Genomic DNA, 144,179 nt, shown 5'->3' on the forward strand with positions numbered 1-144,179 from the left:
GTTAAGGCTATCCCTTCTTTCTTTTTGGCATGATTCAAATAATACAAATGAAACGAGCAAAATACGTAACTTTCATAAATGACTCTATTCATAGAAATACTAGGGGTGTCTATATTTTTGATTCCCCATGAATTATTATTATATCTTCTGTTCATGGGTCTCAGAAAAATACGTATTTGATGAAGTTTAGCCGAAAGGTATATTGATTTTTATGGCATTCCGAGAAAATCTTATTAACATATTTCTTATGCATTTCATGCATTTATACATGTACATTGACCCCTGACTAGATAGCATTATATACGCGTATATATGTATATTATATGTATAGGGGATATGGGAAAAGGTTATGGCGTTATATACGTACCACCACCTAATCAGCTGGTATACGTTGATGATTTTGCCCACAGTGGCCGATATGATATGATGCGATGCCCTCAGAGCCTGATGATGTTATGTACACCTATACCTATGCATGACACGACATTCATACGCACATGCATGATATTACAAATGTTTCAGGATTTGCAAAGTTATTTGGATTTACATGCGGAATTGGTTATTCCATGTTTGATATATGTATTTTATGTACTGATTTTCATGCCTTACATACTCAGTACATTATTCGTACCGACACCCTATTTCCCGGGGCCTGTGTTTCATGCCCGCAGGTGTAGATAGGCAAGCTGACGGTTCCCATTTTTAGGATCCTTGATCAGCGAGAGTTGGCGTGCTCCACTTGATCCGGAGCTGCTTTTGATTTTGGTACGATATGCTTGTATATGTATGTATATATATATATATATATATATGGGTATGACATGGCTCAGTCCTGTCTTTGTACAGTTGTATTTCTATTAGAGGTTTGTAGACAATTATGTATAGTTGGATAATATGTGGCCTTGTCGGCTTTTAGTTTTGGGTATTTAGTTGTTTATAGCAGCCTTGCCGACTCGCCCACTATATTCTGCATGTATATGTACATATGTCTTTTGAATAGATTTCTCTCAAGTATGTTATTCACGTCTATAACTTAAACGCATGCTTAAGGATGTTCGACACGTAGGATTCGGGCACCCGTCGCGGCCCATTGGTTTGGGTCGTGACAATATAACCCTCGATCCTATTGGAACTTTCTCGAGAGTCACCCACTTTATTCAAATCCAAATTGCACCGCCCAAATAGGTCAAAATACACATGCCCCATTAGCACAACAATACTCCAAAAAGGTAATTTTACTTTAATACCACCGATTAAATTCATACTCCGTGCGCCACCATTCTCAAATAACGACTCCCTCATCCCACGATTCAGAATATTTTTTATACTCATAAAGCGCAATATAACCCGTATTCTGAAATTTCCTTACTCGAGTCATCCTCGATCTCAACTTCTGCAAGTCATAACTATCCCACTAGTATACCTCAGCCCAAAACTAAAATTTAACATATAACCATGAAATCAAATTGTCAATAGCAGGCTCCCCCACTTGGCTTAAAGCCATAGATTAAAATACTCCATAATTTACAATACCCACACCCTATTACTATCATAATACTGTAGTCAGTGCCACAAAAATTCTTCTCAAGCTCATACAACATCAACCATAGAAAACAAATACCCCAAATTATCCGTTAAGCTCGCAATCATTCTCTTGACACTCAAGTCGACTTTCTCAACCATATTCAAATTCAAATCTCCACACATACGCCATGCTGGAGGAAAAGAAACTCTCCACTCATATATAAGGAACACACCTATGTAGATTACTTTTTAGGAGATAACCCACCTCCCTAGCCTCAAATTGGCATCTTGTTATATCTTTTCGCAGTCACAATTACTACGCAAACACTTAATCGTTCCAAGTTCAAACTTATTAACAAGACATGATAATTTAGTTTTACCCCAAAATTTAACAATGTGAAAGATCCTTCAAAACATTTATACTAGAGACTGTACGCCACATCAATTCGAAAATCAAGCACCCAATGGCCTTTCCTTTACATTCCAAGGTAACACTTCTCGTCATATTCAAATTGTCTTTACACATCCCATATTTATATCATACTCATCACAACGCCATTCCACCGCTCATCGAGCCACAACTTCCACTCGTAGGGATATTACCGGACATATGGGTCCAAATGTACAGGTTATAACTGAAGCTACCGAGCCTAAGCTGCGGTCCAAACCTGGCCTCAAGTCCTCCAGATTGGCCCATCACCAAAACACACAATACACATCTTGAACCTCGTTCATAAAATCATAAGCCGGCGATGCACAACTGATACCGAGCGCTCATGTGCGCATATGAATACATGGAAGGAATTCAAAGAGTTATGTCCCACGATGAATCAATCTCGCATGATAAGGATAGGAAGATGGGAAGTATATATCCTAAATGGCCTGTAGCCTCTCAAAGATAAGTATGGACGTCATCATACCGATCCGCAAGACTCTACTAGACACTTGCTCATGACTTGTAGAACCTATGAAACTACAGCTCTGATACCAATCTGTCACGACCCAAAATCAAACTAGTCGTGATGGCACCTAACCCAACCCACTAGGTAAGCCAACTTTCAATTATCCAATTCCAATAATAATTATTAAAGTAATTTAAGTGAATAAAAATCTTAATCTTATACATCCCCCAAGAACTAGTAGTACAAATCATGAGCTTCTAAGAATAGAGTATACAAAGCGAAAATGAAATAAATACATAGTCTGTTTGAATAATACATAAATAGAGCTTTTATAAATCTAAGGCAACCCTGAACAAGAGGCAGCTACAACATGAACGCAGGTACATCTTCAAATCCCGCAACTATCGAGCACAGCCTTAGGTTGAAACAAACCTAAGTAGTGACGAGCTTTAGGTTGAAAGTAGTGACGAGCTTCTACCAAGGTCAGTTCCAAATCCACTAGTCCACAACAGTCCATAACAACATAAACCAAATAATACCATAAGTAACTCAGAGATAAAATGCTCACCCAAATCGTGATTTCAAAAATAATAGTTCTTCCTTTCAAATACATCAGTGAAAACCCAAATCGTTTGCCGAAGTTGTCAAAATATGAATAAGTTTGAAAACAATAATTTCTCCCAAAAATCTTTTCAATAATAAATGAGATGTTTCATTTTCTTTTCAGATAACCCGTGTAAAACAAATGCATCACTATGCCCATCTGTCAAAATATGTGAGAAATCATGAATGATGTGACGTTGTACAGCATGAGAAAAATACATCTTTATGCATGTATTTCATATGTGCATGCCAATGCGATGCAACTCAGTGATAAAATCATAAACAACCTCTCGGGCATACCTCACAATCACTCGTAAACCCCTCGGGCATACCTCACAATCACCCATGCCTCCCAGTCACTCATCACTCGGCACTCGGCGCTCAGCACTCGGCACTCGCACTCAGTAGGTACCTGCGCTCATTGGGGTATGTACAGACTTCGGAAGGGCTCCTACAGCCCAAGCGTTATAATCTGCACAGACAACTCACGTGATGCACAGACAACTCATGTGCTATAATATCATATCATAATCTGCGCGGACAACTCACCTGCCATAATAAGCCAATAAGGTATGTTGCAGGCGGGGCAGCCCCGATCCATATAATAGTAATAATATATATAAAGCCAGTATGGCATGCTGTGGCGTACAGCCCGATCCCAAATTTATCCTCACAATCAGGCCTTCGGCCTCCCTCAGTCATCAATCTCTCCAGTCTCTCTCTCTCATGGGCTCACAATGTCATGAGAATAGCCAAAAAATGATGATATGATGTATCAATAAATAACAACAGAGACTAAGATATGATATGCAATGAAATGAATATGACTGAGTATGAATTTTTAATTTAAATAAATAATTCACAACAATATGACCTTTGTGGGTCCCAATAATACTGGCACATAACCTCAACATGATTTTTAATATGCTTTTCAGCTCAATTTCTTTAACTCATAAAATTTCACAGAAACAATTATGTCACAATTTTTATAGTGCACACCCACACGCCTGTCTCCTAGCATGTGTGTTACCTCCCAACAATTCACGAAATACATATATTCAGGGTTCATACCCTCAGCTCCAAGATTAGAAGAGTTACTTACCTCGAACAAGCTGAATCCAATGTCGAACAAGCTAAACAATGCTCCAGAAATCCCATTATGCGCGTATCAACTCCCGAACGGCTAGAATCTACCACAATTAATTTGATTCAGTTCACACAATTTATAGGAATTAATTCCATATCAAAATACTAATATTTTCCACAAAAATCCAAAATTATTCCCCAAAAATTATCAGTGGGGCCCACATCTCGAAATCCGACAAAACTCATAAAATACGACAATCAATCCAATTATAAGTTCAACCATACTACTTTCACTCAATTCCGACTCTGAATCGGTATTGAAACTCGAAAAATTCGTTTTGTGACATTATAAAATTTTTTTCTATTTCTCTTGAAGATTCGATAATATTACACCAAAAATGAATATTAATTCATGGAATATAATCACAAGGGAATTAAGAAAACTTAACCCAAGTTGTGTGAAAAAGTTCCTCTCCAAAATCGCCCAAACCGAGCTCCGAAATCCGAAAATGGGTGAAAAATATTGAACCCTCGAATTTGGAGAGGACTTGGCTCTATGTTATGGCAAAACTTATTAGAGTGGTATTAGTATCTTCGATACTCATTCCATATAGGTGCAACCATTACATAGGTCAGCCTAAATATACACTCAACAAAGGAAAGAGAAGGCTGCACATAAGCCTAAAATATTGGATCCACATATATGTCCAGTATGGAGGAAACGAGGAGTATTACACTATGAAATACATATACCTTTGCATCTACTACTTCCTGAGGATCACAAAAGGTAATACTAACAGAGCCCATGAAGCCACAATGGCCAGTGACACGTGCAAGAATACTCTATTTCCCAGACTAGGTATGATTGCCTATGGGATTTCACATCTTTGTGCGGCTCATTTTAGCAATTTTTAGAGGAACTTCCAGGTTCATTATGCATCTATCACACATGAGGAAGCTAGCTATAACAGATTTCCTTCCAGATTGATCAGGTATGAATACGTAATAAGGAGGCAAAGTCGCAACAACACCTATATTGCCTTGACCTGGACTTGCATCCTGGAATGCATTGCGTGCAATTTGCTTAAAAGGAAGTCCTTGTCAAGCTTAAATTTCAGTTGTAGATATCAAAGTGAGTTGCCTTATGCTCAAGATACCAAGTGCAACTACCCAGAATCAAATGTAAAGGTTTTGCAAGACGTGTTCAAATAGGCTGTCTCAAGGATTATAGTTCTTACTTCTTTTTGTACTATCAAAGGAGTGTTTTACAAAAAACTTTGATAATAGGTTCCATGTACTTTCATTTTTTACGCACTTACATTTTGTTAATCCTCCAGACATATTTTGTTTTATTATGATTGTTATTAATAAAAAACACCACTAGGCAACCAGCCTAGTGGTATATTTGCTTTAAAAAATCAAAAAATAATTAAAAATAAATAAAAAGTCAACCCAAAAGGTCAACCCCAGGCTTGCACCCCAGAACCCGATAAAATTTATAAAATCCGAACACCCATTTCGATACTAGTCTAAACATACTAAAATTATCCAATTCCGGCATCAAATCAGCATTCAAATACTCATTTTATATTTTTGAAAGTTTTCACAAAAAATCCTGTTTTCTCTCATTCAATTCACTAATCTAATGATAAAAAATAATTATGGAATCCTGAAATATAATCAATTCCGGGTGAGGAACACTTACCCCAATCCAACACGTGAAGAACCCCTCAAACATCACTCAAATCCGAGGTCTACTACTCAAAATATGATAAAAATGGCCAAACTCTCGACTTATAACCTTTCTGTCCGTCATTTTCGCTTTTGCGGACTCACAGTCGCATATGCGAAGCCGCATCTGCGGAATATTCATCGCAGATGCGCAAACAACAAAAATCACAACTGACCGCATCTGCATCCAAGACACCGCATCTGCGGTGTCGCTTCTGCAAATCATGATGCGCATCTGTGCAGTCACTTTTGCGATAAAAACTCCGCTTCTACGGAACCTTCCAATCCAGCTCAAAATCGCACCTGCGCATAGACACTCGCATCTGCGGAGCCACATTTGTGGGAGTACCATCGAAGATGCAAAAAACCTCAACTACCCTCTAGCGTGTTTTTGCGCTTTCAGGTCCTCACCTGCGACCATCACACCTACGCCCAGTGGTCCGCAGGTGCGACCACACCAGATCCTGCCCACAACAGCTTCACCTAACATGATCCAAATGATCTGAAACTCGTTCGAAAATCACCCGGGTCCCCAGGACCACGTTCGAACATACCAACAAGTTTCATAACATAACGCGGACCTACTCGAGGCCTCAAATAACATCAAAATTATGAATCGCACCTCAAATTGAACTTCATGAACTTGTGAACTTTCAACTTCTACAACTCACGTCGAATCATATCAAATCAACCCGGAATAACCTAACATTTAACATGTAAGTCCAAAATGACATAACAGAGCTATTCCAATTCCCGAAATAGAAATCTGAACCCGATATCAACAAGGTCAACGCCCGGTCAAACCTCTCAACCTTCCAAACCTTCAACTTTTTAATTTTTGCCAAATTGCATCAACTTAACCTATGGACCTCCAAGTTCAAATCCAGATACACGTCGAAGTCCAAAATCACCATATAAAGCTATTGAAATCATCAAAATACTATTCTGGAGTCGTCTATATAAAAGTCAAACTTCGGTCAACTCTTTTCACTTAAGCTTCTACTATATGGATTATTCTTCCGAATCAATCCCAAATCATCTGAAAACCGACCCCGGTCACACACGCAAGTCATAATACATATTACGAATCTTCTCAACACCTTAAGCCACCGAATGGGACACTAATTCGCACAACAACTGGTCGGGTCGTTACATCCTCCCTCTCTTAAGCAAACGTTCGTCCTCGAACATTCCAAAAACCGTTTCGAAGTCATCAAATCCCTGAATTAAACTACCATACATATACACGTGGGTGATCCCACGTCACCCCAATCCACATAGGCCCGACAACACCATCTCACCTTATAATTTCTCCTCTAACCCACACCAATAAACCTTAGAACCAAATTTTCACTATCCGATCATTTCCCAAAGATCTGATTCCCACATCAACACACGGTATCAGCCTCAATGGCTGCAACAACTCATGCCTCCACCCACAAGGTACAACCACACGACGTAACACATCCCAATATGCCCATGACAGCATCTCTGATAACCATAGCTGCCCATAATCAAATACAATACCGACAAATAAACTAATCTCAGCTAAAACCTCATCCCAAACCTTCACAACACTGACAACGATGCAAGAAACATGAGGATCTCATGACCTTTCACCCGAATCAACAAGTCACATCTAACACCACATGGGCACACACCTCGTAAACTAAAACTCAATAAGCACAACGCGAATATGTCTAAATATGCAAAGAGAAACACATGAGAAAATTATCAAAAAAGCCCGATAGGCACAACTCTCTGTCGGTACCATACTACGAATCAATTCCACAAGGGAGAATCAAAACATATGAACTAATCATAAGGATCTCATCCAAATATAACTCAGCTACGGCACGTAGCACGGTCCAAACATATCAAACCATATGAAAATGCGAGGATCCTATCTTCAGCTCTGAATCACAAGTAGAATTCACATCATGCCAACCGCAACCTTCCACTAATTCAATCCCGCGAAATAAAATCACAACACGTAACGAACTTCCTACACCGACAGAGCACCTAAATCACAAATTTTAACCAAACCATCCAAAAATTAAACCACAACCTACCGTAATGAGTAACATAAGGTCACTTCTAGTCTCATAGCACTCAATAGTGAATAAAACAAAACGATAGACACGGGCTACCACTATAAAATCTCCCAACAGGGGTAATCACAAAAACAGAGTAAAAAATCATGAAACTCACCCATATGTGAAGCAAGATAGGAGGACTCGCCCCGATAAGCAGATCCGAATCAAAATAAGAATGATGCTCCTCTATAACAAATCAAAATCATACCTGTAACGACACCATCTAGTGTAGTGGCCTCAGTCATACCATGGAAAGCATATCAACGAGCCAGGCCTCCCCTTCTAAGGCGCCCTCTACCTGCCTGTCCTCCACCCCTAACTGGTTGTACAGGTGGAGTAGCAACTGGAATGGAACCCGTAGCCTAAGTGCTCTGATGAAATCTGCCCCTCCCGAGTATGGGATAATCTCTCATGATGTGCCTAGTATCTACACACTCATAACAACCCCTCTACGGGTATGGCTACTCGTACTGCGTCTGTGCCGGATAACTAGAATAACCACTGTAGGAATCCCGTGCCGGTGGTGCACTAAAAGATGACTATCCTACATGAGTATCATGACTAACTGGAGCACCACGAGTAGTGTGAAATGCAGATTGGGCTGGTCGGCTTCCCGAGCCTCCGCCATGATAAGTCATAGCCAAAGAATCCACTAAACCCTCTAGAACCTCGAGACCTCTTGGTCTCATTAGCCTCCTCTCCTCACCCCGAATATGCTCTAACATCCTGGCAATCTCCACCACCTCCTGAAATGGAGTATCAATCTACACCTCCCGAACCATGCAAAATCTAAGATCATAATTATGCCCCACAATGAATCTGCGGAGTCGCTCTCTAATAGTAGGAACCAAAGTAGGTGCATGACGGGATAATTCACTGAACCTGGTGGCATACTATGACAATGTCATGGTGCCCTGACGCAGCTGCTCGAACTCTGTACACCACACATCTCGGAGGGTCTGGGGAACATACTCTCTCAAGAACATCTCTGAAAACTGAGCCCAAGTAGGTAGTGCTGCATCGGCTGGTCTACCCTCCTCATAAACCTGCCACCACTAATACGCTGCTCCCGACAACTGAAATGTAATAAAAGCAACTCCGCCCACCTCAACAATACCCATGGTACGGAGAATATGGTGATATTTCTCCAGAAATCCCTGTGCATCATCGGTAGTTGTCCCACTGAAAGTGGGTGGACTATACCTCTTGAACCTCTCAAGCCTCTTTTACTCCTCCTTTGATGTCCCTGGCCAGACCTCGGGCTGAATTAGAATAATAGGTCGTACCGGTACCACACTCAAAACCTGACCAATTTGAGCCCGCTACTTTGGTGTACGGGTAGTGGGAGTCTGAACTCCTCCCCAATCTGTGAAGTAGCTGGTATAACAAAGATCAATCCTGCCTTAGCCAATGTACCAAACATGTTTAGGACTTGCGCTAAAGTCTCCTGAAGTTTGGGGGTATCACCAGGTGCTACCGGTGCCTGTTCCCTAACCGGAGCTGCTGGCGGCTCCTCAATTGTTGCCTTGTCAGGTGCTCTAGCTACGGCGCGTGCCCTTCCTCGGCCCCGGCCTCTCATTGCTCTAGCAGGGGGCGCGAGTGTTTGCTCAGCTGATCTGGCAGCGCGTGATCTAACCATCTATGAGAGAATAAAGATACAAAGGCTCAAACTTCAAAATCAACAAATCTACATGACAGGAATGAAAGAAGAAGAGATTTTTCCTAATAGTTTTGTAGCCTCTTGAAGATAAGTACAGACGTCTCTGTACTAATCCGCAAAACTCTACTAAACTTGCTTATGACTCGTAGCACCTATGAACCTAGAGCTCTGATGCCAACTTGTCACGACCCCAATTTCCCTCCGTAGGATGTCGTGATAGCACCTAGTCTTTAAGACTAGGTAAGCCTAACACTTACTGAATTAATAGCAAAATTTAACCAATCACTATTAAATATGAAATAGAAATTTCTATACAAAATCAATAATTCCAAAACTCGCAGTACAAGTCATAAGCTCTACCTAGTTTGCGGACTCACAGTCGCATATGCGAAGCCGCGTCTGCGGAATATTCATCGCAGATGCGCAAACAACAAAAATCACAACTGACCGCACCTGCATCCAAGACACCGCATCTGCGGTGTCGCTTCTGCGAACCATGATGCGCATCTGTGCAGTCCCTTTTGCGACAAAAACTCCGCTTCTACGGAACCTTCCAATCCAGCTCAAAATCGCACCTACGCATAACACTCGTATGGGAGTACAATCGCATATGCAAAAAACCTCAACTCCCCTCTAGTTCGTTTCTGCGCTTTCACGTCTGCACCTGCGACCATCACGCCTACGCCCAGTTATTCGCAGGTGCGACCACACCAGATCCTGCCCACAACAGCTTCACCAAACATGATCCAAATGATCTGAAACTCGTCCGAAAATCACCTGGACCCCCGGTACCCCGTTCGAACATACTAACAAGTTCCATAACATAATGCGGACCCGCTCGAGGCCTCAAATAACATCAAAATTATGAATCGCACCTCAAGTCAAGCTTAATGAACTTGTGAACTTTCAACTTCTATAACTCACGCCGAATCATATCAAATCAACCCGGAATAACCTTAAATTTTACATGCAAGTCCAAAATGACATAACAGAGCTATTCCAATTCCCGAAATAGAAATCTGAACCCGATATCAACAAGGTCAATCCCCGGTCAAACCTCTCAACCTTCCAAACCTTCAACTTTCTAATTTTCGCCAAATTGCATCAACTTAACCTATGGACCTCCAAGTCCAAATCCAGATACACGTCGAAGTCCAAAATCACCATATGAAACTATTGGAATCGTCAAAACACCATTTCGGAGTCGTCTACATAAAAGTCAAACTTCGGTCAACTCTTTTCACTTAAGCTTGTACAATAAGGATTATTGTTCCGAATCAATCCCGAATCATCTGAAAACCGACCCCGGCCACACACGCAAGTCATAATACATATTACGAATCTTCTCAACACCTTAAGCCACCGAACGGGACACTAATTCTCATAACAACTGGTCGGGTCGTTACATCCTCCCTCTCTTAAGCAAACGTTCGTCCTCGAACATTCTAAGAACCGTTTCGAAGTCATCAAATCCCTGAATGAAACTACCATACATATACACGTGGGTGATCCCACGTCACCCCAATCCACATAGGCCTGACAACACCATCTCACCTTATAATTTCTCCTCTAACCCACACCAAAAAACCTTAGAACCAAATTTTCACTATCCGATCATTTCCCAAAGATCTGATTCCCACATCAACACACGCTATCAGCCTCAATGGCTGCAATAACTCATGCCTCCACCCACAAAGTACAACTACACGACGTAACACATCCCAATATGCCCATGACAGCATCTCTGACAACCATAGCTGCCCATAATCAAATACAACACCGACAAATAAACTAATCTCAGCTAAAACCTCATCCCAAACCTTTACAACACTGACAACTATGCAAGAAACATGAGGATCTCATGACCTTTCACCCGAATCAACAAGTCACATCTAACGCCACATGGGCACACACCTCGTAAGCTAAAACTCAATAAGCACAACACGAATATGTCTAAATATGCAAAGAGAAACACATGAGAGAATTATCAAACAAGCCCGACAGGCACAACTCTCTGTTAGTACCATACTACCAATCAATTGCACAGGGGAGAATCATAACATATGAACTAATCACAAGGATCTCATCCAAATATAACTCTGTCGCGGCATGTAGCCCGGTCCAAACATATCAAACCGCATGAAAATACGAGAATCCCATCCTCAGCTCTGAATCACAAGTAGAATACACATCATGCCAACCGCAACCTTCCACTAATTCAATCCCGCAAAATAAAATCACAACATGTAACAAAGTTCCTATACCGGCGGAGCACCTAAATCATAAATTATAACCAAACCATCCAAAAATCACACCACAACCTACCGTAATGAGTAACATAAGGTCACTTCTAGTCTCATAGCTCTCAATATTGAATAAAACAAAACGATAGACACGGGCTACCACCATAGAATCTCCCAACAGGGGTAAACACAAAAACAGAGTAAAAATCACGAAACTCACCCATATGTTAAGCAAGATAGGGGACTCACCCTGATAAGCAGATCCGAATAAAAATAAGAATGAAGCTCCTCTATAACAAATCGAAATCATACCTGTAACGACGCTATCTAGTGTAGTGGCCTCAGTCATACCACGAAAAGCATATCAACGAGCCATGCCTCCCCCTCTAAGGTGCCCTCTACCTGCCTGTCCTCCACCCCTAACTGGTTGTGCAGGTGAAGTAGCAACTAGAATTGAACCCGTAGCCTAAGTGCTTTGATGAAATCCGCCCCTCCCGAGTATGGGACAATCTCTCATGATGTGCCTAGTATCTCCACACTCATAACAACCCCTCTACGGGTATGGCTACTCGTACTGCGTCTGTGCCGGATAACTAGAATAACCACTGTAGGAACCCTGTGCCGGTGGTGCACTAAAAGATGACTATCCCATATGAGTACCCTGACTAACTGGAGCAGCACGAGTAGTGTGAAATGCCGACTAGGCTGGCTGTCTTCCCAAGCCTCCGCCATGATAAGTCATAGCCAAAGAGTATAATCCACTAAACCCTCTAGAACCTCGAGACCTCTTGGTCTCCTTAGCCTCCTCTCCTCACCCCGAATATGCTCTAACATCCTGGCAATCTCCACCACCTCCTGAAATGGAGTATCAATCTACAACTTCCGAGCCATACAGAATCTAAGATCATAATTGAGCACCATAATGAATCTGCGGACTCGCTCTCTAACAGTAGGAACCAAAGTAGGTACATGAAGGGATAATTCACCGAACCTCATGGCATACTCTGACAATGTCATGGTGCCCTGACGCAGCTGCTCGAACTCTGTACACCACGCATCTCGGAGGGTCTGGGGAACAAACTCTCTCAAGAACATCTCTGAATACTGAGCCCAAGTGGGTGGTGCTGCATCGGCTGGTCTACCCTCCTCATAAACCTGCCACCACTGATACGCTGCTCCCGACAACTGAAATGTAGTAAAAGCAACTTCGCCCACCTCAACAATACCCATGGTGTGGAGAATACGATAACACTTCTCCAAAAATCCCTGTGCATCATCGGTAGTTGTCCCACTGAAAGTGGGTGGACTATACCTCTTGAACCTCTCAAGCCTCTTCTACTCCTCCTTTGATGTCCCTGGCCAGACCTCGGGCTGAATTGGAATAATAGGTCGTACCGGTACCACACTCAAAACCTGACCAATATGACCCCGCTGCTCTGGTGTACGGGTAGTGGGAGTCTGAACTCCACCCCAATCTGCGAAGTAGCTGGTGTAACAGAGATCAATCCCGCCTTAGCCAATGTACCAAACATGTTCAGGACTTGCGCTAAAGTCTCCTGAAGTTTGGAGGTATCAACAGGTGCTACCGGTGCCTGTCCCCCCAACCGGAGCTGCTGGCGACTCCTCAATTGTTGCCTTGTTAGGTGCTCTAGCTGCGGCACGTGCCCTTCCTCGGCTCCGACCTCTCATGGCTCTAGCAGGGGGCGCGAGTGTCTGCTCAGCTGATCTGGCAACGCGTGTGCTAACCATCTATGAGAGAATAAAGATACAAAGGCTCAAACTTCAAAATCAACAAATCTGTATGACAGGAATGAAAGAAGAGGAGATTTTTCCTAATAGTTTTGTAGCCTCTTGAAGATATGTACAGACGTCTCCGTACCAATTCGCAAAACTCTACTAAACCTTCTTATGACTCGTAGCACCTATGAACCTAGAGCTCTGATGCCAACTTGTCACGACCCCAATTTCCCTCCATAGGATGTCGTGATAGCACCTAGTCTTTAAGACTAGGTAAGCCTAACACTTACTAAATTAATAGCAAAATTTAACCAATCACTATTAAATATGAAATAGAAATTTCTATACAAAATCAACAATTCCAAAACTCGCAGTGCAAGTCATAAGCTCTACTAAGTTCACTAGAAAGTCTCTAAGTACAATTATTCTGGTATAGAAATAAACTGTACAAAAATAACTTTGGAAGGTGACTCTGAGTACTGCGAACGCGACGGCAGGTATACCTTGAACTCTCCACAGTAATATCTGATCCGCTATCTAACAATCAACAGACTCTAAAGTACCTGGATCTGTACAAAAATATGCAGAAGTATAGTATGGGTACACCACGGTCGGTACCAAGTAAGTATCAAGACTAACCTCAATAAAGTAGTGACAAGGTACAAGTCAAGACACTCACTAGACAAAATAACTTGTGCAATATAGAAGTATAAAACGAATAACGAAAAGCGAAAATCAGTAAATGACAACAAGAACCAACAAGAACACCATGAAGTATCATTAAATCCAAATAAGAAATACAAAGGACAATCAATTAATCAAGCCGTTCTAACACAAGTTTCACAATGAAATCACTTTGTAGTACTTCATCTATGGTGAATGCTTGTGCGAGTGTAATACTGCAGCCCAAGTCAACAAGTAATATCAAAGACATCGAATAGCTCATCAAAACAACAAAGCAAGTCACGCAAGGTGCATGAAAAACACAAGGAAAAGCACACCATCACATGAAAATCACCAACACAATATCTCCAATCCATCACACATTAGCCCTGATATTGTCACCCTTATCTCTCCAATAGCCACCCGTATCACTATGCCCTGACATTATTATTAGGCACCTTTATCTCTCCTATAGCCACCCGTATCACTCCGCATAATAGCCACCCTTATCACTTCGCCCGGACAATAACACAATAGCCACCTGTATCACTCCGTATATCAACAACAGTGAGATGCCACCCTTATGCCTCACATAACAACCACAGTGAAATGCCACCCGGATGCCACCCTTATGCCCCACATAACAACCATGGTGAAATACCACCCTTATACTCCGCATAACAATAACGGTTAAATGCCACTATTATACTACGCATAACCACAATCAAACCACACAATGATTCACATATGCTATCATCACAACAACACAACATATCAACCTGTATCACAAGTGCGCGTAGGCCATAACCTTTCCAAAGATTCAACGATATTAATAATTTCATAACAAATAACTCACGGCTCAACACAACGTATATAGGATCTCAATAACAACAAAATGAACGAAAACATAACTCAACAAAGAACAACACCCCCTTTAAACATAACTTCAATTAGAATAGATTAATGACTCTCGATAACTTCAATTCCAATTAATTGTTTAAGGATAAATTCAACAGTGAAAGTATCTCCATCAAATAGCAAACTCTGGGGTCTAGTGTATGAATTAGGCTAACAAAGAAAGGGAGATGGCATGAACTAGTACTACGTCTAAATGCATGAGAATAACCCAGCTACAAAAATGGTATCATGTACAACAAATTCCAACTAAAAGTAACCCAACAATAAAAGAGATCACATAATGATAAAAGTAGTAAAAACTTCAAGTAAAGCATATAAGAGCTAACTCAATAAGTAGAGGATGTGACGTTTAACAACTTCAAATAAAGCATGTGATAGTAGACATGGCGATTTAAAAATATAACATGTGCCTACAATTTCGAATAAATACGTGAAAAGAAACCTAAGAGTCTAAACCGGTCAATTTTCACAAATAAGCCTGAGTACGTACTCGATGCCTCGCATACACGTCTTTCACATAATACAATTAATACAAACGACTCAAATCCCTAGGTATAGTTTCTCCCACACAAAGTTAGGCAAGATACTTACCTCGAAAAAGCTAGACTGATACTCTAAAATGACCTTCTCGATTGAAACAAATCTTCGGACGGTTCAAATCTAGCCAAAATAACTTAATAACATAAATAAAATCCATAGAAAACAATTCTAGAAAATAAAACTTTGATCTTTAACAAAAACAAAAAAAGCAACCCAAAAAGTCAACCCAAGCCCGCACCGAACCTAAAAGAAATTCATAAAATCCGAACACACATTCTTATACGAGTCTAACCATACCAAAATTATCCAATTCCGACATCAAATCGGCCTTCATATCCTCATAAAAATAATTATGGAATCATGAAATATAATCAATTCGGGGTGAGGAACACTTACCCAAATCCAACACGTGAAGAAACCCTCAAAAATCGCTCAAATCTAAGGTCTACAACTCAAGATATGATCAAAATGGCCAAACCCTCAACTTATAACCTTTCTGCCCAGCACTTTCGCTTTTGCGGACTCACAATCGCATATGTGAAGCTACATCTGCAGAATATTCATCGCAAATATGCAAACAACAAAAATCACAACTGACCGCACCTGCGTCCAAGACACCGCATCTGTGGTGTCTCTTCTATGAACCATGAAGCGCACTTGCGCAGTCACTTTTGCGACAAGAACTCTGATTTTGTGAAACCTTCCAATCCAACTCAAAATCACACCTGCGCATAAACACGCGCATGTAACACCCTGGCCGGTCGTTTTGAGAGTTGTAGCCCCGTTCTCTCATCCACTGCTCATTTTGTACTTTATAGCATTATGTGACTTGTCGGGGTAGTCGGTTCGGGTCCAGAGTGAATTCAGAATGAAATGAGATACTTAGTCTCAAGGTTGAAAGCTTAAGTTAAAATGATTGACCGGATATCGATATATGAGTAAACGACTTCGGAATGGAATTTTGATGGTTCTGTTAGCTCCATTAGGTGATTTTGGACTTAGGAGCGTGTTCGGATTGTGATTTGGAGATCCGTAGTGGAATTAGGCTTGAAATGACGAAAGTTGAATTTTTAGGAAGTTTGACCGGGAGTGAACTTTTTGGATATCGGGGTCGTATTTCGATTACGGAAGTTGGAGTAGGAACGTAATGTCGTTTGTGACTTGTGTGAAATATTTGGGTTCTATCAGACCTCTTTTGATAGTTTCGGCGTCGTTTGTAGAAGTTGAATTTCCTTAGTTTCAATAGGCTTAAATTGGGGTGCTATTCGTGTTTTTGAAGTTGTTTGATGTAGTTTGAGGGCTCGACTAAGTTCGTATAGGGTTTTAGGACTTGTTGGTATGTTTGGTTGAGGTCCTAGGGACTCAGGTTGATTCTGGATGGTTAACAGATCAAAAGTTAAAATTGAGTGATTGCTGAAGTTGGACCTATGCTGGTGTAAGCGCACCTGCGAAGGTTTGATCACAGGTGCGAGCCCGAAGGTGCGGCCTGACATGCGTGGGTGCAAGATTGGAAGGGAATGTACAGGTGGATGTAGATGTGAGGAGTTTTCCGCACTTGCATGGCCACAAGTGCGGTGAGAGGTGCAGAAGCGGATGGCGCGCAGGTGCGATGGGCAATTCCGCATCCGCGTGACAACAGATGCGGTAAGAGGATCGCTGAAGCGGAACTGGGCAGATGGGCTTGGTCCACAGAAGTGGCTTAGATGCTCGAAGAAGCGAGTCTGCAGAAGCGGAGTGAGGGACCGCAGGAGCGGAATGAGCCGCAGATGCGTGTGTGATGTCGCTTCTGCGACGCAGCAGAAGCGGTTAAGTGTCCCCATAAGCGGAAAGCCTGGGCAGATTATTAAAACCAAGGTTCACGATTTTGGCTTTATTTCAAACATTTCAAGCACGGTTTAGGAGATTATTTGAGAGTATTTTCGAGGGGTTTCTTGAGGTAAGTCCCCTGTGTTCATTTTTTATCAATAATCGTGCTTCTCCATTGATTTTCCCACCTAGTTGGTATGCATTTAAAGTGTAAATTAGGAGTTTGAGGGTAAGGATTCGGAGAGTTTGATTTGGGGATTTGAGTGACGATTTGGTGTCAGGTTTTGATAAAGTTGGTATGGTTGGACTCGTGGTTTTGTGGCTTTAATCGATTTTTGAGACGTGGGCCCAGGGGTCGGCTTTTGAGTCGATTTTTGATTTTTGATTAATAACTTAGTATTTTTCTTCTGTAATTGATTCCCTTAGCCCGTATTGATTATATCGAATTGTTTATAGCTAAATTTGAGGCATTCCGAGGCCGTTTCACGAGGCAAGGGTATATTGGAGTAGAGATTTTCTCGGATTGAGGTAAGTAACAGTTCTAAATTTAGTTCTAAGGGTACGAAACCCGTATTACGTGTCATGTATTTGGTTTTGAGGTGAAATATATGCTAGGTGACGGACGTGTGGGCGTGCACCGTAAGAATTGGGAAGGTCAAATTCTATGAAGCTGTGTAGTTGAATAATTTATTGTTATCTGAACATTCTCTTTGTATTAGAGAAATTGAACCACAAATTATGTTAGAAATCATGTTTCTACTATGTGTTGGCACTGTAGGGACCCACAGAGGTCGTGTATATGTTGAATTATCTGCTAAATTGTTGTTTTTTACTCATTCACAGTTTTACTTGTGTATTATATCTCACTGTCTATTGTTCCTTGTTGGTGCATTATATCATTTCTGTTGGGGATGATTTTCATGATTACTGAGAGCCCGAGAAACTGGAGAGATTGATGATTGAGTGAGGCCGATGGCCTGATTATAAGATATTGATACTACATCACATGAGTTATCTGTGCAACACGTGAGTTGTTCGTGCATCACGTGAGTTGTCCGTGTGGATTATAGCGCTTGGGCTGAAGGAGCCCCTTCGGAGTCTATACACACCCCCAGTGAGTGCATGTGCCTACCGAGTGACGAGTGCTGAGTGCTGAGTGAACGAGAGGGCTGAGTGAATGTGGCCCCGAGAGGATGTATTTAATTTCATTATTGTTGCACTTAGCTGCCATGTATCACTGTCTTGAAATTTCTGAAAGATATTACAATCTATTTCACTTAAACTTATTATGAAGTGATTGTTTGACCTAATTTATCGAACTTGAAAGCATGCCTACCTTTCTAAGTTGAAATCACTGTAATTGAACTATAACTGTGAAGCTCGTCACTATTTTCAGTTCTTTATTTAGTCTTGTCACTTACTAAGTTGATTGTACTCACGCTACACCCTGCACCTTGTGTGCAGATCCAGGTGCTTCCAGTCACGGCGTTTACTGAGTTGTGGAGTTCGGACTCTCGGAGACTATCGAAGTAACTGCTTGGCATTTCGCATACCTTGTTTCTCCTTCCATGTCTTTCCACTTATTGTATTTAGTTTCAGAATATCATAGACAGTATTTTCCAGACTGGTGATGTATGGATGCTCATGTACTATGTGACACCCCGGTGGTTGGGAACTTCCGCGTTGTATTTTGGGTTTCTATCCTGTTTATGAGAACTTTTATTGTTTAAACTGCTTTAATTCGTTTTTTTATTAAAAGTGTTGGAAATAGTTTTAAATATCGGCTTGCATAGTACCACGATAGGCGCCGTCACGACATGTTAGGATTTTGGGTCGTGACAAGTTGGTATCAGAGCCTAAGTTACATAGGTCTCACGAGTCATGAGCAGGTTTAGTAGTGTTTTGCGGATCAGTATAGAGACATATGTACTTATCTTCGAGAGGCTTCCAAACCCTTAGGAAAATTCGCATTCTTGTATTCTTGTTGTGCGGAATTGTTGATTCCGGACACTGAATTTCTGTTGTTCTATTCTCTCAAAGTTGGTGAGGACACGTGCTACCAGATAGAATGGACAGCCACCAATACCACCAGCTAGGGCCACGAGAGGCCGAGGTCGCGAGATGGGCTGCGGTAGGGGCAGAGGTGCAGCTCGTACAGCAGCAAGAGCAGCATCTGCAGATCCACCAGTTTCTCCAGCTCAGGAGAAGGTTCCAGTTGTGGTTGAGCTAGTGGGGCCAACTCAGGCACCAGTTGTGCCCATTGTGATTCTAGGTTTTCAGGAGGCGTTGGCCCTGATATTGACTTTTTGCACTGGCCTTGCACAGGTGGTTTCGGCTCAGGGCGCACCAGCCACTTCTCAGGCCGGGGGAGGTACTCATACCCCTGCTGCCCATACTTTAGAGCAGGTGATGCATGGACTGTAGATACCGGGAGTTTTACCAGCCCAGCCGGTTGCAGCTGCTCAGGTCCCGGTGGACCCCGTTATGGATAGTGATGAGCAGAGGAGACTTGAGAGATTTGGGAGGCTTCAGCCTCCATCATTTAGCGGTGCTGAGTCATAGGATGCTTAGGTTTTCTTGGATAAGTGCCAGCGGATTCTTTGCACGGCTGGTATTCTGGAGACCAGTGGGGTCTCGTTCACTACTTTTCAGTTTTCTGGGGCTGCCTTCAGATGGTGGGAGGCTTATGAGAGGCGCAGGTCGATCGGTGCAGCACCACTTACATGGCAGAAGTTCTCCGTTCTTTTCTTGGAGAAGTTCGTTCCGCAGTCTCGCAGGGAGGAGCTCCACAGATAATTTGAGCAGTTACGACATGAGGGCATGTCTGTGATGCAGTACGAGATGAGGTTTTCTAAGTTGACTCGTCACGCAGTTTGGTTGGTTCCCACTGATAGGGAGAGGATTATGAGGTTCATTGATGTCCTCACGTATCAGCTGCAGTTGCTTATGACTAGGGAGAGGGTTTCTGGTACTACTTTCGACGAGGTGGTTGACATTGCTCGGCAGATAGAGATGGTCCGCAGTCAGGAGCGTGGAGAGAGGGAGGCCAAGAGGCCTCTTACCTTGGGTGGTTTCAGCGGTGTCCCTTATGGGGTCAGTTCTACCATGGTCGGGGACGTCCTTATAGGCACACCAAGGCGGCTCGTCCGGTTCACCGTGGTGCATCATCCAGCCATGGTTCATATAGTGCTCACTCAGACCAATCTTCATTCAGTACACTACCAGCGCAGAGTTCTCTCCATGCCACGTCTGCTTAGGTTTATGTACGTAGTTCCTCGAGTTATCAGAAGCAACAGTTCCGTTAGATGGGGGTTGTTTCTAGTGCGGAGACTTTGGTCATATCAAGAGAGATTGCCTTAGGTTGTTGAGTTGGGCTCCACAAAAGTGTTCTCGGTCGATGGCACTAGCACCAGCAGTTGCACCACCCACTCAGCCACCTGGGGTGGGGCTCAGTCTGCTAGGGGTTGCCCTAGAGAGGGAGGCCGATCAGGCCCGATTCTATGTTATTCCTGCCAGACCAGATGTTGTTGCCTCCATTACAGTGATCACATGTATTGTCTCAGTATGCCACATGGATGCCTTTGTATTATTTGACCCTGATTCTACTTATTCGTATGTATCATCGTATTTTGCTCATTATCTGGATATGCCACATGAGTCCTTAGTTTCATTTATTCATGTATCTACGCCGGTGGGCGACACCATTGTAGTGGACCGAGTATATCGGTCGTGTGTAGTGACTAGTGGTGGATTGGAGACTAGAGTTGATCTCTTACTGCTTAGTATGGTTGATTTCGACGTGATCTTGGGTATGGATTGGTTGTCTCCATGTCATGTTGTTTTGTATTGTCACATTAAGACCGTGACGTTAGCGATGCCGGGGTTTCCAAGGATTGAGTGGAAAGGTTCTCTAGACTATGTTCCCAGCATAGTGATTTCATATTTGAAGGCCCAACAGATGGTTGGGAAGGGTTGTTTATCGTATTTGGCCTTTGTTAGGGATGTTAGTATTGATACTCCTTCTATTGATTCTGTTTCGGTGGTTCGAGACTTTCCAGATGTGTTTCATGCAGACCAGTCGGGCATGCCACCTGATAGGGATATTGACTTTAGTATTGACTTGGTGTCGGGCACTCAGCCCATTTTTATTCCTCTGTATCGTATGGCACCAGCTGAGTTGAAGGAATTGAAGGAGCAGCTTCAGGAACTTCTTGATAAGGGGTTCATTAGGCATAGTGTGTCGCCTTGGGGTGCACCGGTTATGTTTGTGAAGAAGAAGGATGGTACTATGCGGATATGCATTGATTACAGGCAGTTGAACAAAGTTACAATCAAGAACAAGTATCCTTTGTCGCGCATTGATGATCTATTTGACCAGATTCATGGAGCGTGGGTGTTCTCTAAGATTGACTTGAGGTTTGTGTATCACCAGTTGAAGATTCGGGACTCGGATATTCTAAAGACAGCATTCAGGACCCGTTTGGTCATTATGAGTTCCTCGTGATGTCCTTTAGGCTGACCAACACCCCGGCAACATTCATGCATCTGATGAATAGTATATTTCAGCCTTATGTCGACTCGTTTGTCATAGTGTTCATTGATGATATCCTGGTGTACTCTCGTAGCCAGGAGGAGCATGCCCAGCATTAGAGGATTGTGTTGCAGCGGTTGAGGGAAGAGAAGCTTTATGCTAAGTTTTCCAAATGTGAGTTTTGGCTTAGTTCAGTGGCATTCTTGGGGCACGTGGTTTCCAGTGAGGGGATTCAAGTGGATCCGAAGAAGATAGAGGCAGTTCAGAGTTGTCCCAGACCGTCCTCAGTTACGGAGATTCGGAGCTTTCTCGACTTGGCCGGTTACTATCGTCTCTTCGTGGAGGGTTTCTCGTCTATTGCATCGCCTTTGACCAAATTGACCCAGAAAGGTGTTATTTTCAGATGTTCGGATGAGTGTGAGGAGAGCTTTCATAAGCTCAAGACTCCCTTGACCACACCTCCAATTCTAGTTTTACCTTCAGTTTCAGGCTCTTATACAGTGTATAGTGATGCTTCTCGGATCAGTATTTGGAGTGTCATGATACAGGGAGGTAGAGTGATTGCTTATGCTTCGCATCAGTTGAAGCCTCATGAGAAGAACTACCTTGTCCATGATTTGGAGTTAGCTGCCATCATTCACGCATTGAAGATTTGGAGGCATTATCTCTATGGTATGTCTTGTGAGGTGTTTATAGATCATCGGAGTCTCCAGCATTTGTTCAAACAGAAGGATCTGAATTTGAGGCAGCGGAGATGATTGGAGCTGCTAAAGGACTATGATATCACTATTCTGTATTATCCCGGGAAGGCCGATGTGGTGGCCGATGCCTTGAGTAGAATGGCATTGAGTATGGGTAGCCTTGCATTCATTTATATTGGTGAGAAACTGCTTGCAGTTGATGTTCAGGCCTTGGCCAACCAGTTCGTAAGATTAGATGTTTCAAAGCCCAGCCAGGTTCTAGCTTGTGTGGTTTCTCTATCTTCCTTATATGATTGCATCAGAGAGCGCCAGTATGATGATCCCCATTTGCTTTTCCTTAAGGACACGATTCAGCACGGTGATTCCATAGATGTTACTATCGGGGATGATGGGGTATTGAGGATGCAGGGGCGGATTTGTGTGCCTAATATGGATGGGTTATGCGAGTTGATTCTTGAGGAGGCCCACAGTTCGCGGTATTCCATTCATCCAGGTACCGCGAAGATGTATCAGGACTTGAGGCAGCATTATTAGTGGAGGAGAATGAAGAAGGATATAGTAGGGTATGTAGCTCGGTGCTTTAACTGTCAGCAGGTGAAGTATGAGAATCAGAGATCAGGTGGATTGCTTCATAGTCTAGAGATTCCATAGTGGAAATGGGAGCGGATCACCATGGATTTTGTAGTTAGGCTCCCACAGACTTCGAGGAAGTTCGATGCTATTTGGGTGATTGTGGATCGGCTGACCAAGTTCGCGCACTTCATTCTAGTTAGGACTACTTATTATTCGGAGCGGTTGGCTGAGATTTACATCCGATAGATTGTTCGCCTTCACGGTGTACCAGTGTCCATCATTTCAGATCGGGGCACGCAGTTTATATCACAGTTTTGGAGAGTCATGCAGCGAGAGTTGGGTACCCAGGTGGAGCGAAGTACAACATTTCACCCTCAGATGGACGGACAGTCCGAGCGCACTGTTTAAATATTGGAGGACATGCTACGTACTTGCGTCATTGTTTTTGGGAGTTCATGGGATCAGTTTCTGCTACTCGCGGAGTTTTCCTACAATAACAGCTACAAGTCGAGCATTTAGCTTGCTCCATATGAGGCTTTGTATGGGAGATGGTGTAGATCTCTAGTGGGTTGGTTTGAGCCTAGTAAGGCAAGGCTATTGGGTACTGACTTGGTCCAGAATGCTTTGGACAAGGTTAAGATGATTCAGGAGCGGCTTCGCACGGCGCAGTCTAGACATAAGAGTTATGATGACAGGAAGGTCCGTGATGTTTCTTACATGGTTGGGGAGAAGTTATTGCTCAAGGTTTCACCCATGAAGGGTCTTATGAGGTTTAGGAAGAAGGGCAAGTTAAGCCCTCGGTATATTGGGTCGTTTGAGGTACTTTAGAGGATTGGGGAGGTGGCTTACAAGCTTGCCTTACCACTTAGTTTGTCGAGTATGCATCCAGTGTTTCATGTTTCTATACTCCGGAAGTATGTCGACGATCCGTCTAATGTTTTGGACTTTAGCACGGTTCAGTTGGATGGTGATTTGACCTATGATATGGAGCCGCTGGCCATTTTGGGTCGGCAAGTTCGAAGGTTGAGGTCAAAGGATATAGCTTCAGTGAAGGTGCAATGGAGAGGTCAGCCAATTGAGAAGGTTACTTGGGAGACCAAGTGGGAGATGCGAAGCAGATATCCACACCTATTTGAGACTCCAGGTATGTTTCTAGACCCGTTCGAGGATGAACGTTTATTTAAGAGAGGGACGATGTAACGACCCGGCCGGTCATTTTGAGAGTTGTAGCCCCGTTCCCCCATTCACTGCTCATTTTGTACTTTATAGCTGTTATGTGACTTGCCAGGGTAGTCGGTTCGGGTCCGGAGTGAATTCAGAATGAGATGAGATACTTAGTCTCAAGGTTGAAAGCTTAAGTTGAAATGATTGACCGGATGTCGATCTATGAGTAAACGACTTCGGAATGGAGTTTTGATGGTTACATTAGCTCCGTTGGGTGATTTTGGACTTAGGAGCATGTCCGAATTGTGATTTGGAGATCCGTAGTGGAATTAGGCTTGAAATAGCGAAAGTTGAATTTTTGGGAAGTTTGACCGGGAGTGGACTTTTTGGATATCGGGGTTGGATTCTGATTCCAGAAGTGGACTTTTTGGATATAATCCGGACCTACTCTAGTCCTCGGAACACATAAAATAACATCACAACTAAGAATCGCACCCAAAATCAAACTAATCAACTTCTAAACTTCAAACTTCTTCCAACTAACTCCGAACGCGAATGACACCAAATTTCACACAAGTCCAATATGACAATACGAACTTATCCCAAGGCTCGGAATACCAAACGGGATCCGATAACACCAAAGTCCATGCCAAGTCAAACTTCAAAAACTCTAAAATCTTCAAGATGTCAATTTCTAATAATAAGCACTAAAACACTCCCGGCCCATCCGAAACTTGATCCGAACATACAACCAAGTCTAAAATCATCATACAAACCTATTGGAACTTTCAAATCCTGATTCCAAGGTCTTTTACTAAAAGTGTTGACTCAAGTCAAACTTGGCCATCTTAGACCACTATTAGTTCCACTATTATGAAACTAAGTGCTCTAATAAATAAGGGAACGTGATTTTAGAAAGCAAAATGGTTGGTCGGGTTGTTACAAGGGGCTTCTGGTGCTTCTACTACAACACTACCACTCCCCTCTATATCTTCCTCCACAGGTTCTGCCATTTTTTCTTTAGTTTCCCTACTCACATCATCAATAGTATTTTCTTCATCTTTTTTCTTTCTATTGTTCATCAGCTATACCTACTTCCACTTGAGTTTCAACTTTTACTACCTCACTCATCTTTTCTCCTACAACATCTTCTATCACTTCCTTTTCCCTTTGAATCACTGATTCCGCACCAATATTTTATTTTATTTGTTCAGTGACAACCTCCTTCTCCTATTCAACATCTCCTTCCCCCTCAATTTGTGACTCCCTTACAGCTAGGTTTTCACCTTCAGAACCTTCACTTTCTTCTTCGTCGGGATAGTCAACCAATCTGGTGAAGACTTTTAGGCTTTTGGTGGAGAAGATTGTTCTTTGACAGACTCAGTTGGAGTGGGTATGGAGGAAGGTGTAGTAGGAGGTGTAAGGTTTGATTCAGTAAATTCAGAGGTGACTTGGCTTGGTGAGTTCGGCATTGCTGAGAATTCAAGTTTTTTGAAGGATTGAAAGAGTTAGGGTTTCAGTTCTTTCTTGAGTATTTCTTAAGCAATCTAATCGAATGAGAGGTAATAGGCAAAAGAGAGAGTTTTATAGATATTGATTTGATAGTTTTTCGGCTTTAATTTTTCTTCCTAATTGCTCTTAATCTGGTTCTAAGATGGAAAGAGGGTAACTGCCAGTTTTTTGAAATTTAAAAAGGAGGTTACGGACTTTAATTGGGCGGCAGAGACATGTTCAGGGGAGTTTAGGAAACTGGCCCTGATTTCACGTGAATTAGATCTAGTCATGATTTCCCTACGACTGACGATTTTTATTTTGAAACCTGATGCACTCTTTAATTTCATGAGTTAGAGGTAATGAGCCATATAATATAAACAAGGTGAGTGGGAACCTAGTTTTAGTGACGTGGAAGTTTAACAGTTAAGCACAACTATCAATTAGAAAGAGGTACATACCTGAGTGTCACACAACCAGGTTCGTTGACTAATTTCCTAAATCTTGGTTGTTAGAAACTTTTTCTAATCTAGGCTTTTGTCATTAGATTAAGAATACATGCCCCAGAATCAATACTATGTGTGCATACCTCTTACAATATAAGACTGAGTTAAACGTTATTCTTCACATTGACTCATCAGATAATTTATTAAGACATAGCCAATCATTGAGAGAAGTCAAGAATGTCCTAATCCATTTTAATCAAACCAAGCTCCACGAGGTTTCTTTCAAAATAATCTCTGCTCAAAGCTTTGGTGAATACATCTGCTATGTGCTCCTCTGTCTTGTAGAATTCCATAGAAATATAACCTTTCTCAACATTATCTCTTAGAAAGAGGTGCTTCACATCAATATATTTAGTTCTCTTATGGTTGACCAGGTTCTTTGCCATGTTCATAGAACTTGTGTTATCATAGAATGTGGGAACTCATTACTCCAAAGTCTTCCAGTTGTTTCTTAATCCATAATAGTTGAGCACAGCATGAGGCATCTTCTACATATTTATCTTCTGTAGTTGATAGAGCCACATAATTTTGTTTTTTTGATTCCATGAAATCAAACAGGACCCAAGGAAATGAGTCATCCCTGATGTTCTCTTCCTGATACTCAACATCTTCGTACCTAATCAAATCAAAGAAGTCTCTAGTTGGATACCAAAAAATCATGTCTTGAGTTCCCATAAGATACCTTAACATCCTTTTAACAACCCATACTATACACAATATCTGGCATACTTGCAGTTTAGTAAAGCAAAGACCCAATCTTACCTCTGTATTTCTTTTCATCAACGGGGGTACCAAGTTGATCCTTATCCAACCTAGAAGCTGTAGCATAGGAGTATCAATTGTCTTTGCATTTTCCATGTCAAATCTCATGAACATCTCTTTTATGTATTTCAGTTGGTGTATGTCCATTGGGAGTCTGCTTAACTTGAAGTTGAAGGAAGAAATTTAATTCTCCCACACTCATTTTGAATTTATTGCCCATTAGTTTGGCGATGCTTCGTTTGTAGTTTCAAAGATGATGCCATCCACATATATCTGAAAAATCAACAGGTTTTTTCCACTCCTCAATAGGAACAACGTATCGTCAATTGCTCCACTTGAGAACCCGTTCTCCAGGAGAAATTTTGACAACCTTTCATACCAGGCCCTTGGATCCTATTTTAAATCATACAGTGCCTTATCTAATTTGTACATATGATTTGATAATTCATGACTCTCAAATCCTGGGAGTTGTTACACAAACACTTCCTCTTTCAAATATCCATTTAGAAAATAACTTTTCACATCCATTTGATATAGTTTGAAACTCATGTAGGATGCAAAAGCAATACGTATTTGAATTGCCTCTATTCTTGCAACTGGGGCAAATGTCTCATCATAATCGATGTTTTCCTCTTGACGAGAGCCTTGCACATCCAATCTTGCATTGTTTCTTGTAATATTTCCTTGATCATCCAGGTTATTTCTAAGCACCCATCTGGTTTTAATGATTGTTCTGTCTTCTGTCTAGGAACCAGGTGCTAGACTTTATTTCCTTCAAACTAATTAAGTTCCTCCTGCATGGCCATTATCTGGTCTATATCTTCAAGTGCTTTTTTAATATTTTTAAGCTCAACCATAGATATACAGGTTGTGAACACAATCATGTTTCTCAACTTTGATGTAGTCACAATCCCAGGGTCAACTAGTGTTAGCACATTGGTGAGGGGATGAGAACTTTGATGCTTCCAGGCCCTTGCTTGAAAACTCTAACTTCCATTATTTCCTTCATGTTCAGCAGTAGAACCAGGTGCATTTGCTTTGGTGTCATATTCTTGTCATGTTCCCCCTATCTGTTGTAAATCTTGCTCGGGTTCTAGGGGACCTGGTTCTTACATCTACTCTACAACTGACTTGATATGTCTTCATTGTTCTCCTCGGGTCCAAATTCTCCTTCATCAGTAGATTGTAAACCTTTCTTAGCCACATGTTTAGAATCATTAAAAATTGCATGTATACTTTCTTCAACACACATAGTTCTTTTATTATATACCTTGTAGGCTTTACTATGTGGAGAGTAACCTAGAAAGATATTGTCATCACTTTTAACATCAAATTTTTCTAGAGGCTCTTTGCCACTATTATGCACAAAACACTTGCCGCCAAAGGCTTTTAGGTGAGTTATGTTGGATTTTATGCCTTTAAGTAATTCATAGGGAGTCTTATCCATTATTAGTTTGATCATGCATATATTGATAATGTAACAAGCAGTGTTCACTACTTCAGCCCAAAAGTTCTTAGAAAGTCCACTTGCAATTAACATGGTTCTTTCCATATCTTCTAGAGTCCTATTTTTTCTTTCCACAATACTATTCTGTTGTGGAGTCCTAGGAATAGAAAAGTTGTGATCTATACCATTACTTATACAGAACTCAAGAAAGTTAGCATTTTTGAAATTCAATACCATGGTCAGATTTAATGCTAGTAACTATATGACTATCCAATTTTCTTTATAATTTCTTCACAAAAGTCACAAATATATCATATGTTTCATCTTTAGTGGGCAGGAATAAGATCCAAGTAAATCTAGAGTAGTCATTAACAATTACAAATACATACCTCTTTCCTCCTCTACTTTGGACCCTCATAGGTCTACATAGATCCATGTGAAGCAGTTCAAGAGGTCGGGAGGTACTTACCACTTTCTTGGTTTGAAGGATGATCTGACCTACTTACCTTTAGCATAAGCATCACAAATTTTATCTTCCCTGAATTTTGACTTTGGCAAGCCAAGGACCATGTCCTTGAAAATTACTTTATCAACATAGAAAGGCTAACATGCCCTAGTCTGTTATGCTACAGAAAGGAGTCAGTATTAAGTGTACTAAGACATGAAAGTTTATTTTCAGATGAAGACATAATATCAGTTTTATAAATATTTTTGTGCCTTTTACTTTTGAAAACTAGGTTTCCTGAATTTTCATTTATGACCATACAATTTTTCGAAGTGAAAAGAACCTGGTTTCCTTTGTCACACATTTGGGATACGCTTAACGGGTTGTACTTCAACCCTATAACATAATATACGTTTTCAATAGCATGAGAGTGGGAATTACCAAACATACTTATACCAATTATGTTGCATTTCTTTCCATTTCCAAAGCCCATACTCCCTCCTTGGAAGGCTCTCAGTGAGAGAAAATTGTCTCTATTTCCAGTCATATGGCGAGAACAAGCACTATCTACATACCATCAGTTATTGATTCCTCTCACCTTGGCCTGCAAAAATATTCAAGTATTAGTTTTAGGAACCCAGACTAGCTTGGGTCCTTTTCTTTGAGAAAATGGATGAATCACATTCTTTTTAGTCCAACCTAGGAGTCTTGCACCTTTCAGTGAAGAACCAGGTTTATCATTCTTCCTTTTCTCCACACATGCAGAATTCTTTTAGCTTGAGTTAATTCTACCCATGTAGGTTTCTTTAAAGTGACCATTGTTATTACAGTATGTGCACAACCTATTGTCAGGAATGTCTACATACTTGCTATGTGGATTATTTAGTGTTTTAGCTTTATTATGCCCTAATAATATCTTGTTACTATTGTAGTTTTTATGCATCTTAGACATTATTTGTGAAGACCTGGTCCACTTGAGATTCCTCTCTAGTATATATTTAGCCTTATCCAGGTTCTCTTGAAGCAGCCTTTTCTATTTCAACTAAGATATTTGCATTAACCTTCTTTAAATCATTCTCTAGTTTCTCTTGGATTTATGTGGACAACTCCTTTCCTTTGACAGGAGCCTTACGAAGTTTCTTGTTTGCAAGTTCTAGAGCTGCCTTTTCATTTTTCAGTGCGAGAGCATGTTCCCTGAGATCAACAACAATAACTTCCAAATCCTCTCTACTTACTTCTAGGTCCTTATTCTCAAACCTAAGTGATGCATAATCATTCATTAATTGTTCCTTTTCTGTTGCAACCTTTTGGTATGCATCAATTAAGACATCAGACAAGGAGATTAATATCTTTTTAAAGTAAGTAAGAATTTTGTCCTTAATATCTTGGAAACTTACCTCAGGTTCTTCTTCCTCATCAGCATCAAAGTTTGAGTTTTCCATCATTGCCTGGAGAACCTTAGGTTCTGAGTCACTATCTTCCTTGGTCATAAGTTACTGATCATCTTCATCACTTTCTTCATCATGATCATACTCATCAGTTGAATATGATTGTATAGCCACCATAGTTTTTTTCATAATTTTGTCCATATCCTTATTTGTCATTCTGCGTCCAGGAACCTGGTCCGTTTTTTTGTTGTTTAGCATTACCAAGTTTGTTCTTCTTCCACTATGTTTCCCATAGTGGACATTCTTTGACGAAGTATTCCTTCTTTCCACACGTGTAACATCCATAGTGTTGTTTTTCTCTATGGCTTTGGTCTTGGATGAACTACCTTTTTTCTAAAATCTACCTTTCTTTATTGCCTGTTGGAAAAGTCTAGTGAGAAGTGCCATGTCATCTTCTTCAATGTCTTGCTTCTGAGTGGATTTGAGAATCAGATTACCAATAAAATCATCAAGAGCCATTGTATTAATAATTCTTGCTTGAGTGATTGCATTGACCTTACTATCCCATGACGAAGGCAGTATGCTCAGTATTTTTCTCATAATTTTGTTACGAGGGATAACTTCTGCAAGAGATATCAATTCATTGATAAAAGATGTAAGCCTTGTATGCATCTCCAGAATAGGTTTTCCCTCTTTCATCTTAAACAGTTCATATTGCCTAGTTAGCATGTCAATATTTGACTGTTTCACTTGAGATGTACCCTCATGAGCACACTGCAAGGCATCCCATATGGACTTTGCATCTCTGCATGCTAAAATCCTATTGTATGCATATGGACCAATACCACATATCAAAATCTTCTTGGCTTTAGTATTCTTCTGAACTCGCTTGATATCTTCTTCAGAATATTTATCTCTGGGCTTTGGTCCTATAATGACACCTTTGTCATCCACCATCAAGGGAATCTTTGGTCCCTTTTCAACTATGTCCCAAACCTCTAGGTCTTCTCCTTCCATGAAATCATGCATTCTCTCTTTCCACCAATCATAGTATTTTTCATTAAATAGTGGTGGTCTCACGGTTGATTGTCCTTCTTGAGCATCCGGTGGTGCAGCCATAGTAGATTCTTTCAAGGTGTTAGCCTCTTATGAAAGAACCTACTCTAATACTAATTTTTATTTTGGGATACACCTAGACACAAGAAGGTGAGTTGAATTGTATCTTACCCGATTTTCACAATTTCAAAGAACCTGGTTCTTTGAACTACACAGACAGACACAAACAAAAATAACTGCAGAAATTTAACCAACACGGAGATTTTTACATGGAAAGCCTCCTTATTCAAATGAGTAAAAAATCACGACCTACCCAGTAGGATTTTCATCAAAACTTCACCAAACTTCAAAGAGCAGTTTTTAGATTACAACTCTATAATCAAGGAGACTAACTCAAGTACCCTAAACCTTACAATCAACTCAATTGTAGCAACCGCCTCCCAAACTAAACTCTAGTCTAGGAAGCTTACAACAACCAAAGTTTCAACACTAACCTACTATCACACTTCTCAAAAAGCAAATAGGATACAGTTTAGAATATTTGACTCAACCTAATAACTAAAAAAAATTGAGCAGCTTCATCTTCAAGGACCGGTTCTTCAATCGATTAGCTCGAGTCTCCAGAGGTATCCTTTTTGTTGTGCTTGATATTGTCAAAAGTAACTTTGTGTGATATCTCTCAATAGCATTAGCCATGAATTACAGCAAAGAGTCTCCTTTTATAGTTGCAACATTGCCCGAAAATCTTCCTCAATTAATGCTCTAAAATGTAGAATATTTTGGTAAAGGAAAATATCTCTTATTTTGATTTGGTTTATTTATTTGTTTACAACTCTTCAACCTCCTCTTTTCATTTGTCTGCTACAAACCTGGTTCACTTGGCATTAGTATCTCTTATCTGCATACTAGTCTAGTAGCACATCAATCCAAAGCATGAAATATGATTCTCTGCTATGGTTTGTTAATTATCAAAACATAATTACATATTCAGCTCAACAGGTGTACTTCATCGAGACATTTTGGATTTAAATCTTCTAATTGGTGATAATAGTGTCCTAACTATTAGAGATTTTGGTCTGGCAATGTCTTTTCAGCTAGCCCAGCCAAAAGCAGTCATTAACATAATGTGTTGTAACTCTATGGTGTAAGGGTTCCTGAGCTTTTGTTTGGTGCAAAAGGATATGCAGTAGCAATTAATATATAAAGTGCTGGCCGCATTCTTGCTAAATTATCTGCTGGAAAGCCTATCACCCTTGGAAGAACAAACGTACTGCCCTAATCATTTGTCAATTGCAAATTGTGAAATTACTTGTTCATTTCATAACGAATTAGCACTTGTTTCGTCATGCATTTATAAACTAAGAGTTGAAACAAATGTTATGCGGAGCAAATGCATAAATTTTCAAGATTTGTGGTTCACATCTTGAGGAGTATTTGGAGGAAATCAAAGCTTCTGCATGCCACTTGAAAGCAAGCCGAAAAAGATGCAGCAACTGACACTCATGAATTTATTGTTGAAAGGGCATCATTCTTATGTCCTTTTATGCTCATGTTGTAAAAGACAAAAGCCATATTATAATTATGTTTTATAGAAAAACAAATCTCTCAATTATAGTTATCGATTTTGATTTCAATACAGGACAATTTGTTTACTATCACCACCGCAATTGAGGAAAACATTAAATACCTAATATGTTGGGCCCGTGCATCGCTCCTCTAGTATATAATTATGTGTATTGTAAATACTTTCATGCAGTTTCCTTTTAAATAATATGATTGTGTAGATATTATTTTATAATATTTTTAAAATACTTTATACATAGTCAATGGCAAAAAATTAAAATATTATGTTTTATTAGTGTATGAGTAGTAAATAGGTAGAGAGGGGAATTATGCATCAGATGTACATTCACAAGTATTCACAACAGAAAACAAAGGTAACAATGTCAATGTACTGATGCTTATCGGGCGGATATTGATGCTTAACGGTTCGGCTTATTGGTTATCGATTTTAAATATAGTAATCCGCTAGCCACCCAATAAGATATCGGACCGATTGATATCGGATTAGCGATTATCGGCGCGGTTTATCGGGTCAAATCAAATAGACAACAAAAAAAGTAGAGAACTAGAGATGAGGGAAATTTTAGGTCCAAATTTATTTATATAATATTTTCTAATCCATGTGACATGCAATATCCAGTACAATGGAGAGTAAATAAGTATGTGGTATGGATAAAAAAAAATGACAACTCATTTGAAAGAAAAAATATATTTTACGAGAAAAACAAATTAGTTAACTAATGTATAAACAAATCTCCTTCTCGTAGAAAAATTCATGTGACATGCAATCCATGTCTGACTAAATCCATGTTTGAACTTTGAAGAGCGGACTGTTGTGGGTGTTGAATTGACAAATTAGGGATTTCGGATTTCAAGTAGTACTTTATATACATAGGGGTAAAGGTGTAAAATAATAATTTTTAACGGGTTTATGGTTTATCCAATAAGAAAATTGAATAATCCAACCCTAGTTCGATTTTGAACAACCATACATTGCAGAATGAACACACTGTAGTTCCCGTAATTAGTAGGTACATGCTCCACACTATACATCTAGTTCATCAAAAGCAATCCTAATATATAGTACGGAAAAGGGTCAGAAATATCCCTCTACTATTGAATATTGTTTAAAACTACCCTCTGTCATACTAATCGAGCAAAAATATCACTCCCGTCTTACTATTGAACAAAAATATCCCCGTTTTAACGGAGCTGCCACGTAGCAGTAATCTGATACAATTAGTCCATCCAGGTTCTTTTGTAAACTTATTCAACCCAATACCGTCAAACCCACCTCAAAAAAGACTCATCTATCTTTTATGAATTCATTAGTCTCTAAGTATATAATTAGTACCATAAAAATAACACGTGGCTAAACAACACCAAAATCAAAAGATAAAAAATGGTGAACTTCACTTTTAATGTCAAAAATCACCGGCAACCAAAGCCATTATTCCGGCAGCAAACCCTTACAGACAACAAACACAACACATGTTAGTACTAGAATAGCAGCCGGCTACTAAACCCATTTACTCCTAACTCGAACATCCACCATTCTTCTAAATCGCCTCCGGCAACCAACGAATCGGGAGTAAAAAGTGCTCGAAATGAAGATGTGAACCGAGAGATCTCTTCCTCTTGCTTGGATATACTGACATCTCAGATTTCGGTTCGTTTCAACTTTGGAAAGTCCTTCAAAAATGCTCCGAACCTTGTTGGTGGTGAACAGGAACTCCGATCATTTTACTGTCCCAAGTTCCACGAATCTGAAAAAATAAATCCGGCAAGCTTGACATCGGCGGCCATAGAGGTTCCGCCCATTCTCGGCCAAATTTTGCCACTAAGTGAATCAATTAGTGATTTAATTTTGCTCAAAATTCTTTGTTAGGACATATGACTATGATGTCTGAGAACCTAAGTCAAACTATATTGGATAATGGAGAAAGTGGATCAGTACAGATTGGTGGTAGCCAAATAGATATGGATACCATTTAGATTTGAGAAGATGTTTCCTTTTTTATTTGATTTAGAAGAATTGAGTTTTGATTTTGTTAAACACATATGTGTAGAAAGTGTGCAATGGCAGTTATGACTTCATCGCTGGTGGTGCATAGGCGGAGGTGAATGGAAAAGAAAGATGAACAAAAGAGACAAAAGAAAAAGAAAAAAAAGTAGACTTATTTGCTGGACATGTATTAATCGGGTCATCTTTTTAGGTGGGTTTGAGGGTATTGGGTCGGGTAAGATTATAAAAGAACCCGGATAGACTAATTGTATGAGATTGCTGCCACGTGGCACTTCCGTTAAAATGGGGGTATTTTTGTTCAATAGTAAGACGGGAGGGGTATTTTTGCTCGATTAGTACGAGGGAGTGTAGTTTTAAACAATATTCAATAGTAAGGGATATTTCTGACCCTTTTTGCGTATATAGTAGGCCACTTGAAATATACTTCAAAAATTGTCTCTACCTTGTATTGTAAGCATAATATAGATTGCTTTAATCGCCATTGTAAGCAAATTCTTGGATAATAGTTAGAATATCTAATCAGTATTGTACGTTTTATAGATCCCCATGAGACAGTTGCTACCGAAAGAATGCAGCATTGAACTCTTCCTATACACCCTAGTAACATTAAATCCTTATTAGACATCCGCCGCACCCCACTAATTTTTCTTCACCTAATTAAAAGATGCTTTGCATTCTCTGTACGACTTAATTTCCAAATATCCTAGAAGTAGTCAATGTTAATGTATGAAGAATCAGTAGAACAACTCTTGTTTTTGTCATGACTAGCAATTTCAGCAGCAAACTTGTTGTCTGGATGAGCTGTTGCTTCTTTACTGGCATATTGGGAAAAGTCGACAGGCTCAGGTACATAAGGAGGAACAGCACTTCTCACCAAAGCCCAATTCACACCCTCGAAAAAGGGGTGCTGTTTTATCTCAGTGGCGCCCCTCTTATACGCGATTCTCTTGTGTGGCTCCTTGACGAGGAGCCCTCTTATAAGATCTTGAGCCATGGAACTCACTTGCGGAGCATCTGGAAATCTTAGTGGTTGGCCTACTACATTAAAAAGCGTGGCGCGATTTCCAGAACCTTTAAAAGGAGTTGTCCCATGCAAAAGTTCGTACAAGAATATACCAAAAGTCCACCAATCTACTGCACTACCATGACCCTCACCGCGGATTATTTCTGGGGCTAAGTATTCATGAGTGCCCACAAATGACATTGAGCGCACATTAGTTGGCTCTGCCATTAGTTCAGGGAGTGATCCTCCCACAAACAGCCCAAAATCTGATTTAGACTTGCGATTCTTCTTGTTAGGAAGAATGCGAGGGAGAAAATTTGATGGCTGCATACAACCCTGCACTGCATTCTCATCATCTAAGATGCCTCCTCCTCCGCCGCTTTTAGGATTTGTATTACTGCCATAATTCCCTCCTGCATATACAGATGACGACTTCACAAGAGTTGGATTGACGGAGCAACGGAGTGACAGGTCAAAATCAGACAGCATAATATGACCCTCAGCTCTCACTAGTACATTTTCTGGCTTTAGATCTCTGTATACAATTCCTAGCATATGCAGATATTCAAGTGCCAACAACACCTCTGATGCATAAAACCTGCAAAATTTAATTATTAATCTCAGTCAATTGGTTTTTCAGAAAGTGATTTTAACATATACCAACCCTAAATGCCACTTATAGGATACTTCAATCAAAAAATCATTAATGCCCTTAGATCAAGACATAAGAATGTTTGGATGTATTAATTCTAGACTATATTGAGTTAGTGAATTATGATATATTTCTTTACTGGTCTTTCAAGTACTGGAGAAGCTATCATTAGAATGTGAAAAACTGATAAGATAGATTGGGTATAATTTATCGCTTCAAGTTCATAATATTAATAGAATTTCATCAGTAACAAACTTAACTTCTTCACAAAGTAGCAAGTAGAACCATAAGTTTCACAATTGTTTTTCTCTCACGTAATGTTATTACTCGCATTTAATTGCTTGAACAGACTTTTTTGGGCAAAGATTATAACGATCAAAGACAAAGGTTCTCTTATCAAACTGATCATGTTGAGAACCAATTGAGTTTCCTCATTGGTTGGAAAGACTATTGGTAATAAGAATATAAGAGCAACGCACCTAATAGACTAGTCTTTCGGATTGGGCTGTCCTGATCAGTCTATAATAATTGATATGAGAGGATCATGTGACTCGGAATGGTGGCCTAGACCTGTGGGGGTGCAAGCCATTACCAACTGATTTGAGTGATACGACATAAGAACAGGCTTAAACTAAGATGCATTTGCAAAAAACAACCGTGGAGGGCGATGGTGCTAAAATATAGAGTAACATGACATGAGAACAGGCTAATTCATTTAACATGAGAATAGCATAACTAATCAACATACCTAGCAGCTTCCTCAGTAAAATGCTTATTGGGCTGCTTTTGGCGGAGGGAGTGAAGGTTACCACCACTGCAAAACTCCATGACTATGCAATAGAACTTGTCAGTATCAAAGTAGGAATACAAGGTGGGCAAGAATGGGTGATCAAGAAGACCAAGAATCTCCTTTTCTGTTTGAGCTCTAAGCAATTTATTTCTACTTGCTAGAGATCCTTTATCCATGACTTTCATGGCAAAGTAAGTGTTCGTTCCTAGGAGTTCCACAAGGTAAACACTTCCAATATCCCCATAGCCTAGGCGCTTCAACAATCGGAAATTGCTAAGGCCAAGGGGAGATGATCCTCTTGAAGAAACAGAGTTAATGGCATCCCATCGAACATCACCACCAGTGTGGGGCTTGAGAGGTGCACTACTGGAACTCTCTAAGCTATCGCTACGTGTACTTGTCTTCATGACTGTCTTTGGGCTAGGCAAGTGGTAGGGATTAGTTGTAAAAATATTATTAATAGCTTCAACATTTCTGGATTCACATGGCTGGACGTTATCGGTTAGACTAGCATTGTTTTTGGAACTCTGATCTGTACTAAAAAGCGGTTGATGCTGCAATTCAGGACCAGAGTTTGCACTATTTTTTAGCAATTTCTCTGATGTGTTATATGGAATGGTAGAAGTGGAAATGCAGGCATTGGCAGTTTCGTCACTCTTTCTGGACTGACTTGCAGCTTCTAATGTCATATTGTTCATCTGCACCAATTGAGGATATCCTTGAAACGTAAGTAGTGAACAAATAATTAATAACATGGTACAAGCAACAATTGGCAAGCAGGAGTAATGTAGTACCTACTTCATGATCATTATAGTATTCTGGCCGAAGTACTCGTGGAATTTAATACTATTACTATTACACAATGAGATTTTAGTAGCATGAAAGCTGCAGACAAACATTGAATCATGAAATTTCTGAAAATAAAATTTGAAAGTCTTGCGAATATTGATGTATTAGAGAAGTTGTAATAGATTTTCCTTTAATGTTCTTGTCAGATTCCTTGCCTAGTTTGTAGATAGAAATAGCCTGAGTATTTTCCCACTTCACCTATAATATTATCCGATATGGATGATACAAACAACTGAATCTCCTGGCTATGAAACAGAAAACTGATGAGACAAAATTAGAAAGAGAGAGTAGTTATTATCAAATATGATTAGATAGAAGCATTGTCCAACAGGATAAACTACAATTGTCAGATAAATTAAATAATTAGCACATAAAACTATTGACCTCTGATAGCTCTCCAGATTTGGGCTTTGATGACATTGGTAAGATTCAATTAAAGAAAGAACCTGCCATAGCAGAAATTAAGTAATCAAATTCATCAATGTTAGCGGTATATATGCAAATAGAACATGAAAAAGAGAATACAAGAAGGAAAGAAAGGAGGACAAACCGGATGATTGGAAGATAATAATATTGCCCCTCTACAAACATATGTACATTCATTTCATTTCTTCATTAATCCCAGCGGATCGCCAATAGGTTGATTATAGGATTTTAATCAATCAACAGGGAAAACTAATTCCAATCTGCAGACTAGTGCGCGCGTTCTCTGGTGAACATCTATTGATTGATTCAACGTAACTGCATGCACTAAGGGAATGTGTTTTTCTATCCTCGTCTTTAAGATAATTATCATTGCATCATAATCACCACATTATTATTGTTATTAGTTTTGAAGGCCATTTGGAGAGAAAATGGTGGGAATGAGGAGAGAGAAGAAAGTCAGAATCCATGTCTATTTATGTGATACTACAATATAATACAGAATAATAATATGACTAAGTTGACAAAGACGTGGTGAGAGGAATGAAAGATGAGGGGGGAAACGGTCAGCCCAGATTAGGAATCTTAACTATCGCCTTTAAAATCTCTAAGATTATTGGTCTGAATGCACATAACATATCTATATATCTCTCTCTCTATGCCACGTCTCTCTTTTTTATTTACGCAATTTTCTTTGGGACTTTTTTATGCAAGAACAACTACTACGTGCCTCTCATCATTTTTTTGTATACAAGACAAACTTCAAATTTGGCAGGAAGGTGCTGCCAACTAGTATGTGCCCAAAAAAGATGCTTCCAACTAGTACTTAGAGATTGTTTTTCAACATTTAACATTTAAAAATAGCACAAAATATTATTTTATTCACCTAGTATATATTGTTATTGTATATCACTTAATTAATTTTTACTCAATCAAACACATGACAATAATTCAGAAGTCAGAACATTATTCCCCACGGTAAACATTTTCTACGAATCATTTTAGATGGAAAACATTTTCTTCTACTGTTGTGAAACCACCCTCGCATGTGTCTGCGATCACCACTAGTTTTTCTGGTTATTATCAAGTAATGTTCTCTCTCACACACACATACTAAATAAGTGCTTGATACTGTATAGGGTAAAATTGGTTCATATTAAATGCGCGTATAATAGAGTGACACGTGGAACCAAAGACAGATGAAAAGCGAGACAGGTGAAAGTCAAAACCGGGGGCAGTAGTCTTGACTGGCACCGGGAAGTCCCCGAAGGGAATGTTGTTCATAAGACAGACGAATACCTGTCACCCGATAGCATTCAATGAAGAGTATTATGTAGTATTAAATACATAATCCGTTATAGAGATTATGGCATTCATAGCATGCCGTTACACATTCTTCAATAGCCTCCATAATTATCATTTAAGAGGGGGCTTGATCCTAGGACCTTGTTCCCTATGTGCCATTATAAATAAGGATTCCAACAACCATTGTAAGGGGACGGATTTTCTGACAAGCTTATGCTATATACTGTTCAAAGCTCAATAACATTTATTTCCTTGCTTCTTAATATCGTTATTGCTGCTTTCGGAAGCTTTGCTCCCGGAACCAAGCTCTCTACTATCGTATCTTGATTTTAATGCTAAGTCTTACATTCTTATTTAATTTATTTATCATTTTGGGATCAAATCGATTCGTTTGTCTATAAATCACGTATAAATTCAGTTGTACCGTTTTATGGGTAAACAAATAGTCCAAAAGATTCATTTAAGGTAAATAAGGTAATGCAAAACTAAGAAAGTAGTACGAGTGATATAACTTGGCAATTAAAAACTACGAAGAATTAATATATGGAAATTGGAAAAGCATGTTAATCATTATAAAAAGACGACTTCGCAATTTTTTGCCATTTTGATCATTTCCTACATTCTCGAGCAAGAGAGCGATTTCGGATCACAATCAGCTTCTTTCACTCACTAAGGTAAGCCATTTTGGCCGAAAACTATGTTTTTTCCAGTATTAATATCTACGTTGTTTTAACATCAATTTCTTTTTACTAGTTTTTTCATCTTTCCCAAATCTCATCCCAAAAGACAGGTTTTGATATTAGGGCTATCTTGAAGTAATCACTCTTACTATACTCATGGATATGATTTATATAGTTTATGGGTAGCCTAATAAAGTCGTTGTGCTGTTGTGGAAATCTCATGGGAATGCCAAAGACCCACTTATCCCTGAAACTAGTAACAATTGAATTTGTACGCGGTTTAAAGGATACGTGATTTAATTTAACACGAATGATCTAAGAACAACAAATAATTAAATTAAAGAAAAACAAGACGATCAAACCAAATATGATGGAACGATTAATCCTGGATTTAAGTTTGAATGCTGAAACTAGTTCCGAACGAGCCCTCGTGGGCTCGGTTGCAACTAAAGAAATGAACAGCTAAAGAACACTTTGAATAATAGCTAGAAGACAAAAATAAACTGTATTGCTTTGATATTTGTGCCAACAGTGGCTTTAAAATGAAAAGATTCTCTCATTTATATAGTAAGAGGGTTTTAATCCTAGTACAAGTCTAAATAAGGTAAAAATCCCTCTCTTCTACTAAAACATGATCCGCAGTTGATATCGGGCGAGATTCGCGCCGTAATATCCGGTTGATGGCAGATATTTCGGCCCCTCGTTCGTCATCTCTAACCGTCCTCCATTTAGCCTCGATTCATTGTTTTGCTTGAGATCGATTCTTCCTATGTTTGGCCATGTCCGATTTTTGGTGCGCCATTCGTCCCCACCGAGCTCTGATCTGTGGGAGCCCTCAGTTTTACCCGAGCCTACGCCGAACCATGTTGTCTCTCGTTTCTTCATCGAAAAATTGGGGGTAATATTATTCCCGATTTTACCCGTACACAGATAGTCCCCTCACTTCTCGGAGGGTAGATATATAGGAACGAGAAGTGACTAATTGATACCGGTTCCTTCCTTCGTATGCCATAAGAAAGTTGATGAGCTGGAACTTCTCATAAGTCACGTCTCTCTGACTTCGGACACATGTCAGCCGCCGGTTGATCATCCCCGGTAGTTATCGAATGCAAAACGTCATGCATTCATTATTTCTTTCCTATAAAAGATCCGACTTTCTTTTTTCACTTTTTTACTTTCCGATTTCGAATCTTCTTGAGTTGCCCTCGAATTTTCTATTTGTTCATCCATCTTTCAAATCTTCATAAATTGTTCTCCACATCTTTATATCTTCATCTCTTGTCTTCAAACCTTCATACTTTACCTTCAAATCTCCAGACCAGATTGTTGGCCCAAGTGAAGTTTTGTTTTGAAGATTGACAAAGGAAGCTCAACCATGAACCAGGTCATCCCCTGTGTATACAAACACGGGCCGATTCGAGCATGAGGAATGCAAGTGAAAGAAATAAGCTTAACTTGTTATATCAGATATTTCTTGATTGAAAAGGTTGCATCATTGATAAGGAGAAGGACTCCTTATTCAAAGAGAACACTATCCAAGATAAGGGAGGAGTTAGAAGTTGATATCAACTAGAACTCTTCCACCAAGGAAGAGTAGCATTAGAACTCTAGTTATTTCTTCATCTACTAACTCTATATATTGCAGGATGTTCTCATTTTACAGGGACGCACCAAAACAAAAGTTAAACGTGAGTTGAGAGCAAAATAGCAAGGCATTTTGCAAACAATTCTTATGTGATTCAAGTGTGCGAACCTGAAGCTACATGAACCAGATAGAAGAACCAGTTCCAAGTGCCTTTCTTTTATCCTAGTTCAATTGTAGTAGGTGGTTTTCAATTTGTACTTTTCAGCTTTATCTAGAGGAAATTGTAATTGGTACTCTGAGTATTCAAGTTAGAGTTAACTTGAAGTTGTCGCAACAGTTAGAGGATGGTTACCACAACGGGATTAGAATTAATCCTTAGGTTTGCAAAGAGTTTTGTAAATGCTGTTTTGGCTCATTGATTTAGTGAAGTGTTGGAAAAAATCCTACTGAGTAGTAGGTCGTGGTTTTTTCACCTTTTGAGCCAGGTGTTTTCCACGTAAAAATACTTATGTTCTTTACTTTCCGCATTTACTATTTCAGCAACAGTAGGTTAAGGAACACTTAGAAGAACCAGGTCCTTCAGTAGTCAGTACATGCAAAAATCAAACACCACACAAATCACACCACCCTCCCCCCCTCTTGTATGGCATTGATGTATAAAACTTCAATTGATATCAGAGCAGGTTATCCTTGAAGAGGCTAACACCTTAGGTTATGATCAAAATGAGTGCACCACCTGAAAACTGGGAAGGGCAATCCACTGCTAGGCCACCACTCTTCAACGGCCAGTATTACTTTTGGTGGAAAAACAGGATGAGAGATCACATCATAGGAGAAGACTATGAGCTATGGGACATTATCACAGATGGCCTCTATCATGAAGATAAATTTCGAAGGAGAAGAGGTGCCAAAGACAAGAGTTGACTGCACTACTGATGACTTGAGGAAATGGGAGAAGAATGCTAAAGCCAAGAAATGGCTTGTTTGTGGACTCGGTCCAGATGAGTACAGTAGAATCTAAAGCTGAACCACTGCTAAGAAAATCTGGGACAATTTACAAGTGGCCCATGAAGGAACACCTCAAGTGAAGAGGTCCAGAGAAACTCTACTGTATTCTCAATATGAGAACTTTACCATGAAAGAAGGAGAAACTATTCAAGAGATGTACACAAGGTTTATTACATTGACAAATGAACTAAAGTCTCTTGGAAAGAGTATTCCTGAAGAAGATAGAGTTGAGAAGATTTTGATAAGGGTTCTGGCTATTACTTGGGAGAGAAAAATCACTGCCATTCAGGAATCAAAGTACATAGACACTCTCCCATTGGATGAGTTAATTGAAAATCTCACTGCTTATGAACTTAGGAGACAAACCATGAAAATGGATGTACCTAAGAAGGAAAGGAGCCTGGCACTTAGAATCACTGAAGGTTCTGATCTAGAAGATGATAAAGTGGCTATGATCACCAAGGATTTCAAGAAGTACTTGAAGAGATAAAAGGGTCCTTCAAGAAGTGGAAGCTATAGTAAATCAAAAGTTCCTGAGAGGCAAACCAATGATGGATGTTACAAATATGGAAAGACTGATCACCACATCAAAAATTGTCCCCAATGGGAAATTGAGTGGAAGAAGGAAAGAGTTGAACGAAGGAACGGGAAGAAGGAATAGGTTCAACCCAAGAAAAGCAACAACAAAGGATCAACCAAGGCTATGGTCGCTGCTTGGGGAGAAAGCTCAGATGAAAGCGTAGATGACGATGATGGGGATAAACAAGCACTTATGGCCATTGGAGAATATGATGAAGAAACTGAGGTAAGTGTAATTCATCTCAAAGACAAAATTAAGTTATTGTCTAAAGAAAGGTTGTCTGAGTTACTTATAGAACTAATTGATGAATCTGAAGATGTAAACAATGAAAAGGAACAGATGTCTAAAGAATGTGTGATTTTGAAGGCTAAGTGCAAAAACTTAGAACTTAGGGTTAGTGAAACTGTAAGTAAAAACGCTGTGTTGAAGAACCAGGTTCATGCACTTGACTCAACTATCATAGAGCTTAGATCTGAAAATCTAAAACTGAAATTAGGAACAGGAAAAAGGATAGTTGATCACACACAACTCACTCTAGAAGAAAACGTAGGTAAAATGAAAGATGAGCTGTATAAAAGGGATGAGCAGGCACGAATTCTAAAGGAGGATTTAAGCAAGGTCAAGCATGAGCTAGACAGAACTTGTAAATGGAACAGGTCCTCTGATGCACTTTCATGGCTACAAGAATATCATAGTAGCAACAGAAGAGGACTTGGCTTTGGGAACCTGGCACCTAAATGGAATCCTTAAAGCAAGTACCTCACACTTCCTGAGAACAAGATTTGCACACACTGTGGTAAAACAGGTCACTATAAATGTGAATGCACTACAAAATAAAAGGCAAGCCAAAAGAACAAAGAATTTGTTCAAGGAAAAAATAGGCCACCAAGTTGGGCTAAAAAGAATTTAATTCATCCTTTTGCCAATAGAAAGGGACCCAAACTAGTTTGGGTTCCTAAGACTAATCCCTGATTTTCTTTTGCAGGTCCAAGTGAAGGGGAGCAGCCAAATATGGTACATGGATAGTGGCTGCTCAAATCATATGACAGGAAGCAAGAACCAGTTCCTTTCACTTGAGGACCTCAAAGGAGGAAATGTCTCCTTTGGAAATGGGAAGAAAGGTGAGATCATTAGGGTTGGAAAGGTAGGTAAGACTGATTCTCACTCTATTGAGAATGTCTACTTGATAGATGGACTAAAGTACAGTCTAATAAGTGTATCACAATTGTGTAATAGAGGTAACATGGTAGCATTCACCTCTACCAAATGCTTTGTGATTAATCTTACCACTGACAAGATTGTTTTGCAGGGAAAAAGAGTGAACAATATATATGTTGTAGATCTGTCCACACTTTCAGAAAATGAACTCACTTGCTTAAGTGTGTTGGATAATGATCCCCTCCTTTGGCACAAGAGATTTGGACATGCCAGTCTGAGTCAACTCAATAAATTAGTCTCTAAGGACCTGGTGATAGGGCTTCCTAACATCAAGTTCAAGGAAGATTAAGTTTGTGAGGCTTGTGTAAGGGGGAAGCAGGTAAGATCCTCTTTTAAATGCAAGAAAATGGTAAGCACCACCAGGGCGATGGAACTGATCCATATGGATCTTTGTGGTCCAATGAGAACATTAAGCAGAGGTGGTAAAAGATATGTGATGGTGCTTGTTGATTATTCTAGGTTTACTTGGACATTGTTTTTAACATCTAAAGATAAAGCATTTGACATGTTACCTCTTTTGTTAGAAAAACTTAGAAATAACTAGGTAATCAACTTGCATCAATCATGTCTGATCATGGCACTGAATTTGAAAATGCTAAATTTGCTGAATTTTGTGATGAGCATGGCATAGATCATAATTTCTCTGCTCCTAGGACTTCACAACAAAATGGAGTAGTTGAAAGAAAGAATAGGACACTTGAAGATATGGCTAGGACTATGCTTCTTTCTAGTAAACTGCCCCATAGCTTCTGGGCAGAAGCTGTAAACACTGCATGCTATATCATAAATAGGTGCATGACTAGATCTCTTGTAGATAAGACTCCCTATGAGTTACTTAAAGGGAGAAAACCAAACATATCCCATCTTACGGCATTTGGATGCAAGTGCTTTGTGCACAATAATGGTAAAGACTCCCTGGGTAAGTTTGATCCCATAAGTGATGAGGGAGTATTCTTGGGATATTCTTCACATAGTAAAGCTTATAAGGTATATAACAAAAGAACTATGTGTGTAGAAGAAGGTGTTCATGTGGTTTTTGATGAAACTAACATTCTTTCTAAGAGACAGGAACATGATGATGAAGCAATTGGGCTGGTAAGAAACTCAAATGAAACCATAGCCCAGACTGAAGCTGCACTAGAGGAAGGAACGGGAGATGGAACAGGTCCTTCCACCCAGGGGAACATGACAGGGGGAATAGAACAAAGAGTAAATGATCCTCAAACCTCAAAGGAACATGTCCATGAACCTATTCCTCAGCAACACAACATTGAAGGAACATCAAAAGGAAACCAGCTGGTTGTGAAATCTTACAAGTATCAGAGTTCTCATCCCATTGAGAACATAATTACTAATCCAACCTCTGGAATCAAAACCAGATCTTTATTACAGAATCTTTGTGCTTTTGATGCTTTCTTATCTCTTATTGAACCTAAAAATGTTGCTGAGGCTTTGCAGGATACAGACTGGTAAATGCAATGCAAAATGAACTCAACCAATTTGAAAGGAGTCAAGTTTGGCATCTGGTACCAAGACCCAAGGACAGATCAGTAATTGGCACAAAATGGGTCTTCAGAAACAAACTTGATAAAGATGGAACAGTTACAAGGAACAAGGCAAGATTGGTGGTTCAAGGATATAGCCAAGAGGAGGGCATAGACTATCATGAAACCTTTGCTCCAGTTGCAAGGTTGGATGCAATAAGACTCCTCATAGCTTTTGCTGCTCTCATAGAATTCACTATTCACCAGATGGATGTCAAGAGTGCCTTCCTCAATGGCTATCTAAAAGAAGAAGTGTTTGTTAAGCAACCTCCGAGCTTTAAAAGCAAGAAATGTCCTGATCATGTGTACAAGTTTGACAAGGCACTATATGGGCTCAAGCAGGATCCAAGAGCATGGTATGAAAGACTATCAAAATATCTGCTTGAGCATGACTGCAAGAGAGGTAAAATTGACAATACTTTGTTCTTGAAAGAAAAAGGTAAAGATCTCTTAGTAGTTCAGATATATGTTGATGATATAATCTTTGGAGCAACTACTGATAAGTTAAGTAAAGAGTTTGCTAAACTAATGGGGAGTGAATTTGAAATGAGCATGATGGGTGAGCTTAATTTATTTTTAGGCTTGCAAATGAAACAAAATTCAAATAGAACTATGATCCATCAGCAGAATTATGTAAAAGAGTTGCTTAAAAGGTTTAAAACGGAAGATTCCAAAGAAATTGACACTCCTATTGCAACAACTATAAAGTTGGATATAGATGAACCTGGTTCATCTGTTGATCAGAAGTTGTATAGGGGAATGATTGGCTCATTGTTGTATCTCACTGCTAGCAGACCTGACATTGTTTTTAGTGTAGGTCTTTGTGCAAGATTTCAAGCGAATCCAAAGGAGTCTCATTTGACTGTTGTCAAAAGGATTTTGAGATACCTAAAAGGCACCACTGACATGTGTCTATGGTATCCAAAAGGTAGTAATTTCAATCTAGTGGGATATGCTGATGCTGATTATATAGGTTTTCTTGTGGATAAAAGAGAACCTCAGGTATGGCATACTTTCATGGCTCATTGCTTGTGTCTTTGCCTCATGTTGTGCTCAATTATTATAGATCAAACAACAATTAATGGACTTTGGAATTGATGTTGGTTGTATCCCCATCTTTTGTGATAACACTAGTGCAATTAGTATGACCAAGAACCTAATTCATTACAAGAGAACTAAGAACATAGATGTCAGGCATCACTTTTTGAGGGACAATTATGAAAAGGGTTTGATCAGTGTGGAATTTTGTGCTACTGACAAGCAAATAGCTGACATCTTCACAAAAGCTCTAAGTAGAGATCACTTTGAAGGGAACAGGTTAGAACTAGGGATGATTAAGATCACCTAAAAGGACCAAGTCAAATTCACAATTGAAAAAAAAATGAAAAAAAAAATTGGTTAGAATTTCTGTAAATTTTGTACATAATTATATTAGATCTTGCTCAGTCTCATACTTTCAATATTGTACTCTTGTGCCATGTGCTAAAATGACTCATTAATCTCTAATGATATTTTCTCTATTTTGGAAAATTTAGACTTATACAAGAGAATTCTCAGTGCAGAACCTGGTTCATCAAGAACACTCGGTATGTTTTCTACACTCTGCATAATTTGAAATAATTATATCTAAATCATGATTAAAAGTAGAGTCCCGTTTAAACCCAAATTTATTTTTGGACTAATATGTTACAAGTGAACCAGTTCCGTTCGAAAGAGTCCTAACGGAATTGAATTTCCTAGATTCTAGGGATAGACTCCAACGTCTTTTCAAAACTGAAATTTAGTTTGATTAGACTTCTGAAAAGTTGTTGTTACCCCATTAATCACCTCTCTTTAAATTGATCAGGCTTAGTGTCTTCTTCACTTCATCTCTTTCAAGCCGTCAAAATACTTTCCATCTTCCCTCATCTTCCAAACATAATCCAACTCTCTTTTCTTCCATACCTAAGCACAGAAATGGCAAACACTCCTGAGAATCCTTCATCACCACCACAAGAAACCACTTCCACACCCACTATTACCCTTTCCACCACCCCAACCTCTAAGAAAAGAGTAAAGATACTTGCTAAAGATACTTGCTCGCAAGGTTGTTGCGGGGAGAGAACAAATCAAGAAAATAAATGAAAAATTGAAAGCGGGTAGGGAAGAAGAACCCCAAAAATCTGATGAATCATTCAAATTTGCTACTGAGGGGGAAGAAACTGTTATTTCTGAAACTGAATAGGTATCTTTTGGCCCTATAGTTACTCCTGAAATAATTTCTGAAGTTGCTACAAATTTGGAGAATAGGTTTGTACTAGTAGGGTCTATGGCAGGCATTGAAATTACTGAATCTGGAGGAGTTGGTGGTAAAAATGAAAAAGGAAAAGAAAAAGAGAGCAAGGGTATTCAAAGTGTTGTGAGGGGAAAGGGTAAAAGAGTGACTAACTCTTCACCCACTCCTGACAGTCTAACCAAAGATACAGGTGCAATGGTTGTTTGGGGAGAGAAATCTGCTGGAATAGAGGAGAGTGTGAAAAAAATATGGGGAAGTGGGTCTGGCGAAGCTGCTGAAGGACTGGTTCAACTTGGGAAAAATGTAGATGAACCTGTTTCTTTTGAACAGGAAACCCTCGCAAACCTACTAAAAAGAGTGACTGAGAGTTATAATCCAAAGAAGAAATGAAGTTCAAAGGCTAAAACCCCTAGCACTGCTAGGGAAAATAAGAAAAGGAAGGTTGCCTCTTCTATCCCTGTTGAAATTCCTCCCACAAGAGGAAGAGCCACAAGAAGTCAGAAGAAGCAGAGTGAGGCTGAGCTGAAGAAAGACTTAGAAGAAAGTAAAAGAAAAGTTGTTGCTAAGGGAAAGAAGAAGGTGAGTGAGCCTGTTAAGGCTGTTGAAATTGATGAGATGGACATAGTCCTTCGGGATGAAGATGAAACATAAAAAGCGGAGGTTCTGAATCCCAAAACTAATAAAGCCAAGACTTCCACCAAGAAGTTTGTTTCAAAGTCTAAGTCCGATGAACCATCCACTTTGGCTAAAAGAACCAGGTCTGCTGTGAAATCAAGACAAGTAAATATTATGGAGGAAGAAGAATGGAGTGGAGAGGAAGAAGATAATTTTGACACTGAGAAAGACAAGATGGCCAAGTTTGGCAAGAGAACAATTTTGAAAGGAAGACTCCTCAAGGACTTGGAGGAGGAAGGAATGGTGTTACTTTTGGAGAAGTTGCAGTTGCAAGGATGGAATGACATGGTCCTTCAGTTGGATGGCTGGCTAGCCAGGAAGGAAATTGTGGAGTTTATGGCCAATGGTGAGGTAAAAGATAGAAGGGTTACCAGTATAGTGAAAGGAGTGAAAGTCACCTTTGATGTGAAGGAGATGGGAGAGATTCTGGGTGTACCTGCTGAGGGGTACAATGACTATAAGAAGCTCAAGTGGCCAAGCCTAAAAAATTTTCCTACTGCCCTTGCCATTACCAGAAAATTCAATGACAATGAGGAGGAAATTGAGCCCAAGTCTGTCTATAAAAGTGAGATGAAGCCACCCCACAATGTGTTGTTGGAATTTGTCAACAAGTGTTTTCTGCCAAGGTAGGAAAGGAGGCGCATTTCAACATTCATGGACTTGGTCCTCATAGAGTGTTTGGACAGTGGGAGGCAGATTAATTGGCCTGGGTTTATAATCCAGCTTCTTGATAGGGTTCTAAATGGCACCAAGACTCATGACATACCCTATGGCTTCATTCTCACAGTTGTGCTTGCACATTTCAAGGTACCTATGAAGAAGTGGGAGGATGGTACAAGCAAGGATAATTTTGGGGCAAATACTCTAATTACTTGTGACTATGAAGTCTACACCACTCCTAAAGAACCTGGTTCATCCAAGAAGGTACCAGTGAATAGCAAGGTGCGAGCCTTGGTGCAAGAAAGTGGGGCTAAGGATGCTAAGATTGATAGGCTGAAGAAGAGGTTGGCAGAGATGGAGACTGAGAGAGATGCTCTCAGAACTGAGCTGGCAAAAGAAAAGTAGAAGAATGATGGCATTCTTCAGGATATGCTGAAATTACTCCAAGCCAAAAATCAAGCACCTGGTCCTTCCCAGCCTTAAACCTCCTAGCCTAGTGTAGATCAACTTGTGACCCAGTTCGGGATTTTTTTTGTTGCTTTTGCTCATGTTTCCAGTATTTTTATTTCTTCTTATGCTTTGTGGTAGGATTTTATCAATCATTAATGAAATTCACTGTTTTTTGCTCTAACTGTTTGTTTATATTTCTTTGATGGTTAATATCCTTAGCATGATATATGATGATTAACCCATGATTGCATTTGAAGTAGCCCAGTGGCCATGAGTAAGTTTTAAAATCTGGTTATCTTATATATTTATGCAATATTTTGATGATGCCAAAAGGAGGGAAAATGTTGTGCTTTACAATTTGAACAGTGATGTTTATAACCCGATGAACCTGGTCCTTGATGATAAGTGATAAAAAGGTAAAATGTTCTAACATTGTGTTGATGTTGAGCTGAGTTGAAACAGGGCCTAAGCTTATGAAAAGTACAGAGTTTGTCATCATCAAAAAGGGGGAATTTGTTGGCCCAAGTGAAGTTTTATTTTGAAGATTGACAAAGGAAGCTCAACCATGAACCAGGTCCATCCCCTGTGTATACAGACATAGGCAGATTCGAGCATCAGGAATACACGTGAAGAAGATAAGCATAATTTGTTATATCATATATCTCCGGATCGAAAAGGTTGCATAATTGATAAGGAGAAGGACTCCTTACTTAAAGAGAACACTATTCAAGATAAGGTAGGAGTTAGAAGTTGAGATCAACTAGAACTCTTCCACCAAGGAAGAGTAGTATTAGAACTCTAGTTATTTCTTCATCTACTAACTCTATATATTGCAGGATGTTCTCATTTTACAGGGACGCACAAAAGCAGAAGTTAAAAGTAGAGAGCAAAATAGCAAGGCATTTTGCAAACAATTCTTGTGTGATTCAAGTGTGTGAACCTGAAACTACATGAACCAGATAGAAGAACCAATTCCAAGTGTCTGTCTTTTATTCTAGTTCAATTGTAGTAGGTGGTTTTCAATTTGTACTTTTCAGCTTTATCTAGAGGAAATTGTAATTGGTACTCTGAGTATTCAAGTTAGAGTTAACTTGAAGTTGTCACAACAGTTAGAGGATGGTTGCCACAACAGGATTAGAGTTAATCCTTAGATTTACAAAGAGTTTTGTAAATGTTGTTTTGGCTCATTGATTTAGTGAAGTGTTGGGGAAAATCCTACTAAGTAGTAGGTCGTGGTTATGTTCACCTTTTGAGCCAGGTATTTTTCACTTAAAAATACTTGTGTTCTTTACTTTTCGCATTTACTATTTCAACAACAGTAGGTTAAGGAATACTTAGAAGAACCAGGTCCTTCAGTAGTCAGTACACGCGAAAATCAAACACCACACAAATCACCCCCCCCCTGTATGGCATTGACGTATAAAACTTCACAGATCTTCAAATCTTCATATTAACCTTCAAACCTTCATATTACAAGATCAAGATGGATAAAACCTCAAAATCGATGCCTTAAAACACTGCTCCTTCAACATCTACCTCGGCCGCAGGCACTGAGGCTACTCTTCCGGTAGCAGCCCTGGAACCTCATCTTACAGAATTTATCCCCAGAGGCTACACTATAGATAACGACTTTAAGGTCGAGGTCGAAAAAGCCTCCAAAAAAGGAGATCGGGAGTGAAGAGGTGTTGAGGTATGTCTGCTCCATCACCGAGGAAATACTCCAAGCGGTCTGAGAGGATAGCAAATGGGAAGGCAAAAACGTAGTCGTATATTGATGAGGACATCACGACACACGTGGAATGATACTTAAGAGTTTATACATATCCTTTCATGCTCGGTCCGATGTGACACGGTGGCCCTTGACTTTTATAAAAGGTACAAGATCTGCCTCGGGCAGATTCACTCATCGTTTTGGACGATCGTCATCCTTCTTCGTCACTGTGCCAACAACATGGAGGAGCCCCAGTTCACGATCGATCATCTACTCCGTGTTTACAGCCCCCGAATCTTCCGAGGGGGGTTAATCAAGCTTGTTCGATGGGAAAAGAACGTTATCTTCTCCTGTATCGACGAGGACAAGGACCGAGGTTGAGGGGAGGTTTGTTCGGATAAAAATTGAAGACCTTATTCCCTCTGAGTTCCTGCCGCTCCCCGAGAAGTGGAACTCAAAACATAAGTTTGTTTCCTCTTAATTTACTCCTTTGAAGTTACCCCTCTTTTCTTGTTACTCATTTATTCTGATATGCAGCTGTCGCTCGAGTCCCCAATGCGGTCCCTCATTTTAGGGAGTGGGTCGAGGGCATCTGCAAACAACTCACCTATCTTGAGCATGAGTGACGCAAGCTTTCCAAAGACAAATGGGAGGCTCGTTCTTATTGTGAGTGTCTATTTCCTTCCGACTGAATTTAACTTTTGGGTCGTTTTTATCTTATCATTAATTTGACCACATCTTTTCCTTTCACAAGTTTTCCCAAGACCAAAAAACTTCGGGAAATTACCGAGGCTGTGACCTCGTCCCCGTCTAAAAATCCCTCTACTTCACTACAGCCTACTGCCGAAGCTGCTACGAAGAAGGAGAAAAAAACAAAAAAGAAGATAAGGTCGTGGATCCTTGGACGTTCCTCGCGAGGCCAAGAAGAAGAAAAGTGTCATAGTTAGGGTTAGAAAAAGCAACAAGAAAACTTCTAGTGCACCTGTCCCTGATTCCGAAGCCCTCTACCGACTCAAGGACTATCCTGAGGATAATGACAACATGGAGTTCGTCACTCACAAGCCGATCAATATCGAACTGGAGTTGGCGCCCCCGGAGGGGGATGCTAGAAAGGTTGAGTCCTTTGTAGCTCAGGGACTCAAAGAAGATCAAGTAACTTCTGCTTCGCAGGAGGCTCCTCCGGTTCCGAGGGAAACTCTTTCGGCAAACGCCGACATTATTCGCGTTTCAGAGTCACCGCCTTATATGGAGGCCCTTCTTAGACAAGGCTCGGGAAGCTGCAGAGAAACCGATTGAGGCATCCTGGGCCATGGACGAGGCCCTTAATTTATTCTTTGAGGGTGTAGATGTCGGTATGCGGGAGGACTACTTCGACTTTAGCTACCTAGAGATCCCAAAAAGGGTCGTGCAATCGGGGCCAGGTGGGCCGAGTTCGAGCCCAAAGCTCGAGAAGCAGTTTTGTTGCCCTGAGGGTAGACCTTGACCGGAAGAAGACGGTCATGTTAATAGTACCGGTGGATACTAGCATATTTTTCGGGCCAGTCAGAGTGTCCAGTTATATCTGTTCCTTGGTGACCGAAGACGACCAAGTAAAAATGAACGAGATGGACGCGCCAAGCCTCTTCAACGAGGCCCAACTGGCTCTGAATAGGGTATACCCTTTTCCCTTTATGTTTTTATAGAGTTCTTTTTGCCTTAACGGCATTTTAACAATTTTTCTCTCTTTATTTCTAAGGCCTCGGTGCTTCATCATGAGAGCTTCCACGGGTCCCGGATGGAGGTGAGTCACCTCGAGTTCGAGCTCAAGGAGCAGGTCCGGCAAAAGGACATGTACAAAGCTCTTTGTGAGCAAAAAGATGAAGTCCTTAGGGGCCACTCCGTCCTCCAAGCTGAGCTAGAAAAAGCCCAAAAAGAGGCCTCGAAGGCGAAACAGGAACATACCCTTCTTGTTGAAAAGGTAAGAGTGTTTGAGACCAATAACGAGAGGTTAAACGAAGATGCTAATGTTACAACCTCGCAGGTCCAAGAGAAGACAACCCTAATCAACAAACTTAGGTCTGAAATGGATGAGGTCAAAGCCTCAACTAAGGGGTTGAGGGGGAAAATGGATCTCCTGGCCTCGGAGCGGGATGCCACCAAAGAGGACCTTACATCGACCAAAGTACAGCTCCGGGTGATAAGAAAAAAAAGCCGACAAATGGTTTCGGCTAAATGAGGAGCTTCGGGCACAACTCGACTTGACCGTTACAGAATGGGATGCTCTCGACTAGGGTGGGCATAAAATCAAAAATATCGAATTTCGAACCGGACCGAATTAATTCGGTATTTCAATTTTAATTTTTTCGGTATTTCGGTCTAATTCGATATTACATTTTCGGTATAACGGTACGGTCCTCGGTATTAGGATCTTCAAATTTTGGTATACTGAAATACCGAATTTTTAAAGAATTTTAAGTTAGACCTATAGCTATACTGTCCAGCCCAACCCAATATGCAGTTGTATATCTAATGCCCAGTGGCCCAGCCCAACCCAATAAGGCCCAACAGAAACCTATGTACTCTTTAGTCTTTCACTTATCTGATTCATTCAATTAGGGATTAGCCGATTAGGGAATTAGAAAGGGAGAAATAGAAAGTTAGAAATGGCGAAACCTAACCTAAGAGAATAAAGATCGGTTGTTGTGACTTCAAAAGTATGTTTCTAGTTTCTTCAAAGGTATCTTTAGTTTCTTCAAAGAAAAATGGATGTTGAACTGTTTGCTATGTTTCTAGTATCAACCGAAACATATAAGTCGAGATCTTATATAGATGTTAAACTGTTTGCTATGTATATAAGTCGGTATTAAGATCATCGGTATTGTTTGCTATGTTTCTAGTATCAACTTGCTTTCACTATTTGTTTGAAAAGAATATCAATGATTCATTTTTTTTGTACTCTTTCATTGTTTAAAACAAGACCTGTTCAAACTTTATTTTGGATTAGCACAAGACTCTTTCGTTTTGAGCACAAGACTCTTTGGCAACATTATTTTGGATTTCATATTATGCAATAGTTATGGTTGGGAAAGGGAAAGGAAAAGTAAAGAGGAGGAAAAAGGGGAGGGTGGTGTATTAATTTCCCAAACTTCGCAGATTCTACCATTGGACCTCTAGAGTTAAGAAGGTACAGTATAATTAATGAATACAATAAACTCTAAATGTCAGCCAATCACAATGAGTCGTGGAATACCTATTAGTCCCTTTCTAAGATTTTATTAGATCATGAATATCAAATTTTCAACTTCCCCAAGTGATCAGTCTATATTGATATCAGAAAGAAGTTCATCCATTTGTAGATTAAGATATATTGTTGTTGTGCACATTCAGAAAGAACCCGGATATCATTTTTCATAATGTTTGAAATAACTATCTCGAACCCTATTAAAATGTGATCCTTTTCAGTAATCAACTCGAATGAAGTTATGAAATATAAGTCTTAATTTGTGTTTATATTTGTTTTAATTTTGTATAAATGGAAGATGAAAGTAGAGTAAGTGATGTCGGTTCAACTGAAAGTTTACCTATTACTGAAGATAGCAACACCAACACAATTGATACTCAAGATTCTAAGAAAAGAAAAACCATGCAACCTAGATCCGAAGTTTGGCAACATTTTGATAAATTTGAGGTAAATGGGGTCGACAAAGCAAGGTGTATATATTGTAAGCAAACTTATGCTGCTAATACATCTAGGAATGGAACAACAAGATTGAAAAATTATTTTGCTAGATGCAAAGAATACCCACTTAACATTGATAAAGATAATAGTCAAACAAAGATAAATTTTCAATCTTGCCAAAATGATGGAGGATAAATTTGGAAATTTGATCAAGAAGTGGTTAGGAGGGCCTTAATGGAGATGATAGATATTGATGAACTACCATTTAGCTTTGTAGAAAAGGAAGACTTTATGAAGTTTATGAGAATAACTCAACCACTATTTCGTCTTCCTTCTCGTAGAACAATAACAAGGGATTGTTATGAAGTTTACGGTGAATTGAAGCAAAATCTAAGAAGGTCTTTTAGAGAAGCACAACCAAAAATTTACCTCACAATAGACACATGGACTTCATTGCAAAGAATAAATTATATGTGTTTGGCAGCCCACTTCATTGATAGAGATTGGAAGTTGCATAAAAGAATACTAAATTTTTGCCTTATCACTAGTCATAAGGGTGAAGAGATGGCTAAAGTTATTTCTAATTGTTTACTTGAATGGAAATTAGACAAGGTGTTCACTATTACCATGGACAATGCTTCTTCAAATGATGTCATAGTCAAAGAATTGTCTACAAAGTTAGATATGTGAAAAACTAATATGATGAGTGGTAAACATCTTCATGTGAGATGCATGGCTCATATACTAAATCTGATTGTGCAAGATGGTTTGAAAGAAATTGATGCTTCTGTCACACGTGTTAGAAATATTGTGAGGTATGTGAGATCTCCGCCTGCAAGGACCTTAAAGTTTTAACAATATTGTGCACATGTAAAGGTAGAATGTACCAAAACATTATGTTTGGATGTTCCTACTAGGTGGAATTCCACCTATTTGATGTTGGATACGGCACAAAACTTTGAAAAGGCCTTTGACAAGTTTCATCTTTTTGATGATTGATTTTCTGCTTATCAATGTTCTCATCTTTGTGAAGATGGTAGTAGTACGGGTCCTCTTGAATTTGATGATTGGGTGAATGTGAGGAATGTGATAGAGTTTCTTGCAAGATTTCACGAGCTCACCAAAAAAGTTTCAGGTTCTCGTTATGTCACTTGTAATTCTCATTTTGAGAATGTATCTGAACTTTATTGTCATTTGAAAATGTGTTTAATTAGTGAGGATGATCATTTGAGAAAAATGGCTGAGCGGATGCAAGAAAAGTTCAAGAAGTATTGGGTTAAGCCTGTAAAGATGAATAAAATGATTTTTATTGCTTTTGTCTTGGATCCACGTAACAAATCTGAATATGTTAGCCTTGCACTTGAAGAGCTTTTTGGGGAGGAAAAAGGGAAGAAAATAAATGCTGAGGTGTATGCTTATATGAATTCTTTGTTTGAAGAGTATCTAAAAAAGTATTCAACTGGATCTTGTCCTCAATCTCCATCTAGTTCTACTTCATCTAATAACGCATCTAATACATCTAGTGGGAGTGTTATAACTGCATCATTAATAAGGATCAAGCTTCACTTGAAGAAATAAAAGGAAGACAATGGAAGTGGGGGTGCTAAATCGGAGTTGGATAAATACATTAGTGAAGAACAAGAGCCTTTTAGTGAAGAATTTGATGTCTTAAGTTGGTGGAAAACACATGCTCCTAGATTTCCTTTCTTTCAGAGTTGGCTCGTGATGTGTTGGCCATTCTAATTTCTAGTGTGGCGTCGGAATGTGCGTTTAGCACCGGTGGTCGTATTCTTGATTCATTTAGGAGTTCATTGACTCCTAAATGTATGCAAGCTCTTGTTTGTATTCAAGATTGGCTTAGAGAAGAGAAGAATACTATTAGTGTTGAAGAAGACTTGGCGTATCTTGAGGAACTCGAGCTTGGTAAGCTTTAATATTTTGTGTGTATTTTAGTTAAAAATAATATATCATACTTGTTTATTTGTATGACATATTTTGTCAAATTATCTTTAGATATGGAAAATAATAGAAGCACTACTAGCATTGTTTGTTGTATAGTTGCAACTTATAACTTGAGTGGTAAGTTTAATACTCTATTTGTTTCGTGATATACTTTTGTAGTTTTGTTTTATTATCATCAAAAAATAATATTCTAACTTATGATTTATCTTCTTTTTTTTTAGGTTCAAGTGCAATCATGCCCCGTGCTCCTAAAGTACGCTCTCATATTTGGGAACACTTTGAGGTGAAAGAAGATAACAAAGAAGTTCGCAAAGTAGAGTGCAAGCATTGTGGTCGAGTCTATAATGTTCATCCAAAGAGGGATGGCACATACGCTCTCATATTTAGGCATTGTCTTGAGCGTCTTCCTGAAATTCATATTTAATAATTAAGACTAAGTTGATTCGAGACTATTAGTGTAAACTTGAATTGAGGGATGCCCTCTCTGTTTTTGCTGTATTGTGTTTAATTATGCTGCTACTGTTAGAGTCTGTTGCTACTGTTGCACTGTTAAGACTAATTTAATTATGCTGCTACTATTGCACTATTAGAATCTCTATTTTTTGTTTAATTCTGCTGCACTGTGTGAGTTAAGCAGAATTGTGAATTGTGCAATATGCAATGTGCATTGTGAAGAATGAAGATGTTGCACTCCTTAGTCCTTAATCGTTGTGCACTTTGAATTCTGTTGCACTGTGTGAAACTATGAATTGTAATTTAGCGTTACCTTGAATTATGCTTAGGCTTATGAATTGTGATGTTGCACTACTTAGTCCTTAAACTGCACGAAAAAATTGTGAATTGTGAATTGTGAAAGAGAGCTACCAGCTGCACTTTAGTGCTTACTGTTAGCGTTGTCAAATAGGGCTGGCTTTGAAGTTTGAATTGTGCATTGATGCACTCCTTAGTCCTTAATCGTTAGTTTTGCTTATTTAGCGATTATTAAACCGAAACCCTACCGAACCAAAATAAGAAATACCGAACCGTACCGAATAATTTGGTACGGTATTTGGTATACACAATTAATAAACCGAATATCGAAATACAGAACCAAAATTCTTAAATATCGAACCAAAATATCGAATGCCCACCCCTACTCTCGACTGAGAATACACTGCGCTGAAGTCCAAAATGGAGGCGGCTTCGAATGAGGCCTCCGAAGCTCAAGACATGCTGGCCCATTACAAGAATGACGTAGAGGTAGCCGAAGCTCGTGTCATAACGAAGGCCGAATAAATGAAGTTGCTATCTCGGAGAGAGACTCTCGAGGAGATCCAAGCTCGGGGAGTTGGCATGGCGGCCGAGATCGAAGAGACGAAGAGGCTCGAAGCTGAGGCTAGAGCGAGATACCAACTCGATGGTTCGGGCAACGAGTCAGGCTCCGACGAAGACCGAGCAAGAAATACCTTAGCTTATTTTGTTTTTTCTTGTGGCTACATATTTTGTATTTTGGTAAATATATATAAAAAATTTCTCTTCGACTATATATTGTGTCATTTACTTTTCTGTACTTACTTATGTTTAAGGCTTAAGATATATAACTTGCGATATGGACTTCATAATATGCCATCGATGCCTTAACATCGAGTTTGATATTGCTTACACTATTCAATCTCCCAAAGCCCGGGCGAGGCCCGTATTAAATAATAACTCTGAGTTACTTTGACTTCGGAGGACCCGATAAAACACAAAGTCTTTGCTAAAATATTTGAATAATTTAACCGGACACAATAATTCTTTACCGAATGTGGATCTTTTCATGGCCATAATTCAAGACCGGGTAACTTGACCTGGTATGAAGTAATATTTTATGGATTAAAAATATGTAAAGACCTTACTTTTTATGCACAAACTCACACATCTCCGAGCCGTTTAATTGTTGTGACCGAAGCTCTAAAGGCTTCGTTTCTTAAGTTGGCTATGGTATTTCGTGTTTGGACCCTCCCTTGTAGGCTTGGTGGATTTAGTAGCCCGAATTTCCTGATCTTATTGTCGGGTAGCAGTCCTGGTTCAGGGTGGCTCGTAGGCTTAGGGGTTTCGAACCCAATATTCATTTTAAGTAACTTAACGATAATATTGCTTGTGCAAATGTGAACCGATGAAACATAGATGATGAATTTCTTATATTACTTTGAATGTAATATAAGTAATTAAAGGTACAAAAGCTATCTTCCATGGCGAGAATGAGCTATGCGGGCACGGTTCTTTTTACCGTTTAACCCTTACAATTAATCCTAATATTCAAGCCTTGGCTTTTAATATCGAATAAGAATGCCTTCTAAATGTTCGAACTTAGGACTTCGGTTCTTGACTCAGGGAGTGATGGCCCCCTAGTATTCGAGACTGAATTTTTAGGGCTCGAATATTATCGATCTGATACAGATGATCCACAATCTCCGGTATTGGACCAGTCTTCAAATCTAGGGTAGCACGCTTAATGTTGCATCGTTAAAAACCTTGTCGTAAAACCCACTTCGAGAAAAAAATCAGTCCAAGGGAAAAAGAGTGCAACACGTGCTTTCAGACCTAATCCTTAGATTTAATTTGGTTGAGTACCTGCACGAGTTAGTTCAAAATGTAATAAACCGCAAAGAAGATTGTGGTCATACCTTAGCAGTAGTACCACTTTAAGTGTGCCACATTCTAGTTGTTAGGTAGTCGTACACCATTTCTGGACTCGAACTGGTATGAGCCTTTCACGGCTATACCGGTGAGTCTGTATGTTCCCTCCCAATTCGGGCCTAGTTTCCCATTATTTGGGTTCTTGGTGTGCAGTGTTACTTTTCTCAATACCAAGTCCCCGACTTGGAAATGTCTAAGGTTTGCCCTTCGATTATAATATCTTCCCATTCATTGTTTTTGGGCTGCTAACTAGACTAGGGCGGCTTCTCGCCTTTTGTTTGCTAAATTTAATCTTGTGGTCATGGCCCCATCGTTTGACGTCTTCGTATCATATAGGAACCTTAAGCTCGGTTCTCCTACCTCTACCGGAATCAAAGCTTTCGCGCCTTAGACTAGAGAGAATGGTGTTTCACGAGTACTCAAATTCGAAGTCATTTAGTATGCCCATAGGACCTCGAGTAAAATTTCTTTCCATTTTCGTTTTGAGTTGGTTAATCTCTTCTTCAGGTTCTGCACTATAGTTTTGTTTGTTGACTATGCTTGGCAGTTCTCACTCGGGTGGTAAGGGGTCGATAGAATCTTTTTGATTTTATGGTCTTTGAAGAACTTATTGACCTTGCCGCCGATGAACTGTCTCCCATTGTCACACATGATCTCGGCCGATATCCCGAACCGGTATATTATATGATCCAGATGAAGTTGATGACCTCCTTTTCCCTAACTTTCTCAAACTCCTGTGCTTCAACCCACTTGAAAAAGTAATCGGTCATAAGCAAGATATATTGGGCCTTGTCGGGTGCCCACGACAAAGGACCCACGATGTCTATTCCCCATTTCATGAACGACCAAGGGGAAAGGACTGGGTGAAGTATCTCCCCCGGTTGGTAGATCATCGGTACGTGCTTTTGACATTCGTTACACTCTTGAACAAAGTCTTTTGTATCCTTTTCCATCTCGTTCCAGTAATAACCGATCCTAATCAATTTTCGAACCAATGATTCTGCTCGTGAATGGTTTCCGTAAGTACCTTCATGGACTTCCCTCATCACATAATCGGTCTCCCCGGGACCCAAGCACCTCGCTAATGGTCCGAACAACGATCTTCGGTACAGTTTTTCTCTGACCAAGCTAAACGGGGCAACCTTAGTTCGAAGGGTCCTTGATTCTTTGGGATCCGAAGGCAATTTCCCCTTTTGAAGGTAGTCTATGTATTTGTTCCTCCAATCCCAAGTCAAGCTTCTTGAGTTTACCTCGCCATGACGTTTTTCTATCACCGAGCTCATCAATTGCACCACCGTTCCGGAATTGAATTCATCAGAGTCGACTAACGACCCTAGATTAGCCAATGCATCGGCCCCGTTCTAATCTCGGGGCATATGCTATAGTGTCCATTCCTTGAAATGATGTAACGTCACTTGTAACTTGTCTAAGGATCTCCGCATACGGTCTTTTTTTACTTCAAATGTCCCATTAACTTGGTTGACAACGAGGAGGGAATCGCACTTGGCTTTGATCACCTCAGCCCCCAGACTCTTAACCAGTTCTAGACCTGCAATCATAGCCTCATATTCGGCTTCATTGTTAGTCAATTTCACAGTCTCGGGTGCATTTTTCTCTTGTGATAGAAACTTTGGTGTGTTTTATCATTGGCCCTTGTGGGACATCTACTCCTCCGATGATCATGTTGATCACATGTTGAGGTTCTTCCTGTTCAATTTGCTTATTGGCATCCCTATTTTTGAAATGATTTTTGGCTCGCTCACTTAGGAATTCTTGAAGATGCCCATTGTCGAATAGACGAGCCATTTCTTCCCTTAACTGTCTACAATCCTCGGTCATGTGACCCATGCGTACTGTGATATTTACATATCAAGTTGTGATCCCTCTGTGTGGGATCAGACTGGAGTGGCCTTGGCCATTTGGTCTCCTTGATGCGATCGATGGTTGTCACTATACTCGCCGCATCCACGTTAAAGTTATATTCTGATAGTCTCAGAGCTTCGCTGCCCCAGAGTGATCTGTCAAAATCGTTTCTACTCACCAAACCACGGTTGCATGGACCCTGATCGCTCCTCCTATCATTTCTGGTCAGGTGGTGATTGGGTCTGTTTCCCCTTTCTATCTGAGTTGTACGGCCGATATCGATCTCAGGGTAGCCTCGACTCCTGATCCATAATTCTTTTAGACCTGTCGTTCGCTCTATTGGGGTAAACAGACCCCGAGGGGGCTCTCAGTTGGTCGTCTTCGACTCTGATCTTTGACTGGTACCTATTGTAAACATCGGTCTGAGTGACTGTAGGGTACTCTACCAAGGTTTGCTTCAATTGTTGAGAAGTAACCAAACTTTGGGGGTTGAGTCGTTAAGTAAACGCCTGAACGACCCAATCATCTGCAACTTGGGGCAGGTCCATCCGTTCCATCTGGAACGTCGACACGAACTCCCTAAGCATCTCGTTGTCCCTTTTCTTGACCTTAAACAGGTCTGATTTCCTCGTCTCAACTTTGATAGCGCCGTCATGGGCCTTAACAAAGGCATCCGCAAGCATAACAAACGAATCAATAGAATTTAAGGGTAAGTTATGGTACCGCATCATCGCTCCATTGGATAAGGTTTTCCCAAATTTCTTCAGCAATACCGATTCAATTTAGTCATCCTCAAGGTCATTGCCTTTAATTGCACACGTTTACGAGGTCACATACTTGTTTGAATATGTGGTTCCGTTATACTTGGGAATATCGGTCATTCGGAACCTTTTCTGAATTGGCTTCGATGCCGCACTCGGAGGAAAGGCTTCTAAATAAACTTTTTGGAATCCGGTCCCTTCAATATCGGAGGCGCTCCCGGAATTTGATTGACCCTAGAATTGTAAGTCTCCACCTTCTTGTCATTTTCCTTTATCTTCTTTTTTGTAGTATTTCACCCGTTTTCTTAGTGCTTCAAGCATTTCTGTCACGCCCCAAAACCGAGGAGCATGACCGGCACTCAACCGAGTGAACCCGACCGAGCAAGCCTGTTAGATTCCTTCTACCCAAACTCATTCATGAATAAAGAGAATATATGTTTTCCTTAATTAAATAATAAAGTGGTCATGTCTGCAATTATCAATTTCTTACCATAAGTTTCACCATTTTTAAAGTCTCAAATGGACAAGTAATACAACCACATCATAGCATAGTTTGTCTTTTCCCGCACCAATATACAACCCACATTATGTCTACGGAGCCTCTATAGATAAAGAAGAGTACAATGACAATGCCGGCAACAAGGCCCCGGCTATACCTCAAACAGAATACACAAAATACAAAAGGTTCATGATCCCGGAATGAAGTGGGGCTCACCAAGTCAGCTGGGAAGAAGGTGCACTGCTATCACTGACCAATATCTCCTGCTGTAAAACCACCTGCATCCATTGAAAGATGCAGCGCCCCGGCAAAAAAGGACATTAGTACTATTGAATAGCACTAGTATGTATAACTAAACACCCTCTCAATAGAATGACAAATAATACAAATAAGATTATCATAATATCAATGAAAGCCTTAATTAACATCAAACCTCAATTTAGGATCAAGACAGTGTTCAAATTAATTTCCATATCTCATATTGGGATATTTTTAGTATCGATATACCATTGTCCACAATACCAGTACCATTATTCACCATACCAATACCATTGTTCACAATACCATTATTCACAAAACCAGTACCACCGCACTTTTAGCACGGAGTCCGATCACGACCCGATCGGCTAGGCTATCTCAGTAGAGACATCAACCACAATTTCTCTCAATATCAACACCACCATCTTTAACATGGATTCCGATCACGACCCAATCGGCTAGGCTATCCATTAGGACATCGACCACAATCACAATTTCAATTATAATTTCCAGCACAATCACCACCATGTGTGCGGCATGGTGTCCGATTACGACCCGACCGGCTAGGCTGTCTTATTTGAGACATTAACCCTTTTTATATCAATCATCGCATTTTATAATACTTTCATATCTTTTCATTTCATTGGCACTAATGGCCATAATTATAAGATCATTCTTGGAACGTTGGCCATATTCAGTATTTCATGCTCACATTATCAATTTCAAATATCATCCTCATTATCAACAACAAACACAATTCAAATCAAAGTGTGTAGTACACATGTGAGCAATTTAGAGTCTAATGCACATAGAGATATTTCATAAAATTTGGCATAATAGCCTTCATTTGAACTTGACTTAAAGTCGAAATATTATTAATGCATAGCCCATATTTTAACACATCCTTAATTGGTAACATAACATAACTAGAGCATTTGGGATGCTTGTTAAACATATTGGGATGTTTGTTGAACATATATCTTTCAACCCAATCTTACTCGGAATAGCCAATTTCATAATAAATCACTCGGGACTTACATAATTTACATGAATATCGTCGGATTCAATTCTAAGAGAAGAGTTTAGCCAACAGACCTCACTTGAGCTTCCTTACACTCTAAATATTCCGGAATTCTTAGCAACCTCAATCTATTGTAGAAATATAATAAATTGAATCAAAATTAGGAAGGTGATCATGGTTCGAGCTCATTTGAGCATTTTATCAAACACTAAGTGTGCATTAAGGTTCCAAGGTCCCTTTTATGGAGAATTCCTTCATCCTACAACCCAATCTTTATCATTTTTAGCTCAACAATCTTCCTATACCCTTTGATAACACATGCATGCAAAATAAACAACTCTCATGCCCAAAATTATCTTGCTAGTTACCCATTTTCAGAAAATTTTGAAATTAGGGTTTAGGGTGTAGAATCTTACCTCTAGGATGAAGACCTAGTGAGCTTCCCTTCTTAATCTTCCAAAACTTGAGCAAGAATTGAAGAAAAATTATTGAAGAACACCTTCTCACTCTAGGGCACTCTCTCTCTCACTCTAAAATATCAGATTATGTCTCCAAAAATGGCCCAAAGAGTGTATTTAACAAAATAGGGTCGGGTTTTAAAAATTCAAAAATGGAGCTCCGGAACAAGGTATGCGATCGCATAACTGATATGCGGACCGCATATCGGTTGCATAAATAGTTACAAAATAGCCAAAAGAACTATCTGTGTATGCGGTCACTATCTGGTTTGCATAACTATTATGCGGTCGCATAATGCACCGCATAACAGTTATGCGATCGCATAGTCGACCACATAGTTGCTTCCAACTGACCCAATTAACTGCCTCACTCTGCGGCCATTATGCGGTCCGCAGAGTAGTTTTGCGGTCGCATACATGCACTTTTCCGCCAAAAATTTTCCTTTACTTTCCGGTGCATTGTTCAACCCAAAAAGTCTGAGTTACAATCCTCACACGTAAGCCTAGTCCGGCACCATGAAATATTATTTTCTTTGGAAACTTTACCGGGCTTTACACTTAAGTACTTCGAAATTTTCCGGGGTGTTACAATTTCCATCACCTCGGATGTTTCCCGGGGTCCGAACACATCTGGTTCTGTGACAATCCATTTTTCTCTCCGAGTATTTTCTTCAACCCGCTCGGGTTCAACCGTGTTCTACGCGTTATTTTGACTCTGCAGTTGTGTTATTTCCACTTTATTGCTTGTAACATTTCAAAAATCAATCGTAATCTAACTCCATCACCTCCCCCATTGGGCGCTTCTCGAGCCGATGGCCGGTGTGCCCCGTGAATGCTATTTACGAGATCAGTTGGTAGGTTGATATTGATTGCAACTTGTGAATTGGCGTTGACTGGGTCAGCGATTGGAAAGCCATTAGGGTCAACAGGGGGCACGCCATTGCTTGGTACCGCGTTATTATCTTCACCGTGGTGGCCTGACTCGACATCATTGTTCAAGTAAGCAGACTGAGAAATTGACATTTTGAATAGACCTGAAATCAAACTTCAAAGAGCAAATGTAAAATAGGGTGTATTATGGAGATTCGTATTAAATCACCACTATTATCCTTAGCCCAACGGTGGGTGCCAAATTGTTTACCCCTAAAATGAGTAATAATTAAATTTATACGCGGTTTAAAGGATACATAATTTAATCTAACACGAATAATCTAAGAACCAAAAATAATTAAATTAAAGGAAAATAAGACGATCAAACTAAATATGATGGAATGATTAATCCTGACTTTAAGTTTAAATGCGAGCCCTCGTGATGAGCTCGGCTGCAACTAAAGAAATGAACAGCTGAAGAACACTTTGAATAGAAGCTAGAAGACAACAATAAACTTTATTGCTTTGATATACGTGCCAATAGTGGTTTCAAAATAAAAAGGTTCTCCCCTTTATATAGTAGGGGAGTTTCAATCCTAGTATAAGTCTAGATAAGGTAAAAATCTCTCTCTTCTAGTAAAACATGATCTGCAGTTGATATCAGGCGAGATTCTTGTCATAATATACGGTTGATGGCGGATATTTTGGCTCCCTGTTCGTCCTCTCTAACCGTCCTCCCTTTAGCTTCGATTCTTTATTTTGCTTGAGCTCGATTCTTCCAATGTTTGGCCATGTCTGATTTTTGGTGCGTCATTTGTCCTCACGGGGCTTTGATCTGTGGGAGCCCTCGGTTTTACCCGAGCCTGCGCCGAACCATGTTGTCTCTCGTTTATTCATCGGAAAATCGGGGGTAACTTTATCCCCGATTTAGGCCTAATTTGTTTGCACTTAATGAATGTCTGAATCTTAATCATTCAGATCTTAGATATTAAGTGTGTTTGTTTTTAATGCCTGAATCTTAATTATTCAAATCTTAATCATTAACTGTATTTATTATTTTTTACTTCACAACCACTTAATGAGAGAATGTGATACCGAAGAGAATAAATCAAGGACACTGGCTCGCTTACGCTCCTTGAATTTCCCTCTTTGAGTTGGCCTATCAGAAAGGAAAAACGAGTGAATACGCTAGATGTCTATCATTTTTTTCAAATTACTAGTACTGGCTTAGAGTGAGTACCCAGTCCATAGCTTTACTTACTAGGTATCTGTCGATTGCGTTCTCTTCTATTACCTTAAAGTTCAATTAGAAGCCTAGACCAGCTTTTTTGAAGATGTTTGCTGCAAATGTTTCATATGGTTTACGGGCGAGAGAAGAGAGTATCACGTCAAGTCAATATCAATAGAAAGAGGTGCTTCTAACTAATTCTCTTTGAGTATCAAACATGGATAATACTTAAGAAAATTCTAAGTATTAAAAATTGATAATAATGCTTAAGTGTTGATTATAAAGTCAAGAGAGTAACATAATTATGGAAAAGAAGACTTTCGTTCAAAGGTGAGGAAAATATATTCTCCTTTTCATAAAAAAAAAATACTACGTACTCCCTCTATTTCAATTTAGATGACACTCTTTTCTCATTAGTTCGTTTAAAAAAGAATGACACATTTCTATAATTGGAAATAATTCATCTTTAAACTCTTTATTTTATCCATTTTATCCTTAATGAGAAGCTTTTATAACTACACAAATATTATGGCCCCACAAAACTTTTAACCCTTAATCTTTTAAGAGTATAAGTTTTAAAAGTCTTTTTCTTCTTCTTAAACTCTGTTCTAAATTAAAACAGAGGGAGTAATTTTTTCGAAAAATAATTTTATATTTTCTTATTTTTCGTCAAGTCTAGTTACCCCTCTAAAGCCTCATTTGTTTTTTTAAGATTAAGACGTCTGAATCTGAATACACATCTAAATATCAAGATGTGTATTAAGATTAATACATCTGAATCTCAATACACAACTGAATATTAAAAGGTGTATTAAGATCTGAATACTAAATGATTAAGACTGTTTGATTTTTAACATTTGAATGTATAAGATTTTTCTTTATTTGAAAATTAATAAACATAAAATTCAAATGAAATACTAATTAATCTAATATTCTATCAATAAAATCTATAGTTTTTTAAAATATGATAGTTGTTGGTGGTGATGGCTAACAGGTGAATGACGACTAGAGGCGGTGGTTGGTGATAGTTTTGGTTGATGGTGGTGGTTCCGGTTAGTAGCTAGAGGTGATTAGTAATTGTCACGACCCAAAATTCCACCACAGGCGTCGTGATGGCACTTAGTCTCTAAGACTAAGTAAGCCGATTATAATTACAATTCAAGTCAATTTTTTTTCTTTTTAAACATATAATTATAATATAAGTGTCAAAACTAACAGCGAAAATAATTACAAACAGCCTCCCAAGACTGGTAATACTGAGTCACGAACTCTAACTGAATACATGAAATGATCTCAAAGATCGAATACTCAATACTGTTTGATTAATAATTAACAGTACAATAAAAATGAAAAGACTCCAAGGGACTGCGACGACCAAGCAGCTCTACCTTGAATCCTTGCGATCACACTCTAATCTGTCCGAGTTCGATATCTCCAATATCTGGCTCTGCACAAAAATATGCAGAAGTGTAGTATGAGTACACCACAGTCGGTACCCAGTAAGTATCAAGACTAACCTCAGTGGAGTAGTGACGAGGTACAGTCAAGACACTCGCTAGTCTAATAACCTATGCAATATAGTATACAAGAATAATAGGAAACAAATAACAATAATGGAAACACTAATCAACCAGTGATATACACAGCAGGGTAACATGAACACCATTAATAGTGCTCAACAAATAATAAATACAAGTACAACCAATTAATCTAGTCCTTCAAATCTCTGTTTTAAAAGGCGTTTCTGGGGCGAGCCCCGGGGCGAGGCGTACCAAAAACGCCTCGGGGCGATGGTGTGGGGCTCGGGGCGTACGCCCGGGCGTTCGGGGCGCATTTTTTTAGTAAGAAGAGAGCCTCAGAGACTTTTTCAAATTAAAACAAAATTTGTTGAATTAGTCCTTCATACAATACACAAATTCTCAAAAGTGAGTTTGGTAATTACTCAAAAGGTTTAAAAAGGAACTCAAAAGTATTAAATTTAAAAGTAAAGACCTTTTTTTATTGATTTACGCCCTAATTCATGATTTTTCCAAATTTTTATCTTGTCCGCTAGTCTGCTAATATCTCCCAAAATCAACGAATATTTAATTTTTTTTACAAAATACAAAGAGAACGTATAATACTTTTTGTTCCTCCATATAGAAAACTTTATTCTTTTAGACTCAAATTACTTGTGCTTGTAAGTAACGTATAATAGATTGTTTTGATTAGTTTTTTGTGGGGATGAAGCACACATATATATAGTTTTCTTCAATATTTATGCAATTTTACTTGTTTATAAATATTAATTGTCATTATATTATTTTATAAAATATTAAAAATTAAATACCTATGGGGCTTATGCCCCACGCCCCAGGGCTTACGCCCCACTGAGGCATATGTAAAATGCCCCGCCTTATGCCCACGCCTTTTAAAACACTGCTTCAAATATAAATCTTTCGCTTATATGCTTCTCAAATAATAATCTTCAGGATATAATACTTTCCAATAAATATATTTCGAATATACTCCATTCAAATAAATATCTTTCAAATATAATTCTTTCAAATAAATCTCTTTCAAATATAATTCCTTCAAATAAATATCTTTCAAATAAATCTCTCTCAAATATAATTCCCTCAAATAAATATCTTTCAAATATAATTCTTTCAAATATAATTCCTTCAAATAAATATCTTTCAAATATAATTCTTTAAATAAATATCTTTCGAATAACAGTCACCATGTGGGACCTCATTTCAAAATCATAAAATACGGGTCTCATCCCACTTTCATATTTTCACGGCACCTCGTGTCAATTTCTCTATCATAACCGCACGGACAACTCACGTGCCAATATCATCATCATTTAACCACGGCACCTCGTGCCCACATTTCATATCACAATTGCACGGATAATTCACGTGCCAATATCATCATTATTTACTCACGGCACATCGTGCCCACATTTTATTTCATAATCCGCCTGGCATTAGCCACATGCTCTCATTTTCAATATAGATTAGACTATTATCAAGTTCACCTAAAAAAGAAGATAAATTACACAAGATATAGAAATAAACACAAGAAAAATCACAACATCATATAAAAATTACCAACGCAATAACTCCACATTATCACATATCATCCCTCACAATAGCCACCCTTATCACTTCTATAATAGCCTCTCTTATCCCTCTGCCCTGACAATATCAATAACCACCCTTATCGCTCCTATAGCCACCCTTATCTCTCCTATAGCCATCCTTATCATTCCGCCTAGACAATATCCCAACACACATAACAACAGTGAAATGTCACCCTTATACCCACATAATATCAACAGTGGAATGCCACCCTTATATCCCCAAAATAATAACTCAAATAACACAATAATTTACACAGAATACTATCAAGGCAACATAACAAAATCAATTCATATCACAATTTGCACAATGACCACAACCAATTCCAAAGATATAACAAAATCAATTAATTTCACAACAAATAGATCAAGGCTCCACACAATGTGTATAAAACCTCAAAACAACAATAGAGATGGAAAATACTCAGTATAGGGCAACGCCTTCATTAATCCAAATTTTTGATAATTATATTAACGCCTCAGTTTAAACTTATTTCATTAATTATTTGCATATGAAAAATCCATAATATAATTATTTTCAGAAAATATCAAATCACCAAATTCACGGAATTCACATAAAAATTCAAGTGACAATCATACAAAATTATCATATAAAAATAAATTCGACAACAAGGGTTGAGGCACTTCAAATAGAGGATTTAATAAATGCCAATAATTATCCAATTTACTACACAATATGCCCAAGATTTTAACCCAATAAATTTTACACATATAAGCCCGAGTACGTAGTCGTTACCTCGCGTACACGGCTTTTCACATTTCACAAATGGCACATAAGACTTGATGCCTAAGGGTAATTCCCCCACTCAAAGCTAGGCAAGATACTTTTACTTTTTTGAAGTTATACCGATATTCCAAAATCGCCTTCTTGCTTTAATTGACCTCTGGACAGCTCAAATCTATCCAAATTAATTGTATACCTTCATTAAAATTCATAAAAAATAATTTCGGATAATAAAACTTTGACTTTTTATTCTAAAAAGTCAACCAAAGTCAATGCAGGGCCCGCCTCTCGAAACTCGATATAATTTTTACGAAATCCGAACACCCATTCAGATACGAGTTCAACCATACCAATTTTATCAAATTCTAATAATAAATCGTCCTCCAAATCTTGAATTTTCGTTTTTGGAAGATTTTGCAAAAATCTTAATTTCTTCCGTTTAAATCCGAATTAAACGATGAATATAACCATAGATTCATGAAATATAATCACTTTAGGATATAGAACACTTACCCTAGTCGAAGTCATGAATAAATTATCAAAATCGCCTAAAAATCGAGCTCCAAAAATTCCAATCGAAAATGAAGAAATGATAGATTTTCAATCCTTAAGTTTCTGCTAGGTTCGCATTTGCGGACAAAAATTTCGCATTTGCGAATGAACAATAACCTCCGATGAACAGTGTTCGCAATTGCGATGAACAGTGTTCGCTATTGCGGATGAACAGTGTTCGCAATTGCGAATGAACAGTGCCACACCAGAAACCAGCAAAACCCAAACTTCTCCGAAATGATCTGAAACCACCCCGAAACTCATCCGGAACCCCCCGGACACAAACCATGTATGAATTTCAATCATAAAACACGCTACGGACCTACTCACGCACTCAAAACACTGAAACGGGGTCGCCTTAACTCGATATTAACCATGGTCAAACTCTCAAATTTCTTAACTTTACTAGTCTCTCAACCAATGATCCAAAAATATACCCAAACCCCTTGGGACCCCGACAAATCATACCAACAAGTCCCAAAATATGATACGAACTTAGTCGAGGCCTCAAATCATATCAAACAATGCCGAAACTACGAATCGTGCATCGAATCGAATTATGAGTTATGAGTTATGAAATTTCCAAATTCTATAATTTGCGTCGAAACGTATTAAATCAATCCGGAATGACTTCAAATTTTTCACACGAGTCTTAAATGACGTAATGGAGCTATTCCAATTTCCGTAATCGAATCTGACCTCGTTATCAAAAATTTAACCTTCGGTCGAACTTTCCAAAAATCTTCTATTTTTCCAACTTTCGCAAAATGCGTCGAATTGTCCTACAGATTTCCAAATCTAAATCCGAACATACGCCTAAGTCCGAAAATATCATTCGAAGCTATTGACATCATCAAAATTCCATTATGGGATCGTTTTCTCAAAAGTCAACTCTCCGGTCAACTCTTTCCATTTACGCTTCAAAAATGAGAATTGTTCTTTTAATTGAATTCTGAATCTTCCGAAAATCAAACTCGACCACGCCCGCGGGTCATAATATATATTACAAGCTTTTCGATACCTTTAGTCGTTGAACGAGGCGTAAATTCTTAAAACGATAAGTCGGGTCGTTACAGTAATGGTGTCGATTATGATTGAGAATGGTGGTGGTGGGTAGTGATAGTTAATAATGGCGGGTGGTGGTGGTAGTTGTGATTGAGAAAGGTGGTGATAGGTTATAATGATGGACAATGCCGGTTATGGTTGTTGATGGCGATGAGGTAGTTAGTTGTGGTAGTTGAGGTAAATGAGTATTGATTGTGGTTGAGAATGATGGTGGCGGCAGTGGTGGAGATGGTAGATGGTGATAGTCGATAATGGTGGCGGCTATGTAATGATGATGACGATGGTGTGGTGGTGATGGCGGCGGCATGTTGGTAGTTGATAATGGTAGGCGGTGACGACAGTTAATAATAAATATGGATGATAGCATTTTAATGAAATTAAGTCTCTGTTATAGATTTTAATCATACAGACCTATTCAGACCTATTAAGTTGTTGTAAAGTAAAAAAAAATAAATACACTTAATAATTAAGATTTGAATAATTAAGATTTAAATTTTAAAAATAAACGCACTTAAAGATCTGAATTATTAAGATTGAGACTAATTAAGTGCAAACAAATGAAGCCTAATAGTATTATCTTGTGACCGTGTGAACTCGAAAAAAGGATCCAGACTCCAAGAAGGAAGACTCGCAAGGGTAAACCGGTGAAACCGGGTCTGAAGTCCATCGAGTACTTGGTTTGACCACAACCGCTAAGCGGCACTGTCCCCTATTCATCTTCTTCGCTCCTCTCCTTCTCGACACATCGGACAGAAACTTGGATTATATCCAGCATTTCAACTCAAAAAACCTTCTTTTTTTTTATGTTTTCTTTTTGGGGCTAATTTGCAACCTGAAAATCAACTGGAGTAATGAACTCAAACGCCGCTCCATCATCGAGTGCCGGATCTGCCGATAATACAGCAGCTAGAAGAAATTCCAAGCGACCTAAGTGTTTGTTTCTCTCTATTTTCCCCCTTTTTTTCTTTTTATAAAGCTACTGCTCTCACTTTGTGCCTTTAATTAAGAAGTTGATCCCTATGATTATTTATACCATCCTTCAATAATTAGATTCTATGATGAGGCAGAAATTGCTGCTTTTTGAGTGATTTTGTTTTTAACTTTTTATTATTTGACTTGCACTTTACTTCAGATTCAAGGTTTACGCAGCAGGAACTTCCAGCATGTAAGCCAATCCTCACACCAAAATGGGTTAGTTGGCAATTTAACTTCATCAATAATTAGTTCAAAACTGTATGACATCATTTTATAATTTTTCCCCCTTAATTGGCAGGTGATTTCTGCTTTTTTGCTTGTCGGTGTTGTTTTCATTCCAATTGGAGTGGTATCCCTGTTTGCTTCTCGAGATGTATGTGCTAAATTATACCTTAAGACTTTTTATTTCTTATTTTTAAAATTCTTAAATCTGAATAATGTGGCAATTTATCAGGTTGTTGAGATCATTGATCGATATGATGCTGAGTGCATACCAAAAAATTCAACTGATGATGAAGTTGGCTACATACAAAGTTCTAAAAATAAAACATGTAAAAGAACTCTGACAGTATGTATCCTCTGAGCTGCACAGTTTGTTATTTTTTTTTATTGTCATTGTTTGGTTTCGCAGTTCAAAATAGTTATCTTGTTTTGTTTTTGACTAATTTTAGGTACCAAAAAATATGAAGCCGCCAATTTATGTGTATTATCAGCTTGACAACTTCTATCAGAATCATCGCAGGTGCTTGCCGAAGAGATGCTTTACTACGTGAAAATTAACAGCTTCTTTTTGGTGGTGTAACACCCAGTTGATGGAGTTTACCAAATAACATGACCCCAACTTTGGTCTATTATTATAAATACTAATCTAGTTAATGACTATTTTGGATTTCCCTGTACATGATTTCCATGCTACAGAGATGTGATTCTTTTTCCGAGAAGCAAGACCTTCCTATCAGCTTATAATATATGTGATGGAATTTTACCTGTTTTTTTCTGTTGACTGATGGTTCATTGATAGGTTTTCATGTTTTTAACCTTGATGCTTATTCAGATATGTGAAGAGTCGAAGTGACCAACAATTGAAGAACCCAAGTAAAATGGATGACACCGGTTCCTGTGAACCTGAAGACAAATTAAATGGGCTTCCAATTGTTCCTTGTGGCCTAATAGCTTGGAGTTTGTTTAATGATACTTACAACTTTTCTCGCAGCAATCAGCAATTGCTAGTAAGCAAAAAAGATATTTCTTGGAAGAGCGATCGGGATCATAAGTTTGGGAAAAATGTCTTCCCAAGGAACTTCCAGAATGGGACTCTCGTTGGGGGTGGCAAGCTTGATTATAACAAATCAGTAAGATTTTGCATAGTTGGGAATTAACTTAAATATATCTCTCGAACTTTTTTTGCAGTCTTAGTACTGAAGCCAAAATCCTATCACTACATGCCTACATATAAAATCTGAAATTTTTCATAACTGCTAAATTGATATTTTGTTAGAGTGGCTAATTCTTCTCTCAGTATGCTTATCAACTCTTCAGTCTTTATATATGGATTGCCTCGTTGACCTATGTGAACAAATCCACTCTTCAGAAGTAGAAGTATGGTCAGAAATGTACTTGCTTTTAACTTCTTTCTTGCTGCTAAAAGAAAAAGGGAAAGAGACAAAGTAATGCTATGATTGTCATGTTGGAAGCTTAAGGCCTGATTGGTGACAATTATTTGGTTTTCAAATTTTCGAAGTAATGGGAACAATTATTGAAAAGTATTCTTGTTTTCTTTCTTCTGAAACTGTTCAATATTGGCCTTGATTTTGGCACAAAGAAAGCAAAATTTGGGATGCATTTGATAATTTAAGAAGTTTGACATTGATTCATGATTCTTTTGTTTGGGTTGAGAACCCTCCATTCTTTGATCTCATGTCCCCTCCTTTGCTTTCTTTTATTTCTCCATCTGTCCATTTTGTCCGGTAATGAGCAAATTAAACCTTGGGGTAGGGGTTAGAGAGAGAGAGAGAGAGAGAGAGAGAGAGAGAGAGAGAGAGAGAGAGAGAGAGAGAGAGAGAGAGAGAGAGAGAGAGAGAGAGAGTTTTGTAAAGAACTGAGTGCCAAGAGATTAGAGAAAGAGAGAATCAATTGTTTTCAGTAGAGAACAAGGAAGGAAAGAAAAGAACTTCTTTTACAGCCAAAGGTTTTCTGGAGATCAAGTCACAATGTGTCATAATAATGTAAATAGGTCTATGTCAACTGCCTTAGAGACGAGTGGGACGAAAAAGAGTTAATGAGCTCCTATTTTCCTGATCATGTGTTTCAGAGTGTCTTTGGTGTGTGATATTCCGTGCTTGTGTATCTCTACTGAACACCTCAATCCCCAACAAAGTTTTTCTTTTTGCTGAAGTCCCCAACAAAGTTGAGGTCGACTATATAGATCCTATGTGACTATTTCATTCTACCCAAGTTCAAATCATTTCAATACTATGCTGCTTACAGATAATTTGTTTTTAAGGCAAACAAGGGGATCTGCAAAGCTAGAGGTTCTCTTCAACTATCTCTAAGCTTACAAGACTAACCAGACTGAAAGGACTCGTTACAAATTTCGAACCTAATGTTAGTGTAATTATAATAACTAAATAATAAACCTACTTTTCCCCAAAAAAACAAAAAAACAAAAAAAAAACAGCTGAATAATAAACTAAACTTTAGTCCAAATGAAATGGTATCATGTATATGGATCATTTGCTTTCGTTCTGCATTCTTTCCCAAGGATTGTAAGTCTTTGGAAGGAACTTCTCTCAATGTGATTTTAGGTCTACTTCCTCTCTTTTTAGTGCCTTCAATCATCATAATGTCGCATTTACAACCAAAGCATGTGGTGGTTAACGTAGGAAATAACCAAACCATCATAGGTGATTCTCGGTTTATCCTCCACGGTACTTGCAGCTAGTTATGATCATTTACCATCTTAGTATTCATATTTATATGATGCTCATCTTGTGGATACGTGAACCATCATTCACTTCAATATAGCATTGGCTGGTAGCTTGGTCTCAGCACTGTTAAATGAGCTTACTTTTCACTTTGTTAGGTATTTTTCGATTACATATTTCTTCTGCATCATTCATCCAATTCAAACATCTTATTTTGGTTCTGTGTACGTCTTCATACATCACGTCAATCTCTTAAAGACTGAGCCCGAATATCTAAATTGGTTGCATTTAGGCACAATAAACCGTCTAATCTCCCTTCATATTTATCACCAATCTAGTAAAGTAATAATTGTTGTTTTTGTGAAAAAAGAATTCAGTATAAAAGTAGTATATAAAAAATAAAGAACCTACACAATAATATTATTCTCTAGGAATCACATCTAATCATCTATACTGACAGGAACGTCGGTGAACTATAATTGACCAAAAGGAAAAGAACCTTATAAAAAAAAAAAAACCAAAAGTAAAAGGAATGGCCTCAACTGTACAAGCTCATTTACCACCCCTTCAAATGTTCTCTTGTTCTCTCCTTCCAGGATACCCGCATAAAGGCCAAAAGAGTTGCATCTCATGTTCTAATCTCGTTCGCCTTCTTCTGAGAGTCCAACTGTGCAACACGTCCTTATTGTTCTTGTTATTAACCAGGGCATTCCTATTAGGTTTATACAGTCCACCAGAGTTTAATACTATCTCCTCTCGCCCTTTTGTACATGAAGTGCTAACTGACATATGCTAGTTCCTTTTATGCAAATCATATTAGTGGTTGGGATCATGTCCCTTGCTTCCATCAATATGAACATGCATCTCTTCCTCGATGCTCTAGAAATTGCAACTAATAGTTATGAGAAGCCCAAATTCTCTATTTTTAGTAACCCAAATAGGACATAACCGAGAAGATCTTACTTTCCCTACTTCTCCAACTTCCAAGCATCAAGCTCCATTTATGTGATGCTCTGTTTGTTAGTAGTTCCATCAATCTTTGGAATTCTTTTGCCTCTTAAACTTGTACATTTTGTAAAATTTTTCCAAAAACGTTAAACCCCAAAGAGCTCCACTGTCTTGTTCCTTGCAAGCCTGATGAACTGTTGTCTCCGTCTGGCTCGATATGTTGTAAACTGATGTTGTCTACACATCCCTTATGATTCACCTTCATCCCTCTTATGGCTAAACTTGTGGGTAAACTGGCAGTGTATATACCACTGGTGTTAGCGAGACGAGATTAAAAAGAAGGCGTGGTAATTTTCCGTGCTTTCTTGTATTACAGGAATTGTTGAGTTCCTTTTCATCTCTGGAATATTCTCTTGATCATGTGCTTGGGAGTGCCTTCTTATGTGACATTGTTTGTTTGTGTATCTAAGGTGTGTAAGACAAGATAAAAAAAGAGCTGTAATTTGCTGAGATTTCCTGTCCGAACAAGTTTAGTTCTTGTTTTTGCTTCCATCTCCAAAGAAAGGCAATTTCTACCTTATTCATACAACTTTACAAAGGCACTTCTCATCACCTAGAAAGCCCTAATTCAGAACTCCTTTTCTAGACATTGATTTCCATAGGAACGATGTCAGAGCACTCGCCCTCCAGCTGAAGTATATCATTAAAATGTGAACTCTTAGCTTATTTTACGGAATTATATAGGTATGTAATAGTAGCGGGAAGTTTTCACCCCCAATGCTTGCTTGTCTCTTTTTCCACCATCCCATTGTTATTTCTCATTTCCTTAACATTACTTTTTTTTTGGTGCTTAAATCTGGTAAGATCTGAGCTCGTTAGTTTTTTAAAAAAAATTACTAACATATCATCATAGGCCAAACATATAAAGAATACTGCTGAAAAATGTAGTAAGTAATTTTCAAAATATATCTGATAAGGTAATACATTTAAAGAATACTACTAAAAAGCAATCTAATCTAGTTAATGTTGTGGTGTATTTACCCAGTGTTGTAAATAGCGCTCGCCTCAGCGCTAATAGCGTGAGGCGACGCGAAACAGAGGCTTAACGCTATTTTCATCTGAGGCGTAGGCCCGTAGCGTTTTCTGAAAAGCGGCAGCGAGGCGACGAGGCGGCAACGAGGCGACGAGGCGTGGAGGCGACAGAAGCGTCACTTTTTTTAACTTAAAAAAATAACAAGAGACAAAAATAAAACATTAGGGTTTTCTTCTCTTCAAACGACTTCTTCCTCTTTCAGCAGTCAGCACAGCCACAACTCTTCTTCGAGTTTCAGGTACTGATTTCTCTTCTTTCTCCTTTCTTCTTTCTTCTTTCTTTCTTTTTCTTTTTCCGGCAGTAAGCCCTCTGTTTTCCGGCATCTTTTTCCAGCAGCAAGTCCTCTCTTCTTTCTTCTTTCTTTTCTTTTTCTTCTTCCTGCAGTAAATCTTCTTTGTTCTTCTTCTTTCCGGCAGCAACTGATTTCCGGCAACAACTGATTTCTGGCATAACAGTTTTTTCTTTCTTTTCTTTCACCTATGTTTTCTCTCTTTTCTACTTGTCTTTCTTCTTCTGTTTCTCTTTTATTCTATTTTTTCAGTTTTTGTATACAAGTAATTGCATATTAACTTCTCTCTATAATTACAATTACAATTAACTGTTCTTTTCTCTCTTTAATTACAATTAATTTCTCTCTTAAACAGTATATTCAATGAAATATTTGCTAATATGTTATTATTATTGAGTTTTTGGTTATTTATATATGCAAATTTAATATTTGTTTTTTGTATTAATTGGCGCTTCACTGCAAAAAGGCGAGCGCTTCGCTTCTCGCTTCTCGCCTCAGTTAAGCGGGCACTCGTCGCTTTTTGTCGCCTCTCGCTATTCAAAACACTGTATTTACCATAAGACAAGGAAAATGTAAAATGGAATTTACACGTTCAAATTAAAGATAAAAACATCCCGTTTTCAACTAATACACTTTTTTTTATAAGGTAAAAATATTATTAACAATGGGAAGAATCCCGTATACAAGAGGTATACCAAAAAGTAGAAAATCTAAAAAAAAACATATTCTCTATGAAAGACACCCAATCATCTCTACAAGTAGGGATCTCATGGGTGCACCAAAAAACAATCAAATACAAAGGGCTATTCCTCAAATGTACAAAATCATTTTCAATCCCCTCAAAAGCACTCCTATTTCTCTCATTCCATACAACCCACATAAGAGCTAAATAATATGAATTTCATTCAACTAATACACTCGCATTCTCTAATGAAAGTGATGGACTGATTAAATAATCAATAATCATTTATCTGATTAATATAAGTTTTATAACCAAACCAAACAGTCTTCCAAGGTGTTGGTTAAACGGCGAAGGTAGTACCATGTGGGACATGATAGGCGCTTGTCACGAGTTCGAATCCTAGTTGTTGTACCAATTTTAGTATTTGAGTGGATAATGGTAAAGGGGTATCCCATTGTCCTTGAGTTTCGGAGCTGAAACATCAAATTTCTTGGTCATCAAAAAAGAGAAATAAATCATCAAATAAACGTGCCCCCACTATACCTTAAAAAAATAAAAAGAACCAAACAGGCTCGAAAAATACTTAGCTGTATAATATGTTTTCCTATTTTTCTCCGAAACTTTCTGCTGCTTAATGATTCATTCTTGCTTGCCCCTTTCTAGCATATCGTCAGTTATAGGTAAGCTATTGGTAGGGAGCGCTCCTATCTGACGTGAATTTGGATTAGTCAAGCCAGTGAGTTTTGTATACCAAATGGTTAAAACCTCAAAATAAAAAGTTATAGGTTAGTATCCAGCTCCCATCTTCCATCTCCCTACAGTTGGCCTAGAATACTACTGCATTTCTTTGTTTCAATTCTAATGTTCATACTATGCTGGTTTTGGGAGTTGTAGCGCCTCATTGATGTTTATGTATGTTTTGCACATAACAGCTAAGCGAGCAGGAGGACCTAATTGTTTGGATGCGTACTGCTGCTCTTCCAACTTTTAGGAAGTTGTATGGGAAAATAGAGGTGGATCTTAAGGAGGGTGAAACCATAAATGTGATATTGCAGAATAATTACAACACTTACAGTTTCAATGGCAAGAAGAAGCTCGTACTTTCTACGACTAGCTGGCTTGGCGGGAAGAATGATTTTCTTGGTATTGCTTATCTCACAGTAGGTGGATTGTGTATCTTTCTGGCTATGGCTTTCATGATTATATATCTAGTTAAGCCAAGGTACCATTTCTATCTTCTTCAACCTTGAATTTTTCTTGCTATGTGGTCCATTTCTGATTAGTTCATGAACTTTGATATAAGAATTCTAACATATGTCCTACAAAGCACCTCTGAAGATGACAATAGGACCACAAATGGATTTAAACCTCCCCTTTTGCATATATCATTAGCCTTCGTTATTTGCTCCTTATCCAAATTTGGAAATTAACTTGCTTGGCGAATTGCCATTTTGTAATGCTATTAGAAAGCAAACAGTTGTCTGTCCAAAATTGGTTACGTCAGTTTAATTCAACTACCTTGCTGCTAGGATCCATGCTTTCGTTGGTAAACATATGAATTGACTGTCAGTAGTCCAAGGCATATACACCTTCATATTTTATTTTATTTTATTTATTTTATTTTTTGTAATTAAAGCATATACCTATTACATGTTCCTTCCTAACAACTCCAAAAACTCCATATATTGCTCCATATTTTCTGGTTACTCTCCATATGAGTATGTGTATCATTCACAATTAAGTGGGGGAACATACATAGGCTATAGGTTATTAACATTTCAGGATTAGCTGAAGGAAAGACTTGTATTGAGAAGAGGGACAATTGGGCTCCCTGCTCTCTCTCTCATTATGCTAGCATACTTCTTGTTAACTTGTGTTTCCACATTGTCAAAAGATAGACACATACGACCACCTTTGAACAAATAAAATGTCAGATGTTAACATTACATCCGCTTTTGGACCCATCTCCATAAAATAAAATAATTTTTTTTCCTTTTGCTGTAATGCCTAGGGAGATGGAGTATACATGTAGTATTCTTTGAGCATTTTGCGAGAAGACGGTTTAATTTTTTCCGGGGAAACTTTACATTTTGTGGGATGTTAGAAAGAGAAAGCTGGATATGAAAACTGCAATTCATCCATAATACTAAATATTTTTCTGCTAGTTGATTGATATGCACGAGAAACAAGGAAATCCGACTCGAAATCCAATTTCTTTGGAGGATACAAGGTTTAGCTGATAAGTTCTTATTTTCCAGGCAACTTGGAGATCCATCTTATTTGTCGTGGAACCGAAACCCAGGAGGTCACTAGGAAAGCCCATGAGGGCTGGTTTGGCTCGAGCACCTTACAGTCTGGGTGGGCAAGAGACACAGGTTGTGCATTGTAAGAACTATCTGTACAAGTTCATTTTTCATTGTTTGCATGTGGAATTAGACTCGTTTGCTTAGCAGAGGATATATGTAATGAAGTATTTCTATGATAACAATAGTCAAATTTACCTCTGGTTGATTGGCTGAAGCCTCTCTGTAAGAGTTCATTTAAACATGAAAGGTACTGTACGCTTTTCCTAAAATACAGGCTCTACTTCTGAGGGTTGCCACGAAGGAGCAAAATGAAAGACCAAAGCTTTTTTTTTTAATTGAGAGGCTAGAAAAGAATATTACTTCCTGATCGGTTCAGTTTTGGATTTTGTTGGAGTTCTAATAGTTTGGTTCAGAATGTTTCTTCGTACTTTGTGTTCGGAACCCTGTGTTGGGACCAAACACACTCACGCAAGTATACGTGGTCGTCAAGTAATAGAGTAGTGAATAGAGTATCGTTCCCACGAGGACTTATGATTAACTTTTGACTAATTCAAACTCAAATAGCTTATCAATTCAATCGATTCCTTATAAAATAGATAATTGTCTAATTTACTACCTAAAGACTATCAAGTAATGGAATACCAGAAATCAACACAACACTTAAATAGTTTTAAATAACAATCAATGGGAGATAATATTCCAGGGTCACGGGTTATTTAACAATCATGTTGCATTCTTAGCTTAAAAATAACTAATTGATTTATCTGGATTGTTGGTTCACAGGGTTGATATTACTCATAAGAGTCTGTCGAGTCCTTACTAGCCTATTCAAGCTAACTTAATACCTATATGTCTATGGAATTAAACTTAACAAGAACGCATGTACAATTACTGTATTGCAACCGAGCAAGGCAATTAGGTATATGTCTATCCCAATTGCGAATCATTTCCCCTATGTCCGGGTTTAAGAACTTGCTCTATTTAATTCTATATGCAATCTAGAGTTCCCACTTTCGAGTTCAACTCTAGATTCGTAGATAGTGTTTCACTGTTAGCTACTCAGCAAAATAATTGAAAACAGAATTAAATAAACAACCCGATATGATAAAATCAATTTCGTCAATTTACACTTCAAACATCAACATTCATGTATACCCATGACCCGAGAACAATAGGGTTCTTAGCCACTCATATTCAGGCAATCATCAAAAATTCACAAGAGTGCATACAAATCAATAAAAGAAAGAGAGAATAGGAACTCAAGACGAATTCTGTGGTTTTAGAACTTTGTTGTGCCTTTTTCCTCTTCTCCAATATGTTAGATAACCTAAAGGAGGCGTTTTTGGCTTATATATTGCGTACAAAAGTCGTGGGCCAAAGCTCTCCTATTCCTAGTCCAAATCGGCTTCAGGGATTGATGCTAAGGTGGATGCGACACATCCACCTCGTCCTCCATTTCAGTTTTGCCTGCGAAGGTGGATGCGACGCATCCACCTTGTCCTCTATTTCTCAGCTTTGCATGTGAGGGTGGATGCGTCGCATCCACCCCTAGTTCCTTCATCTCAGCTTTGCCCAGGTGCAGATGCTATGGCGGATGCTATGGGCTGACTTCACTGCTAAGGGTGCGCAAAATCTGATCTTTTTTCTAGATTGGATGCGACGTATCCAATCTCTCTTCCTCTACCTAGAGCATCTTTTCTTCATATTTTTGCACTCCAAACACCCTAATTCACCACACACAACTCAATTAGTCATAAAACTAATAATTAAACCATGTTGGGCATTTTGAAGATCAAATAACATCAAGAAGCGGTTAAAACATGGGTAAAGTAATATCAACACATATCGAAATATGCCAAACATCACTACCCCACACTTAAACCTTTGTTCGTCCTCGAACAAACCATCCTATAGTAGACGAAACAAAATTAAGCTCTTATCATTCAAAGCACATTGCACCTATGACCATGGTTATTTGCAACAATTAGGCTCTAGACTATGCATCACACACACTTCCCTTTACTTATGCCCTTCTTTAAACATATTCGAACAAAGACAACATGCTCACAACAATCCTAACCTCAAAAACCGACTCAATATCACAATGCACTCATGGCTTGAACAACCAACATCATAGAGAAGTCTAATAACGTTACCTATCCCTCGTGAAACCATGTGCCCTCACAACAAGAACAAGAGAGCGAGCTCAATCCACACATTCGAATCTCATGATCAAATATATTTTAATGATTCACATATATCAAAGAAAATCGCTCACTCTCACAAAGAAGTCACATGCATGAAATTGGTACCATAGGCTTGCCCTTAATGTAAATCTCTACTAATGTAAGCTTGCTCGATCTAAAATCGATTAGGACTTTTTCATGATTGTAGTGTGGGCTAAGGGACGGGTAGGATATATTTAAGTAATAGTGACTCAACCTCCTAAGCACTTTAACACATCATCAAATAACTTAAGCGCAAATTCTTCAACACCACTTCAATTTCACAAATAATATCATCCCCAACAATATTTCCTCTTTCTTTAAGCACTACTTTAATTCATACCCACTAGCAAGAACAAGACAATAATTTATTCATCTATATTTTTTTTTCTTTTTTTTAATTTCCGCTAGTGGTGTATTATTTTACAAAATAAGTGCACCCTTCTTTCTTTCATTGGTTCCACTCAAAAGTCACCCCACACTTAGTCCCTTCTTACTTCTTTTAGCGCTCATCTAACAATTAAAGTGCTTTAAGAGGTAAAAGGATCAAAACAATGTCAATTAAGAATAAAAAGGGTATAGGCTTGTAATGTGGGTACCAAATAAAAGGTCTACAGGCTCAAAAGGGTTAACTAGGGATAGATTTTATTTGTGATAAGCAATAAGTTCAAAAAGATTAAAGAAAGCCTAAAATTATTTTTCAAACCGAGCATCACCTAAAATTTCGCTTCAACTCACATACCGGACAAGTTCTAGACACAAGTACAATACATGGACAACACAAAAACCTCACCACACATGGCACATGACTCACTAAGGCCGATCACATTCCGACTCTCAAGCAATGCAAGTATTCACGGAGCCACGAGATATTGAGCATTAAGCGCAAAGTGAACACAAGTCAAGAAAACGAGAAATAGGTGCCACAAAACATGCTATCCAATTTATAAAGGCTTCATGATCAATTTTAAAACATAGGAAAGGCACTACACATGCCAAAGCCTGAACATGCTATTATCAAACAAGTCAAGAGCCCCAATGAATATCATATTTCTTCCTCTATTTATTTTCTAAACTATAATCTATTCTCAAAGGAAAGGACAAAAAAAAAAAAATTTACTACCCGGTTCAAAATACATCCCATGGAAAAGAACCGATGCACAAAAAAAAACCACAGGGGATTATTACTACCTACACAAAAATTTTACTAATTACTCAAGGCTACTACTCTAAATTTTTTTTTTTTTTTTTTACATTCATCCATACAGAAAAATATGAATAACCTCCACCCCACACTTAGAACTGTGCGTTGTCCCCAATGCACACAAATAAGGTAAAGTAGGGTGAGAAGAAACTCCCTCAAGTCAAGGTGGAAGGCGCATCCGCAGTCTGTGGAAGAGCATCGGCATCCATGGCATTCATCAAGACCCCCTCCGACCTTTCAACATCATCCTCACGCATAGGGAGAGCTATCATTGTCCTATCATCACCAACTGGAGCTGATTCTGTAGCAGGTGGTACATCGACCTCAGTAGGCCTGGTGTGTGGAGCCTCAGGGACTATAGGAGGAACAGGAGTGGATGGTCCGGCAGTGGACGATGTAATCAGCTGTGAGATGTCTATATCTGCACATTGAACCAGAGCTCTGAGGAGTAATGATATCTCCCTCATCATCATTGCCTGCTCAGTCTGGACTCGGCTTAGATCCGCACGAGTCTGACTCAACTCATCCCTGGTGGCACTCAACTCGACACGAGTCGCTATCAACTCAGCCCTGTTCTCTTGCATATCTGCTTGCATCTGCTCAAATAACTGTTGAATGGTGAGCTTAGAAGAACTTCCCTTGTTCGGCTCTAGAACATGAGTGACATCGTATGGTCCTGGAGCTTTAGCCTCAATGTCGTCATTCTCCTTGTCCCATAGTACTCCCATCTCTGTCAAGAAAGCCGATAGGGTATTTGCAAAGAACAGCCTCCACTTGTAATTCATCCTGGTGCGCTGCATTTGATCATGCATGATGGCTCCTAAGTTGAGCGGTATCCCCTCCAATAAAGCATACAATACTAGTGCGCGGTGACGAGGGACATCAGTTTTGTGTTGGCATGGCATCAGGCGGTTGCATATGAAATTTAGAGCCACACGTGCTAACGCACTCATGAATTCCTTGGCTATAGAATGAACGAGATGAAGGGAATTATAGTTTATCATCTCGCAACCATTACAACTAACAAGAATGACAGCCCTAAACCTCAGGCTTTTTTAGTCCCTCTCTTAATCACATGTGTGATATTTGAAATTGGCAAAACCTAACTTGTTGCTACCATTGAGAGAGGGAAGAGAGGAGAATTAAGAGAGAAGAAAAAGAAAGAACGAAGAAGATGATGCGTACCAGTCGCGTTTGGATGCGTCGCAATTGGGATTAAAGAAAGAACGAGGAAGACGGGCTTTTTTATGTTAGGGTGTCGTGTTTGTTTTTATGTTTGAATTTTGTTTTTGGCCTAAGATATGTTAAAATATAGCACTTACCTGTGCGTGCGAGCTTGGACGCGACGCATCCCCTCTGCTTTCTTCAAAAATTGGTTGGACGCGACGCGGACGCGATAGACAGACTTCACTGCCTTGAGCAATTGGTCCATCAATTTTTTTCATGCTGAGGGGGATGCGACGCATCCGCCTCGTTTTCCCATATCTGGATCCCCCTTTTTTTTTTCTTTTTTTTTTGGACGCGACGCGTCCTAAGTGACTTCTCTGGACGGAACCATTTTTTAATTTTTTTTTTATATACATACAAGATCTAATTCCTACAAAACAATGAACTAACTAACTTGGGTGGCCTCCCAAGAAGCGCCTGATTTAACGTCGCGGCACGACGCAACACGTTCTTCATGTCTCCACTAAATCCATCGAGGTCTTGTGACGTGCAATGTCACCACCCCAATAGTGTTTTACTCTCTGGCCATTTACCAAGAATGTCGCATTGGAACCTGTATCACACAATTCTACCGCACCATGAGGTTTCACACTAACCACTTCAAACGGACCCGACCATCGAGATTTAAGCTTTCCTGGAAAAAGCTTTAGCCTTGAATTAAACAAGAGAACTTCTTGACCTGGCTCAAACTCACGATGTTGGATGTGCTTATCATGCCACCTTTTGGTCTTTTCTTTATACAATTTGGCATTTTCATACGCATGCAATCGAAACTCATCAAGCTCGTTGAGTTGTAGCAATCTCTTCTCACCGGCCAAGTCCATCTCCATATTTAGCTTTTTAATCGCCCAATATGCTTTGTGTTCAAGCTCGACGGGCAAATGGCATGCCTTCCCATAAACCAACCTGTACGGAGAAGTACCTATGGGGGTCTTGTATGCAGTGCGATACGCCCATAATGCGTCATCTAGCTTCCCGGCCCAGTCCTTTCTATTCCCACTTACTGTTTTTTCCAAAATCTGCTTTACCTCTCTGTTGGAAACTTCTACTTGACCACTCATTTGGGGATGATAGGCAGTGGAAACCTTGTGCTTAACTCCATATTTTGCAAGAATATTGTTCAGCAATTTGTTACAAAAGTGAGTTCCCCCATCGTTTATCAACACTATTGGAGTCCCAAAGCGTGTGAAGATGTGCTTCCTTACAAAGCTTACCACTACCTTTGCGTCATTAGTAGGAAGAGCAATGGCCTCCACCTACTTAGAAACATAGTCGACTGCCACCAAGATGTACCTGTGCCCATTAGAATATGGGAATGGTCCCATGAAATCAATTCCCCAAACATCAAAAAGCTCTACTGCCAGAATATTTTGCAAGGGCATCTCGTGTTTTCTCGTGATAGTTCCGGTTCTTTGGCATCTATCACAATTTTTAACAAAGGCATGTGCATCCTTAAACAATTTTGGCCAATAAAAACCTGATTGTAGCACTTTTTGGGCGGTTCTATCCCCGCCGTGATGACCTCCATATGGCGAAGCATGGCAGTCATGCAGTATAGCGTTCATCTCTTCCTCAGGAATACACCTTCTCACCAACTGATCTGCGCACTGCCTATATAAGAATGGCTCATCCCACATGTAGCACCTTACATCATGTAAGAATCTTCTTCTATTGTCAGGTGTCAATTCTAGTGGTGTCACCCTACTTGCAATAAAATTCACATAATCTGCATACCATGGGGCTTCACCTGAGGTGACTGCTAATAATTGCTCATCAGGAAATGTTTCTTTGATTGACCCTCCTTCAGTTACATGGTTCCGACTTTCTAATCTGGACAAATGATCAGCCACTTGATTTTCTGTCCCTTTTCGATCTCGGATCTCTAAGTCAAATTCTTGCAAGAGGAGGACCCACCAAATCAGCCTCGGCTTGGCGTCTTTCTTTTCAAACAAGTATCTGATAGCTGAATGATCTGTGTAGACGATGACTTTGGTTCCCACTAGATAGGATCTGAACTTGTCAAACGCCCACACCACTGCAAGCAACTCCTTTTCAGTAACTGTATAATTCATCTGAGCTGGATTCATAGTTTTGCTCGCATAATAAATGGAGTGAAAGATTTTATCCCTCTTTTGCCCCAAAACCGCCCCGATTGCTATGTCACTTGCATCGCACATCAACTCAAATGGTTGTGCCCAATCTGGGCCAATGATAATTGGTGCAGTCACCAATCTTCCCTTCAGCTCCTCAAATGCTTTCAGACATGCATTATCCAACTTGAAGGTGACATCTTTCTCTAGAAGCCTGCACAAAGGAGAAGAAATTTTCGAAAAATCTTTAATGAAACGACGATAAAAACCTGCATGACCCAAGAAACTGCGAATGCCTTTGATGGATGTCGGTGGGGGCAATTTCTCAATCGTCTCCACCTTTGCTTTATCCACCTGTAGACCATCTTTTGACACCTTGTGCCCCAAAACTATACCTTCACGTACCATGAAATGGCACTTTTCCCAGTTTAACACCAAGTTCGTCTCTTCACACCTAGCAAGCACTTTATCAAGGTTCATCAAGCAATTATCAAAAGAACATCCAAACACAGAAAAATCGTCCATGAATACTTCTACAAATCTTTCAACCATGTCAGTAAAAATAGCCATCATACACCTTTGAAAAGTCGCATGTGCATTACAAAGATCGAAGGGCATTCTCTTGAACGCATACGTGCCATAAGGACATGTAAATGTAGTTTTCTCTTGGTCCTCTGGGGCTATAGCAATCTGATTATACCCCGAATAACCGTCCAGGAAATAGTAGTATTCCTGGCCAGCTAACCTATCAAGCATTTGGTCAATAAAGGGAAGGGGAAAGTGGTCTTTCCGGGTGGCATTGTTCAATTTTCTATAATCTATGCAAATTCTCCATCCAGTGACAGTTCTTGTAGGAATTAAGTCATTATTTTCATTAACTACTACAGTCATCCCCTCTTTCTTCGGCACACATTGAACGGGGCTTACCCATTTACTATCAGAGATTGGAAATATAATACCTGCATCAAGCCACTTAATCACTTCTTTTCTTACCACTTCTTTCATGATTGGATTTAGTCGGCGTTGATGCTCTACACTTGGCTTGTCTCCGTCCTCCATGAGGATTTTGTGCATGCAGAAAGCTGGACTAATGCCTTTAATGTCAGACATTGTCCACCCAATTGCTCGCTTGTGCTCACGTAGCACCCTTAATATCTTTTCTTCCTACAATTTAGACAAGTGAGAAGAAACGATAATAGGTAAAGTGTCAGAACTACCCAAATAAGCATATTGAAGGTGAGGGGGTAGGGGTTTAAGCTCCAATTTTGGAGCTTCTTCAATTGACGGCTTTGGAGGGGGGCCACTTGGCCTATTCAGGGGCTCAAACGGGTTTATTCCTTGCATGTAAGCACATGATGCATCTAGGATATGCATCATTTTTTCAACTTCATCATCAATCATCAAGCTATCAAACAACATGATTGCTTTTTCTAGAGAGTCCTCTAGATATACACTCGTGTCGAGAAGTTGCGCATCCACCTCCACAACAGATATCATAGAGAGCTCCTCATAGTGGCGGGGAAGTTGGATTGCTTTGTAGACATTGAAGACTGCTTCCTCATTGTCCACCCTCATAATCATTTTCCCTTCCCTCACTTTAATTATTGCATCACCAGTAGCCAAGAGAGGTCGTCCCAATATGATTGGAACTTGTTCATTAGCCTCGAAATCTAGAATAATTAAGTCAGCTGGGAAGATAAATTTCCCAATTTGCAGCAGCACATCTTCAATCACTCCTTCGGGGTGGGCTATGGACCTATCAGCTAATTGCAATATCACCGTGGTTGGTCTCGGAGCTCCCAGACCCAATTGCTTAAACAAGGACAAAGGCATCAAATTTATGCTTGCACCCAAATCACAAAGAGCATGACCCACATCAATATTACCGATTCGCACTGGAATGGTGAAGCTGCCAGGATCCTTAAGCTTTTGGGGAAGCTTGTTTTGGACCCTTGATGTGCACTCCTCAGTAAGCGCAACCGTCTCGAACTCAGTCAATTTCCTCTTGTGAGCCACTATATCTTTAATGTACTTAGCATACTTTGGAATTTCACGAAGTACATCCACTAATGGAATATTTAATTGAACCTGACTCAACATAGAAAGAAATTTGTTGAACATGCGATCGTCATTCTTTTTCTGCAATCTCTGGGGGAAAGGTGGTGGTGGCCTTGTAGCCTCCATTCGCTCTGAACTTGCATCATTTTCCTTTGACTCGTGTATTGTCTTAGGTGTCAGCTCCCCCTCAGGTATAGGTTTTTCCTTTCTCTTATTTGGCACTTCCTCTAGTTCCCTCCCGTTTCTAAGAGTAACTACATTAACTTGAGGGTTCTTCTCTGTATCACTGGGAAGAGAGCCTGTAGGTCTAGTATTTTGATTTGCTGCTAACTGTCCCATTTGCCTCTCAAGATTTCTGAAATCGGTCCTGAGCTATTGATTGTCTAGCAACAACTTTTTCAGCAAGTCATTCGTACTCTCTTCTATTTGTTGGGGTGGCTTCTGAGGCTGATTAAAATTTCCTTGAGGCCTATACTGATTCTGATTCTGTTGATTTCCGCCCCATGAGAAGTTAGGATAATTCCTCCAATGTGGATTGTAAGTGTTCTCATATTGTGCATGTTGATTCATAGAGCCTCTATTTTGTTGCCCCACATAGTATATAGATTCAGGATTCGTGGGGCACATGTCACTCATATGATTGTCACCACATATTTCGCAACAAATAGACATCTGTTGTACATGTTGCATTTGTTGTGTTGTCATTCGGTTCATCTGATTTGCCAGCTTTGCAATATCTGCTCTCATGGCTGAGAAGTCATCAAGCTCAATCAACCCGGCTAACTTCCGTTTAATTACTCCTCTTGCATCCCCATCTCCTTGTCAATTATGGTCATTGGCAGTGAAGTTATTTAGCAAGAGTTGTATTTCACTATACGGCCTCGCCATGCAACTACCCCCACAAGCTGAGTCAAGATTCATCTTTGATGCTTCATCTAACCCATCAACAAAAGTGTGGCCCAATACCTCATCAGTCTGACAATGATGCGGGCAGTCTCTGAGTAGCTTCTTGTATCTTTCCCAAGCTTGACGAAGTGTCTCGCCATCCCGTTGTTGGAACCCAAGAATTTGGCTTCTCAGTGATTTTGTCTTCTTAGTAGGGAAAAACTTGATTAGAAATTTCCTTGCTAAATCATCCCAAGTGTGGATTGAGTTTGCGGGCTCCTTTTGCAACCATTCCTTAGCTTCCCCCAACAGTGAAAAGGGAAATAGTGTCAGCCTGACATAGTCCTTGGAAACGTTCGGATAATTGTAAGTGTCCGTAATTTCCAAGAAGTTCTGAATGTGCCTCTGCGAGTCCTCATAAGATAGACCCACATATTGTCCTGTGGACTAAATCAGCTGTACCATGTACTGTTTGAGTTCAAAATGCCCAGTGATATCAGGCTTCACAATAGCCTGAGTCATATTCGCAAGATTGGGCCTTGCGGCTTCAATCACCGGACGCTCTTCATTACCTGCCATCTTTATTGGCTGTGGTTGAACTACGATGTCCAACTCTTTTTCTATTCTCGTTCTAGCTTCGACTTCCTTTCTCACTCTATGAAGTGTTCGTTCAATTTCTGGATCAAAAGGAAGTAGGTTGTTTGCACTTCTGCTCCTCCGCATTCAAGAGAAGAGCCTGTGAATACAAACAAGGCAAACTGAAAATTAAAACTTGAACAAATAAGTAATAACAGCTTAACTCAGTCAAGTAGCTAATTTCTAGGTCCCCGGCAACGGCGCCAAAAACTTGTTGGGACCAAACATACTCACGCAAGTATACGTGGTCGTCAAGTAATAGAGTAGTGAATAGAGTATCGTTCCCACGAGGACTTATGATTAACTTTTGACTAATTCAAACTCAAATAGCTTATCAATTCAATCGATTCCTTATAAAATAGATAATTGTCTAATTTACTACCTAAAGACTATCAAGTAATGGAATACTAGAAATCAACACAACACTTAAATGGTTTTAAATAACAATCAATGGGAGATAATATTCCAGGGTCACGGGTTATTTAACAATCATGTTGCATTCTTAGCTTAAAAATAACTAATTGATTTATCTGGATTGTTGGTTCACAGGGTTGATATTACTCATAAGAGTCTGTCGAGCCCTTACTAGCCTATTCAAGCTAACTTAATACCTATATGTCTATGGAATTAAACTTAACAAGAACGCATGTACAATTCCTGTATTGCAATCGAGCAAGGCAATTAGGTATATGTCTATCCCAATTGCGAATCCTTTTCCCTATGCCCGGGTTTAAGAACTTGCTCTATTTAATTCTATATGCAATCTAGAGTTTCCACTTTCGAGTTCAACTCTAGATTCGTAGATAGTGTTTCACTGTTAGCTACTCAGCAAAATAATTGAAAACAGAATTAAATAAACAACCCGATATGATAAAATCAATTTCGTCAATTTACACTTCAAACATCAACATTCATGTATACCCATGACCCGAGAACAATAGGGTTCTTAGCCACTCATATTCAGGCAATCATCAAAAATTCACAAGAGTGCATAAGAATCAATAAAAGAAAGAGAGAATAGGAACTCAAGACGAATTCTGTGGTTTTAGAACTTTGTTGTGCCTTTTTCCTCTTCTCCAATATGTTAGATAACCTAAAGGAGGCGTTTTTGGCTTATATATTGCGTACAAAAGTCGTGGGCCAAAGCTCTCCTATTCCTAGTCCAAATCGGCTTCAGAGATTGATGCTAAGGTAGATGCGACGCATCCACCTCGTCCTCTATTTCAGTTTTGCCTGCGAAGGTGGATGCGACGCATCCACCTTGTCCTCTATTTCTCAGCTTTGCATGCGAGGGTGGATGCGACGCATCCACCCCTAGTTCCTCCATCTCAGCTTTGTCCAGGTGCGGATGCTATGGCGGATGCTATGGGCTGACTTCACTGCTAAGGGTGCGCGAAATCTGATCTTTTTCTAGATTGGATGCGACGCATCCAATCTCTCTTCCTCTACCTAGAGCACCTTTTCTTCATATTTTTGCACTCCAAACACCCTAATTCACCACACACAACTCAATTAGTCATAAAACCAATAATTAAACCATGTTGGGTATTTTGAAGATCAAATAACATCAAGAAGTGGTTAAAACATGGGTAAAGTAACATCAACACATATCGAAATATGCCAAACATCACTTGTTATCTGGATAATTGGATTATTAGCTATCGCACTTGTGATAACTTTGATACACTTGTGTTACCTGTGTCTCGAATAAATGGAGGTTTTTCTCTTTTGGTCCCAAATAGACGATGTAAATTGGCCTTTTGACGTCTCAAATTAGAAATATTTTTCAACGTCTTTATCGTGAAATACGCAGTTGGACTCCATATGACAGCCATGTTACCCTTAAGGGCAGGCTATAAGGATTTAGGACGAAGTAGGGACTAAGGAGAAGCACATTAAAGCAAAAAAGATAAAATAGTAATGATAATTGTGAGAATGAAGTGCTAAAGAAAATGCTTTTCTTTCCGGTCAAGCTCTTATTTCTTAATTTTGAAAAAAATAAAAGGAATTTTTTTCGTTCCTATACAAATGTTTGTAACTTATTTACCAAAAATTTCAAATTTTGTATATTACCTGCCCTAAACAAGTTTTTCTTATAATTTATATACAATATATTATTAGTGTCTTAAACTAGGAAATTCTTTGCTGGGAAAATGGCGTAAATGAAGGGAACGAAGTCCAAATTGTCCTTCATCTAAATAATTAAAAATAAATTCCATACAACTAATTATATAGCATACAACTTATCTATAACTTTCATACATCATTCTTACCCAGTTAAATACAACTACAATATCATACAACTTAAATACAATTTTCATACAAATATGTTTTTTGTATGTATTTTGTATATGATTTGTATATATTTTATGTGGTGTGTTCTTCTGCTTCTTCGAATTTCAATATGAAATTCAGCCAAATCCAATCTAATCTTCATCAAATACCCTCAAAATCGAGATATTAACTCCATAGAATATTCCAAATCGTTTGCAATAACACCCAATCCAAACAAATAATATTTTTTGAATAATCTGAACTCGAAATCAAGGCTTCGAAGCTTTTTTAATGGTTATCAACGGTGGAGAGTTAAACACCTTCAAAATTTATTGATTGACAATTTCAATTCGAACATTCGAGCCAAATAATTAATATTCATCTGTTGCTAGCCCGCAATCAAAACGTCAACAAGAAAAGGGGAAGCCCAGAATAAATCCAAACTCCAGCCATGGCAAAATTCAGATCGATAAAAAATCAATCCCGTCCTTCACCATTGTTAGAGAAAAGTAGGAGCTTTAAAAGAAAAAACCTTAATAAAATCGGTGTAGAAATAGTTGATTTCAAAGAGAGAACAAATACTGTGATTGGAGGATTTACTAAATTAATGGGCTACAATCAAGACTCATTTAAAACTAATTTGTATATAATTGATAAATTGTATATAACCATGTAATTAAATTGAAACTTGATTAGGGAGTTATAAGTAAATAGGTAAAAATCCAACAAAAAAAGAAGTGCTAAAAAAGAGGCAATTCAGACAAGCTACACACATACTTAGATGTCTACATTTTCATTCCCTTGGTCGTAATGTCTTATAATTATAAGTTTAGAATGTTACCGAGTGGAAAGTGAGTTCGATTTCGATCACCCGTATTTCACTCTAGAAATCTTGTCTCTTGCTCAACTCACTCAACAAGCAAGTCAACGCGTCAGGGCACAAACCAACTTCGACCGTCAACAAGTAATACAACAAGTATGAAGGGAGTTAATACTAAGATAGGACTCCGAAAGAGGGAAAAAGAAAAAGAAATCTCAAAACGGAAAAAAAATGGCATTTTAACTTACACCTTGAACTTGCTGTATTCCATTAGTAAACAAGGGGTTCATTCGATATACAAAAAGATCTACAACACTCTAAGCAAGATATTCGTGAGATATGTTCCCTCTGGATAGGCAGGATCAATTGGATGATCACATGCTGCTCCTGCCTGACGTACAACAGTGATTTTCCTCCCAGCCATTGATGCAGCACCCTAAGTGCAAGCAAATCAGTCAAGCTATGTTTCTTGAAGGACTGGAGCAAGATATTAACATACAGTTCAGCTCGAAATAATAACCAAATTAAAATTGGCAAGTTCTCTTTTGAAAAGAGGCTGCATTTAAATACCACAAAGAATAGATCTTGTTGCCAAAAATGTGCTCATGCAGGCACAACTTGCACAATAGGTGAGGATGCTTCATTCAGTGACATGGTTATCAGTATTGTAACGGTCGTCATCAAAGAAAAACCTGTTTTCATCAACAAACTTCTGTCTATCCACAGCTATATAAAGAGCATCGAGTTATTAATTGCCCTTGTCCATAGACATTGTAAAACCACATAGGAGCAGAGCAAGAATTGACAAAGTTAAAATGGACTACCTTACAAAAGAAAAAAAGAAAAAAAACTAAAGCCTACTTTATACATTATATCATGGTGTTCCATTAGATAACATTGTCTTTTAACAAACCTGTTAATCAAACATCAAGTTTCAGGGCATCAAATGGATTTTGGGTGCTAAAACTATGCTGTATGTGGAAAACAAATGCAACTCACAAAGTGCCTTCTTTCACTGGGTAGCCCGAGAAGCTTGTTTAACACAGGAAAATCTCTAACAAGGAGGATTTCTGTTCTGCTCCAGATGTTATCTATGTGGAGACAAGGCTGAGAGTATCAAACATTTATTTTGCACTATCATCTTATGGACCAGCTATGGCAACTCTTTCTGAATATGGTGGGACTAAAACGGAGCATCTGAGGGTGTACTTGGGAGCTACTGAAATATTGGAGCATCAGAGGCAAGAATTCCAATCAAAGGAAATGCTGGCAAACCGTTCCCGCTTGCATATGGTGGACAGTTTGGAGGGAGTGAAACACTAGGTGATTTGACGATAAAGGAAACTCTATTCAGAAGATCAACCAGGAGCGGATCTAGAGCGTTGGTTATGGGTTCACATGAACCCAGTAACTTTTGCCCAGACCATGTATATATTATTAAGAAATCCACTAATTATATATAAGTATTTGACTGTGATTCGTAGTTATTATTGTAATATTGACTTGAAGTTGCTATAGGAATCCAGAATCTTCACATCCTAGATCCCTTTGAGGATGAACTGTTTACTTTTATTTCATTTTTGGCGTAAATAGAATTTCGTAAATGATGTTGAAGCAGTGAGAGAACTCATGAGTAGGAAGGGATATTCTGTTGGCATCTTGTAAATATTTTTACAGCACCTCTTTGGTGCCATGTTAATAAAGGAAAAAACTATGCAGTATGGAGTAGTCACTAAGTTTGGGTTCCTTTTTCTTGTAGGATTGGTACTAGAGCTAAAGGCGGATTTAGGATTTTAACTTGATAGGTTCGACCTTTAAAATTCTTAACATTGAACTCATTGTACTTTTAAAATTCTGGGTTCAGATCTAATATTTGTTAAAATTTTAGTGGATATTCACATATAAATATGTACTCCGAGTCAAAATACTAGGCCTGAACGGGCCCAGTAGTAAAATACGGAATCCGCCTCTAAAAAGAACCATAGTCATTCCTCCGCAAATCAAAAAAAAAATTGCAAATATTAGGGAAGGACAATTTCCAAAACTTTTTTTCAGAACAAGTTACTCAAACACAACATTCTTTTTACAGAAAACTTTTTCATAATATCGGCAAAGATTCCAACGGTGTTTGATATATCTTTTTACTAGTCCTTGAATAAAGCTAATCTAACTTGCCTGAAGAATGCGGAAGAACAGTCCACTTTGGGTCATAGCTCCAGAACATGAGCAGGTCATTAGGAGACCACCTCTTTTTGTCAACTGCATGGCCAAATAGTTCAAATTCCTATACATGCCAGACGCACTCTTTAAGACCTGTATTAAGTAACGAACAAGTGAAAAATGACTACAAAATGAAAGAGGTCTGAAACAAATAACACGATGTCATAGAAAAGCATTTTCCTGCCAATTAGTTGAAATGACTAAGATGGAATAAAAGCGATGAATCAAAGACACGACAGAGGCAAATATGACTTATCCTCACAAATGAGGAAGTTAGTAACCAGGAATGCTCTTTCCAAGCATATTCAAAAAGAACAGATGCTCTACGGCATCCTTCTCCTCTCACCATCCCGTTGGATAAAACAGATGTTCTATGGCATCATCCTCCGCTCACCATCTCATTGGGAATTTTTCCGCGTAGTTTCTTGGGAAGTGACTTTCATGTCATATTCTGTAATTTCATGAGAAGTTACTTAAAATGGTTAATGTATTGCATGCACTGGTCCTGGGATATATAAGTTGATCACCATTTTCTATCAGAAATATTCTAGAAGCAATATTCTTTCAAATCCATTAGCCATGTGATCCAACAACCAATACTTGAGATACCACATCAGTAAATCACTTTCCACCAAACGCGTCACAAAATAATTCATTTACCATAACTCAGAAATTGAGCGATGCCTACACTCCATACAGCAAATGCAAATCTTTTTAGATTCAGAACAAAGTACAGTTTCTCACCAAGATATCAACACTGAAATCCACATACAAAACATTTTAATTACCTTTTTCCGAGGCGCCAATTTAGGAGGATCCAATATAACTATGTCCCACGATTCGTTTCTAGAAACAGCAGCCTTCATGAACTCAGTTGCGTCTTCTCGCAGAAAAGATATCCTTTGGGAATCCAAGCCATTTAATGCAACATTTTCTTTGGCAAGTTCCAATGCAGGCAAAGATGAATCAACACCTTCAAAACACGGAGTATTCACAACACTAGAAAACCAGACGCAAACTTATAAAGTAGTACCAAGATAAGAAAAAAATAGCACGTCGGATTAACTACGAAAGTGTTCTGATACACCGCGAGGAATAAGATAAATATTGCTCGCATTCTTGAACGACTCCACAAACTTTACCGACTTGAACTACAGCTGTGAGAATCTACCAGGCCAATATTAGCCCTGTGCATTGCTTCAGGGAGGCTAATGAAGTAGCAGATTCTCTAGCAAAATTGGCAACTACTAACTCTGAAGCCAAAGTATACCTTTCTTTCCAACAACTCCCAAAAGGAGCTAAAGGTTCTTTTGTGCTTGACAAACACCAGATGCCTACTGTTAGGCTTAAGTATGACAAAACAAATTTTTTTGTTAGCTAAGTAGTAAATGTCTTGTACTTTAACAGAGGCGCAAACTAATGTAACAACCTCTGTTGGATGTATATCGGTGTGTTGTAATCCTTGGAGGTAAGGCTCACATCCCCCTCCTATCTTTTGGAAATAAATACAACACCCCAGGAAGCCTGGGAAATTCTTAAAAAAAAAAAAAAAAAAAGCTGTGAGAATCTACCGCTCTTACTTTCAATGATGGTGAAAAGGCGAAGAATGATATTCGCTTAATGTGAAGTGCAAAGAATGAAGCAAGTGCATAGCGCACATAAGAGCGAGGCGGTGGGGAAGCGAGAAGCAAGTGTTTCTTTCAAATCTATTACCCATGTATTAGTTATTATTGGGTGTATTATCCTCCTGCATGTGACTAAACCAATACCAGAGAAAAAAGAAAACAGAGAAAATAGCAAATGGAATAAGCCAATGTCTTTCTCTGCCTCTTTATTGCATTCTAGGTATATACCTTTCTCTCACCACCTGTAACTACAGATATGCTCTCATTGTGTCTTCTGCAGTGTTCTTCTCTGCACCATTTATCAACATGTAATGATAGCAATTTGCTAGAGGCACGTGAGCTGGTTGAATGTCACATGGGCAACGTCTTTGCACATCATCTCTCTGTTATCAATATAAACAAGAGAGGAAATGTGAATGAAGGCAGTGAAGAATCATTACAGAAATATCATTCTCTCAATCTACTCTGTTCTTCTTCTCAACTTTCCTTTCTCCTCCTTCACTATCTGTCTATTTCTCTCTCTATCTCTTAATGCTATAGCTCTTCCTCTCTCTTCCCTATTCTTCTTCTAAAGACTGTTAAATCATACGAAAGTTCATCATTGTTGAGGTTTCAGCCTTGACTTACTTTGTTGGTTCAGATTAGCAATTTAGACCTGTTGAGAATATAATTAACTAAATAAAAGTGTCTTCTCTCTAACAGCTTAAAATTTTAGATGAGATGGCCAGACCTTCAACATGGTACTTAGGCAGGCAAACATCTTAAGCTCGAGTCTCACCGCCACCCATTTTCAAAAAGAAAATTCCCATGTGCTTGGCCCATGAAAAAGAATCAGGCCTGCACGTGAGGGGGCGTGTTTAGAATATAATGAAGTAAATCAAATGTTCTCTCTAATAGCTTAAGCTTTTAGATGAGACGGTCACATACTTAATAAGATCCACTTTCTTGTAATTCACACTTCATTTCATTGAGAACTGCTGTACTTCTACTTTGAGTTGAAATCAATGGAATACCCTTTTGCTTATGTAATGATCCTTGAGGTTAGACTGTTACAAAATAGTACCAGAGCCATTTTCATGGCACAGCTCTGATTAACAACCATGGCGGAAAATATGGAGTTGAAGCTTAATTTTGCATCTACATCAGAGTGAAAGTTCTGGAGTTGATGAAGAAATTGACATCAAATGAGGCAGCACAAGGAGTGATAAACGAGCATGGGCTACAATGAGTAAATATGCAATGCCAAGGATTTAGGACCTAGGAAAACCAGATGAAGAGGTTGCTATAATTGACGTGCTTATGATTATTGATTCTAAGGTGAAGAAGGTAGAGGGTGAGGCAACACGAAGGAGCCTAACTATAATCAAGTGTTTGATCGGGTTCCTCACTTAAACCTCTTCTCTTTGGATGTGATATATTTGGTTAACTAGAATATGCAGCCAAATGGTATGAAATGGCACCAGTTTCAATTGAGCCAGCATTAGTGGCGTTCTCAGGAAGATGCTGTCCTTTTGAGAGGTCTGAGAGATGTCCAGTCTATTGATTTGGGAATTTTGCTCTTCCAATGAAATTAACTGAGTCGTTTAAAATCCTATTATTCGGGGTCGGGCAACTCATGGACATGGTGATAAAGCTCTAAAATGTTATACAGATATGGAACTGGATGGAACCAAACACGATGGAGTTTCTTCTTGTTGTTTTAACTGAAAGCTCTCACATGCTGGACAGGTGGATCAGGGTCTTCAGATATTTGATAGCATGAAGCGCGAGTATTCAATTGAGCCCACTATGAAACATTATGCTGTTGTTGTCAATTGCTTGGCAGCACTGGTCGATTGGACGAGGCTTTTAAATTTACTGAAAGCATGCCCTTGGAGTCAGATTGTGATCTGGGATGCAGTATTCTCTACTTGCAGAGCTCACAAGAACCTTGAAATAGCAAAAGTTGTATCAGAGAAGCTCCTGCAGCTTGAATTATAGCATGCTAGAGGCTATGTCATTATGTCTAATGCTTATGCAAGAGCAGAGAGGTGGGATGATGTAGAAAGAGTTAGAAGTTCAATGAAGAACAAAAATGTTGAAAAGGCAATGGAGTTCAATGAAGGTGGATGGTGTACTGCATTCATAACTTGCTGGTGATAATGCTCATACAACTAAGCAGGAGATATAGTTGAAATTGAAAGAAATGATAAGAGAAGCTAAACAACATTACATGCCAGAAACTAGTTGGTATGCAATTCAACTTGAAGACCTATTGATATTGTGGGATGAAATATTTTTTTGTGACAACAGGAAGTTGGAGAAACCTTCCGAAAGTGATGCCGGGTATGATTTAGTTACAATAATGTTAAGCTGGATCGGCAGGTCAGCATCATACAGAGAAATCCATTTTGAACTCAAGGATATGGTCCGACTCATTTTCTAACAACCTTGAGGACAAGGTTGGACAAGAGTGGGTTGCTCTAGTGGTGAGCACCCTCCACTTCCAACCAAGAGGTTGTGAGTTCGAGTCACCCCAAGAGTAAGGTGGGAAGTTCTTGGAGGGAAGGAGCCGAGGGTCTATCGGAAACAGCCTCTCTACCCAGGGTAGGGGTAAGGTCTGGGTACACACTACCCTACCCAGACCCCACTAGTGGGATTATACTGGGTTGTTGTTGTTGTTGTTGTTGTTGTTGTTGTTGTTGTTTGTTGTTGAGGACAAGGTTGAATTCAAAGAGAAGGGAATGTAATGACCTCAATTTGTTAGAGGCACGTGAACTGGTTGAATGTCACATGGGCAGCGACTTGGCACATCATCTCTCTGTTGTCAATATAAACAAAGAGGAAATGAGAAGGTAGTGAAGAATCGACACAGAAATCTCATTCTCTCTATCTGTTGTTCTTCTTCTCAATCCTCCTTTCTGCTTCTCCCCGACCTCTCTATCTCTTATCTCTATCACTCTTCCTCTCTCTTCCTTATTCTTCTCCTTCTAAAGTCTGTTAAATCACTGCCAAAGATCATCGTTGTTGAGGTTACAGCCTTGACTTAGTTTGTTGGTTTTGATTAGCATATTAGATCCAATATCTTGTAACTTTGCACTTCATTTTGTTAAGAACTACTGATATTCTACTTTGAGTTGAAAACTTGAAATCAATGGAACACTCTTTTGCTTATGTAATGATCCTAGATGGAATGGCATGGGCTCCAGCATCATCGAAGTGATTAGATTATATACTTATATCAAGGATTATTGAGATTTCAACTGCCTTATACACCATGGATTCAGAAATAGAAGGATAGCTGGAATCCTTGAAGAAAGAGAGAATGAACCATCGCCTGATGTTTCAGTTGGGCAATATGGAGGTGAATAGTTTGAAGAGATCTAGAGTGGAATAAGAGAGAATTCAAAATCGAAGAGAAGGCAAAGAGCCAAGGGGGTGAAGAGGACACACAATGACTGCAAAACCTTCCAATTTGTTTGAACCTAACCCTAAATTATGAGGAAGGAGGTTACCTCCCTATAGAGCTGTCAATACGGGCTGGTCAAGCCCAACCCACGTGGGCTTTGACATTTGACGGGCTGGGCAGGGCTAGCCCACTGTTTCGATGGGCGTTAAAATGGTCAGTCCAACCTAGCCCTACGCGGGTCACGGGCCCCCACAGGCTGGCCCACCATTTTTAAAAATTATTTTTCATACTTGTTGGATAAAAAACTTCGGCAAAACTTAATAATTTTGACATTGTTCCAATAGATTACAATAAAACACAAAAAATGAGGACAATATTTTATTCATTAAAAGTCAAAACTCAAAACAAACTACTCAACAATATTTTCAAGGTGCTCATGGCATATCCAACACCAACAGATCATCTTCATCAAGCACATTTGAATCCTCTTATGAAATAAAGATGTATTTCATCTAAATATATAACTATATGCAATGTTAATTTTTTTTTTTTCGAGATGGTACCATATTGTATATTATAATAAAATCAGTACATAGGTTGTACTAAAACCATATTTACAAGTAAGTAGCCAAAAGCAAAAAACTTGGTCCTCAGGCCTAACAAGATTCTAGGACATCTAGGATTGAAACAGTATCTTCTGCGTAGATCTGTTTACACCAAAAGCAAAAAAGCAAAACACAATTAAGCTTGATCTTCTGCACAAAGTTTCTTCTATCCTCAAAACATCTGGAATTCCTTTCTTTCCAGATTGTCCACCAAATACATGCTGGGATAGTTCTCTATCTATCTCTGTCTCTTGCTCCAGTTCCAGTTTCATCCCAACTGAAAGGAACTTCAGCAATCTTACTAGGCATTGTCCAAGCTATGCCCCTGAGATTAATAAAGATATTCCATAACTGGTCAGTTATCTTGCAATGTAAAAATAGATGGCTAACTGTCTCAACATCTTCTCCACATAAGTGACATCTTGAGCACAATTGAATCCCTCTCTTTATAAGATTGTCTTGTGTCAGAACAACCTCATTTGCTAGTAACCAAGAAAAACATGCTACCTTATAGGGAATCTTGATTTTCCATATATGCTTCCAAGGCCAGTTGTTAATCTGCTGGTTAGCTTGATTCAGGATCTTGTATGCTACATTCACCTTATAGATGCCATTGTTATGTTCCGGCCACCTTATTGTGTCCACCCCACTCTGTAAACCTATGAATCTTACCAGATGTTTGATGAAGTCAGTCATTCTGGCCACCTCCCAATCATTCAACCTTCTTCTAAAAACAAGTGTCCATCCTTGGGGGGACCACATTTCAGCTACTGTGTTGTGTTGGTGTTGTGCCAGAACATACATATTAGGGTAGAGGTCCTTTAAGCATCCATCTCCCAACCAGTTATCTTTCCAGAAGGAGGTTTTATTACCATCTTGCACTTTGATGGATGAGTTGTTCTTTAGAATAGGCCAGAGTGACCTGATGGATCTCCATAAGCTAACTCCATATGCTGTATTTACTTCCTTTGTTATCCACTTGTCTTCCTCACCATATTTGGCTTTGATCACATTACCCCATAAGGTTTGGGGTTCTTGAGAATACCTCCATAGCCATTTCATCTTGAGAGCCTTGCTATGGTCCTTCAAATTCCCGATGCCTAGTCCACCATGAGCTCTGCCAACTATAAGAGATTTCCACTTGACTAAGTGAAAAACTTTTTTTTCTCTGTTCCCTTGCCATAAAAAAGTTCTTCTTAGTTTGTTCAATCTCTGTATGACTCCTGCAGGAATAGGGAAGAGTGACATCATATATGTTGGGAGTGCATCTAAAACTGAGTTGATGAGGGTGAGTCTTCCTCCCATTGATAGGTACTGGGATTTCCATCTGGACAGCTTCTTCTCACACTTTTCCATAACATAGTTCCATATCTCTTTGGATTTAGATTTGGCACCCAAAGGCATGCCAAGATAGACAGTAGATAGAGTTTCTACTTCATCTCCCAAGATTAGTGCCAATTGTTCCATATTAGGTACTTCATTTATTGGGTAAAGATGGCTCTTTTTCAAATTAACATGAAGTCCTGAAATCCATTCAAACAGTACTAGAATAACTCTTAGAAACCTCAGCTGCTCCTTTTCTATGTCGCAGAAGATTAATGTGTCATCAACATATTGAAGGTGTGTGATCTCCAGACTATTGTTTCCACTTCTAGCTACCTCAAACCCTTTGATCCACCAATTGTTTTTTGTTGTTTTAACCATGTTATTCAGACCTTCCATGACTATTATGAAGAGAAAGGGAGATAAAGGATCACCCTGCCTTAAACCTCTATGGGCAGGGAAAAAACCCTCAGGAGATTCATTTATGATGATTGAAAATCTGATAGTGGAGATACAATATTTAACCCAGTTGATCCATTTTACCCCAAAACCCATTTGGCATAGCATATTTAAACAAGAAGTTCCTGTTTACATGATCATATGCTTTTTCGATGTCTAGTTTACAAAAAATTCTCGGCTTCTTCTGTTTAGTTCTTGAATCCACAGCTTCATTGGCAATCAGAACAACATCCATTATTTGCCTTCCTTTGATGAAAGCCATCTGTTGTGAATCCACCAATTTCTCCATCACTCCTTTAAGTCTCTCTGTCAAAACTTTTGAAATTAGCTTATATACACTTCCTATCAAGCTTATAGGCCTGAAATCTCTCAGTTCCTTTGCACCTACCTTCTTGGGGATCAGGGCTATATATGATGCATTTAAACTTTTTTCAAAGATTTCGTGGGAGTGAAAATTGTGGAAAACCTCCATAATGTCCTGCTTCAATACATCCCAGCACTTGATAAAAAAGCCCATTGTGTAACCATCAGGTCCAAGAGCCTTGTCCACTGCACACATCTTTAAACACCCCAACACCTCTTGTTCATCAAAGCTTCTTTGTAAGAACTCCTTTTCTTCTTCAGATATTTTAGGACATATATCATAGTTGCACACAGGTCTCCACTCTTCATTCTCTGTATATAACTCTTTGTAAAAGTCAATGATCTCAGCCTTGATTCTTTGTGGCTCTACAATTGTTTCTTCCTGGATAACTAATTGATCAATGTTATTGCTTCTCTTATGTGCATTAGCAGTTTTATGGAAGAAACTTGTATTCATGTCCCCTTCCTTAAGCCAAAGAGCTCTGGATCTCTGCCTCCATGCAATTTCTTCATTTTTCAGGTGTTCCTCATATTCCATGAGAAGAGAGGCCTTCTTCACTGATTCCTCTTCTGTTAGGGCTCTATATTCCAGAGTAGAGTCCAACATTGCTAACAGATTTAGCATGTTGGTCTTTTGCAATCCCAAATTCCCCTGGCTACTTCTTACTCCATTCCTTCAGCTTGCCTTTGAGTGCTTTCATTTTACAAGTTAAGATGCCTCCCTGAAAATTCAAAAGATGTCCACCATTCTTTGATTATATCTACGAAGCCTTCTGTGTTCAGCAACCAGTTATCAAACTTGAAGTATGACTTGGTGTGCTCCCAAGAACCACATTGTAAAGGCACATGAACATGGTCTGAGATTAGTCGTTGGAGGAGGGATTGCTTGATGTTCCTGGAAGTGTCATCCCATTCTGCAGAGATCAGGATTCTATCAATTCTGGAGGAGGTTATTTGATTATCCCCTTTGAACCAGGTGTAGACACCTCCTTCTAGTGGGAGATCAATCAGATTCATATCATCTATAAAATCTGAAAATTCCACCATAGCTCTGGATCTCCTAAGGCAGTTCCTTTTCTCAGAAGGAAATCTGGTAACGTTAAAATCACCACAAACAGCCCATGGGCCCTCCACCAAATTATATGCAATGTTAATTAGTTAAACATTAAGAAATAATAAAAATTTTAAGAACAAAAAATATTTATATTCGCATAAAAAATATTACCAGTTTGAGATTAGGCTACTTTTCTTGTCATTTTTACTCACTCCGTTTCAATTTAGATGAGATAGTTTGACCCGGCACGGAGTTTAAAAAAAAAAAAAGACTTTTGAAATTTGTGATCTTAAAAGCTTAAGGGGCAAAAGCTTTGTGGGGCCATGACATTTGTGTGGTTATAAAAGCTTCTCATTAAGGGTAAAATGGGTAAAATGAAGAGTTTAAAGTTGAATTATTTCCAATTGTAGAAATGTGTCATTCTTTTTGGAACGGACTAATAAGGAAAGTGTGTCATCTAATTGAAACAGAGGGAGTAGTTTCCTATATTTTTTTATATTTCTAATTAAATACGTTATTAAGCCCACGGGTCGGCCTAGCCTATCCTCGGTCAAGCCTCAGGGGCCACGGGCTTACTTGGGCCGGGCTTAAAAGCCTCGTTTTTAAATAGGCTCCAAAAATCTTAGCCCAACCCTATTAAATCACGGGCTTGGTTGGGCCGGCGAAACCCATATTGACGGCTCTACCTCCCTATGGGATTGGTGGTAGGACATTGATCAACATAAATGTTCTAACTTTATAAGGCATGGGATTGAGCTCTGAAGCATTTGCCTAGAAACAGGAAAATGGCCAAAAAAGCATATACTAAAGACAACCTAATAAAAGAACTCTACATCAACATCACAAAACATAGTAACTTTTAGCTTTTTTGGCATTTCAAGCTTTTGTTTATGATTACTTCTAATAATTATCATAGTAATATGTCATTATCATTTTACTTATTTATCTAGGAAAAGATCAGGTATTACAACTTTTTATTTTCTATATTAAAGTATGAAATGCGAGCAATGAACAAGAAAGAAAAAGAGAAAGAAGCTATTGATATGTTAGTCAGAAGAACATATATCGGTTGTACATTATTGTAATCGTACATTTTTATTTTCATTAAACACAATAATCATGTATCTTTTTTCTCCAACTTGCTTGGAATTGAGGTGTAGTAGTAGGTGATGTTGTTGTTGTTATCTAACTGCATGAGTTACACATGCAAAATAGTAACTTATAAAAAAGGGAAGCCCGGTGCAATAAGCTCCCGTTATGCGCGGGGTCCGGGGAAATACCGGACCACAAGGGTCTATTGTACGCAGCCTTATCCTACATTTTTGCAAGAGGCTGTTTCCATAGCTCGAACCCGTGACCTCCTGGTCACATGGCAACAACTTTAACAGTTACGCCAAGGCTCCTCTTCATGCAAAATAGTAACTTATATTTGCAGATAAGAATTGACAAGACAATGAAAATAATTAATACCGATAACATCCAAAGCACCGCCAGATGCTGCATTCAGAGAAAAACCTCCGGTGTAGCAACATATGTCAAGAACTCTACGACCCTCTGAAATGGTAGATAAGAAGCAACGGTTTTCACGTTGATCGGCATAAAAACCTGTCTTTTGGCCATCCAAGGATATCCAATATGAAATTCCATTCTCCATAACCTCAACAAAAAAAAAAGATTAAACCATGTCAACAAATCTTTCAGGCTTTCAGCAGCGTAGATTAATACTTAACACCATGGCTTAAACCTTTAGCATACAGCATTACAGTGTTCTTTATTTCCAATCATCTTTATTCCAATGCAAGCATAGTTCACATGTTAAATGTAGATATAGAACAAGTCATAGAGTAGTTGCCAAACTATTGCAGAAGTTGTGATTTGGTCAGTTCTAATAATGCGTGTAACACTAGCTCGTATAAATTTGCTTCAAAATGCACTCTGACCCAGCTGCCAATGCAATTGAATTGAATTTCTGGAAACATTTGGAGAGGTATATTGCATTTTAAAAGGGTGAGATCTGGGAAAGCAAATATAAGATATTAAACTTTGATACAAAAAGTAGAAAAAAGGAAGTAAAATCCTCCCATCTAGCCTTTGCTCCTCTCCTCCTTTTCCTTTCCCGTTGCACAACTTGTGTTAGAGCCTCTATCTAGAGAAGATATTCTCTCTATCCCAACTTCAGAGAAAGAGGTACGAAATGAACCTGGAAAAGGGTACTTGACCGAAAGTAATCCCGGTGCACTAAGCGCACGCTATGCGCGGGGTCAGGGGAAGGGCCAGACCACAAGAGTCTATTATACGCAGTCTTACCCTGCATTTCTGCAAGAGGCTGTTTCCACGGCTTGAACCCGTGACCTCCTGGTCACATGGCAGCAACTTTACCAGTTACCCAGACTGAATGTTGAATAAAAGATTTGATACCATTAGCAAAAACAAGGGGTAGATGACCAAACTAATGAGAGAGACAACCAAGACTTGGAATAATGGAGAAGCACTCTAGAGAGCAAAGGTTTTAGGATACGTAAAACCAAGACCCAAAAAAAATGCATTCCAAGTTTATCTCCCACAAGAGAATAAGATTAGACGGAATTGTGGTGTCTAAATGCAAACAATTTCAGAAATCTAGACTCATTCTTTCAAGAGAATGACATGATAAATGAAATAAACACGGGATTAAAATAAGATGACAGAAATGAAATAGTGCTATGAAGGTACAATGTGATAGGAAGATACCTAGCAAAAAGAGCAAGTTATATAGAACAGTTTTGGAACCAGCAATATTATATGTGAGCGACTGTTGGACCTTAGATGGAGGAGAGTCGTGGCGGTATTAAGTGATCAAGATACATAACAAAGTGAAAAACAAGTTCTACATGAAGGTTGTGAAACCAGCAATGTGAAATGTGGGTGAATATTTTTGTAAGAATGCACGGGAGAAAAATCTGGTTTTTAACAATGATACAATGAGCCCTATATATAATACATATTCTACTCCTACTACATATGGGACTAGGACTATTTACACATAACTATCTAACACTCCCTCTCAAGCCGGTGCATACAAACCACATGTACCGAGCTTGTTACATATGTAACTAATACGAGGACCAGTGAACTTGGTGAAAATATCTGATCATTCGACACACAAGGCCACTAGACTCCCCCTGAGCAACAAAACCAGGCGGTTGTTGATAAATAGAAGTTTGCCGAAAGGTCGCCGGAAAAATTTAAAAATAGTGAAACTAAGCCGAATTCCACACTACAAAATAGGTTTTAAAACATCACCAGAAAACAGAAACTTTTCTGGAAATTACTGTTCACGCCGGAAAAAATAAAAGTTGTCAGAATTTGATGTAATTTATATGGGTAGGCTCGGAATCACTGGACGAGTAAGTTGTCCTGAAGTTGTCAAAAAGTGGCCGGAATGGCTCACACGCGCCGGAAAAGTTATTGTAGCTCGTCGGAACCCTAGTTCTGGCGGCGCGTGGGGGCGTGTGGAGACGCGTGAGGGACTTTCTGCCGGGGTGATTGACTGTTTTCGAACAAGATAGTAGTATTGATTTTCGCACAACACTTACTGATGAGGAGATAACACAAATCAATCTTGAGTCGTCAACCGGAAAGACGCACGATGACGGACTTTTCTGTTCCGATGGAACTGGAATTTTTGGGGTTTTGGTTGCACCAGGGTTTTGGATATGATGGTGGTACTGGTATATGCACAGTACCACTGTAGCAGTGATGAACCCTGGGAACAAGACAAAGTTGCCGGAAAATTACACGGCAATGAGATCTTTCTTCCCGGACGTCGTTGGAATGACGCACAACGATGATTTTCTCACTGAAGCTCTGATACCATGTGAGAATGCACAGGAGAAAAATCTAGTTTTTAACAATGATACAATGAGCCCTATATATAATACATATTCTACTCCTACTACATATGGGAGTAGGACATATTCTACTCCTACTACATATGGGACTAGGACTATTTACACATAACTATCTAACAGCTGCTAAGGAGCAACATATCAACAAGATAAGTGTAGTAAAAATATATATGTTAAGATGGATATGGGTCATACAATATTGAACAAGACCATGATCACATTCAAAATAGGGTGCAAGTTGCACACATAGAGGAGACGATGAGAGAAAGTCATTTGAGCTCTAAAACCCCAACAATCTCTGGAAAAAAATACTACAACTTTGGGAGAAAAAATAAAGAGACCTATGAGCTCCTACGGACTTAGTTAAAGACATAAAAAATGGACGCGAAGGATCTAGATGCGTGATACCAATCAGTTGAAATTAAGGTTTAGTTTTTCTTGTCCGTATGAGCGATACGAATCAATTAGATTAAGGTTTAGTTATTATTTCTACACTTACATTTTTTAATAAAGTAAATATCATTAGGGTTTGGGCAAACAACACTCGCAATATTCTATACCAAAAAGTAGAAAACTTACAAAAATATATGGCTTTCTAAGAATGATACACCATCTTCTATACAACAGAGGACCTCATGAGTGCACCAACAAGAAAGAAGGAATGAGAGGCTACTCGCCTACTCCTCAAATGTACAAATTTCAACCCTAAACCTTCGAAAGCTCTCTCATTTCTTTCTCTCCAAACAATCTACATAAGTGCTAGTAGAGCAACGTCTACCACAATTCTTGCTAAAGATTACCTCTTTCACAATGGATGGCATCACCCAAAGAATTCCAATTAGTTCAAGGTTTCCCACCATATCCTCGAAGCAGCCTGAGAATGTAGAAGGTGATGGTCGACATTTTCACCCGATTCCTTAGACATAAAGCACCAATTGACATAAATGACCTACCTTTTCTTCAGATTTTCGGCCATCAAGATCACCCCTCCTGCTGCACGCCAAGTGAAAAAAATACACCTTTCTCGGAACCTTACTGATCCAAATCGAGCTATATCGGAAGGCAACCACCTCCCTAATCAAAAGCTTCTCATAGAGTGACCTAACAGAAAAGACTCCCTTGTTACCCACTCCCACCTCCATACTCATGCTACCCTGTGAAGTGCTTTCTTTGTGACACAGATCGACCACATTTTGGAACTCCGTCACCTCCTAATCTTGGAAATTCCTCCTAAATCTTAACCGCAGAAGACTTCACAATCTTACAGCCTCCAAACTTATTGGACTATCAGCTCCGTTTGGCACGAAATTATGTAAATGTTGGGGAAAGAAATTTTTCAAAGTACTGTCCCGGCACCACCTGTGGCCCCAAAAGTTACCCTCATCCGTTCCCTACCCTAAATGACATGTTGTCGCCAGTGTTATCAAAGGCGAAAAGCGCAAAAAAGCTCTAAGGTCCGTTGGGGCTTTAAGCGCAAAGTGCAAATAAAGCGTGGGCTTTAATGATAAAAGGCGCAACTGGAAAAGTAAAAATATGTATATATAGTTCAAGACTAATAATTACAATCATGAATAACAAATATATGGACAAAGAAATTGAAAAAACAAAATACGATAAAGTGAAATAACAAATGTTTAATGTCGCATTTTCAGGATTACACTCATTGGCAAGGAAAAATATGCCTTAGAGCCTTGATGCGATACTAAAGCGCCCACAAAGCGAGGCGAAGCGCTCAACATGTTTTGAGCCTCGATTCAGGGCTTAAGCGCGCCTTTGACAACACTGGTTGTCGCTAACCCTTCCCAGATCCGGAGTTTGCCATGATGTGGTTAAAGATTTGTATGTCAGCCGGGAGACTTAGAGAACTTTAGTTTTAGAGAGCTCCTAGTTTGCCTTAAGAGACGAATTAAATAATATTGAAATGAAAAGGACCCTCGTAGAGCATAAAAATGGATACGGGGGATTCACATAGCCAACCCCAGATGTTTGAGATTAAGGCGTCATTGATTGATGATTGGCCCTTACTTTACTTCCAGCCTGTCATCTGTGTGCCAGAAATATGTCTCAATTTGAACTATTGGCTGGGCCAGGGACCAAATCAGAAAATTTCATGGTTTAGGTTTGAATTACAACCTTTTAAACTTGAGAAGAATTTAACTTCAGCAGTAGTTTGGCTACTGATTCTGCAACTCAAACAACAAAGATAAAAATCAAAAGTGAGAACAGAGAGAACATTAAAAAAGTCGGCCAGAGAATTTTGACAGGATTAGGCCAAAATATAAACTTCAAGATAACTGAATCAACACTCCACAATATTATTATCTAATAACTAGATCAGTTTTCTGATGCTAATGATAGGCCAGTATAGCATACTTATTTCAAATCTACAGGCAGAAAGCTCACTGGATATTTAGCATCTAAACTGCTTCTAAAGCATTGCTGCGTGCAACATAAGCACCTGTCCACATATCACACTACGGAAGATGATTGTAATTACTTACGATTATGCATCTACGATTTTGCGTTCAGTTTCTGAAACCGACAATAATAGCTTAATGAAAAGGAGATGCCTCCTTAACAACAAATATACCCTCTAAAAGTTAAAAGTCGGATTTAGCATTGTACTTTTGCAAATCCTAGCATCTAACATTTATATGTTAACAGGATTCCATGTCAGATCACACTCTTGGCTTAGTTTCTTATTACCTCCATGCGAGCAAACAACTCTTCGTATCGGTTTTAGCTCAAAACAAATTCTGAATGGCACAACATATCCATATGAATACAGATCTCACCTTTACCCTAGTTTGAGGTATGATTAGATCTGTTTTTTTCAAATCAGAAAGATCTAAGCCTTCTTCTTTCAAGATTTCAACAGTTGGCCTCCAGCTTATCTGTTTGATATTATTTAATCTACTCAAACAATCCGTTATCTGATGCTGGTATATCTGCACCCAAGCAGCTGATGAAGCTATTACAGCTAAATCTCCAAAGATATCAACAATAAGGCCTGATAGTCTGTCATGCAGTAATTTTTGCAATAAGTAAATATCAGATTTCTTGCAATTGAAGTAACTGAATGACAAATTCGAGAGCACGTAAAATCACCAAAATCACCCTTGCAAAAAATGCAAGATGTTAACAGCCTCTGAAAAAACTTGACATATGTATTTCTAATATACATCATAAATTACACATTTGCCCTAAAAAACAACTGCCTACATCTATCTGCATGCTCCTGCCTCTATGAATTTTACTAGGTGAAAGAAAAGGATGACCACTGTCACCCCCGGGTTGGGTGAAACTGCATCCCATGTCCCATATGAATTTTAGAAGCTTGACGAACTTCTTCCATAGTGAATATGAACCACTTGAAGTTGTCACTATGCCAAAAACTGACTGAACCAACTAGCAGCAACAAACTAAATTAACTGGACAGAATCCTTTGTCCTTTTTTATTTTATAAGTAGAATGCAGCCACTAATGCTTGCATTACGGAAAGGTAGGATGTCTACATCACACCCCTTGGGGTGCGCCCCTTCCCCGGACCTTGCGTGAACGCACGATGCTTTCTGCACCGGGCTGCCCAAAATAGAGTTTCATTACTTGCACCAAGAAGGTACTAATATGTACACATAAGACCTCTGATTCCTTTAAATACGGGGGAAATCCAAAAAGTCAGCAATTGTATTTACATCTCTCTTCACAAAAAGCTTGTTGGACCAGAATTCTGTAACTTCTCTCTTCACAAAAAGCTCCTCGAAAATTAAATACATATTACCTATGCTAAACAAGAAATCCTAATGAACTGAAGCACGAGCTGCTAGCGGACATCATTTCTAAACTTAAGCACTAATAAGCAAAATACTTTTCAATAATAAGACAGTACATCGATTCAAGTCTCTTCAGCTATAACATTTGCCTTCTAGCAAACTTCACTCTCAAAAAGAAATATAGAAAGAAAAAAGTCTAATTTTTAACACATTGCTAAATCTTCTTCATTCTGTAATGCAAACAGCATAATATTCACAATCACGCATATTACATGGAGTACATGTAACTAACTAGCGAAATGAAAAGTAGAACACCAACCACAGGGAATCAGTCAAAAGCTGCAATTAGTAGATATGAGAAGGAGAAATAATTTGAGGAAAATGTCTTATGGATCCTATCAAAGAAGGCTTTACATGTTTTCATCTTAGAAGATACAGAGCATAATAGCATGAGTTAAATTACAGCTATAGCTAACCTATACCTAAATTTTACTAATTTAAAAGGGTCGACTGATTCTTTCCGTGTAAGAAACGGCTATGACAATCATTTACTAGTTGTCCATCTAGCATTGACAGCTAGCAGTCCTCCATCTGTTCCCCATTTCCTCCCTCACTTTTTTTAATCTTATTTTGTTTTGTTTTATTTGGAATTGTCCCTCTTTTTTCATAAAATAGTTGCACAGACTGAGTACCTAAAATCCATAATCAGGAACGACTCAACGGTAATGCACCTGACAATGCCATTTAAGTTGCTTGAGTAATTATCTAGAAACTTCATCGCCATAGACATGATCAAATGATTCTTAGTGCCAATAAGGCTCCATACATGAGAAATAGGGATGAATTTTTCAGGAAATATACCTATCGCCTTCGCTATTAACAAGACGATATGCATTTGTGTGAGCAGACGGAAGCCCTAGATTCTTACGCAACTCTGCAGCAGCTGCAATTCTTGTTTCCAGTAGCTTTTCCGCATTAAGCGCACAAGAAGGGTCTCTGCACCGATTTTTCACAGAGCATACCAGTCAAGGTGGTGAATATTTAAATGATGCAACGAAAATAAGAGGGGGAAAAAGGATAAAAGAGACAGATAGTACAGTGTTGTTTCCTCTTCTTGCTGCATGAGGCGGACACGGAACATAGAAGTAGAATTGTAAAATCCCCAGCCAATTGGTTTCTCAGTGCCATCAGCAACAAGGACAATATCCCCAGTGGTGGGCGGTGGTCTACCAATTACTCTATCAATAGCACCACTGTAAACCATTGGACTTCCATCCTTAAATAGTTGTGTCTTGCCCTTTTTAAGCACTACTTTTGCAACACCTGCACAACCAATTCAATCAGATTGGGGCCAGAGGCGGATTCAGGAAGTCTATGGGTTCTTACAGCAACTGCAAATAAGTAAAGAAGACGTCCGATAGATGCACATATTGCAAGTAGGGATAATAATTGAATGGGTACAAACCTGCAGGGTGGTTAGAGGCAATTTCTTGAAGGGAAGGGGTTGCCGGTGATGACGCAAGAGATAGAGACCTGAGCATGAGGCGGCCACTGAGAAGCATAACCGACGTTGTGGACGGTCGATAGCTGCAATTGCTATCTTCTGTCACTGTGTGTGTTACTTATCAAATATGGGCTCTGAATTCAATTGAGCTCTTTTCGTTTAACCTAAGACTGTGAGTCTGTGAGTGACAGATAAAATGACTTCCGAATCTTTCTTGAAAACAGAAAGAACAAAATTTCAAAGGAACATACAGGGATTGTTATGGTGAATTGCAGTGAAGGCTGCTTGGTTTGTTAGCTCGTTGATGAAATAGTTCAAATCTAGATTACAATAGTTTGGTTTAACTTCTTACTAATTTGTTAGTGCTTTTGCTTAATACAATTAGTTAGTGGGATCCTATGTTCGAGCGCAAGATATATTTTGTATGCAGAATTGTACTCATTTTTTGACTATGGTTGAACCAAATAACCTCCTATATTTTCTGGTCTCTTTTCTTCTTTTTCTCTCTTCTTTCTTAGGAGTACTTTTTACTCTCTGTTAAATTACTATGGTAGACGACTGAATTTTATTGAGTTTAGGTCTATTAAATTATTTGGACCATATTTTAAATTTAAAGATGTGTTAGTCCAAACAAGCATTATCGGTTTGGATTGGTTCGGTTTTGTCGGATGTTTTGGGGTTTTCGATTTTTTTTGTTATATGAATACTATGTCAATCTTACTTTGTTATATTTTTTCTAAGTAATTATATGTTTAATAAAAATTAAAAAAATTGACAAACATATGATCTATTAAAAAATTCTTATGGAAAATTTTTTTAGTAACACATGATAGTTATTTTTTAGTTATCTCACAATAATTTTTCGTTGATGTACACTTTCAAGATTAACCGAATTTAATAATTAAATATAAAAATCAATATGATACCTAAATAATGATATGTTCTTTTAATTTTCAATTATCAAAATACCACTTCAAATTGAAAAAAGATATAAGAATTTAGTAGATCTTGACATATAAATATGAAAGAACAAAGAGATTGTCACATTTTAATAACACTTGACAAGAACGATTATACAACACATTATTTAAAGTTAATAAAAATGGAGCCCTTCATATTCTATTAAATATTACATCCCATAAGAGAATCCAAATATTTTTAGATAATTTTTAAAGAAAATTCTATATAAGTTCTTAAAAGTATATATAAAAATTATATATTTATATATCGGTTTGGTTCGGGATTTTTTACTCAATACCAAATCAAATCAAACAAAACCTCGTCGAATTTTTTAATCGGTTTGGTTTGACTTTTCGGTTTGGTGTGATTTTCTGGTTCGGTTTGTACACCCATAGCTAGTATAATTAAATTTAGGGAATCTTATATAAATGTCCAAAATAAGTCATAATTTATCAACCTCTAGTCATTAATCATAGACTTACAAAAACTAGTCAAGCACATACAAAAGTTTGAAAATCCAAATAAATAAGGATTATTTATCTCCAAGAATCACATGCAAAGATCTCCTTCTATATTTTTAAGTATGATCAACAACATTAGATACAACAACAACAACAACAGACCTTACCCCTACCCTGGGGTAGAGAGGCTGTTTCCGATAGACCCTCGGCTCCCTCCCTCCAAAAACTCCCCACCTTGCTCTTGGGGTGACTCGAACTCACAACCTCTTGGTTGGAAGTGGAAGGTGCTTACCACTAGAGCAACCCACATTAGATGCAAGACGAAAATGAAATGTCATGGATGAGATAGCAAACAAGGTGATGATATATATATATATTTATATACACACACATACAAGATTCTAAAAATCTAAGCAAAAAAGAACCTTTTTTCAATGGGTATGGTTGAAATTCATTGAAAACATATAGATGAGTCAATATACAAAATTTGAGAAAGATTGGAGGTGATTTGGTATCAAAATTCGTAGTTAAAATCGAGTTCAAGAAATTCTTCTGCGACACATGTATCTCACACACAGGTATAAATGGATATACATGTGATACACATTTGATAAAAAAGATACATATGTGATACACAAATGATACACAGTGTGATATACATATTATCTTTTTCTATGTTCGCCTTCAACTTCAAATATTCAATTCAAACCACCTCAAAACTCTACCAAATCATCCCAAAACTAAGATTCAAACTCCTTAAGATGTATCCAATCTATTCCAACAACACTCACTCAAAAGAAAATAAAATTTAATATTTTGTTGACTACAAATAGCTAACTGCTAATATTGGTAATATTTTATTAATTGGCTAATTTTTGTACTAACTCACTTATAAACTGACATTACTGGTAGTTTCCCTTAAATCTATTACTTAAACACAATATATATAGATTTAATTAAGACCCCAATTTAATTGGGCTAGTCCATCTTGCCGGGCATCATATGATAAGCCCAAGGTCCATGTCATGTGTCAAATGACATGGCACACCAAGTCAATTCAAGGACCACTAAGATCATGCCTCGCAAGAAGTGATGTATCATGTCAAGTCACATACAAGGACCAATTAAATATCGCAAAGCATTCAAATGACATAGTTCAACCAATTATATGCAAGCTTATCATATAACTTTAGTGATAGGTTTGATGACTCAAGTTGGCCAATCAAAATGGACGAAAAAGATATGTATTTTATCACAAGTTTCCTCCTCTGGAACTATAAATAGAGGTCTCCATAATATAAAAAACGAACAAGAAAAATACATAGAAAAGCTCTCCTCTCTAGTGGTAATTCGTAAGTCTTCCACATAACAAGAAGTCGTCGTCTCCAAGTGGTGAGCCGCAAGTTTCCATCATCTGCGCTTGTGATCAATGCTTGGCTATGCATTCGTGATCAAATCCCAACAACAAGTGCTCCATCAATTCTAGAACAAGTGAAGCTCTCGAATTGACGGTTGTGAGAAGAAGAATCAGAGGATTACATCTTTTAACTTAAGATTGTTCAAAGATTGTAACCCGCATAAATTATTAAAATACAAATACTTTTATTTGCTACTGTATTTATTGTCTTGATTTTTGAGGAATAAAATTTTAGTTGTTACAACTATTAAAGAGCTCATGCGAGCTTCCATTTTGTTACAATGACACTAAAGCCGACTGAATTCGTGTGGGAATTACCACCATGTCTCGAAATTTGGAAATTCAGGGTTTAACAGAGAGCATTGATAAGCTCCGAGCTCAGCTGATCAAATCCTTCATGGCAGATACAATGAAACAATTAGAAGCTCTGGAAACTAGTCTCAGTTTTCCTTGCAGCTACAAGAGTCTCAGGAGATAAGAGGTTGGAAATGGACACAAATCGAAAAGCAACTCACCCTTATGATCTTAAATGCTAACAAGATGTTAGATTCAATACCACCCTCTCCATAATCACATGCATCTAAAGCTCTTTCAATCAAGAGCTATTTCAATGATTCTCATGTTTGTAGTTAGAAAGGAAGAGGATTATTTGAACCTAATTCTTTCAAAATTTTCTATTCCAATCAACGACTTCTTACCAGGTTGTTAGGATCGGGAACCCGGATAGTGCTGAATTTAGCCAAACAATGGTATAATGACAATAACAAAGACAATGAAAGTTGATAATAACGGCAATTAAAGAATAAAAATAAGACACAAATTTAACGTGGTTCGGTCAAGGTGACCTACGTCCACAAGCGGAGAGGAACAATTTCACTATACCAATAAGAGTACAAAAGAGAGTACAAAATTAGAGTAAATACACTAATTAATCCCAAATACCCCAAGAGAATAACCTCACAAGATCACTCCAAAGAAAGGGTTCACACAAGTATTTCCCAACACTCACTCTCTTACAAAATACTCTATAATGAAATAAAGGAGGAGAAAGAAAGATAAGAGTGAAAAGCTCTTGAATTGGTATGTTTGCAAATGAGGAGAAACTCCTCTATTTATAGCAAGAAATCCCTGGCCTAATAATGAATATTATGTCATGGCAAATGTCATGATCCACAAATTTGTTATAATGGATATTATGTCATGGCAAATGTCATGAACCATAAATTTATTATAATGGATATTATGTCATGACAAATGTCATGAAAAATTGGCCATATTACAAATCTTCACCTTGGCCTAATTTCAGCTTATATATAGTAAATTTGCTCTACCTTCTCCGCAAAAACCCCAATGGGAAAAATCATTCTTCATAAATGCCAATCAAGTTCAGGCAAAGCTTGAACTTGGACACTAGAAGAGGTTTTGTGAACATGTCAGCAGGATTGTCTCTAGTGTTGATCTTCTGAACAGAGACTTTTCTTTCAGCAATGGTTTCTCAGATGAAATGATACTTTATATCAATATGCTTCGTCCTCTCATGATACATTTGATCTTTAGTCAAGTGAATGGCACTTTGACTATCATAGAAAATGGTAATACCACTTTGGTGTAAACTGAGTTCCGCAAATAGACCCTTCAACCATAAAGCTTCTTTGATCGCCTCGGTCACTGCCATATATTCTTCTTCGGTAGTAGATAAAACTACTACATGTTGTAATGTAGCTTTCCAACTAATAGCGCAACCACCGATGCAAAATACATAGCCTGTCAGTGATCTTCTTTTGTCAAGATCACATGCATAAACTGAGTCTACAAAACCAACCAAAGTGTTAGTATTTCTCCCAAACTCCAAACATGTGTTTGGAGTACCTCGCAAGTATCTGAGAATCCATTTCACAGCATGCCAATGTGCTTTACCAGGGCAAGCCATATACTGGCTTCCCACGCCCATTGCTTGTGAAATGTCTGGACGTGTACAAACCATTGCATACATAATACTGCCGACTGCACTGGAATAAGGAACCTGTGCCATGTACCTCTCTTCTTCCTCTGACTGTGGGGACTGAGCAGCTGATAACTTAAAATGAGCAGCAAGAGGGGTACTAACTAGTTTAGCATCTTTCATGCCAAACCTCTCCAAGACTTTCTCCAAGTACTTCTTCTGGGTCAGAAATAGCCTGTTAGCTTTTCGATCTCTTTTGATCTCTATGCCAAGGATTTTTTTAGCTGCTCCCAAATCTTTCATCTCAAATTCACATTTCAGCTGACTTTTCAAGTTGTAAATTTCTGTTAAATTCTTAGCAGCAATGAGCATGTCATCAACATATAATAATAGGTACACAAATGAACCATCATTTAACTTCCGGAAGTAAACACAACTATCATACATGCTCCTCGAATAACCATGACCCAACATAAAGGAATCAAACCTTTTATACCATTGTCTTGGAGACTGCTTTAATCCATACAAGGATTTCTTCAACAAGCAAACATGATCTTCTTTTCCTTCAAATTCAAATCCTTCGGGTTGATGCATGTATATTTGTTCCTCAAGTTCGCCATGTAAGAAAGCTGTCTTAACATCAAATTGTTCTAATTCCAAATCATACATGGCAACGAAGGCAAGCAAGACACGAATAGAGCTATGTTTAACAACAGGTGAGAAAATATCATTAAAATCAACTCCTTGTACCTGACTATAGCCATTTGCAACTAATCATGCCTTATGCCTCGCATCTTCAACCCCTGGAATGCCATCCTTTTTCTTGAAGACCCATTTGCAACCAATAATTCTTTTTCCTGATGGCGGCTTCACAAGAGACCAAGTACCATTCTTGTGGAGAGACTCAATTTCTTCATTCATTGTAATTTGCCACTTGGCTGAGTCAGCACCAGAAATTGCTTCTACATATTTTGATGGTTCTCCTGTGCAACTGAAAAAGCAAATGCAACATAATCTCCAAACCTTAATGGTTGTTTACCTTCTCTTCTTGGTCTATGTTTGACTATATAATACTTCTCTTCTTCTGGTTCAACTTCAGGAGTCTCAACTTCAGGAATTTCAGCTTCTGTCTCAACTTCAGGAGTTTCAACTGTATTTTGCTCCAAAGTTGATGAGCTTGGCTCAGAAGGAATGCCAATCTCAATCTCCACATGGTTCTGTGTACTCTTTCCTTTATATGTATTACAAGAACTAGAAGACTCTTTTCTAGAATGTAACATAGAGGATTCATCAAAGGTTACATCTCTGCTAATTATAAATTTTGGTGCCATGAGATCAGGATACCATAGTCGGTATCCTTTCACCCCAGATGCATACCCAAGGAAAATGCACTTTTTAGCCCTTGGCTCTAATTTTTCATTATTTACATGCATATATGCAGGGCAACCAAATATCTTTAAATCAGAATAATTAGCAGGAGTACCTGACCACATTTCCTCTAGAGTCTTAAAGTTCAAAGGTGCAGAAGGAGCTCGGTTGACAATATAACAAGCTGTAGAAATAGCTTCTGCCCAAAAGGCGTTTGTCAACCCAACATTTGAAATCATGCAACGAGCCCTTTCCAAAAGAGTTCTATTCATCCTTTCTGCCACACCATTTTGCTGAGGTGTCATTCTCACAGTACGATATCGAGCAATTCCTTCATTCTTGCAAAATTCGTTGAATTCATCATTACAAAATTCCAAGCCATTATCTGTTCTAAGCCGCTTAACCTGTTTTCCTGTTTGCTTCTCAATCAAAACTTTCCATTGTTTGAAATTTAAGAAAACATCACTTTTATTTTTCAGGAAATAAACCCAAACTTTCCTTGAATAATCATCAATGAAAGTTAACATATACCTGGCACCACCTTTTGATGGGGTACGCGAAGGACCCCAAAGATCTGAATGAATGTAATCCAAAGTACCTTTTGTTCTATGAATCGCTGGAGATTTGAAGCTGACTCTTTTCTGCTTCCCGAACACACAATGTTCACAGAACTCCATATTTCCGGTACTTTGGCCACATAAGAGACCTCTTTTAGTGAGGATGGAAAGACCCTTTTTACTCATATGCCCCAATCGCATATGCCACAATTTGGTGATGTCAGAATCTGATTTATCTGATATTGAAACTGCAGCAGCACCTGTAACAGTAAATCCCAAAAGAGTATACAACGTGCCAGATCTGCGTGCTTTCATGATCACAAGAGCACTATGAGAAATTTTCAGAACTCCACCTTCACCTGTGTACTTGTGCACCCAAGAGATTCTAGAGTGCCCAAAGAGATGAGATTTTTCTTCAAGTCAGGAACATGTCTAACATTGGCGAGAGTTCTCACCACATCATCGTGCATTTTGATTCGGACTGTACCTTTTCCAATAACTTTGCAGGCAGCATTGTTGCCCATCAAGACAACTCTATATCCAATAGATTCATATGTGGTAAATAAATCCTGATTGGGACACATATGATAAGAACAACCCGAATCTAAAATCCACTCGTTGTTAGATTTGAAACTATTATTAGTTGCTAAAAAAAATAGTTCCCTCAGTCTCATCAGCAGCTACACTTGCTTCGGCAGTGTCAGTATTTTTGTGCTCATTTTTCTTTTCTGTATGCTTTTCTTTATTTTTCAATTTAAAGCATTCAGAAATAATGTGACCTTTCTTATGACAATATTTGCACATGACATTTCTGTATCTGAATTTTGACCTTGATTTAGGTTTCTTACTACTTGAATCTTTCTTATTGGATCTACCTCTTATAAATAAGCCTTCCCCTTGGTTCCCACAAGTTTTCCCAGTAATATCTCTATCTATTTGTTCTTTTGATTTCGAAATAGATTTGATATCTTTATAAGAGATATTATCCTTTCCATAAAGTATAGTATCTCTTATATATTTAAACGACTGGGGTAAGGAAACAAGCAATAACACAACTTGATCCTCATCTTTGATTTCAGCATCTATGTTACTTAAATCCATAAGAAGAGAATCAAAAGTATCAAGATGAGTAAGTATAGAGGTACCTTCAGCCATACGAAAAGGGTAGAGTTTTTGCTTTAGGTAAAACCTGTTTTCTACTGTTCTTTTCATATATAGGGTTTTAAGCTTTTCTCATATGCCTTTGGCTGAGCTTTCTGCTGCAACTTCACGCAAAACCTCATTTGAAAGATTTAAAATAATACCTGCTTTTGCCTTTTTGTCTATGACGACAAACTCCTCGTCCGTCATTTTATCCGGCATCTTCTCCTTTCCTTGCAGTGCCAAATCTAAGCCATCCTGAATTAGGATAGCTTCTATCTTTAATTGCCACATTCCGAAGTTTGCACTTCGATCAAATTTCTCAACATAAGACTTTGTTAGAGTCATTTTGGCTATTTAAAATAATCCGGTTAGATCTGGCTCTGATACCAATTTGTTAGGATCGGGAACCCGGGTAGTGCAAAATTTAGCCAAACAACGGTATAATGACAATAACAAAGACAATAGAAGTTGATAATAATGGCAATTAAAGAATATCAAGAAGACATAAATTTAACGTGGTTCGGTCAAGATGACCTACGTCCACAAGCGGAGAGGAGCAATTTTACTATATCAACAAGAGTACAAAAGAGAGTACAAAATTAGAGCAGTATTTTAAAAGGCATTTCTGGGACTCGCCTAGGGCTCGCCTGGGGCTCGCCCTTGGGCGGGGCACTTGCAAAATGCCCTGGGGCTCATGTATGGGGCTTAGTTCTGTGAGGCTTACACCCCAAACGCCCGACCGTGCGCCCTAAACATGCCTAACGCCCAATGCCTGGGGCTCGCCTAACAGTTCTAACGCAAATCACATGTCGAATTTTCTAATTAATATCGTTGACCTACAAAATTCTTTAACAAATTAATGATAAAAGTTCTATTCATCGATAGAAATATGAAGATTGAGCATAACTCTAATAATGAGACATAGTATTGCGAATTTATATCTTCTCTTGTTATTAGTCGTGTCTTAGTTCATTTGTCCCTCCTTGTTATACACTTTTATTAATTTGATATCTTAAACTAATTTGTATTTATTCATAAAGGAGTAATAATTTAATTAGCGAACTAATAAAATTTTATTAATTATTTACTTTTAAAAAGGTAAAATGTGGAGTTTGATCATTTTTTTAAAGAAATGGTAAGTTTTTAATTATTTGAAAGTTAAAGACGTTATACGTGATTTGTATGCATTAGTTATACTTAAGAATTATGCTAGATATTTTTTTTTCTATGAGTTCCTTTAATTTTTTTTTATGTTATTATGTTATTTTATTAATTTATAAATTAAAATTTTTAAAGATCCATGGGGCTTACGCCCCCCTCCCCAGGCTTACGCCTCGCCCCATGTCAAGTAAAACGCCCCACCTCAAGCTCCCGCCTTTTAAAATATTGCTTGTAAGTAGCGTATAATAGATTATTTGACTAGTTTTTTGTGGGGCGCGCGCGCGCGCACACACACACACATATATATTTCATATATTTATAGTTTTTTTTTAATTTTTATGCAATTTTACCTGTTTATAAATATTTACTATCATTATATTATTTTATAAAATATTAAAAATTAAATACCTATGGGGCTTATGTCCCGTGCCTCGGGGCTTACGCCTCGTTGAGGCATATGTAAAACTCCCCGCCTTACGCCCCACGCCTTTTAAAATACTAAATTAGAGTAAATACTCTAATTAATCCCAAATACCCCAAAAGAATAACCTCACAAGATCACTCCAAAGAAAGGATTCACACAAGTGTTTCCCAACACTCACTCTCTTACAAAATACTCTATAATGAAATAAAGGAGGAGAAAGAAAGACAAGAGTGAAAAGCTCTTGAATTGGTGTGTTTGCAAATGAGGAGAAGCTCTTCTATTTATAGCAAGAAATCCTTGGCCTAATAATGGATATTATGTCATGGAAAATGTCATGATCCACAAATTTGTTATAATGGATATTACGTCATGGCAAATATCATGAACCACAAATTTATTAAAATGGATATTATATCATGACAAATATTATGAAAATTTGACCACATTACACAGGTGATACTGAGGACGGCCGGACTCACACGCTCAAGAATGGACATAAGTAGAACAATCCCACAATGACAACTTTCTTAAAGTCAATATTAATTTTTCTAAGTTTGATTGCAACAATCTGAGTGGGTGGCTAAAGAAATGAAAACTTTTTTTAGATTTATAATATTCATGAATCGGAGAAGTTGAAATATACAAGATTACAAAAGCGCTTCTGGCAAAATATATAGTTTACCCCGTAATTATGGACCAAATTATTGTGACACAATTTTTGACTATCGAAATTATTTTACATATACAACCTTTCTAAGGTATAACTAAGACACACTATTCTTGCTAGATAGCACACGCGTGTTTAACCTATAAATATTTTATCCAAATCCTTAATTAAATACTAAGTGTAAAAAATTTAGTTTATTTCCATATATTTTATTTTCTTACAAATAATAAGAAAAAAAGAATTGCAGCAAATCTCTCTTCGGCCCTGCCAAGACCCCTGTCGCCACCTGCCTGGACCCCATATTGTAGCAACTCCCCCAAAATCTTCGATGAGGCAATGCAACAAGAAGGAGGAGAGAGTGCGGCTAGAGTTGTGTTCTTCTTTGCAGAGAGGGTCCGCAAATGGTGGTTTATGTGATTTTGATGGTGGCTAGGATAGATCTATAACTGGTTTTACATGGCTGTGATGGTGGTTAAAATTTGCATGGTGAAGAGACGCTGAGTTATGTTTTTAACTAAACTGAGGATAAAGAATTAGGGACGACGGTCTTATGGTGGTAAAGAGAGTTTTATGTTTGTGTAATTTATTAGTATTAGTGAAATTGAAAAAGTTCAAAGAGTCAATGATGAAGGAAAATATGCAGGTGCCCCGAGGGATTGCTTGACATTTATTCATGGCAAAAATTAAAGGAAATGAAAATATCAATGTGAATGAACATGCTCTATTTCAGAATTTTTTTTACAAGTTAACAAAATGAAAGAATATTTATCATGAGATTGAAGTAGTGGTGGCTGTGATGGTGCTTTTTAGGTGTTTATTTATTTGGTGGTTGAAAATGGAGGCGTTGTTGAGTTAAAAATAGAGGAGCTTCTGGGGCTTTGGGAAGATGAAGAAGATGGACTATTCTATTAAGTTTTTAAGAACTAGTTTTTAGACACGTGTTGCACGCGAACCACTTAGTTAGAACCTATTTAGATTAGCTGATAATTGTACATAGATAAGTTTTAGGTGCCAGAAGCTTCTTTTTTTTTTTTGTGCTGAAATTCACTTATAATAAATAGCTACTTGTTTGGATAGAAATATTAAAACGGGTAATACATAATTGATATATTTAGTAAAATAATTACTTATAAGTTGTTCCTTTATTAAAATAATTGAAATACCCTTAATGTTTTTATGAAAATTATATATTTAAAAGTATATTAAGAAAAAAAAGAATGATAAATATGGACCAGAGAGGAATTTTTATTTGTGGAAAGGTAATTTGAGAATTTAAAAGAAATAAAAGGATAACATAGTTTACTATGACTTTTGGCTGATATAAGGTTATAAAGACTTAGGCTCACTGGGAGTGTACAGACTCCGGAGGGGCTCCTTCAACCCAAGCGCTATATAAAGCTAATATGGCCTACTGCAGGCGGGCAATCCCGATCCGTATAATAATAAAGCCTATAAGGCCTGCTGCAGGCGGGCAATCCCGATCCGTATAATAATAAAGCCTATAAGGCCTGCTGCAGGCGGGCAACCCCGATCCATAAAATAGTAAAGCCTATAAGGCCTGCTGCAGGCGGGCAACCCCGTTCCATATAATAATAATATATAAAGCCATTATGGCCTGCTACGTTGTGCAGCTCAATCTCATAAATATCCTCACAATGGACAAATATTATTGAGTGTGAAATGTATATTTTTGAACAATTAATTCAATATTAACACGACCCCATGAGTCCTAAAATATTGGCACGTAGCCTAAACATGATCTTTAATAGGAGCCTCAACTCAATTTCTCTAACACGTGGAGAATGTTCAGATAATAACATGATTAATTAATCTTACAACTGCACAGGATTTATTCAAGACACAATTTATATGGTGTACGTCCACATGCTCGTCATCTATCGTGTGTGTCACCTCCAAACAATTTATATCATACCAAATTCGGGGATTCATACCCTCATAACCAAGTTTAGAAGTGTTACTTACCTCAAACTGTGTAATTCTTTACTCCGGTATGCCCTTACCTCGTGAATTGGCCTCCAAAAACCTCGAATCTAGCCACAATTAATTCGATTCGGTCAATAAAATTTATTGGAATTAATTCCATAAGAAAATACTAATTTCCATAAAAATCCTAAAATTAGCTCAAAAATTGACCGTGGGGCCCACGTATCGGAACTCGACAAAAGTTATAAAATCCGAGAGCCCATTCAACCACGAGTCTAACCATACTAATTTTACCAAAATCCGACCTCAACTCGACCCTCGAATCTTCAATTTAAACCAAGAGGCTTTTTCTAAATTTTTCAACTTAATTCACCAATTAAATGATGGATTCAAAGACATAATCATGAAAATTAATCAAAACTGGATAAGAATCACTTACCCCAAACACCCACACAAGAATCTCTCCAAGAATCGCCTTCTACCGAGCTCCCAATTTGATTTTTGTGTTATGAACTCAAAACCCCCGTTTTGGAACTTTTAATTCTGCCTAGAAATTCCTTCATCGCGTTCGCGACCATAGCTTCGCGTTCGCGAAGCACAAAAATATGCTGCCAAGATTCCTTTGTCGCGTTCGCGATATCTTCATTGCGTTCGCGATGTCCTCTGACCTCAGCCCTTCGCGTTCGCGAGACACGAGCCGCGTTCGCGAAGGCTTAACGCCAGGCAGGCCCCAGCTCCCTTTTCTCTTCGCGTTCGCGCAAGCCCACTCGCATTCACGTAGGCTTCCCTAGTCTCTTTTTCGCGTTCGCGTCTCCTTGCTCGCATTCCCGATGGATAAATCCCAGTAGCCCAAAATTCCTTCTTCGCGAACGCGTGAGACCCTTCGCGTTCGCGAAGAACAGTACCAAATATCAGTTCTAGCAGTTGCAAAACAAGGAAAAATGATCCGAAACCATCCCGGAACTCACTCGAGCCCTCCGGGACCTCAACCAAATATACCAACAAGTCCTAAAACATCATACGAACTTAGTCGAACCCTCAAATCACCTTAAACAACGCTAAAACCATGAATTACACCCCAATTCAAGCTTAATGAACTTTGAAATTTCCAATTTCTACAAACGACTCCAGAACCTATCAAATCACGTACGATTGACCTCAAATTTTGCACACAAGTCATAAATAATATAACAGATGTATTCAAATTTTCAGAATCAGATTCTGACCCTGATATCAAAAAGTCAACCTCCGATCAAACTTCCCCAAAATTCAACTTTCGGCATTTCAAGCCTAATTCCACTACGGACCTCCAATTAATTTTTCGACACGCTCATAAGTCCAAAATCACCATACGGAGCTATTGGAATCATCAGAATTCAATTCTGAGGTCATTTACTCATCAATATCCGGTCAACTTTTCTAACTTAAGTTTTCAATTATGAGATTAAGTATCTCATTTCACTCCGAAATCCTTTCGGTCCCGAACCAACTAACCCGATAAGTCATAAATAAATTATAAGGCATAAATTGAGCAGTAAATTGGATAACGGGGTTATAATACTCAAAACGACCGGCTGGGTCGTTACATTCTCCCCCACTTAAACGTACGTTCGTCATCAAACGTGCCATGAGTTATTTCCAAGCCACAACATCACTATTCCATCTTACCACGCACGTACCCAGGGGTGATCTCACATCACTCTATTCTATATAGGCCTGACCACACAACATAACTGAAAATTACTAATTTAGCATTAGCCCATAAACCTTGGAATCCAATTTTCAACATCCAAAAATTTCTTTCGAACACCCGAATCTCACATCTACACTCTGTATGAGTCTTAACAAGCTGTATCCTGCCATAACCATAATCCCAAATATAATCACATAACATACTACACAACTCGCATACTCGTAGCACCATTTCTGATCACACTAACTACTCAAAACCAACCAAGTACTAGTATAAATCCCCGCATTCAACAGAACCTCATTCCAAAACCTTCATACACTGCCAATGATAAAAGAAACAATCAAAAACTCATAACCACTCATCAGATCAACTAGCCATGGAGCTCTCTCGCCCCAACCAAAACCACAATCCTCTCTTAAGCTGACTTTCAATATTATCCCCCCATTATACCGGAATCAAACCTGATAGTATTCATTCTAGGTCCAATGACCTTATATTATTAAACATAACTATCCCATTAACATGCCACACCAATGCAACTCAATCCACAACTACGTAACCTTGTACCCGAAATGGAAGATGTCTCAAAGTAGAGAACGTATTGTAAGTTCAACAAGCACCACCACAACTGTAATGCTATAAGCTCATTATATATAGTAGAACCAAGCCACCCAAATTTAATAACAATAACCAGATCTTCTAGAGCTCACATTTACATCGCTCGCATGGACAACTCATGTGCTATAGTATCAATAATTTGAATATCAACAGTCTATCAACCAGGAGAGTACCGTAATACCAATGAACATCCGTAAATCAAAATACAATGCCTCTTTCAACCGCACACCCTTCTCAGGGATTACTGAGTAACTATAACATTCATCTAAATATATAACACTGACCATTCCGTCCAGAATTCATGATCTTTCTTTCAAGAATGAACTGCCACCTCGTACATATAAATCTAAATCCCGCACAACACACCACATCTATCACGTGAAAAGCACGAGAATTTCATTATAAACTCAGGGTCACCAGAAAATTACATACCCTATTAGTTGGAAACTTTTCTCTTGCTTCTTTCCAGGAGGAAATCACAAGGCACAGCACGTTCCCCACACTGGTAGAAAATATCCGGTTCAACCCATGGTAGAAATCATTAAGAACACTTTGAAATTTATTTTCACCTAATCAAGTTATCAGAACTAATTTCCTATATATCGTCCAAGCCACGCTGGTCACCAAAACCCAAAAATATTGCCACCAAAACATCTGTAAAGCCTCCATATCATTATTACCCAAAAGAACTGAGCATGCCATTACCACACTGGTCTAGCCTACTACCCAGTAATCCTATTTTTCTCCGAGGTTCTCCTGAATTACCCTCAAGTTGACGTTTTTCCTTATCAGAACACTACTACCCTTACCCAAAGCTCGCTATAAGATATCCCAGCATAAAACCACACCGCCCTAAGGTCCATAAGTCATCGTATTCTTCTTAAGCACCACAAACGTACCACAACCGTAACACTCACTCTAAAAATACCTTATGTAATTTAAAATTGTTCTTTTTCCCTTCTTATACTGGAATGTGGAATCCATAGTCATACAGAATTACTGCAAGTCCCGCACCATCTAGTGTAATAACCGATTCTGGCGATATACTAATTCCGAAAAATTTTCAATTGACACATATACATTTTGAATCCATTATATCCCTTTTGAAAGTTACCCACTATGCTCAAATCTAAATTGCACCATCCGAACTGGCCACAAGATACAAGCTCCCATTAGCACAATAGCCCCCAAAGAAGTAACCCTGTCTTAACACCACCAATCAAATTCATACTCCGTGCACACTACATCCTTCAAATAACAATTTAATCATCTCATAAAGTGCAATATAACCTGCATTCAAGAAATTTTCTTACTCAAGTCATCCCTAATCTCAACCTCTGTAAGTCATAACTAATCCACAAGTGTACCTCGGAACGAAACCAATACCGCACATAGTCGCGCAATCAAATCGTAGATAGAAGACTCCCCCACTTGGTCCAAAGCCATATAACAAAACATCTGATATCTCACCATACCCAGATAATATCTAAATTGACCATACTAAGCAATAAAAGATCAACTCTGGTCTCGTCCCCCAATAATTTCCACACACGACCGATACACTCGGTACACAATTATAGTATCGCCCACCAGCATAGATACATGAACATGTGAAACTAAGGACTCACGGGACATATCCAAAAAATGAACAAAATATGATGAAACATACGAATATGTGGAACACAGGGTCAAATAATATAGATGCCTCCCTATGGCACACTGAGACAATACCTGTGATATATGCATCTGAAGCAAAAATATCTGGTCTAGCAGGAAAAGTATAGAATCGGCCCTGACCGCCACCGGATCGGCCTTCCCCTCTTCGGCGACCCCTAGCTGACTGAGTTCCACCCTGAGCTGGCTGAGCGGGTGGTGGGGCAACTGGTGCAGAAGTAGTAGCATGACTCCTCTGCTGAACTGGACCTCGTATATGGCGGGGACAATATTTCCTCACATGGCCCAGCTCTCCACACTCATAGCACTCCATCTTGAAGAATGGTGGCGAGTTTTGAGGCGGACCTCGGGAACCAGAATAACTACCAGAAGGACCTGGTACATATGATCCCTGAACTGATGGTGCACAGAGCGTACTCTAGGCTGGAAGGGCACTAAGAGCTCACTGACTTTGATGAGAGTTGTATGAACCACGACTGGATGATGCACCACGGTGAACTGGACGACCCCTGTTGTGGTAGAACTGCCCTCCAGAAGGTACCCCACCAAAATTACCCGAACCTCAAGTCCTCTTAGCCTCCCTGCCACCACGCTCCTGGCTACGGACCACCTCTATCTATCAAGCAATGTCAACCACCTCGTCAAAAGTGGCACCAGATACCCTCTCCCTAGTCATAAGTAACTGCAGCTGATAAGTGAGGCAATCAATGGACCTCCTAATCCTCTCCCTATCAGTGGGAACCAACCAAACTGCGTGACGAGACAACTCAAAAAATCTCATCTCGTACTGCATCACGGATATGCCATCCTGATGTAACTTCTCAAACTGTTTGCGCAGCTCCTCTCTGTGAGACTGTGGCACAAACTTCTCCAAAAAGAGAACGGAGAACTCCTGCCATGTAAGTGGTACTACACCAACCGGCCTACACCTCTCATAAGCCTCCCACCATCTGAAGGCAGCCCTAGAAAATTGAAAAGTAGTGAACGAGACTCCACTGGTTTCCAGAATAGCTGCTGTTCGAAGTATAATTGATGGAGGTCGAAGCCTCCCAAATCTCTCAAGTCTTCTCTGCTCATCATCTGCCATAACAGGGACTACCGGGGCCTGAGCAGCTGCAACTGGCTGGGATGGTAGTCCCCCCGGTATCTGAAGTCCATGTACTACCTGGTCTGGAGTACGGGCAACAGGGGTATGAGTACCTCCCCTGGCCTGAGAAGTGGTAGGTGAGGCCTGAGCCGAAACCACCTGAGCAAGACCAGTACAAACTGTCAATATATGGGCCAGCGCCTCCTGAAGGCCTGGAATCACAATAGGTGTAGCTGGTGCCTGAGCTGGTCCCGCCGGCTCAACTGTATCCAGAATCTGCTCCTGAACTGGAGCAACTGGTGGTACTACAGGTGCTGCTCTAACTGCTGCATGAGCTATACCTCGACCTCTACCTCGGCCCCCGCCTCTACCACGGCCCCAGCCTCTCGCGACCCTAACTGGTGGCACTAGTGGCTGACTGTCCGATCTGGTAGTATGTGTCCTCACCATCTGTGTGAGAATAGAATAACAAGACTTTTAGTTTTCGGAATCAACAAGTTCGCACGACTGAATACAACAAAGTAAAATTTCCTAAGGGTTCGGCAGCCTCTCGAAAATAAGTACAGACGTCTCTGTACCGATCCGCAAGACCCTACTAAACCTGCTCATGACTGGTGAGACCTATGTAACTTAGGCTCTGATACCAACTTGTCACGACCCAAAATCTCACCTGTCGTGATGGCACCTATCTCAATACTAGGCAAGCCAAAAATTTCAATAAACTACCATATCTTTAAATTTGAAAACATAATAATTAAATTTAGTTGAAGAAACTCACAATTTCAAATATAACACTCCCAAAACCCGGTGTTGAGTACATGAGAATCTAACATGAATACAAAGTCTGGGTGATAAAATCACTGTCTGAAGATATAGAACAGTACAATAATTAAACAGGAAGGAAATCAAGTCTGCGGACGTCAAGCAGCTACCTTGATAGTCCCCAACAGAATTAACTTCGAAATCTAGTAGTCGCCGTATCCGGGAGCACCTGGATCTGCACACGAGGTGGAGAGTGTAGTATGAGTACAACTAACTCAATAAGTAACAATACTAACCTCTGGGCTGAAATCAATGACGAGCTCCGCAGGTACAGTCCAATGTAAATAATGGTACAAAAATATAGGCATGCTTTCAAGTTTAGTAGTTAAATTCAGTACGAGTGAAATAGATCAATATTCCATGATATGAGGTATATGACATCTCAGTAGAAAGACCTCATGTAAATACTGGTCACAAATTATCCGTCACTCGGTACTGTTTATGGCCAATCCAGCCCAGGGGTATTCCAACCGGTATATAAATACACATCGACTAACAGTCAGTCACCCAGTAATGTATAAGTCCAATCCAGCCCTAGGATAATTTTATCCCCAAATATAACTGATACGGACAAGATCCATGTCCAGGTAAACTCATTACAATACAAATAAGTAAGGCAAATCCATGCCCTGGGAAGTCCATCCCGAATATATATAATCATCTATGCTCACTGGGGGTGTACAGACTCCGGAGGGGCTCCTTCAACCCAAGCGCTATATAAAGCCAATATGGCCTACTGCAGGCGGGCAATACCGATCCGTATAATAATAAAGCCTATAAGATTTGCTGCAGGCGGGCAACCCCGATCCATAATATAGTAAAGCCTATAAGGCCTGCTGCAGGCGGGCAGCCCCAATCCATATAATAATAATGTATAAAACTATTATGGCCTGCTGCGTCGCGCAACTCAATCCCATAAATATCCTTACAATGGACAAATATTACTGAGTGTGAAATGTATATTTTTGAACAATTAATTCAATAGCAACACGACCCCATGGGTCTTAAAATATTGGCACGTAGCCTAAACATGATCTTTAATAGGAGACTCAACTCAATTTCTCTAACACGTGGAGAATGTTCAGATAATAACATGATTAATTAATCTTACAACTGCACAGGATTTATTCAAGACACAATTTATATGGTGCACGTCCACATGCTTGTCACCTATCGTGTGTGTCACCTCCAAACAATTTATATCATACCAAATTCGGGAATTCATACCCTCATAACCAAGTTTAGAAGTGTTACTTACCTCAAAGCGTGTAATTCTTTACTCCGGTATGCATTTGCCTCGTGAATTAGCCTCCAAACGCCTCGAATCTAGCCACAATTAATTCGATTCGGTCAATAAAATTTATTGGAATTAATTCCATAAGAAAATATTAATTTCCATAAAAATCCAAAAATTAGCTCAAAAATTGACCGTGGGGCCCACTTCTCGGAACTCGTCAAAAGTTACAAAATCCCAAAGCTCTAACCATACCAATTTTACTAAAATCTGACCTCAACTCGACCCTCGAATCTTCAATTTAAACCAAGAGGGTTTTCTGAAGTTTTCAATTTAATTCACCCATTAAATGATGGATTCAAAGACATAATCATGGAAATTAATCAAAACTGAATAAGAATCACTTAACCCAAATACTCACGCAAGAATCTCTCCTAAAATCGACTTCTACCGAGCTCCCAATTTGATTTTTGTGTTATGATTTAAGAACCCCCATTTTGGAACTTTTAATTCTGCCTAGAAATTCCTTCATCGCATTTGCGAAGCACAAAAATGTGCTGCCAAGATTCCTTCTTCGCGTTCACGATATCCTCATCGCATTCGCGATGCCTTCCGACTTCTGCCCTTCGCGTTCGCGAGACACGAGCCGCGTTCACGAAGGCTTAACGCCAGCCAGGCCCCATCCCCCTTTCCTCTTCGCGTTCGCGTCAGCCCACTCGCATTCGCGTAGGCTTCCCCAGTCTCTTCTTCGCGTTCGCGCCTCCTTACTCGTATTCGCGATAGGTAAATCCCAGCAGCCCAAAATTCCTTCTTCGCGAACGCATGAGACCCTTCGCGTTCGCGAAGAACAGTACCAAATATCAGTTCCAGCAGTTACAAAATAAGGAAAAATAATCTGAAACCATCCCGGAACTCACCCGAGCCCTCCGGGACCTCAACCAAATATACCAACAAGTCCTGAAACATCATACGAACTTAGTCGAACCCGTAAATCACCTCAAACAACGCTAAAATCATGAATTACACCTCAATTCAAGCCTAATGAACTTTGAAATTTCTAATTTCTACAAATGACTCCAGAACCTATCAAATCACGTCCGATTGACCTCAAATTTTGCACATAAGTTATAAATGACATAACAGAGGTATTCAAATTTTCAGAATCGGATTCCGACCCCGATATCAAAAAGTCAGCCCCCAATCAAACTTCCCAAAAATTTAACTTTCGGCATTTCAAGCCTAATTCCACTACGGACCTCCAATTAATTTTTCGGACACGCTCCTAAGTCTAAAATCACCATACGGAGCTATTGGAATCATCAGAATACAATTCCGAGGTCGTTTACTCATAAATCAATATCCTATCAACTTTTCCAACTTAAGTTTTCAATTATGAGACTAAGTGTCTCATTTTATTCCGAAATCCTTCCGGGCCCAAACCAACTAATCTGATAAGTCATAAATAAATTGTAAGGCATAAATTGAGTAGTAAATTGAGGAACGTGGTTATAATACTCAAAACGACCGGCCGGGTCGTTACACTCATTAAGAAATTATCTTTACGGAAGATGAACGAATTAATGGAACAAATTATCTTGACATAAGTAAAACAATGGATGAATCAGAATTTTTTGGTTGTGCTTTAAAAAGGATCTAAACTTGTGAGTGAGGAAAAGTTACAATCCTGTGAAGAGCCTCCGTACATGCATCTTTTGAATGTGAAGCGTTGTGATTGTTCGGTCGAGTTCTTAGGTTCTTAATTGGGACTCTTAGGGTATTCAGGTAAACAAAAAGGATATTTTAACATTGCATTTAAAAGGAGTTATGCATCTAATAGTTGTGGCTTGTAACCCTTTATGAAGGGGTACGTAGATTATTTTCCCTTAGTTGTTTTTAAATTTTTATTAATAGGGTATTTAAGTTAATTAGAAAGGTATCTTAGTAATTTAACTTTTGTCTTAAGGGATTCCCACATTTAATATAATATAGATTAGTCAAAAAAAAAATATTGTGTCCTAACTACACTTTAGAAAGATTAAGTGTGTAAAATAATTCTCGTGGTCAAAAGGCATATCACTGCAATTTGATCCATAGTTCAGAAGGTAAACTATGTATTTGACAACTTCTAAATAATAGCTTCTACTGTTACTACACAAAATTATTTATTTTATTTTTAAAAGTTTGGTCAAACACATCAACTTTCTAAAATAAGTACTTTTTTAAATATTAAATCGGCATTACTTCCTTATCAATGCACAAATACCAATAAGAAGAATTCTACTAGATATAATTTCATAGATTTTTTAGAACTCGAATTAGAACCTAGTGCTCTAATACTAAATTTGTCATGATTCAAATTTATATGGCATGCACATGGCATACTATCCGACCAGAGTGAGTGAACCCATACAATAACATCCATCTATATCCCTCTTAAATCATGCGGAAGCCTTTTTAAGATATAATCATTTTAAATAAACCTAATGCACGAATAAATAACACTTTTTAATTAATAAAATGTATATAAAGACAATGAGTTTCATACATGCATGCCATATGAGTAATCGTAGAGTTACATCTCAGACATAAATAAACTATTACTATCTATGGAATCTCAAGCCGATTGAAACATGTCCCAGTAACTCAAAAGAATAATACTATCAAAACATAAAGGTAATGAGTTTCATTGATACATGTCATATAAGTAATCATAGAGTTACAACCCAAACATAAATGGATTATTACTATCTACAGAATCTCTAATCGATCAAGATAGGACCAGTGATTCAAAAGAATAATACTTTCAATACCCCATTGAGTACAAGTGTGAAGTGTCCCCAAAAGTATCAACACAAGATGTTGATCGCTTCTATCCATGAAGCTCGTGCTGCTTTGGTCCATTTTTTGAAAAAAAAATAGAATTGGCTTATGCGAGCAACTAATTTTTGACCATATTTAAATATTTATTATTTTTAGCATTTAAATATCTTTTAAGTTTAATCTTGATATTTTATCTTTTGTTTCACCTTTTTAGTAGGTTTATTTAAGAAAATTAAAAGCTACAAAATAATCACATATTTACATATTAGTTGTGTTTTCATTTGCAATAGAAAGAGAAAGTTTCAAAAAATATATTCTTTCATCTAGTCTAGTTTAATTTTCAAGTTAGAGGTTTTAATAATGTGAATATTGAGTAATTAGTATTTTATCTTGCTTCTTTAATCTAATAGTAGCAGTAGTATTTTTAAATTATTATTTGAAAGATTTGAAAGAAAATGCAATACAAAAATAAAATAAAAATAAAGCAGCAATTAGATATTTCCACATTACCAAAGATTCCCCGTCATCCCTAACTAACAAACTCACATGATCTCACTCAAAACTCACGAGCACACACACACTCCTTTTGGGAGTCCGGAATCAAAGTATTACTTTTTTGGACTCAAAGCACAAAAATAGTAAAAAAACCAACCGATGACCAATTTATATAACGCATGGGTTGAATACGCTATACCTTAACGACACGTTTGTCCGTTAAAGTATAGTGCATGCCACTCATGCACTATATTTGAATTTTATTGACCCACCAATAATTGAGGCTATAGCGCATGCATTTATAGCGCTACATATATAACGCGTATTATGAATGCGCTATACCCTCAATTATTGTACCCCCGCATTAGTTTTTTTGCTTATTTAAGGAGTTTTATTATTTTGTTAAAAATCCATTCAGGATCCTACAGGTCTTCTGCATCCCTTTTTATTTTCTTTTACTCATTTCAAAATATTTGTTTGCTTTACTTTTTTTTGCATTTTGTCATAATATCCGAAGAGCAAAAAATTAGGATTGCATTATATTGGGGGGAGGGGGAGAGGTAAGGTTGTCGTGGAGAATAACTCAGTACGTTATAGTTATTCTCCATAGTGTATTGTTAAGTTGCCACTTACAATGGAGTACGATAGATTGGTTTCGTTGTTATGTAAAAAATATGAGTGAGAGGAAACGTTCGATTAATATTAAAGTAACCAAAATATATCCGTATTCTGTTACTCCGCAAGGGGTTGCTTGTTATGCTGAGTTTAACATCGAAGACAATGAAACTATGATAGATTTCTTAAGGACTCCGGATGAATACCAGGAACTTCTTGTGATAAAAATACTGGAAATGTACGTCAAGTCTGAAGACGTTCGCAATATTGAGGTTCCGCAAAATATGGATAACTCTCAATCATCGAGTGGTTTTTTTGGAGCTGTTTTATCCGAACAAGTTTCATTTGAAAGAAGTTGTCCAGATCTAAACTTATCTCCACGGGCGAATAAGGAGCGAGGATATAATTTCTCCCAAAGTTTACATAATCCACAAGTCGAGTGGTAAATTTCAATTTTTCTTTGTATTACTATATTTTTTTTATGTATTATATTTGTATTAACACTCATAATATTTTAAAGGGGGTACCGACCAGCTATGAACCAACAGACGGTTGGAATATACCCAGTTTTGGTGTGTTAGATCATGGTGATCTATCAGGGAGTCATCAGCAACAGGATAATGTGCATCATGGGGTATCAACAAATTATGATTTATAAGTTAAATAATAAAGTTTATATATAATGTTTGGATGAATTTGAGAAACCCATTATTTTATTGGTTATGAAGTGAAAACGAGCAACTTAAAGGTCATGTCCTTACTCAATTGCCCGAAGACGATATATTTAATCAGGATCTGGTAGATGCACATAGTTAGGTAGATGATAGTGATTATGACAACAATGATGATGAGTCTGAAGATGACACACCCTTCCCTGATGAGGGTGATGATGATGATGATGAGAATGATCAACCTGATTTACCGAGGGATCATGATGCCACCAATGAGCATACTCCATATATGCATACTCCACCTCTAGTTAGACCCAGAGTGTACGAGTCACATGTGCCTTTTCATTCAAGGGGGATTCCGTACCTTAATCAGTTGCCCAGTATGCCGGATATGGATGCCCTCACAAGGGATCTTGACGATATTCGGATAGCAATGTGGGATGAATCTAGACCAATGATGTTGTCAAAGAATATGCTTTTTGCTGATAAAGGGCGCCTAAGCAGGGCGGTGTGAATGTACAACATAAAAGAGTGTCGTGAGATCGCGGTTCAAGAGTCATCTCCGGAAGTATACAAGGTTATTTTTCGTAGATGGTTTCAAGGTTGTACATGGATGCTGCGTGCGAGAAAGTTGAAAACAAATATGCGGATCATGGGAAAATACATTGGCACCCACACTTGTGATATGGACACATTCAGTGGGAATTATTATAACTTGAATGTTGACTTGATTTATCTTGTTTTGATTCCACATATTGAATCGTCCATAAGGTACAAGATTAAAGAGTGTATAACATCTGTCCACTAGGTATATGGATGTACCATTACCAAAAGAAAGGTATTTCTCGAGCGTAAACATGCGTTTGAGATTGTTTATGGTAACTGGGATAAGTCCTTTGCCACTCTACCCAGGTACATGGCTGCATTGCAACACTTTAACCCCGGACTATTGTTGAATGGAAACTTGAGCGGAGTCCGGGAATACAAGAATTCATATTCAGATATGTGTGGGCATTTAAACCAACTATTGATGGTTTTGTGCATTGTCAGCCGGTAATATCCATAGACAACACTCATGTCTATGGAAAGTATAATATTAACCTGTTGATCGCTGTTGTAGCAGATGCTAATGGAAGCATATTTTCCCTCGCATTTGCTATTTGTGCCAATGAAAGCCAAGAGACCTGGACATTATTTTTGAACCACTTGAAGGAGCACGTTGTCAGACAACGTTCAAGTATTTGTCTAATATCTGATCGGCATGGTGGTATTTTAAGTTTTGTACAGAATTTGCATGTATGGAAGGAACCATATGCCTACCACCATTACTGTGTTAGGCAGTTGAAGGCTAACTTCCAGAGCGCTCATCCGAACAAGAACTTATATGATTTAATGTGGATGGTTGCAACAGATCACCAAGAGTGTAAATTCAGGAGGCGAATGGAATTGATTAGGCAGGAAGACCCAGAAGCCTATCGTTGGTTGATGCGTCATGAGCTTGACAAGTGAACTTTGCATAAGGATGGTGGTAGAAGATGGAGAATTTTGACTACAAACGTGTTAGAGTCTTTCAACGGGTTGTTGAAGTCTGCATGTGAATTGCCTGTCACTGCCATGGTGCGGATGGCATTCAAGCAGATGGCGGAGAGGTTTGTTGAAATATCCAGAGGTGCATCGTCATTGATGGAAATGGGTGTTGAATTTATGCCACAACCGATGAAACGATTTGAGAAATATAGGAAGCGAGCACAGTGGCATATAGTTTTGTAGTATTGCAGCGAGCAAAATATTTTTGAAGTTCGCACTGGTCTACATCAAAACCGCGGTAATAATACCCACACCATCAATGAATCTAGAAGATTATGTTCGTGTGGGAAATGGTTGATCTATCACTTGCCATGCTCGCATGCCATGAAGTACTTTCTACATACAGGTTTTGCGGTGACAAGGTACGTTGATAAAGAATATAGTGTTGCTGCATACGTAAACACCTATAATGGCCACCTCCAACTAGTGGGTGCTGAGCATTATTGGTCACTGGAACCATTTAAAATATTGTGTAACAAGGATTATGTGCGTCAATGACAAGTTCAAAAAAGAACGCAGATACGAAACCAAATAGATGTTGGTGATACCGTTTATGCACGTAAATGTGGCATATGTTCCCAAACAGGACACGATCGCCATAAATGTCCTTCAGTTGGTTTGGGAAGCAGTGGTAATTCAGTTCCCGATAGCAGTTCATCCAATGTGCCTAATTATCAAGGATAAACTTAGTGTTTTGTTGCAGTATTTTTGTTGTACTAAGTGTCTATAAAGGTTCAGTTTGCAATATTTCTGAAATAAATTTATGTTTCCTATAAGGTTAAATCTAATTGACATTTAGCATATTCAATATAACAATTTAAAATATTCCCCAAAAATAAATAACATTTTTCATTCGCCATTATCGTCACCGTCTAGCACTATTTCATTGTCATCGTCTTCATCTTTTCGTCAACATCTTGTATGCATTCGTCCGGACCGAGGGCATCGTAATCTAGGCCCCAATTGACACACATTTCTCGTATTTCATTGTTATCATCAATAAGACCACTTGCTTGATTTCTACAGCAATATGGGACTCCTACGTCCAACATTTGCAGTAGAAAGTTAGGTAGTCCCTCCCACTCGACAACTGTTGGAAAAACAAGATAATCAATGTCTCTATGCAATTGTTCATTTTCTAATAAATTCCAATACTGATCCTCCGTTCCTTATAGATAGTTAAGATCATCCAGTACATGATGAACAACTAGTGCCTTTTCCATCTCTAAAATCTCCTTAATCAAATGCCAAATCACTTCTGGTTCATCTTTGTGTGTGTTTGTTTGGAAGGTTGCAGACAGTTCTTGTAGGACAACTAGCCCATGCAAGTGGCATAATACTTCATAATCACGCCTTTTTAAGTAAAGGGGAACCCATTGTAGTTTTTTTCCTAAATTCGCATACCTTCAGACTTTGTAGAATGAGCTTCGCCCTTAATAATGTGCCCTGTAACTTTGAGATCAGTGTGTATATTGATAGGTTTATTTTCCAAGGGATGTAGAACACCATACCACTTGTCATCAACCAAATCGGTATAGCAACCTAGCATATTATTTTTAAGGTAGGGATCGATTGTGTTATGATGTATTCCATATAAATATGTTGAACTACCTTCACCTTTTTGCCTCTTCTTAAACCACTTATTAAATGTTAGTGGCATTTCTTAAATGGATTTTGTATTGGTTCTTGAAATGGTTTTTGAATACTGGAATGTTGGTTCAACTTAAGAAGAAGTAAACTGCACGAACTTGTATGTTAAACGTAGCGCATCAGCAATATGTGTTATGTGTATTGTCATGTCGACCTGAAAAAATTGTTGACCTAAAAAGCTGCACCCACTTGTACCCTAAAGAATCATTAGCACGTGAAATGTAGCGCATCACCAATATGCGTTATGTGTATTGTCATGTCGACTTGAAAAAGATATCGACCTGAAAAGCTGCACCCACTTGTACCCTAAAGAATCATTAGCACGCAAAACGTAGCGCATCATCAATATGAGTTATATGTATTGTCATGCCGACCTGAAAAAACTGTCGACCTGAAAAGCTGCACCCACTTGTACCCTAAAGAATCATTAGCACGCGAAAGAATCATTAGCACGTGATACGTATGGCATCACCAATATGCGTTATGTAACCTAAAATCACTCTTAGCTGCCTATAAAAACTCCACGCATTTTGCATTATTATTTGCGTTGTAACCAAACGAAGAAAACAACTTTTCATTAATTTTTCATTTTCGAGCATTACGACATGTCTGGACGCAATAATGTACCAAGGTATTACTATGGCAAACGTGCGATTTTGAAGCCATGTTGGTCAAATTGCAATATAGGGCACATGCGTTGGATGTGTAAACAAGTTGTAAGTTATTATTATTGAAAGTTATGTTTGTTAATAGTTTTTATATAACATGTTAGTTAATAGTCTTTTGTTATCATCCCCATTGGTAGGACGAAAATCAATGTGGTTTTGAAAAATGGTATGATGAACCCATTAACCAGGAATACTACAAATCATGTTTGCTAAACATTTGGAATCTAACCGGTGAGTAAGAACTCCAGATCTTGAAACTGCATGAATAACTTGCGGACGTGAAGGAGAAACTGAAAGAGGCAGAAGAAGAAAATAATCGGTTGGAAGAAAAATTTAAGTGGCTGAAGCATAGAATAATGAGCGATAGTG

At 38.7% G+C, this 144,179-nt stretch overlaps 3 protein-coding genes and 1 long non-coding RNA gene across 5 annotated transcripts; 2 read left to right on the plus strand and 2 right to left on the minus strand.

Moving 5' to 3' along the window:
* Positions 1 to 35,628: 35,628 nt before the first annotated feature.
* On the minus strand, positions 35,629 to 39,378 carry LOC104094977 (serine/threonine-protein kinase RHS3-like). Its single transcript, XM_009600998.3, has 4 exons — positions 39,007 to 39,378; positions 38,841 to 38,902; positions 37,566 to 38,305; positions 35,629 to 36,763 (listed from the first exon to the last, which is right to left on the minus strand). Exons 2-4 carry the CDS (start codon positions 38,874 to 38,876, stop codon positions 35,866 to 35,868), a joined length of 1,674 nt encoding a protein of 557 aa, XP_009599293.1. The 5' UTR covers positions 38,877 to 38,902; positions 39,007 to 39,378; the 3' UTR covers positions 35,629 to 35,865.
* A 16,896-nt stretch (positions 39,379 to 56,274) lies between these two features.
* On the plus strand, positions 56,275 to 58,547 carry LOC108944915 (uncharacterized). 2 transcript variants are annotated; one of them, XR_011411919.1, is made up of 2 exons: positions 56,275 to 57,363; positions 58,412 to 58,547. It is a non-coding gene; the product is annotated as an uncharacterized lncRNA (long non-coding RNA). The 2 variants fall into 2 exon arrangements; XR_004506728.2 differs by lacking the exon at positions 56,275 to 57,363 and adding an exon at positions 58,236 to 58,307.
* Positions 58,548 to 73,867: 15,320 nt separating this feature from the next.
* On the plus strand, positions 73,868 to 82,841 carry LOC104094978 (ALA-interacting subunit 1-like). Its single transcript, XM_009600999.4, has 8 exons — positions 73,868 to 74,228; positions 74,428 to 74,486; positions 74,569 to 74,643; positions 74,725 to 74,838; positions 74,942 to 75,012; positions 75,325 to 75,622; positions 81,139 to 81,428; positions 82,465 to 82,841. Exons 1-8 carry the CDS (start codon positions 74,147 to 74,149, stop codon positions 82,517 to 82,519), a joined length of 1,044 nt encoding a protein of 347 aa, XP_009599294.1. The 5' UTR covers positions 73,868 to 74,146; the 3' UTR covers positions 82,520 to 82,841.
* Positions 82,842 to 96,154: 13,313 nt separating this feature from the next.
* On the minus strand, positions 96,155 to 116,529 carry LOC104118496 (uncharacterized). The gene is made up of 8 exons (XM_009629744.3): positions 116,094 to 116,529; positions 115,726 to 115,951; positions 115,490 to 115,624; positions 113,651 to 113,873; positions 108,439 to 108,625; positions 98,940 to 99,124; positions 98,107 to 98,244; positions 96,155 to 96,367 (listed from the first exon to the last, which is right to left on the minus strand). The coding sequence occupies exons 1-8, from the start codon at positions 116,188 to 116,190 to the stop codon at positions 96,239 to 96,241; spliced, it is 1,320 nt and encodes a 439-aa protein (XP_009628039.1). The 5' UTR covers positions 116,191 to 116,529; the 3' UTR covers positions 96,155 to 96,238.
* Positions 116,530 to 144,179: the final 27,650 nt, after the last annotated feature.

This window comes from Nicotiana tomentosiformis, chromosome 11 (assembly GCF_000390325.3).
Source record: "Nicotiana tomentosiformis chromosome 11, ASM39032v3, whole genome shotgun sequence".
In the NCBI taxonomy this organism is placed as follows: domain Eukaryota; kingdom Viridiplantae; phylum Streptophyta; class Magnoliopsida; order Solanales; family Solanaceae; genus Nicotiana; species Nicotiana tomentosiformis.

What these genes read in the sequence shown, in the direction of transcription:
- LOC104094977 (XM_009600998.3), bottom strand. Translation starts at nt 38,876, where the DNA reads ATGTCATCAAAGCCCAAATCTGGAGAGCTATCAGAG. An exon ending in AATCTGGAGAGCTATCAGAG is followed by an intron (nt 38,306 to 38,840) that starts GTCAATAGTTTT and finishes CAATTGGTGCAG; the next exon opens with ATGAACAATATGACATTAGA. An exon ending in TTTACTGAGGAAGCTGCTAG is followed by an intron (nt 36,764 to 37,565) that starts GTATGTTGATTA and finishes TAAATTTTGCAG; the next exon opens with GTTTTATGCATCAGAGGTGT.
- LOC104094978 (XM_009600999.4), top strand. Translation starts at nt 74,147, where the DNA reads ATGAACTCAAACGCCGCTCCATCATCGAGTGCCGGATCTGCCGATAAT. An exon ending in CCCTGTTTGCTTCTCGAGAT is followed by an intron (nt 74,644 to 74,724) that starts GTATGTGCTAAA and finishes GCAATTTATCAG; the next exon opens with GTTGTTGAGATCATTGATCG. An exon ending in ATATATCTAGTTAAGCCAAG is followed by an intron (nt 81,429 to 82,464) that starts GTACCATTTCTA and finishes CTTATTTTCCAG; the next exon opens with GCAACTTGGAGATCCATCTT.
- LOC104118496 (XM_009629744.3), bottom strand. Translation starts at nt 116,190, where the DNA reads ATGCTTCTCAGTGGCCGCCTCATGCTCAGGTCTCTATCTCTTGCGTCA. An exon ending in GTTAATAGCGAAGGCGATAG is followed by an intron (nt 113,874 to 115,489) that starts GTATATTTCCTG and finishes ACTGCATGACAG; the next exon opens with ACTATCAGGCCTTATTGTTG. An exon ending in TACCTCAAACTAGGGTAAAG is followed by an intron (nt 108,626 to 113,650) that starts GTGAGATCTGTA and finishes TTTTTTGTTGAG; the next exon opens with GTTATGGAGAATGGAATTTC.